At 46.1% G+C, this 134,410-nt stretch overlaps 2 protein-coding genes, 1 long non-coding RNA gene and 2 pseudogenes across 5 annotated transcripts; 3 read left to right on the plus strand and 2 right to left on the minus strand.

Moving 5' to 3' along the window:
- Positions 1-883, minus strand: part of LOC114025516 — a 30,719-nt pseudogene extending 29,836 nt beyond the window's left edge.
- Positions 884-21,122: 20,239 nt separating this feature from the next.
- LOC114025500 lies at positions 21,123-29,298 on the plus strand. Of its 2 annotated transcripts, none has more exons than XM_027838929.1 (6): positions 21,123-21,367; positions 23,685-24,450; positions 24,656-24,692; positions 25,085-25,160; positions 26,372-26,473; positions 28,737-29,298. In XM_027838929.1, exons 2-5 carry the CDS (start codon positions 23,782-23,784, stop codon positions 26,442-26,444), a joined length of 855 nt encoding a protein of 284 aa, XP_027694730.1. In that variant the 5' UTR covers positions 21,123-21,367; positions 23,685-23,781; the 3' UTR covers positions 26,445-26,473; positions 28,737-29,298. The 2 variants fall into 2 exon arrangements, with proteins under 2 accessions (XP_027694730.1, XP_027694731.1); XM_027838930.1 differs by lacking the exon at positions 21,123-21,367 and adding an exon at positions 21,805-21,846.
- LOC114025501 lies at positions 23,623-30,222 on the minus strand. The gene is made up of 3 exons (XR_003567038.1): positions 30,143-30,222; positions 26,962-27,122; positions 23,623-23,754 (listed from the first exon to the last, which is right to left on the minus strand). It is a non-coding gene; the product is annotated as an uncharacterized LOC114025501 (long non-coding RNA).
- A 1,053-nt stretch (positions 30,223-31,275) lies between these two features.
- Positions 31,276-88,988, plus strand: FLNA (filamin A). Of its 2 annotated transcripts, XM_027838927.1 has the most exons (48): positions 31,276-31,375; positions 36,634-37,129; positions 44,171-44,419; positions 44,862-44,959; positions 45,332-45,479; positions 45,937-46,055; positions 46,237-46,314; positions 46,413-46,575; positions 47,456-47,656; positions 48,469-48,606; positions 50,392-50,515; positions 51,028-51,164; positions 51,605-51,798; positions 52,485-52,598; positions 52,685-52,828; positions 54,001-54,124; positions 54,530-54,690; positions 55,178-55,268; positions 55,534-55,703; positions 56,278-56,395; positions 56,662-56,924; positions 59,122-59,719; positions 61,751-61,924; positions 62,072-62,234; positions 62,368-62,528; positions 63,150-63,320; positions 64,183-64,306; positions 64,746-64,902; positions 66,284-66,473; positions 66,751-66,774; positions 69,579-69,826; positions 70,794-70,886; positions 71,561-71,660; positions 71,792-71,932; positions 72,167-72,295; positions 75,438-75,611; positions 75,992-76,153; positions 77,503-77,706; positions 77,843-77,995; positions 78,332-78,454; positions 78,971-79,237; positions 80,116-80,253; positions 81,313-81,428; positions 82,233-82,365; positions 83,155-83,331; positions 85,396-85,614; positions 85,703-85,906; positions 88,179-88,988. In XM_027838927.1, the coding sequence occupies exons 2-48, from the start codon at positions 36,727-36,729 to the stop codon at positions 88,364-88,366; spliced, it is 7,968 nt and encodes a 2,655-aa protein (XP_027694728.1). In that variant the 5' UTR covers positions 31,276-31,375; positions 36,634-36,726; the 3' UTR covers positions 88,367-88,988. The 2 variants fall into 2 exon arrangements, with proteins under 2 accessions (XP_027694728.1, XP_027694729.1); XM_027838928.1 differs by lacking the exon at positions 66,751-66,774.
- Positions 88,989-110,545: 21,557 nt separating this feature from the next.
- On the plus strand, positions 110,546-111,328 carry LOC114025531 (annotated as a pseudogene).
- The last annotated feature ends 23,082 nt before the right edge of the window (positions 111,329-134,410 follow it).

Raw genomic sequence — 134,410 nt, forward strand, 5'->3', positions numbered from 1 at the left:
GATAAGCAACCCATCTGTAACATTGTAAAATGATATATGTCCATTTTCATAATCAAGGAAAATGCCGGTCTTTTGCAGGGGCTTCTTTATGTGAAAGTTATCCTCAATTTATAAGTTTGCAAGGGAGAAGTTATCAACAACTTTGAAGGTTTTCAGGGCAATTAGTTCTCCAGGTAACAATGGAGGGCTCCCCTTCCTGCTAATGGAGTCTTTACAGATCCCCACTTCTCATTCAGTCATGCCGGCCACCTCCACTTCCCAGTAGTGTATACCTGAAGTGAAACTCTGAGCACTCAACACAGTGGCAGAATAGGTAAATCTCTCTGGGTAGTCAGGTACATTCTAGGGGACACATGAGTGTTTCACACTCTTTAGATCAGGAGACACAATGAGATAGGGACTGGCTGTTTCAGGATCCAATATTATATCTCTCTAGAAGGTCATCATCATTTCCCTCAGTCCAGTGACAGGGCATATTGTCCATTTGGGGAAATCATCTTGTTGATATTGAAGTAGCAGCACTTCACTCTTATTCAACGTGTCTTTCACATACAGGACCATTTTCAAATCTAGCTTCTTAAAATCCATTCCTAGTTGTATGGGTATTCTTCGTAGGTCTTGAACTTGTTGGGACAGTTTTAACTCAATCTTCTTTAATTTTTCCAAGTTCTTTCTTTCTTTCTTGTTCAGTCTTTCTGTGCTGCCGTTCTTCCTTCCTCAAGAACTGGTACATTCTACTATATTTTGTTACAACAGCCTGTTTCATAATCTGCACATTTGTCTTACTCCATGTATACTTCTCTTTATCCTCAGCTAGTATAATTTCAGTCTTATTTATTTTTTCCCATAAATCATTTAACATCTCGGTGTTTATCCAGATCATTCTCAGTAGCTGTTTCCAAGGGAAGGACTCCAAGAATGGCAAATAATTTTCAGAGTGGACTATGTTGATCTGCACAGAACAGTTACTGTTCTTCTTGTATTTGTCGCAGGTGATCAGGCTGCTGATGTGCTCTCAGAAGCAGAATGTTCAATAAATCCAAAGATGGGATGTGATGAGGTCTAGAGGTTAGGGGTGCTGGAACCCCAAGATTGCGACACACGGGTCCTGACCAAAAGAATTCTACCCAAGCCTTCTTTCTGCCAAAAACAAGGTTTATTAAAGATCCGCCATATTGTCAGACCCTTGAGGAATCTAGGAGTCTGCAAGTATTGGCTAGATTCTAAGAATCTGAGCAGTGGCTAGATTATAAGAATCTGAGACTTAACAATGAATTCTTAAGTAATGAGTAGGTCAAAGAACAAATCATAGAAAAATTAATAACTATGTAAAAGAAAATGATAATGACTGAACAACATTCCAAAATTTCTGGGATACATCTACAGTAGTCTTCAGGGGGAAAATCATATCTTACAGTCATACATTCACAAAATGCAAAAAGAGAAGATTAATGAACTGAGTATGCATTTTAAAAAATTAGAAAATAAAAAACTAAAATAAGCACAAAAAAGGAGATTAAAAATTAGAGGGGAAATAAATTGGAAACAAAAAATCCACAGAAATGATAAATAAAACTAAAAGCTGGTTCTTTGAAAAGACCAATAAAATTAACAAACTCCTTAGCTAATCTGATTAAAAAGAAGAGGGCAGAAAATCAAGTCAATAAAATAGCAAATGAGCAAGGTGAAATCACAGCAAGACCAGAATAAAAAGAATAATCAGAATATATCATGCACAGTTACATGCTAACAAAACTGAAAACACAAAAGAAATAGAGAAATACTTTCAAAAATATAAAACACCCAAACCATCAGAATATCAGATAAAGATCTTAAATAACCTGATCTCAGAAAAAGATCTAGTTGTAAAGGAACTACCAAAGAAAAAGTCTCCTGGTCCTGATTGATTCACAGAAGAATTCTATCAAACTTTTAAAGAATAATTAGTACTAATACTTCACAAATTATTCTAAAAAATTAAGAAAGAAAAAACTCTACCACCATCCTTTTAGGAGACAAATGTAGTCCTAATACTTAAATCAGGGAAAAATAAAACACAGAAAAAAAGCTCCAGGTCAATATCATTAATGAACATTGACTCCAAATTTTTAAACAAAATCCTGTCAAACAGACCACAGCAATTTATCCAAGAAATCATTCATTATGATCAAGTAGGATTTATACTGGGGATGCAGGGATGGTTCTACATTAGGAAAAGAATCATCATCATTAATCATATTAAAAACCAAAACATCCAAAACCATATGATCATCTCAATAGACACAGAAAAAGCCTTTGACAAAGTTCAACACTCCTTTATGCTAAAAACTCTACAAAGTATAGGCACAGAGGGACCCTTTTTAATATCATAAAAAGTGCCTACCTAAAACCAAAAGCAAGCATTATATGCAGTGGGGGTACACTAGAACTTTTTCTAATAAACATAGGAGAGAAATAAGGATGGCCAATCTCTCCGCTGTTATTTGATATAGTTCTAGAAATACCAGAAATAGCAATAAGATGAGAAAAAGCAATTAAAGGAATAAAGACAGGTAAGGCAGAGATAAAACTATCACTATTTGCTGATGATATGATAGGTTACTTGGAAAACCCCAGGAAATTAGCAAAGATTCTCACTGAAACAGTAACTTCAGCAAAGTTGCAGGCTACAAAATAAATCCTCAAAAATCAGCATTTCTGTATAATGATAACACAAGAAGAAATAATAGAAAGGGAAATCCCATTTCAAAAAACTACAAAATGCACAAAACATCTGGGTATCGACCTCCCAAAGCATACAAAATACCTGTATAGATTCAATTATGAAGCACTCCTTAAAGAAATAAAGAACAACCTAAATATTCCGCAGGAATATTCAGTGCTTATGGCTAATTGGTACCATTATAATAAAAATGACAATACTACCAAAGTTCATTTACACTGGATACTTCACAGAGCTTGACAAAATAATAACAAAATTCATTTGGAAAAAAACAGAAGACCTAGAATATCAAGGGAAATGATCAAAAGAAGTAAAGATGAAGTGGGAATAGCACTTCCAGACCTCAAACTATATTATAAAGCAGTAGTCATCAAAACTATCTGGTATTAGTTTAAAGAATAGAGAAATAGATCAATGGAATGGACTAAAGAAGGGAAATTCAGAAACAATAGAATTCATTAACTCAGTATTTGATAAAGTGAAAAACATAAATTACCTAGGGAAAAATTCAACAAAAACTGCAGGGAAAACTGGAAAGCAGTCTGGAAGATATTAGGCTTAGACCAAGACCAGTCAGACTAGGAAGAGTTAAAGGGCATAGTAGAGGTGAACCCTTCCAATATTCCCCTCCAAATAACTTTAAAATAATTATTCAAATTGAATTCTGAAGTGTCAGAGCCAACAAAAGGTTGGGGTGAGGCATTTTTCTAGCCCAAGATAACTTAGGAGGTTGTAAGGAGAGGTCTGTGACACTAGGGTGGAAGCCTTGGAAGCAGTGACAACAGCAGCAGTAGCTTCAGGAGCTCTCAGGCCAGAGATGGTAGGTAAGGTGATTGGACAACTGGACAGAAAGAGATTACAGGGGATCCCTATGCTAGCACTGGGCATAGGCCCAGGCACTGTTTGGTAACTCTATTGCCCAGACACAGTTCAGGGTCATAGTTCCAAGGCAGAGATGAACACTTGCAGTCAGCAGAGGCCCTTCCTGGTTGAAGACCAGAAAGCAGACCAGGAGAGCAGTGAACACACCCTTCCCCAGATAACACCACCTTGGAAACACCAAAAACTTGCAGACCTGCAGAACTAGCTCTGAAAACAGTAACACAAAAAAGCCTGAAACTTGGGACAGTGCCTCCTTATACTCAGGTGAACACAGCCCAACTTTAACGTAAAGTTCAAAGTCAAGAAATAGGTTGGGAAAGTGAGCAAACAACAAAAAAAGAATCTGACCATAAAAAGCTGCTATAGTGACAAGACACAAACTTAGAAGAAGGGAACAATGTGAAAACGGCTACAAGCAAAGCGTCAAAGAAAAATGCAGAATGAACAACAAGAATTCCTGGAAGAGCTAAAGAAAGAACCAAAAAAAAAAGATTTTAGAATTTTAAAAATCAAATAAGAGTGGTAGGGTAAAAATTGAGAAAGAAATGAGAACAATGCAAGAAAATTATGAAAAGAGAATTAAAAGGTTGGGGGGGGGGGAGACAAAAAAACACTGAAAAAAATAATGCCTTAAAAAAACAGAATTGGCCAGATGAGGGGGAAAAAAGACAAAAAAAACTCACTGGAGAAAAGAACTCCTTAAAAGGCAGAATTAGGGGGCAGCTAGGTGGTGCAGTAGATAGAGTACTGGCCTTGGAGTCAGGAGGACCTGAGTTCAAATTCTGCCTCATACACATAACACTTACTAGCTGTGTGACTCTGGGCAAGTCACTTAACCCCAACTGCCTCACAAAAAAAAAAGACAGAATTAGTCAAATGGAAAATGAGGTACAAAAGCTCACTGAAGAAAATAATTCTTTCAAAATTAGAATTGGGCAAGTGGAAGCCAATGACTCCACAAGACAACAAGAAACAACAAAACAAAGTCAAAGGAATGGAAAAAATAGAAGAAAATATGAAATATCTCATCAGAAAAACAAATAATTTGGAAATAGATTGAGGAGAGATAATTTAAGAATTATTGGACTACCTGAATGCCATGATCGAAGAAAGAGTCTAGATGTCATATTTCAAGAAATTATCAAGATAAACTACTCTGATATCCTAGAACCACAGGATAAAATAGAAACTGAAAGAATCCACTAATCACCTCCTGAAAGAGATCCCAAAATCAAAACTCCCAGGAATACCATAGCCAAATTCCAGAGCTCCCAGGTCAAAAAGAAAATAAGCAAGATGAAAGAAACAATCAAATATTGCTGTGCAGCTAGAGTCAGGATCACACAATATTTAGTGGCTTCCACATTAAAGAAGTGGTGGACTTGGAATATAATATTCTGGAAGGCAAAGGAACTAGGATTACAACTAATAATAATGTACCCAGCAAAACTCAGTCCCTTCAGGGGAAAAAATGGATTTTGAGTGAAATAGAGGACTTTCAACCACTCCTGATGAAAAGACCAGAGCTGAATAGAAAATTTGACTTTCAAGTACAAGACTCAATAGAAGTATGAAAATATAAAAATGAAAGAGTAATCATAAAGGACTTAATAAGGTTAAACTGTTTATATTCCTATATGGAAAGATAAAGATAAAGAAGATGTAACTCCTAGGAACTTTACCACTCTTACGACAGTTAGAAAGAGTATATATAAACAAAGAGCATAGATAAGAGTTGATTATGTTGGGATGCTCCAAAAAAAATAAAGGGTGAGAAAGAGAGTTGCACTGAGAAAAGGGGAAAGGGAAAGGAAGAAGGGGTAAAATTATCTCACATAAAAAGCATGTGAGAAATAGTTTTTACACTGGAAGGAAAAATGTGGTAGGGGGAGAGGGCAACACTTAAACCTCACTGTCATCTGAATTGCTTCAAAGAGGGAAGAACACACAAACACACACACACACACACACACACACACAAACTCAGTTGAATATAGAAATGTAACTTAACCAAGAGGGAAGTAAAAGGGGAAAGGAATGAGAGAAACTGCCCCCCCCCCCAAGAGGGTAATAAGAGGGAGGGGAAATAAAAGAAGGCAGTTGTCAGGAGCAAAACAAACTTTAGAGGAAGGACAGGGGAGGAGAGAGAGAGAGACAGAGAGAGACAGAGAGAGACAGAGAGAGGAAGAGAGGATAAACAGAAAAAAATTGGATAGAGGGAAATACACAATTAGTAATCATAATTGTGAATGTGACTGGGGTGAACTTACCCATAAAATGAAAGTGGATAGCAGAATGGATTAGAATCCAGAATCCAAAAATATGTTGTTTAACAAAAAACACACTTGAAGCAGAGAGAGACACACACACAGTTAAAATAAGGTGCTGGAGCAGAATCTGTTATGCTTCAGCTGAAGTAAAAAAGACAGTGGTAGCAATCATGATCTCAGACAAAGCAAACGCAAGAATAGAGCTAATTAAAAGAGATAAGCAGGGAAATTATATTTTGCTAAAAGGTACCATAGAGGGGGCAGCTAGGTGGCGCAGTGGATAGAGCACTGGCCCTGGATTCAGGAGGACCTGAGTTCAAATCCCACCTCAGACACATAACACTTAACAGCTGTGTGACCCTGGGCAAGTCACTTAACCCCCACTGCCCAACCCCTCCCCAAATAAATAAATAAATGAACAAATAAATAAATAAATGAATGAAAGGTACCATAGACAATGAAATAATATCAATATTAAACAAATATGCACCAAATGGCAGAGCCTCCAAATTCTTAAAGGAAAAGTTAAATGAATAAAAAGAGGAAATAGACGGTAAAACTACACTAGTGGGAGACCTCAACTTTCCCCTCTCAGAGCTAGATAGATCTAACCATAAAATAAATAAGAAAGAAGTTAAGGAAATGAATAGAAGCTTAGAAAAGTTAGACATGATAAACATCTAGAGAAAGTTGAATGGGATAGAAAGAAATATACCTTTTTCTCAGCTGTATATGGCACTTTCATAAAAACTGACCATGTATTAGGGTACAAAAACCTCACAAACCATTATACAAAAGCAGAAAAATGTAATGTACCCTTTCAGATAATAATACAATAAAAAATTACGTTCAATAAAGGGCCTTGGAAGCTTAGATTAAAAATTAATTGGAAACTAAATGATCTAATCCTAAAGAATGAGGGAGTCAAAGAACAAATTACAGAAACATCAATAATTTCATTAAAGATAATGATAACAATGAGACATCACATCAAAATTTGTGAGATGAAACCAAAGCAGGACTGAGAGGAAAATTTGTATTTCTAAATGCTTACATCAATAGAAGAGAGAAAGAGCAAATCAATGAACTGAGCATGCTACTAAAAAAAATAAAGTAGTAAAAGAAACAAATTAAAAATCCCCAATTAAATATCAAAATGGAAATTCTGAAAATCCAAGGAGAGATTAATAAAATTGAAAGTAAAACAAAACAGAAAAAACCATTGAACTAATAAATAAAATTAGAAGCTGGTTTTATGGGGGAAAATAGATAAATCATTGTTTAATTTGACTAAAAAAAGAAAGAAGAAAAACAAATTATAAGTCTCAGAAATGAAAAGGGTGAATGCATAACCAATGAAGTTGTAATTAAAGCAATTTTAGGTGCTATTTTGCCCAATTATAAGCTAATAAAACTAAGTGAAATGGATGAATATTTTCAATTGCTGAGATTAACCGAAGAGAAAATAGAATATTTAAATAATCTTATTTTAGAAAAACAAGCCACAAACGAGCTCCCTAAGAAAAAATACCCAGGACCAGATGGAGTTACAAGTGAATTCTATCAAATATTTAAAGAACAATTAATTAATTCCAATACTATGTAAACGATTTTTTAAAAAATAGGTAAAGTAGGAATCCTACCACATTCCTTCTATGATACAAATATGGTTTTGATACTTAAACAGAGGAGAACAAAAAACAGAGAAAGAAAATTGTAGGCCAATTTCCCCAATGAATATTAGTACAAAATTTTTTAAAAATATACTAGCAAGGAGATTTCAGAAACATTCAATATTAGGAAAACTATCAATATAATTGACTACATCAAGAACAAAAATAACAAAAATCATATAATCATCTCAATAGATGCAGAAAAAGCTTTTGACAAAATACAACACTCACTCCTATTAAAAACGCTGTAAAGATAAGAATCAATGGAGGCTTCTTAAAATGATAATTAGTTAAAACCATGAACAAGCATGGTCCTCAATGGAGATAAACTAGAAGCATTACCAATATGATCGGGAGTGAAGCAAGGATCCATGATCACCACTATTATTCAATATTAAAGGAAATAAAACTATCACTTCTTTGTGTGTGTGTGTGTGTGTGTGTGTGTGTGTGTGTGTGTGTGGCAATTGGGGTTAAGTGACTTGCCCAGGGTCACACAGCTAGGAAGTGTGAAGTGTCTGAGGCCATATTTGTCTCCAGACTCCAGAGGTCCTCCTGACTCTAGGGCCAGTGATCTATCCACTGTGCCACCTAGCTGTTCCAAAACTATCACTCTTTAAAGATGATAGGATGACATACTTAGAGAACCCTGGAGAATCACCTAAAAAACTAGTTGAAACAGTTAACAACTTCAACAAAATTGCAGAGTATAAAATAAACCCACATAAATCATCAGCATCTCTGTATATTACCAACAAAACCCATCAGGAAGAGATAGAAAGAGAAAACCCATTTAAAATAACTGTAGACTATATAAAATACTTGGGAGTCTGCCTGCCAATACACACCCAGGAACTACATGAACACAATTACCAATAATAATAAAAATGACAATTCTACCTAAATTAATTTTCTTATTCAGTGCCACACCAATCAGCCTACCAAAGAAATATTTTTTAGAGCTAGGAAAAATAATAAGAGAATTAATCTGGAAGAACAAAAGATCAAGAATAGCAAGGAAATCAATGGAAAAAAAATGAAGGAAGGTGGCCTAGCAGTACCAGATTTCAAACTATATTACAAAGCAATAATCATCAAAACAATCTGCTGGGCTTGGAGTCAGAGAAGACTCATCTTACTGAGTTCAAATCTGGCCCCAGACACTTACTAACTGTGTGACCCTGGGTAAGTCACTTAACCCTGTTTGTCTCAGTTTCCTCATCTGTAAAATGATCTGAAGAAGGAAATGGCAAACCACTCCACTATTTTTGCCAAGAAAATCCCAAATGGGGTCACAAAGAGTTGGACATGACTAAAGGAACTAAATAACAACAACTGGCTAAGAAATAGAATGGTGGATTAGTGGAATAGCTTAGGTACATAATACATAGTAGTAAATGACCATAGTAATCTTGTGTTTAAGGGCAGCTAGATGGTACAGTAGATAGAGAGTCAGACATGACTGAACAACAACAACAAAATAGATAAATAATCAAAGGAAACAGCTCTCTAAAGAAGAATTAAAATTATTCACAATCACATGAAAATGTATTCCAAATCTCTAAAAAGAGAAATTCAAAGAAAAACAATTCTACAGTTTCACCTTATACCCCGCAAATTGGCAAAAATGACAATATAACAAATGACAAATGGTAAATTTTGGAGGGTTTGTGGGAAGATAGACACACTAATACATTTTTGGTGGAGCTGTGAATTAGCACAACCATTTTGGAAAGCAATTTGAAATTACGCCAATAAAGTGACTAAAATGTCCATATGTTTTGAACCATAGACTCCATTACTAAGCATATACTCCAAGGAAGCCACCAATAAGAAAAAAGTCCTAATACACTCAAAAATATTTATAGTAGCACTCTTTGTGATAGCTAAGAATTGGAAACAAATAGATGCCCATCAGTTAAGGAATGGCTAAACAAACTGTGGCACATGAACATAAGGAAATATTGCTGTGCTGCATCAAAGTATGTACATGATGAATACAGAGAAGCATGGAAAGATCTATATGAACTGATGCAGAGTGAAGTCAGACAAGCCAAGAAAACAATCTAGCACTAACTACAACAATGTAAATGGAAAGAACTACACACCAAAAAATCAAATGTAAATGTAACAAAATTATAAAGATCAAATGGTACTTGAATGAAGACATGTGAGAAGACACCCCCAACCTACTCCTCCATGGAGGAGAGGTTCACAGGTATTAATCACTGCACATGTTTTGGGACTTTTTCAACATATCCAACAGTTGTGCTGACTTTTTTTCCCCTCTAAAAAATACTATTTGTCAGGGCAGCTAGGTGGTGCAGTAGATAGAGCTCTGGCCTTGGAGTTAGGAGGATCTGAGTTCAAATGCAGCCTCAGACATTTGACACTTACTAGCTGTGTGATCCTGGGCAAGTCACTTAACCCCGACTGCATCACCAAAAAGCAAAAAAAAAAAAAAATACTATTTGTCCTGTGGGATGGCTTTTGGGGAGAGGGAAAGAGAAAGGGAGGGATTCTTGGGATAACTATGATGATGTAAGAAAAAAGAAATATCTATAAAAATTTATTTAAAAAAAAGACAAGTCGGGAAAGATTTCTGGCAAAAGATGGGACTTTAGTTGGGACTTAAAGGAAGCCAGGTAGGTCAGTAGGCAGAGTGGAGAAGTAAGAATATTCAAGGAATGCAGGACAGCCAGAGAAAATGCCTGGAGCTGAGAGCTGAAGGGTCTTGTTGGTGGAACAGCCAGGAGACCAGTGTCATTGGATCAAAGAATCATGTCAGGGAGTGAGGTGTAAGAAGAGTGGAAAGGTATGAGGGAGCTAGTTTATAAAGGTCTTTGAATGCCAAACAGCATTTTGTATTTGGTCTTGGAGACAATAGGGAGTCACTAGAGTTTATTGGGGGGGGTGACATCGGATCTGTGCTTTAGGAAAAGCTCTTTAGTGGCTGAATGGAGGATAGATTGGAGTGGAAGAGTCTTTAGGCAGGCAGACCCACCAGCAGCTATTGCAATAGCCTAGGCATGAAGTGATGAGAGCCTGTACCAGGGTAGAGGCAGTATCAGAGGACAGAAGGAGACATATTTGAGAGATGCTACAAAGGTGAAGTTGACAGGCCTTGGGAATAGTTTGGATACAGGGGGTGAGAGATAGTGAGGAGTCCAGGATGACTCCTAGGTTGTGAGCCTGAGGGACTGGGAGGATGGTGGTGCCCTCTCGCTGTTGTTGTTTGTCCTTTGTTCTCAAAGAGGACCATGACATCAGGAAGGTGATACCATAACTTGCAAGTGAATTGGATCTAAGTGACGGAGTTCTGTGCAAAGTCACCAGCCTCACATTCTCCAGAATCATATGGGTTCAGTGGCAAGATATAGATCAGGATGACTGGAGATAGTCCTGGATGCAGTGGGAGACCTTGGCCTTTTTAACCTAAGGTCTTTCCCAGGTGTCAGTTTGACTGAGGCAATGTCCATTCAGTGATTAAGGCTAGGTAAGGAAAAAAATATATATATATCACTCTGGGAAAGGAAGACCCTCAGGGTTTCTGGCCAAAACAGAAGCAAATGTTATTTACATTCACTCTAAGCAATCAGGGCCCAAACAATGACCCTCTGTGGGCTTCGGCTGGGACCTATTATTGTCCAATCAATGAGAGCCAGAGTGATTTGGATTTAAGGTATGGTCTGTAAGAAAGAAATGTAGCTTGTAAACCCCAAGATATCTTGCGAGGTTTCAGAGATCAAAATTTATATTCCTTTGGGCAGAGCACCTTCAGGTAAGGGTATGACACCCTATGTGGACAGAGGGAGAGGAAGAAGAAAGGAGAAGGAGAAGGAGAAGGAAAGAAGGAGCTGCATTCCTCAACTGGATCTGGCCAACTGGGTCCTGTTCTATTCACAGGTTGTTGTTTGTCCTTCTTTCTCAAAGAGGACCATGACATCAGGAAGGTGATGCCACGATTTGCAAGTGAATTGGATCTAAGTGAGCGAGGGCTGTGCAAAGTCACCAGTCTAACTTTCTCTTCTGAAGCCATCTGGGTCTAGTGAAGATATAGATCAGGATGACTGGAGATGGCCCCAGTGCAGTGAGAGACCAGGGCCTTTTTTAAGCTAAGTCTTTTCCAGCTCTCAGTTTGACTGAGGCAAAGCCCATTCAATGATTAAGGCTAGGTAAGAAGTTGGTGCCCTCTTCCTTAATGAGGAAGATAATGGGGATGGGGAGAAGAGTTTAGAGGGAAAGATATTGAGATCTATTGTAGACATGTTGAGTTTAAGATGTCTACTAAATATCTAATTCAAGATGTCTGAGAGGCAGTTGGAAATGTGAGATTAGAGGTCAGTAGAAAGTTTGGGGTAGGATAGGTAGATTTGGGAATCATCAGCATAGAGATGGCAATTAAATCCATGGGAACTGATGAGATCACAAAGTAAAGTAGCATAGAGGGAGAAGAAAAGAGACCCCAAGACAGAACCCTGAAGGACATCTATAGTTACAGGGTGTGACCTGGAAGAGGATCCAGCAAAGAAGAGAGAAAAGGAGCAGAAAGGTAGGAGGAGAACCAGAAGAGAGGAGTGTCCCCAAGACCTAGAAAGAAGAGGGTATCAAGGAAGAAAGAGTGATAGTGTCAGAGAATACAGAAGGGTCAAGAAGAACGAAAAGGTCATTGGATTTGGTAACCATTGGTAACTTCGGAGATAGTTTCAGTAGAATGATGAGGTCAGAAGCTGTATTGAAAGGGGTTAAGAAGAGAGTGAGAGAAAGTGAAGGCACCTACTGTAGATGACCTTTTCAAGGAGTTTAGCTACAAAGAGCAGAAGAGATATGTGATGATAGTTAGTGGAGATGGAAGGATCAAGTGAGGATTTTTTTCAGAATAGGGGAAACATAGGCATGTTTGTAGGCAGTAGGGAATAAGCCAATAGACAGGGAGAGACTGAAAATAAGTGAAAGAGTAGGGATGACAAAGGGATCAATCTCTTGGGAGGAAACGGGATAGAGAGAGAGAGAGGAGAGGTGAAGCCATGAGAGATTTGAGGAGGGATGAGGTTTGGAAGAGCCTCTGTAGAGAGTAGGATAGTGAGTTGATAAGGCAGGTATAGTAGGATTGCCTAGCAACAGTGAGGGCCCAGATGAGGTTGTATAACATAAATTTGTAGTGAATTCAGTCAGAATGGTTGAGTGATTTCCTCCATTGTTGTTCAGCAGCACCTGTGTAAGAGCAAAGGGAACAAATGGTAGGAATGATCCAAAGACTGAGGCTTGGATGGGCATAATCAGCAAGGATAGGGATTCAAGAGAAGAGGACAGTGTAAAGTTGAATTGGTTCACCAAGGGGTCAAGATGAGCATGTCTAGCACAGGGGAGATGGCCTGAAAGAGAACTGAAGCATTAAGTAATGGGAGGTCATGGTGTGGATGAAGAGCAGGATTTGGTAAGGGAAGGCAGAGGGAGAGGTGAAAAGCCAATAGATTATGGATGAATAAGGGGATTTCAGAATTCCTGAACACAGAAGTGGTACATTTGTGGGTGATGGCAAGATCCAGGGCATGACCATCTTTGTGTGTGGCTAAGGTAGGGTGGAGGTCATAGAAAGTAAATAGGTTGAGGAACTGAATGGTTATGATGTTTGAGAGAGAGTCAATATATATGTTAAAGCCCCCTAGTATGAAGGCAAGAGTTGGGGAGGAGAGAAAAACTGTGAGCCAGATAGGCACTGAAATACTCAGAGAATGGAGAAATATAATCTGTTTTCATAGACCACCATTTAATCTAAATCTTTTCCACTCTCCTCAAGCCCCCATCTCCACTCCTACCCATCTCATTCCCTGCTTAAAACACAATCAAATATCTCCCCTCACATCCTAGTGCCTCCTGGAGCTTGTGCTCTGTATTTTACTTACATTTTCCTACCAAACTTCTAGCAAGAATCTTGGACACACAGTTGCCAACTTCACTTCATTCACTGCTTAGCCACTGCCATCTGGCTCCCATTTGTCCTACACAACTGAAGCTACTTTGTCAAATGTTACTAGTAACTAATCAATCCCTAAGCCCAATAGTCACTTAGGCCTCATCCTCTATGATATCTCTACATCATTTGACCCTGGTGACTAACCCTCCTCCTTGATTCTCTCTCCCATGAATTCAAATATCATGTTGACACTGATGATTCTCAGGACTTCGCATCTCTAATTGCTTTTCAAACATTTCAGACTGGATATCCAGTAAACATCTTAAATTCAACATGTCCCAAGTTGAACTCATTATCTTTCCCCATCCAAATCCCGCCCCCCTCCAAAAGGTCCCTTTTACTGTCAAGGGTACCACCATCCTCAGAGTCCTCTAGACTTACAACTTAGGTGTCATCCTCAACTCCTCTAAAGTCCTTTGAGAGGCTCTCACCTCCCCCTCAGGCTGTTGCCCATTGATTTTATCTTTGTAACATCTCTCATATAAATCTCCTTCGCTCCTCTGACACTGCCACCAACCTGGTACAAGTCTTCATCACCTGATACCTAGACTATTATAGTAGTCTTTTGGGTGTTCTCCCTGCCATAAGCCTCTCTCCACTCAAGTCCATTCACCACTCAACTGTCAAAGTGATCTTCTTAAGTACAGGTCTAACTGTTGTAGTCTAAGAGATTTAGATCCCTCAAGGACCAGAGTACAGGACAGGAATGAATTCATAGACTCGAGCATTCTTTAAGTCAAGGGAGCAAAGATTTATTGTTACGCTATACAGCGGGCAAGGATTCTCAAGGAACCTGCCATGGTGGGCAGAGCTCCTTAGGGAACTTGCAACCTAACAGAAATGATGATAAAGCTTATATAGGAAAAGTAGTGGATTATGTGCCAAGTATGCTAATTCGGTAATAACATACAACTATGTCATTCGCTACTAGAAACCGGGGAGGGGGGTTTCCTAAGAGGTGTGTTTTTGGTCTGTTATGTCTGTAACAAGATAGTTTCAGGAGTTGATGTCTATAGCTTGACCTCTGGATTGTATATGGTAACAGCAGGCATCAGTGCTTAATAGTTCAGCTGGTACAAGATAGTCCTATTCATACAAGGGAAATTCTACAGCGATCAGCTTGTTCTTGTAACAGAGAGAGACAGTTTGCCTTGCTAGGCCCACTCATGAGTTATTGACAGAGATGAGGTCCTTGGGCTGGAGGGAAACTGCCAGGGATAGTGTTTCTGAGGCCAGGGAGAAATTGGGGTCCAAGCACAGGCACCCAGGCATCCCAGCGTGACCATGTCACTCCCTACTCAATAAATCCCAGTGACTCCCCATTACTTCCAAAACTGAATATAAAATCCTCTGATTGGCTTTTAAAGCGCTGCGCTTCCCCACCTGTCTAGTCTTCTTACATGCTATTCTTACCCATTCCACCTCCACATACATTTCAATCTAGTGAAACTGGCCTCCTTTCAGTTCTTCCCACAAGACGCTCCAATTCCAGGCATTTTCACTGGCTGGCCCTCATACCTGGAATGCTCTCTCTCTTTCTCTCTGCCTCCTGGCTTTCCTGGCTTCCTTCAAGTCTCAGCTAAAATCCTCCCTTCCACAGGAAGCCTTCGTTAATCTTTAATTCTAGTGTCTTCTCTCCATTGATTACTTCTCATTTATCCTGTCTGGAGTTTGTTTGTCCATAGCTGTTTGCTTGTTGTCTCCTTCATTAGACTGTGAACTCTTTAAGAGCAGAGACTGTCTTTTGCCTTTCTCTACATTCCAAGTGCTTAGCACAGTGTCTGACACATAGTAGGAATGGTTATTGACTGACTGCCTACATTCTCTTGGTACTCTGCTTAGCTCTCATTGTCTTCAGAGATATTGTCTCCTGGATTTGTTGCTTACTATTGTGTGACTTTGGACGAGTCATCTCTTTGGGACTGCTTAATCTCTTATATAATGAGAGATTTGGAGGCAGCTAGGTAGTGCTGGCTAGAGCACCGGGCCTGGAGTCAGTAAGACCTGAGTTCAAATCCAGCTTCAGACACTTATTAGCTGTGTGACCCTAGGCAGGTCACTTAACCTCAGTTTGTCTTAATCCACTGGAGAAGGAAATGGTAAACCACTCCAGTACCTTTGCCAAGAAAACCCCATGGACAGCATTGGCATGATATGATCCATGGGGTCACAAAGAGTTAGACACAACTAAACAAAAACAACATATTGAGAGACTAAATGGCTCTGAGTTTCCTTCTCAGCCCTAGTTCTACAATTTTATATGTGTGACTTGGGTAAATAATTTCAGGTTTAAGTTTCCCCCTTTGTAAAATAAGAGGGTAAGATGAAATAAATAACTTCCAAAGCCTCATTCTCCAGCTCTCAATTCAAGTCAATGATCCCATTTGCTATCATACTTTCTTGTTTCCTCATCCTCCTTCTAGCCTTGTGAGTGTGGGCATCTCTAAAACCACCCTTGATCCTCTACTCTTCTCTCCCTTTCTCTCTCTGTCTCTCTGTCTCTCTCTCTCATTCTCTCTCTCTCTCTCTTCTCTCTCTCTCTCTCTCTCTCTCTCTCTCTCTCTCTCTCTCTCTCTCTTTCTCTCTCTCTCTCTTTGTCTCTCTCTCTCTTTCTCTCTCTCTGTCTCTCTCTCCTCTCCCCTAGCAATCACATGCATTCTTAAGTTTTTGATGATCACTTTCCAGTTCATTATCTCCAGCCCTAACCTCTTTTGTGCTTCAGACTCACGCCTCCACCTAGAGGTCCTACTGGCACCTGAAGTCAAAAACAAATTATTTTCTAACTGCATAGCAGAAATGCTTAATGAGTTTGGTGAATGGAACTGAATTTGGAAGTGATCAAGCCCACTTCAAACTAAAGGTATTCCAGCAAGAGGGAATATAAGAGCAAGAAGCAGAAGTGAGAAAGGAGCAAAATGAGCTCAGACTCTCTGCTCAGCTACAATAGAGACAGTAGAAAAGAGAAGCTCAGGAAAGAGGACTAGAAAGGAACTTGGCCCTAGAATGTGGCTCTGGTAATATTCAGGAGAAAAGAGGCTAATGAATAAGTAAACATACAGGCTTGACACCTAAACCAGGAAGTGCTAAAACAGAGCCAATTTCCCTAATGAACATTGATGCAAAATTTGAAATAAACTACTAGCAAGGAGATTACAGAAATATATTGCAAAGATCATACACTATGACCATGTGGAATTTATACCAGGAATGCATGGCTGACTCAATATTAGGAAAACTATCAGCATAATTTACCATATCAATAACAAAATCAACAGAAATCATATGATTATCTCAATAGATGCAGAAAAGGTTTTTGACAACATACAACACCCACTCCTATTGAAAAAAAAAAAACACTAAAAAGCATAGGAATCAATGGAGGCTTTTTAAAAATAAGTAGTGTCTACCGAAAACCAAGAGCAAGCATTATCTGTAACGTGGATAAGCTAAAGCCTTCCCAATAAGATCAGGGGTGAAGCTAAGATGTCCATTATCACCACTATCATCCAGTATCATACCAGCATCATCAATACTATACTAGAAATGCTAGCTATAGCAATAAGAGAAGAAAAAGAAATTGAAGGAATAAGAATAGGCAACAAGGAAACAAAATTCTTTGAAGACGATATGATGACATACTTAGAGAACCCTAGAGAATCACGTAAAAAACTAATTGAAACAATTGCTAACTTTAGCAAAGTTGCAGGACACAAAATAAACCCACATAAATCATTAACATTTCTATATATTACCAACAAAACTCATCAAAAAGAGAAATTCCATTTAAAATAATTGCAGAAATAAATATAAAATACTTGGGAGTTTGCCTGCCAACACACACCCAGGAACTACATGAACACAATTACTAAACACTTTTCCACAAATAAAGACAAGTCTAAAACAATGAGAATATTAACTGCTCATGGGTAGGCTCAGCCAATACAATAAAAATGACAATTCTGCCTAAATTAACTTGTTCAGTGCCATACCAATCTACTCAAGAATTCTTTTTTAGAGCTAGAAAAAAAATTCATCTGGAAAAACAAAAAATCAACACTATCAAGCGAATCAATGAAAAAAAAATAAAGGAAGGTAGCCTCGAAGTATCAGATTTCAAACTATATTACAAAGCAGTAATCATCAAAACAATCTGGTATTGGCTAGAAAATAGAGTGGTGGATCAGTGGAATACATTAGGTACACAATACACAGGAGTAAATAACCATAGTAATCTAGTGTTTGATAAACCCAAAAATGCTTTGGTGGACAAGAACTCACAAAAACTGCTGGGAAAACTGGAAAGTGGTCTGGCAGAAATTAGGCACACAGACCAACATTTCACATTGTATACCAAGATAAGGTCAAAGTGAGTTTAGACAAAATGTATTTAGACATAAAAGGTGACATCATAAATAAATCAGAGGAACATGGAAGAAATTATCTGTCAGATCTAGGGAAGATGTAAGAGTTCATAACCAAACAAGAGATAGGGAGGATCACTAGATGTAAAATGGATAATTTTTTTTCTTTAACAATAATTTTATTTCAGATTCAGGTTCCAACACATTAGAAAGCTATCACTGTTAGGTAAGGATTTGGCCAACAGGCAATGATTTCTTTCCTTATAACCCATAAAACCACCATACTATCTCATGCCAGTCTCCCACACTTATCTCTTCCTTTCAGCAGAAAATCCATTAAAATGGATAATTTTGATTACATGAAATGAAAAAGGTTTTGCACAAACAAGACCAATGCAGCCAAAATTAGAAAGAAAGCAGAGAACTAAGGAAGTATTTTATACCAAATTTCTCTGATAAACATCAAATATATATCAAATTTCTCAAATATATAGGGAACTGAGCCAAATTTATAAGAAATAAGAGCCATTCCCTCAATTGATAAATGGCCAAAGGATATGAACAGGCAGTTTTCAGAAGAAGAAATCAAAGCTCCCAATCAACATATGAAAAAATGCTCTAAATAATTAAGAATTAGAGAAGTACAAATTAAAACAACTCTGTGTTACCACCTCACACCCATCAGATTGGCTAACATGACAGAAAAGGAAAATGATAACTGTTGGAAGGGATGTTGAAAAACAGGTACACTAAATGTACAGTTGGTGGAGCTGTGAACTGATTCAACCATTTTGGAAAGCAATTTGGAACTCTGTCTAAAGGGCTATAAAACTGCGCTACCCTTTGATCCAGCAATACCACTACTAGTCTGTACCCTAAAGAAATCAAATGAAAGAGAAAAGGACCTAAATGTACAAAAATATGTATAGCAGCTGTTTTTGTGGTGGCAAAGAAAGGTGGAAATTGAGGGGATGCCCATCAAAGGGGGAATGGCTGAATTGTATTATATGATTGTGATAGGTTTACTATTGTACTATAACAAATGATGAGGGGAATGGTTTCAGAAAAACCTTGGAAGACTTACATGAGCTGATGTAAAGTGAAGTGGGCAGAACTAGAACATTGTACACAGTGATAGTAATGCTGTATGATGAGTACCTGTGAAAGACCTAACTACTCGATCAATACAATGATCTAAGACAATTCTAAAGAACTAGATGAAAAATGGTGTCCACGCCCAGAGAGAGAACTGATAGATTCTGAGTGCAGATTGAAGCATTTTTTCCTTTCTTTATTTTTCTTGCTTTTTTTTTTGACAACATAGCTAATACAAAAACGTGCTTTGCATGACTTCATAGATATAATGTGTTTGTCTTCTCAATGGGTGGGCAGAGGGAGGGAGATATTTTGGAACTCAAAATAAATTTAAAGAAAAAAAAAAGGAAGGAAGCTAATGCACAGTCTATAAAAGATCAATAAAGGCCCAGACAGGAGTGGTGACTGAGGAAAAGGAAAAGAGGGAATAAGAATGCAAATTTTACTTCCTTTACAATGTTGAAAAGAGTGGCTCAGGACTCTTTCAAACATTCACAGGCAGTGTACCCAGTGGGAGAGTACTGGAATTGGAGGTAGGAAGACCTGGGTTAGAACGCCACCTCAAACACCTGCTAGCTATGTGATCCTAGGCCTGCCATCTTTGAGCCTCAGTTTCTTCATCTGTAAAATGGGAGTGAAAATAGTAAAATAGCACTTACCTCATTGCAAGGATCATATGAAAATATCTGTAAAGTGTTTTGCAAACTTTAAAGCCTATGTAAATGTGAGCTATTCCTCTACTCCCCCTCCCCAAAGAAACTTATTTGGGTGTTTTCCCTGCCCTGGGCTTGGCAGATGGTAAGCAGGGGGAGCTTAGAGCCCTAAGTAAATTCCTCCCTCTCCTCACTTTCTTCCCTGTCTCTGTTCCCTTTTCTAAAGGCTCTGCATGATTTCCTAGCTTGTTGATATGCTTGAGGGAAAAGACTAGTATCTGTGGGTACCTGGTGACGTGGTTCAATGCCTTGGTTAGCCCCTACCTCACAAGCCCAGGAAATCTGAGTCACCCTGGCAAGTATGGTTGACATGCAATTCTGCCCTGATGCCAGGGGAAATACCCTTCTCTTTGGCCTGTTTTAACTCAGACTCTTCTAAGCCTGCCTCTCATCACTAAAGCCTTTCCTCCTGGGGCTTTCCTGAGGATAGGCAGGGATTCCTGTGTCTAGGAGGGGGTGACTGTGGTATCAAGGTATCATGGTTGGTCTAAACAACTTGAGTAGGCATGAATTCTTATCCACACAGCCCTTACCCCAGGATTTTCACCTTGGGCACCTCCGATGGGCCAGCCTCAGAGAGGCTGGAGAACCAGAGGGGAGGGAGAAAGGAAATTGTGTGTGTGTGTGTGTGTGTGTATGTGTGTGAATGAGAGAGTGAGAGAGAGAGAGACAGACAGACTGAGAGACACAGACGGAGACGGAATGGAGGGAGGAAGAGGAGGAACATTCAGGAGAATGTTCACACCTCCACAAGGTCTTGCAATCCAGTGACCACAGTGCTGTTCTCCGAGCAAAATGCTTTAACTCCTGACATTTTCTAAGGACTTTCTCCCTCCTTATCTCTATTTCTCTCTTTCCTCATCTTCCTGGCTTAAAGATCCAGCTAAAATTCAGCGTTCTACAGGAAGACTTTAAGATCCCCCATATTAATAGCTCTGTTGATTATTTCCTCTTTATCCGGTTTATATCTTGTTTGTAAGTGGTTGTTTACATGTTGTCTCTCCCATTTGTGAGCAGGGACCCTGTTTTTGCCTTTCATTTTCTCCCTAAAACTTAGTACAATGTTCGGTACATATAGGCACCTAATAAATGATTATTGATTGAGAGGAAGGAAAAGAGAGGAGGGCCACGGCATGCCACCTGAGCCTGTGATGTATGTAAATACCCCCTCCTCCATATTCTGAGGCGCCACAAACTTGCGGACCCCTCCCAGCAAAGCAACCCTTTCATCTAGCCCCACGCCTTCCTTCTAGGTGCTTTCTCCAGTTTGGGGGGACAAAAGGGAAGAGTGAGGGGAGGGGTGGAGAAGAGGGCTAAGGGCGAGGACTAGCCCCTTTCCCAATTCACAAAGCAGTCCGTCCCGGTCATGACCAGAAGCGGCACTCTTTCCGTGTCTCTTCTCTCAACTGCCTTATCAGAGCCCAGCCAGTCCCTTATCTCGCCGGGTCCCTCTCTTGCCGCAGCAGCCGCAGTCGCAGCCGCAGCCGTAATCGCAGTGCCCCCATTTTCCCTCTCTCATCCTCTTTGTCACTCTCATTCCCTCTCCCTCCCCCTTCTCTCTCCATCGAACCCTCTCTCTCTAACTATTATTGCCGCATTCGATTCTCTTGTTGGCTCTACTAGAGTGAGAGGACCCGGGTTTGGAGCCTGTCTCTGCCATTCGTGTGACCTTGGGTAAGTCACCTAACCTCGCTAGGCCTCAGTTTCCTCCTCTGTAAAATGAGGCCCATCCAGTTCTCCAGGGGGGGAGTCCGACAGCCCGCTTCTGCGTCTGTACTAAGCTAAGGGTGGGAAGCGGGGGCGGCTGTGGGGGGCCGCCCGCAGCCCCTCCTCCCCTTCCAGTCATGCCCAATTTTTTGTTCCCCCTCCCCACTAAGGGTGCCACGGAGAACACTGGATCCCTCTTTCATCCCCTCCATTCTCAGCCCCCCTCCCCCCACCGCTCTCGTCCCCCAAAAGCTTGCACTGAGGGCGATGACGTCACCCGAGGGCATAATGAGCCTGGCAACTACCGAAAAGCTGAGCTGTGATTGGCTAAGAAATAAATGAGCCGTACTGATTGGCCCAGCTGAGAATCGCCAATAGCCTTTGGCCCCAGCTGGCAGGCGATTGGCTGAGAGCATGTTACCGGGCGGCCGCGGGAGGAGAGCCGAGTAGGGATCGTGAGGCCGGGTGGAGCTGGGATGGGCTGGGCTGGGCTGGGCTGTGGGGGAGGGACTGCGCCCCGCCGTTAAACACCTGGGGTGGGGGTGGGGGTGCCGGGATGGATCTGCTGGGAAGCATTGTGTGATCCCCAAGGATGAGCCAATGCACGGCCACGCCCCCCGAGAGAAGCAGCTACCCTGACCCCACCATCCCAAGCCCGCCAGGCGTCCCAGGTCCCCCTGCCCAGCCAAGCCTCTGGCCTTCCGGGCCTTGGTCTGTACTCGTGCTGGGCCTGCCCCTGTCGGCCATGCCAGGGCCCCCAGGTGGGCAAGGCCATGGTTCCCTGGTGCCCAGCCCACTGCTGGTCCACACCCGGCCTGCGAGCCCGGATTGGCTGTGGGGTTTGGGTCCTGGTTTCCCCTAGACCTTTAGGGCCCCTTGCGGCTCTAGCATGACGAATGGAAGCACCCTGCCCTCCTTTCTCACTGCTGTTGCCCAGTTGCAGCAGCACCCAGGCTTGTGGTTAGTAGAGCTGAGAAGGCTCTGGGACAGTTTGTTCATCTCACCCAAGCCGCTGCCTTCGAGCAGGTTACCACCCAAAACCACAGGGTGGAGAAGCAGAAGGGCCACGTGGTTACTGTTATGAGTCTGCTATCTCTTCCCCCAAGTAGTGGCTCTACTTTGGTGAAATAAGGCCAACCCCTGGCCCCTCCCCTCATCCCAGTCAGTCAGTAGGCATTTATCAAGCCTCTGATGTATGCCAGGCCCTGTGCTAAGTGCTGAGGATACAAAGAGAGGCAAAAGACAGTCCCTGCCCTCAAGGAGCTTGCTGTGTAATAATGTAATAATGTGTGCAAACCCCTTTGTATGTACAAGATACTTACAGTGTAAATTCTTCAGTCCAAGTGAGATCAAGTAGAGAGAGTCACTGATACTCAGGCCTCACAGTAGGATGACAAGATGGGAGTACAGAGAAGGACAAAGACATGGTCCTCACACTGGGGAAAAAGCCAGAAAACTCCTAGCAAAGCAAGGAGACCTCAACAGGAGATGATCCAATTTAAAGACCTATGTTCCAGGCCCTGTCCTAGGTTCCACGGATACATTGAAGAACCGATCAGTCTTTAATAAACATTAAGTGCCTACTGTGTGCCAGGCACTGTGCTAAGCACTTCAGATACAAATATCGATGAATAATGAAACAGTCCCTGCCCTCAAGGAGCTTATGTTCTACTGAGACCAGGGCTTTGGCACTGGCTGTTGACCAGTGACTTGCCATGTGACTTAGGTACCTGGCCTTCTCTGAATAGAAGCAGCTAGATAGAGCCCTGGGCCTGGAGTCAGGAGGATCTGAGTTCAGATGTAGCCTCAAATAATACTTACAAGTTGTGTGTCCCTGAGGAAGTCACTTCACCTCTGCCTGCCTCAGTTTCCTCAACTGTAAAATGGAGCTAACAACAGCACCTACCTCCCAAGGTTGTTGTGGGAATCAAATGAGAGGATATTTGTAAAAAGCACTCTGTACAGTCCCTGGTACACAGTTTATTGTTATTCAGTCATTTCAGTCATGTCTGACTCTTCGTGACTCCATTTGGGGTTTTCTTGGCAGAGATACTAGAGTGGTTTGCCATTTCCTTCTCCACCTCATTTTACAGATGAGGAAATTGAGGCAAACAGGGTGAAGTGACCTGCCCAAAGTCACACAGTTAGGAAGGGTATGAGGCCAGATTTAAGTCTTCCTGACTCCAGGCCCCGCACTCTATCCACTTCACCATCTAGTTGCCTCCTGGCACACAGTAGGCACCATATAAATGCTTATTCTCTTCCTCCCCATCTGATCCTCCAGGGATAGAAAAAACCCTTCTCAGTCCAGATTGAGTTCCTGCAACTGTGAGCTTCTGAATTGGGCTTCTGAACTGTGAGGAAAAAAAAAAGAGGAGAAAATGGAGGAGGTGACCAAGAAGGAAGAAGGAAAAAAAGCAACAGAAAGGCCAATGGACTCAGCCCTTGGGAGGCAGCCTGCCCCGCTCTCCCACCAAGGGGAAACCAAAGCCACTATCCCCCAGAAGGGAGCTTTCCAGGAGCCAAAAGTGTGGGGCCCTGGAGAGGCAGAAGCAGGGGCCTATTGCCTGCAGGATGAGGAGGCTCTGAGCATTCCTGGGTCAGCAGAGGAGGATGAGGAGAGTGAGGCTGTCCAGGCCATGGCCCTAGGGCTGGAATTACAGTGCAGGCTTCAGCTCCACCTGGACCAGCTGGAGGCCAAGGCCAAGGCAGCAGCAGCAGCCAGGGACAGCTCAGAACCTGCCCTGGGGGCCTGTGGAAGTCTCACAGCCCCAGACTGCCCTCAGCCCTTGGCCTGCCAGGGCAGTCATGGGGAGCCCCATATCAGGGCCCAAGAGTTGGGGGCTGTCCTGGGGCAAGTCCCTGAAGAGGTCAAGCTGGGTGAGAAGGGAGGCTCAGAGTCATTTGGGGAGCCCCTTTGGGAAACAGGATGGTATCCTAGAGAGAAGGGGGAAATTGCTGCTGAAGCTTGGAGAGGCCTGCCAACCTCTAATCCTACTAGTGTCTGCCAAAGAAGGCAGCTCCACCCAAATCTGGAGCTAAAAGGGAAGGTGAGTATCTGTGTTCTGGCTCTTCCCCAGACCCTAAAACAACCTGGTGCCCCACCCCACTTCTTCCCTTGTCTGAGGACTTGGAGGAACATGAATCCTTTGCTGCTTCCCCACGCCCCACCAAACTTCCCTCTGCCCCATCTACTGTTGAGGGGAAGGGCATTGTCCTCCCTTCCCCAGACTTGATCCCATGTCTACTCCCCAGGTCCCTGAAGGAGCCAGCACCCTGCAGCTAACACATGGTAAGACTGCTCAAGAGAGGGTGGGGGTGTGGAGGGAGGTGTGGAGGGGTGTGTGTGTGTGTGTGTGTGTGTGTGTGTGTGTGTGTGTGTGTGTGTGTGTGTGTGTCCCTCCATCTCCACCTCTATAGGCAAAGACTGACTCACTGTTCACTGTTCCCCGGGGTAGTATAAACAAGTCCCTTCCCCCTAAGCCAAAATGAAGCTGTTTCCTTATGAGGAGAGGAATTCCAGCTTAGCTGTTCCCCAGGGGCTGCCAGGCCTGGGCACGTGTATGGGCACTGCTTTCCCTAGGACCCCCAGCCTTCTAGGGGGAGATGGAGGACTGCTTCTCCTGCCCCCCATCCCCTCTCCCATTGAACTCCAAGTGAGTCCTATCCCTGCCCCCCCCACAGAGAACTGCAGCCTCAGGAACACCAGTAGCCAGAAGCCTGGAGAGGCCCTGACCCCACTTGGGGAGCAGCTGGAGAGGTGAGAGACTCCCCAATGCTTCCACCCTCTCCACCCAGTCACCAGGTGCTTTCCTCACTCACCCTTTCCTTCATTTCCCAATGAAAAGCCAGAGTTCTGGTTGAAAAAGATCTCAGTTCAAAGCCCAGCTTTGCCTCTCACTAACTGTAATCTTGGGGAAATAATTTTTCCTCCCTGGACCTCAGTTTCCCCTCTTTCAAAGAAGAGGGTTTGACTAGATAATCTCTGAGACCCCTTCTAGCCCAACTTCTCTGGTCCTCTTATCCTATATCCTTGGCCCTCCTCTTTTCATCCCACTAATCCTTCAAACCCTAGCTGTGTGACCTTGGACAGGTTCCTTCTCTTGAGGCCTCTGTTTCCTCCTCCAAACCCCCTTCCTTTGGGATGATTGCCCTGACTGGCCTCTCTGACCTGCACTCTGAGCAGATTGCCCATATTTCTCTGCTACCTGGGAGGTTAGCCTTTCCCAGCTAGCCTCAGGGTTCCTCTCCCCTTGTCTCCCACACAGTGCCTAGCCTAGGGCAGGGGCCCCTAACTGCTGTACCCCCTCCCAAGGAAGCAGGAGCATCCTGGGCCCACGTCCTGAGGGCCCAAGTCACAGGGGTTTGGCCCCGCCCCCATGTTCTCCTCTCTTTCCGGCCCCCTGCCTCTGGGTTCAAATGTGTTTGTGTATGTGCTTGTGTGACCTCAGGCAAGTCCCTTCTCATTAGGCCTCATTTTCCTCCTCTGGCTCTGGCAAACAAAGGGGGATGGGGATTCGATGATCTATAAGCTCTTCCAGTCCCCAATTTGTGTGTGTCTGTGTGTGAGTGTGTCCACATCTGTCCCCTGCTATTGCCACCACTGCTGGTGCTGCCACCACCACCACCACCACCTTCGCTGCCTCCTCTGGCTGTGCTCTTCAGTCCCATATTTGCAGTCCCCCCCACCCCCCAGAACCTAGTCTGGACTCCCCCAGAAGCAGAGGAGGCCCTTGTCTACTCCTCTCCACCCTGTAGTCTGTCTGACCCAAAGACATTTGCCAGTGGAGGGAAAGAAGAGTCACAAGCTTCAGGTGAGTGACCCTGGGTGAGGGAAGGGATAAAGCAAGGGGATGGGTGCCTTCAGAGATCCAGGTGCTAGGCCTCCACAGCTTCTGTGCCCACAACAGGGGTGTGGAGGGTCATTAGAAACCTGTACTTCACTGACACCCTCCTCCATCCTTACCACAGGCAAGACCCCAGCTCCAGGACCTTTGGCAAGAGGACAGTGGCCTTCAAAGAAAGAACCTCTACATGGAACTGAGGGCCTGGTCCCCACAAGTCCCCAAACAGGTGAAACTTTGACTTCCTTTTCTTCTGGGGCAAGGTAGGGCCAAACAGAAACTGAGCTGGAAGGGGCCTCAGAGATTAGCCTTCCCTCCCCACTTCTATTTTATAGATGGAGAAACTGAGGCATAGAGCCGAGGATTGACTTGTTCCAGGTCATGCATCTTAGAGGCACAAGCAGGGATAGAACCCAGGCTTCCCAACTCTCTAGCCCAAGTCAATAAGAACATGGAGACTCAGTATTAGGGGGGCAAGAACCCCCTAGGTGCTGTGCCTCAGCATTCTTATCCTGGTACACACATAAGTGTAGACATAAGGGCTGGGCTGGCCTTGATCTGTCCATAAATGAAGTAGCACCAAGCAACACATGGGCAGATGCATGTCCCCTGGGACCCATATGCACACTAGGCCCACACACACACACACACACACAAACACACACACACACACACACACACACACACACACACACACACACTGAAGGAAGGGCCTACCTTTTGTTCTGTGCCAGGATCAGGGAAGAGGGTCCTCACTCACTCTTGCTTGCCTTCTTGGCCCTTCCAGCTTAGGGAGAGGGAGGAACCTGGAACTTCAACCCACAGGCTCCATCCCCACCTCTTGAGATGAGATGTCATAGCCTTCAACAAAACAGAATCTTCCCGAACACTTGATACTTACTAGCTGTATGACCCTGGGCAAGTCACTTAACCCCAATTGCCTCAAAAAAACAAAACAAAACAAACAAACAAAAAAAACCAGAATCTTCCCCTGGGGTTGAGATCATTAGGGAACTCTGAGCCCCACCCCCCATTTGTGACAGCAGGGTAACAGAGCCAAGCTTCCAGCCTGGCATTCACCCCACTGTACCCAAATGCAGAAAAAAACTGAGGGAGGAAGAAAGTCATCTTTTCTTTGTGTGGATGATGAGGAGTAGTTCAGGTCAGGGAGGTTGGGGGCCTAGGGAGAGGTGAAGTGGGCTTAGGAAAATTGGGGCCTGGTTAGGAGTTGGGAAGACACCTAGGAGCCTTCCCTGGCATGGCTGGTGCCACACCCTACTCCCCCAGGCTTGGGCACAGGGGGCTGATCTGGATGGAAATATTGTGATATAAGGCAGAAAGAGGAACTGAACCAGAGCCAGAGAGAGAAACCAAGAGAAAACAGAGAGAGAGTGAGACAAGAGACAGAGTATGAGAGAGAAACAGAGTATGAGAGAGAGAGAGAGAAAACAGGCAGGCTTTTGGACAGAATCCTCAGTGATTTCAGAGGCCAAGAATGAGGCCCATTTCCTTCCCTTCACTTCTTTTAGGATCCTTTTCCCAGGTCCTAGTTCAGAGATGAACTGAGGCTGGGCAATACTTGGTTGGAGAACAGGCAGGCAAAGGGGGCGGCCCATCTGGGATAGCTTCCTGTCATTATGAAAACACCTAGGATTGGGAGACTGCTGCCTGGACTAAGGAGAGGAAAGAGGAGGAAAAGAGATGGATAGGGACATTTTCCCGGAGTCCCCACTAGGTCTGCTGGGCTGAGCTTCTCAGTGGCTCTGGGAAGTGGACCCTAGCCTAATCTCTTTGCCTTTAGATGAGCTAGACTAGGAGTGCCCAAGAAACCTGCACTGATGTCCCCCCAGCCTCTGGCTCCTCCAAATGTAGCCAGAGTCAAGTCTTCCTGCACAGCTGGTGCTGGGAAATATTTTATCAAAGCATGGCCCATCAGGGCTAGAAAGGACTTTGCGGACCCTTATTCTATAGAGCAGGATTGAGGTGGGGGGTGGGGGGTCTGGAGAGACAAGGCCTAGAGAGGGAAAGGGTCCAGCAGAGTTAGTGGCAGAACTCAGAAGAAAGAGCAGGCCTACTGATCATCCAATCTAGCTCCCTTCATGTGTGTGCCACAATAATGCCCCATTCAACTCAATAAGCTTCCATTGGGTGCTAGGCACTGGGCCTTGCTTGATCTCTGTGAGGAGATGGAGGCAAAAATGAAGCAGTCCCTGCCCTCAGGGAGCTTATGTAGTGCTAAGGGAGAATGAAGGAGGAGTAAATATAAAATGTAAACCAAGAAACACTGGGTGCTGAGACAGGACCTGACAGTGGGCGGAATGGAGAATGGCTTCTTGGAAGAGGGAGGCCCAGAGGGGAGGGAGCCATTTGTAACATGTGCAAACATTCTGCCTCAGATGAGTACACATTGGCTGCTCTGTGCAGATCCCCAAGGTGGCTGTGAAGAGCATGGGAGACACTTAGGGCTCTTTTCTTCTCCCTCTCCCCCCCAGCCCCCAGTTGACCTGCTAGGTCAGAGCCTTATGGCTACTGCTGGAATCAGGCCCTTCTGGTGGTTCACCAGGCAGCAGAGCTAAGCCTATGATGGACATCTTCCCACTGTTGGAACCTGTGAGCTTCCTGAGGGAAGGGCCCCTGCTTGTAGGCCCCCGTTCACCTATTTTTGAGTCCTTTGTCCCTGGCAGCTCCTTGGGATCTTGGGCTGGGGAAGGGTCAGCCCTCTGCCACCATGGGAGGATCTAAAGCTGTGGGGGTACAGTAAGGCTGGGATCTGCCACCCACTCACCCCAGCCCTTTAGGACCTTCCCCTGCCTTTTCAGTGTCTGGAGAGAGCTCAGAGATCTCCTTCAGGCACATCCTCCTCCCTGTCCCCCATGGCCATCTCCCCAGTTCTTTTCTCTCCCTTTCCTTTTTGCTCCCTCCTACAAGCCATCCAGGAGACCAGAACCTTAGGAGCCAGGCCTGGCATCCATTGAGGGTGGCAACTTTTGAGAGAGTTGTCTTTGTATCTCCCCAGTGATAGAGACTTAATAAAAAGCTTGTTGGTCAATTGAAGTTGTGACTCTGTCACTGATTGTCCTTCATTTTGGGGAAGTGCCTTCACATCTCAGTGTAAAGTAGGGTGTGTGTGTGGGGGGGGTGAGTCTGGAGAGAACAGCAGGAATAAGACTAGATGATCTCAGAAGGCCCGTTCTAGTCTAAGACTCTGGGGTCCTAGGCCTCTGCAAGCTCCAGCCCACCCCCGTTGGTCCAGTTCTGGGCCTGGCTGTGCTAAGGGCAAGAAAAGGAAGATTCTGGAGAAGTCTTTGGCCTCCCCACCCCGCCTTTCATCCCACCTCTTGGCCCTGCTTCCCAGTCAGGGCACATGGTGAGGTTTTCGCCTATAGGTGATACTACTGTTTACTTACTACCTTTGAGGGAGTTACAGCTCGATGATGCACATGGTCCTCTGTCCAGTGAGGGGGTTAGACTCGATGAAGTCCAAGGGCCCTTCCAACTCCAAGACTAAGATTCTGTCATCTCTCTCCCTTCTCCACCCTAACCCTTCCCCTGCTCATCACCTGCCTACCCCAGGTCTCCTCCCTGCTCCACATGCTCCAGCCCTGGACCCTGACACCTGGCTTTTGGGGAAGACCATGCTGGGGAGGCAAGGAGGGGCCCATGTTCCCCTAATATCCTAGACTGGGGATGGGTAGCTAGATGCCCCTAGAAAAGGTTGTCAGGATCCCTGGATCCATCCCCCACCATCAGCCCCCTCCCCCCATGGCATTTTTTTTTAATATTGCCTTATATTCTCATACACCAGTAAACCTGGGAGGGACCTTAGAGAATTTGTAATCCAATCCAATTCCATTTGCCAGATGAAGAAACTGAGGCCGAGAGAGGGGCAGGGACTTACCCAAGGTCACACTGGGAGTTAGCCAGGAATCCCAGGCCAGAATTCTTTCCATTTTCTTTTCCATTGCTTCATTCACAAATAATTCTGTTAGGGGCCAAATATGAAGGAAGAGTGTGGGCTAGGCTGGAGGACCTTGGAGATTAGAGGGAGAGGAAGGAACCCTGGACAAAGGAGGACACTAGGCAACTCTGTCCTTAGCAGGCTTCTGGAGGAGCAGAAGGACCTTTCTATCCTGATGGGGCTTAGGGAGAGGTGGAGCCAAACTGGGGTGGGGGGTGGGAGGGGGTCCCAGCCAGACTGTAGGAAAGCAGCAAACAGCATCAGGGTCCCTGTCCCAGTTATTTAAATAGAATTAATTTTTGAGACGATGGGAGAAAGTGGGGGAGAGGCCCCCCTCCCCTGCCCCGAGTCTGCTCAGCTCTCTCCCTCTCTCATTCGGGTCTGCTCCATCGAGCAGTGTGATTGGGGTCAAGGTCCACCCAAGAACTGACCCCTGACCCTCAGCCTAAACGAGAGATAGAGGTGTGCCTCCTCTAATCCTACCAGTCAGTTTGAACTGGGGGGAGGCGTTGAGGAAAGAAGAGCGCCCAAAGTAAAGCGTTCCAAAAAACTAAGACGGCACCCTAGAGCAATCCTCTCCACCACCACCACCACCCCCCCTCCTTGCCCCTCTGGGGTGGGGGTGAGGGTGCCCTCCCTCTCTGGGCTGGAGGGCCGATGGGCTGTGAGCTCATTCCCCCAGGGGCGGGGTCGCCGCCAGCAGTGCCATCACCCGTCCCCCCTCCTGCCCCCTTCCCCCCCCAGTTTCTCCTTCACTCTTCCTCTCGCTCCCTCATTCCGGGCTCCCCGGCGACTTTACCAATTAAGGCTTTCTCCGCCCGAGCCGGCTCGGACCCAGGGGGGGTCTTACTGCTGACAAGAGGTGGCCCCGGCCAGTGGGTGAGCTCCCGCAGCCCAGCCCAGCCGAGCCCAGCCGCCAGGCAGTCAGTCTGCTGGCCCTTGCCCTTCTGGTCCTCGCCGCCCTGGGGGGAGGAGTGCACGCTCCTGGGACGCGGCTTCCGATCCTGTCAGTCCCGTCTCCGGCCAGACCTGAGCCGGGGAGCCAGCACAGCCTCCTCGCCGGCAGGTCGAGGTGCCCTCGGCTGCAGAAGCCAGGGAGCTCAGGCTCTCCGTTCCCGGCTCCCGACTCCAGGTTCCAGGCTCCCGGCTCCCAGCTCTGACTCGGGGCTCCAGGTAAGACAGCTGCTCCCTGCAGCACCCTCTCACCCCATCCCACCCCCGTGCTGCTGACAACTGGGACCCGGGAGGCATAGAGGCAGACGGGCTTCTCTACCCTGGGCCTGCCCAGTCCCATCTAAGGCGCGCCCCCCTCCCCACTATACCCCCCTTCCTAGTCACCACAGATTCTCTTGGCCCAGACATCATCTGTCTTGGGCAGGGAGAGGAGGCAGGGGGCAGAGCCAAGTGGGTAGGAAAGGGCAGGACCTGCTGAGTGGGCAAAGGGAAGAAAAAGGAAACCTATTCAGGAGATGGATGTGCTCAGAGCCAGTGGATGCCTGCCCCTCCATTGTGGAGAACTGCTGTGGATGTATGCAGGCAGGCAGCAAAGCTGAGGGATGGGGTGGGGGGGGACAGGACAGAGAGATGGACATGACTCCAGGTCACTCTGTGGATGGGTGTGTAGGATTCCAAGTCATTGTGTGTGTGTGTGTGTGTGTGTGTGTGTGTGTGTGTGTGTCTGTGTGTCTGTGTGTCTGTGTGTGTGATTACAGGTCACTCTATGGGTGGGAGTGTAAGATTGCAAGTCTGTGAGTGTGTAAGATTTTAGATCATTCTGTGTGAGTGTATGTGTGTAAGATTCCAGGTCACTCTGTAGGGGTATGTGGGAGTTTGTGAGGGTGTGTGTGTTGTTTGTGTATAAGATTCCAGATTACTCTGTGTGTATATAGATATAGATATATATGTAAGATTTCAGGTTACTTACTCTATATATGTACGTGTGTGTGTGAGTGTGTGTGTGTGTGTGTGTGTGTGTGTGTACACGAGTGGCTAGGCTCTTAGCCACTTCATAGCTATGTGTTGGGAAAACCAAAGAGCCCAGAAGCCTCCCACCAGACACCTGTGGGAGCATGTGGTATCCCTTGCCAGGCCCTGATGCTGTGCCCCTTGGTACACAGTTCCACTTTAGCTGCTCTGTGGACAGTGCTGTCAGGGTATCTGGATGGGGTGTTGGGTTGGCATGGGCAGGGAGCCCCCTGGCTAAGAATGGATTGGACCTGTCTTCAATTCAGTTGAACAATGCCAAGTCCTTAGCTTCCTCCATGGGGCAGACTGAGTCTCTAAACAGGAGGATGCTTGGAGACTAGGGATGTGTGGCCCTGGGTGGTGGATGGGTGAGGCCCCACACCTGGCACAGCTAATATGCCCTCTGATTGTCATTCCCCCCATCCCCTCAGCCTTTCAGTCTTCCCTCTTCTTTGGTGAGGGAAGCCCCTGGCTGTCAGGCCAGCATGAATTTAGAGTTAGGGTTAGGTGAGGTGCAGGACTTCTTGCTCTACCCCACTTTGAGCCCTGGAAGAAGCATCCCGGGGCCTTGCTCTAGCTCTGCCATGGGGCTTCAAGTCACATTCTGAGACTGTCAGCAAGGCCCTTAGAGACCATGAGGCTCTGGGGAAACTGAGAGCCCAGGAAGTGAGAGGAAGGAGTGGCCCATTGCCTTAGCAGACCATCCAAAAAGAGACAGCCTTCAAGTCTGAGCAGCAGGCAATGCTGAGTGTCCTGGGCAGGGGAATCGGGAAGGCAGCACGCCAGGAGAGGGGCGTGGGTCTGAGGCTATGTCTGACTTCTCAGTCTCATTCCAAATAAGGGAAAATATGAGCGGGCGGAATTTCAGCTTCCTCGGACAGGGGAGCTACTGGGGTGTGGGATGGGGCGTCCCCTAGTGTCCAGATGTCCACATTGCAATCCCAGGTGGCGCTGGGGTCTGCAGAAGAATCCTAGCTAGCTAGCATTCACCGCAGCTGGAGAGACATCAGAGACTGTTCAACCTGACCCCTTCTTTTTACAAAAGTCTTGGGAGCCCAAGGCCTTTAAAGCAAAGTGACTCATTAGTAAGAGACAGAGCAGGGTTTGAACCAGATCCTCAGATTCTAAACCTAGTGCTCAGTGTACTCACTGCTCACTGTCCTCAGGACCCAATGGTGCAAATCCAAGATTTTGCTCAGGGAGCAAAATCTAGTGGGTTTGGGTGGATTTCTCTGGGAATTGGGGGCCTGGGGCTGGAAATCAGAATGCCCGAGGTTAACTGCCTCCCCAAACAGGAGTTGATTGGTAGATAATCCCCTACCTCAGTTCTACCTTCCTGGAAAGCAACAGGGCTCCTTCCACGGGGAGCTGCATAAATAGCAGCTCAAATACCAAACTCAGATTTTCAGGCATTTGTGTTCACTGGGTTCTGGGTTCTTTTCTGTTGGACCCCGAGCTCATTGCAGGGAGGCGGGGGAGCACTACTGAATGTAAGAAAAAGGTTGTATCAGAGCTGGAAACCTAATCCCCCCACCCATAGATGGACATGAAAAAGATCAGGGAGACTGAAATAAACCCAGAAATGCATTGGCATGGCAATGAGGCCAGTCTAGAATTAAAAATAGGCCTCAGGTAATTCATAAAGTGATCTAAGTGAGAGTTGACCGTATTTGGATGGGTCATGCTGCAAAGACCACGGCCTCCTCCTTCCTACTCTCCCCTCCCCGCCTCAGCAGGAAAGAAGAGAGTGGTGAGGAAAGGGAGGGGAGATGAGTTGGGAAGAGGCCCAGTACTGACGCAGGATTTCCTGACAGATGGATCAATGACTTAGGTCTTAAGGTTCATTCAATGAAGTGAGCCAGGCACTGTTCTGGGGGCCCAGAGCTGGAGATAGGAACATTAAGGCTAAAATGAGAAAAACCAGGCACATTTGGGGGACAGAACCTGGAGCAACTTGGAAGTGACACTTGTCTTTCTCAGCTCCTTGCTCCTTACATGGAGAAACCCCTCCCCCCAAATCCCAGAACAGTAAACACATTGGCTCTTCCTGCTCCCATCTTTCCTTCACTCTCCCTGTTCCTCCTCCTATCCTCTCTCTAACTTCTTTACTACCCTTCTCTGTCTACTGATCTCTTCCTTTCTCCCTTCCTAACCCTGTCCTCTCTTCCCTGTCCCCTCACTTCTCTGTCCCTTCCTCTTCTCTCCTAATCTTGACCTCCTTTCCCGGTCCCCTGACCCCTTCTAACCCTGACTTCTCTTCTCTGTCCCCTTGAACCTTCCTCCTCGCTTCCCTGTCCCCCACCCCACTCCTTCTAATCCTGACCTCCCTTCCCTGTCCCCCACACCACTTCCTCTTTTCTCCCCTTCTAACCCTGGTCTATTTTCTGTCCACCCTTTTCTTCCCTTTCTTCCCCTCTCAGCACTCTCCCTAGCTCCCCTACTGCAGGTTCTGCCCTCTGCTGACTTCCTTTGGTTCTTCTTTACCTAAAAAAGTTGTGGCCACTAACTGGGACAAAGTAAGTGCTTTTTTTCCCTGGTTTGGCTAATAGAGGTCAGCAGGGCCTCTGGTGGTGTGACTCAGTTCCCCAAGAGCTGGGTGTGTTTCTCTCCTCATTCCCCCCCCCCCCATTTCTGCCTCGGGGTTTGGTTTTGGCTGGCTGGTGGCTACAACCCTTAGGGGTGGGGCAGGGCAACCAGTCACTACCACAAAGGCTAGGCCAGATTGGGTCCACTGAGGCTGGGAGGGAGGAGACCCTGGAATCTGGGCCCTGGTACTCCTGGTCCTGTGCTCCTAGGTACTGCCTGCCCCACCTCACTGCCCCTAAGTGAATGCTCCAGTCTTCAGGCAGTGTGACACAGCGCATCCAGCTCTCCTGGGGTGCTCTGGGGGCTCTGCCACTCAAGTCTGGGAGTTTCAATTGCCTCCCCAGTAAAATGGGGCTAAAAAAACCAGTCCTGCCTATCTCCCCAGGTGATTGTGAAGGGCTTTGCAGACCCCACCCCCTTTTACTCCTTCCCCCTCACACCACCCCTGAGACTTCGATTTAACTGCCTTCTGAGAGGATGCTGCGAAGTGGAGGAGGGGCAGGTTTCTAAAACCTGGGACTGCCCCTAGGGGGGTGCAAGGCTGGCTGGGAACTGCAGGGTGTGGCAGGGGCCTTGGATAGGGGCTGAGAGCTCAGAATTGAACCAAATATGGAAGGGAGGAGACCCTCGGGTCCCTTCTCCAGAAGCCTGAGTAGCCCCCTTTCCAGACAAGCTTCTGGTGGTGGGGGGATGTCCTGATCTTTCCTGATCTGGAAGTGGGGAGCAGTATTTTCCTAGGGAGAATAGAATGGAGAGTGTCCTTTTCTCCTTCAGCACCCCTTTCCCTCTTTAGGGGGTCAGGGGAGAAGGAAGAGGTCAATTAATCTCCTCCCTCTTCATTCCTTGGCCAAATAGGGAGTGCTGGGGTTGGGGTGGAGGGCAGGCGGGAGCATTGAATTGACGGCCGAAAATACAAGGGCTCGCCTCAGGCTTGCAGGGAGGATGAAGTCTAGTATCGTTCTAGGCAGAAAATGAAGGGATTCGGTAACATGCCCGGGCCCAGTGGACAGCTGCAGTTATAGGGGGAGGGGGGGAACAGGGACCCAGGATCTTCCCAGAGAAGAGCCCTAGTGTCCTGGGAAAGCCTTCCTCCCTTTAACAGATGGAGAAACTGAGCCTGTCCATCTCAGAGCTGAAGGAAAGCTTTACTGCCCAGGCTATTGGATGACTGGGAAGGCACTTGTGTACATAGAGACCATGAACATGTGGGCGAGAGGACAGAAAGGGAAAAGAAAGATTTGGCTGCTGGGAGGCACTTCGTGGGACGACTGCTAGCCCTGAGAGCCCAGCTACAGTCTAACTGCTGGGGTGACATTGATCCAATTCTTTCTCTTCCCTGGACTTCAGTTTCCTCCAACAAGGAAGCAGGGAGAGATGAACTAGGTTCCTCAGGCTCATTCCACCAGTAAAACTGCTGGGTCATTGGAGGGGTGGGGTTTGGACGGAGGAGGCCCACAGAAGTGGGGAGTGGGATCGGAGAAGGAAAGTTAGCTCTTCTCTGCTTTCCTTCACCCGGCTGGAGGTGACCTCTCCTCCTTCATCAAACCCCAGGGACAGGGAAAGGGGATACGTTTAAAGAGCCATCAGGGTAAGGCTAAGCTTGGGAATGAGTTGGAATTGGGGCGGCTGGGGTGGGGGTAGGGGCAGAATGAAAGCTTTGCAGTAGTTCTGTGCTGGATGGAGTGGGGAATGGGGGCCTGGAGGGAAGAGGGGAAGGGGGGTTAGGGGAAGAGAAGGGGAAAAGGGTGGAGGGGAGAGGAGGACCCAGCCCCCTCACCCCCTCACCCCCGCCTCTTTCTCCCTCTCCGGCCCGCCCCCGCCCCTTCCCATTTAAAGGGACGGATCGCACAGCCACCCCAAGGCTGTGTCTCTTCCCCCAGCTCGTCTGGCTCTAGGTGCCTGCGTCTTTAATTAAGGAGGGCCGCCCCCTAGCCGGGCTCCAGCACCGCCCCCAGCCTCTACAGGCTCTCAAAATGAGTAGCTCCCACCCGCGGCCCGGCCACAGCCACAGCCCCAGCAGTGCGGCTTCGGCTTCGGCAGCGGCAGCAGCAGCGGGCGGCGGCGAGAAGGACAAGGACGCCGAGATGCCGGCCACCGAGAAGGACCTGGCCGAGGATGCGCCGTGGAAGAAGATCCAGCAGAACACGTTCACGCGCTGGTGCAACGAGCACCTCAAGTGCGTGAGCAAGCGCATCGGCAACCTGCAGACGGACCTGAGCGACGGGCTGCGACTCATCGCGCTGCTCGAGGTGCTCAGCCAGAAGAAGATGCACCGCAAGCACAACCAGCGGCCCACCTTCCGCCAGATGCAGCTTGAGAATGTGTCCGTGGCGCTCGAGTTTCTCGACCGGGAGAGCATCAAGCTCGTGTCCATCGGTGAGTAGCAGGGGCACCACGGGCTGGGCACCACGAGTGCGGGGCAGGGCCGGGCTGGGCATCCGAGGCGCGGGCCATGTCGCCAGCCCTCCGTAGGGGCCCCCTCGGATCTGTGACTCAATCAGTCTCAGATCTCTTTGCCCACACATGTTCCCCAGGCCTGGCATGGGCCAAAATAGCGGTGCCAAGGCTCACATCTGGTCTAACCTGTTGGAGTACGGGCCCAGGATATCACCCCCCAGCTAGTTCCCTTCCCTTTGGACCCACGTTAGGGAGGGGTGGCCCATTAAAGGGCAGAGCCCGCAGGAGGTGGGGGGGTGCTGTTTCGACATTTGTGTCTTGGAGGAGGCAGGCTTGGGGCTGGCGGCTCCCGAAACAAAGGAGGAGTCCTGCCTGAGCCCGCCGCTGTTCTAGAGCTGAAGGAATGTTGCTGGAGCTGTTAACTGTTTGTGGATCGGGGGCATCTGGTGGGGTCAGGGAGTGTGTATGACTGTGTGTGACTGAGGGGAGGAGGGCCTCTTCCGGGCATTACCTGGGGCTGGACCCCGATGCTCAGCCGCCCCCCCCCCTTCAGCCCGTCCTCTAGCACCTTCTTGATGGTGAAGGGCTGGGTGCTTCCGTGGGTAGGGGTGGGTGTGGCAGGGTAGAGGTGCTGCTGCCAGCCGAAGGAGGGACTTCCCCAAGCCATTGAACCAAATTGTTGCTTCCCGCCCCTTAGGGCCTGCTGGGCAATAGTGGCTTGTACTGGGGCTAGAGAGAAAATGATGCTGCCCCCTGCCCAACAAGGATCCCGACAGGGTACATGGACATGTACATTGACCACTGCAGACAAACTTGCCTCTGCTTTCCATCTCCTGCCAGTGTAAACCTGGAACACCCACCCTCCTCAGCTCTGACTCTTAGAATCTTTCGGTTTTTTCAGGGAGCAATTCAGGGGCCACCTCCAAGAAGCCCTCCCTGATTTCCTCCAGCCGTAGGTTTCCGGAGAGCCCTTGGGCCACCTTTTGCCCATCACACTTGCCTTGTATTACTGCTTATTACGCTTATCCGAGGGCAAGCCCTGACATCTACCTTACCCAGCAGAGCCTTGATTAAAGTTGACATGTATAGGTTTAGATGAAAGGAGAGGTCCAGGTGAAAGGCACGTGAGACATCTCAGCAGAGGGAACTCACATGCAGCCGGGAAGGAGGGGGTGAGAGTGGAGTGAGTAATCTTGGAAGATGTCCTGGTGTAGGTGAGCTGAGCCAGGATGGAGAAGTATTTCAAACAACCAGGATGTGGAAGGCTGGGGCCGAGGGGTGGGAGTAAGGCCTGTGCCATAGCAGGAGACGATGGGACTGGATCCAAATAATGGAGGAACAGGAGTAAACATGCCCATGGGCTGCAGTAGACTGGCAGCACTTCTTAAACTGTGGGTGAAGATATGGGGGTCTCAACCCACAGTTTAAGAAGTGTTAAAGGGGTCTCCAGTTTAAGAAGCCCTGCAGTAGAGAACTTCCCAGCTGGGAAGAGACACCCCCCCCCCCCCAGTTTGTGTGGCCAGGGGCAGCAGCCTAGCTGTGTGGGTCTGTCTCCTACTCAGTCTCTCTCTTCCCACTGTTCCTAGCTCCTGACTCAGAAAGCACAAGTAATCTGGCTGAGGGGCGGAGGGGAGGAGTACCTGTGGCTGGACTGAGAGTGAGAACAGATAGGCTTGGTGCCTGTATAAGGGGAGGCACCCAGAAAATGTTTGAGGGAGAGTACCAGTTGCTGATCACCATTTGATGCTCTGGATGGAGGCAGATTCTGATTCAGTGACCATCTAGTCCAACCCCATCATTTTGCAGATAAGGAAACTGAGGCCTCAAGAAGGCATGGGACCTGCCCAAGATCAAGCTGTTGCCCAGATTGGGGCTGGGTTTATTTTTCCCTCCCTGAGTAATGATTAGAACAGCTCCAAGCCCGTGTTTCCCTCCCCTAAATTCCTCCTTCTAGGGCCTGGGGGCTCACTCACCTAGTAGGCTGTTTCTGAGTGTGCTGCCCCCTCTTCTCCTCCCAACTCCCAACTAGGGCCTATTGTGGTTCTGGGAGCCCAGCAGGGTTGGGTACCAGGCCCCACCCTGTTTCCTGTGTTGAAGGGGGAAGGGAACAGATTGGTAAAGACTGGGTCTGGGCACCCGCCCAAATCGTCCTTCTCCCGTTTCTTTTGCTCTTGGCCCCTCGTGTTTCCAGCCTCTATCTTTTCTCTCCACCTCTGGAGTTCGATTGAGTCCCAGGGCTGCCTGGCAGGCCTTCCCTTCCCCATGCTTTAAGCCTCTGTAGGGTTTTTAGACCTCTAGGGTTTTCTGCAGTCTTGGGCTCTGGAGGGCTGAGAAAGGAGCTGCTTTGGGGTTACTTCCCTCCCTGGAAAGCCTTCCATTCTGGTTACAGGAATGTCTTAGTCACCAGGCCCAGACCTTGGAGGCCCATACCCCCTCCTGCCAGCCACCCTTCGGGGTCTCAGGGGCTTTCCCCCAGTCCCTTCCCAGACATTCCCCCCTGCTCCAAGAAGTCTGAATTTCTGGGGCAAGAAGGGACTGACTCACCTCCCCCCCACCAATCCCACATTGTATCTGGGCCCTGAAGGGGGTGGGGTGGGGCAGTTGTGCCCTGAAGCTAGGGAAGAAGGGAGGGTGGGTGGAGAGAGTGGGTAGATGGAGGAAGGAAGGCAGGATATGGGGGGGGGGAGTGGGCCCTGCCCCAGCAGGGGGGTTTGCTCTTCCATCTCCCGCCCCTGATTCCTAGAGCTTTGCCCATATATGGCTAAAAAATGTTGGAAAGCAGCATGATTAGCAGGCTGGGGCCCAGCGGCTGAGGGGGAGGGGTGTGTCACCCCAGCAGAGGGGGGCGGGGCCCAGCTGGGAGATGGGGGGAGAGGGGAGAGGGGAGGGCCTGGGCCCCAGCCGGGGCCTGGGCTGGTAGCTAGGCCGTGGGAAAGGCCCCTTTGGTAAGGGCTTTGGGCTTGGTGGGGCAGGGATAAGCTGTGTGTGTGGCAGATTCCTAAATACTTACTGCCTTAGGCATTCCAAGGGAGTCTCATGCCAGCCTGCACAGAATTGATGGGAAAGAGCCTTGCTCTGGGTTTCACTGTGGGCAAATCCTCTTTTTTCTCTGGGGGCCTCAGTCTCTCCTTTTGGATCTCTTCAGTGGAAGTGAAGAGATAAGCACTTTGTAAAATACTACACACACACACACACACACACACACACACACACACACACACACACACGAATGACCATTGTTGTGACTGGAACTGAGGGTGTGTCTCAGGCACTCCCTAAGATAGGGCCTGGCCTGGAAGCTGGGTCGGCCTCCCTGTGTATGAGGGATGGTTGGTGATGGCTCATAACCTGGCCTTACCCAGCCCCTCTTCCTCAGTGCTATTTACCTACCTACCTAGCACATCCAGGCCCACTAGGCCAACAAAGGGTATGATAGAAGAGGTACCCAGCTTGAGCTCTTACCAATGCCAGCTGGAGGCTTGGCAGATCTTGTTTATATTTGGCATTCTAGCTGGCAGTGAATAGTCTTTTCTACCTTCTCTCCCTATCAACTACTTTGAAATAGGTGAGATGTAATCAGGGAAATAGGGTTGAATTTGAAAAGTGGAGAGACCACTTGAGGTGGGCCATCAGGGCAGGCTTCTTCTTGCCCCTCTATGCATTTCTACCCAGGGAGAATCTGCTAGCTTTCTAAGCTATCTAGAGCTCTCAGATATTGATGGGTAGGGCTATTCCCCTTGGTCATGTTTGGGTGTGTTAGGGTTCTCTTGCTTCTGGAAAACAGTTTAGCAAGTGCTGAGGCAGAGAACTCTGGGCCTGGAGAAGACTGGATTGAGTGCTTCTGGCCTGGGGAGCAAACTGAAGGCCTGGGATAGAAAGGAAAGAATCCTGAGTTCTAGTTCCAGCTCTGCCTCAGTGTGACCCCTGGCACCTTGCTTTCTGGGCCTGGTTGAATGCATCTATAAAATAAGGGGCCTAAAGTTATCTCTAAGGCTTGTCCAGCCTTGATATTTCGTAAGCCCCTTATATGGAAAAGTCTTATTCCAGACTTTCTCTTCTCTCCTTTTTGGTACCCTCCCCACCCCCTTTCCAGCTGACTCAGAAGACAAACATTTTTTTTCTGCATTTTTTTTTTTTTAACTTTGGGGAAGAATCTTACAGATAAGGACTAAGAGGATCTATCTCCTTTATAGATAGGCGTGGGGAGGTCTGCTGTGACCCCATTTGCTGAGCCCTGTAGAAAAGAATGTTTCTGCATTGGGTAAAGTTGGCATCATCCCTGCCTTTGTGGAAGTCCTTTTGGGGCTCCTGGTAGGTAGACCAAGGCACTCCCCTCAAGGATAGAAGCAGCAGAGAGTCAGATTTCAAATCCATATAAAGAGAAACTTCCTACAATTAGGGCTGTCCACAAGAGGAGAGGGCTACCTTAGGAGGTCATGAATTTGCCATTCCTGGTAGTCTTCAGATTGACCACTTCTCATGCCTGTTGTAGAAGGGTTTCCAGGGTAGGCAGGGTGAGATTGGTGATCTGAGATCCTTCCAACTCAGAGTCTGATTCTCCCACCCCCACCCAAAGCCCCTTTCTTATCTCATGGAAACACAAGAATGTGTTGGCAGGGACTTTTGAGTTTTATCTCATCTGATCTTTACTTTACAGATGGGCACTTTGAGGTCCAGGGACAGGAAGGGACTTACCTGAGGTTTCAGGGACAGAGCTGGACAAAAATCACAAGATCTCGGAGTTGGCAGGAACCTCTAGGGCCACCTCATCCTTTAACCCTAACTTTGTGAAACTGGGAGGCATACTACTTCTGCTGATACATGGCTACCCCACGTGCTGAAGCAGGAACCCATTCATTCCCCTTGGAGACCATTCTCCAGACCTTTTGTCATATGAAGCCTAAAATGGAATCCTTTTGACATTTCTACCCCCCACCCCCATTGTTGCTCCAGGTTCTGCCTTCTGGGGCCTAGCAGAACATGTGTAAGCCAGGACATGGGATTTCTTTTCTGGTTTTTCTTGGTGAGATGGCCTTTCTGCTCTAACTTTCCTCCTCAACCTTCCTGCTGTTTCTTTTCTTAGACCTCTCTACCATTCCCACCCCCACCCCCCTGTTGCAGGCTTGGGTCAACTATTCAGGGCAAGGCCCCCTGAAAGGCGGAGTATGTGTAGAGGCTAGTTGTCTCCTGAGGCTAGCTGAGAACTCTGCTGATTGGGGCTGAGGGAGTTGCCATGGTGATTGGGGTGGCTACTCGCCAGGCCCTTCGGGTGGGTCTTGGAATATCCTGGACCATTTCCCCAGGCCAGGCCCGCCAGGTTTTCCTGGGCCTGTTCCTTCTTCTGGCTCTTGGCCTGCTGTTCAGTTTGCTTTCTGTGGTTTGGGGTGGGGTGGGCCTGTCTTTTTACTCCAGTCCCCTAGATCAGAGGGGATTTTTGACATGTGGGGGTATATTCTTCCCTGAGCTCTTTAGGATGCACTCTGATCAGGACCATTCCTTTTATTCCCTGCCCCCTTCCCCTTCATTTCTTCCCTGGCCCTCAGGGCTGGCCTGGGCCTCCTGAGCCCAAAATAGAGCAGCAGCAGGGAGGGAAGCAACCCTTGGCAGCCTCAGCCTCTTCTTGCTCCCTCCCCAAGGCAAGCTGGGGCTTGTTCTAGGGGCTATAGAGCTATCTAGGGAAACACAGGACCTGTTTCCTGACTAAGCCCCTACCTGTGGAAGCTTCCCCTTCCCAGTGGAATGTCTTAATATTTTGGTTCAAAGGCAGAGCTAGAGCCTGCTGATCTACATAAGCCTATACTACACTGAAGTGGGGGAGGGGGAAGCTAGCACCAAGAAAGACTTTCTAACCTTTGGGATAGTAGGCATTCTTTCCCCCCGGCATTGCCTGTATGGGAAAGGGGGGATGAAACCCCAACAGTCAGAGATTTTGAGTCAGCAGACCTGAGTTGAATCCTTGCTGTGCCAGGACCTAAATGTGGCCTGGGGCATGTTCCACTGCCTTCTCTGGGCCTCCTTTTCTCCTTCTGTAAAATAAAGGGCTTGTGCTTTCTCTGAGGGGTCCCTTCCAACTCTGCTATTCTGTGGTCCTATGTGTAGGCCTCAGGAATGTAGAACTCTATCTCCTCAGTGGTCCTACCCTCAGGCTGAGGTGACTCAGGGCTCATTAGTTATGCCCACATAGTCTTGGCTCCCTTGTCTTTCAACCTCCACCCCCCCCCCAATTAATTTCTGCTGACTTTTGCAAGCTCTCTATCTCTCTGTTCCCCATGGGGCCATAATCTGCCTGGCTGACAGCCAGCTCACTGAGGACTTTGGGGGTAGGGAGTGGGGGAAGAAGAATTCTGTTTCTTTTTTATATACATGTGCACACATACACATTCACATGTACATATTCTTTCTTTCTTTACCCCTCTGTCCACCCTTTCTTTCATTTGATCTTTATAACCTTGTGAAGTGAATCGTATAGATGAGGAAACTGAGGCCCAGAGGTTAAATGACTTACCCAGGGTCGTTTAGTTAATAAAAGTCAAGGAGGATTTGACCTCTTGTCTTTCCTAATTGCTGGTCTAGTGTTCTAGCCACTTCTCCCTGCTCAAGCACCCTCTCCTCTGAGTCACTGGCATTCGGAGCTAACCCTCTGGGGAGGGGCTGAGGTACTGGTGAGTGCTAGAACCTCAGAGGACATTTCCAAGACCTGTAGTCTAATCCTGAGTGTCTTCCTCACCTCCTGGGAAACCTTTGCCAAGGTCTTTCCCTCATCTGCCCTGGATGTTTCCTCCCTTCCTTCTAGGCTGGATAGATCTTACATTTGGCAAAGACCTCTGGGAACCATAATTTTGTGTATCTCCCGCACTTAGCCTGGTGCCTGGCACCCAGTAGGTACTTAATCAGTGCTTGTTGACAGATCCTTGAGGGTTCTAGCCTTAGCTAGAGGCTACCATAGCCCTGTGTGCACCCAGGGCTCTGGAAAGAAGCTGAGCAGACATCCTTCTCATCCCACCCCATGCCCCCCTGCAGACAGCAAGGCCATTGTTGATGGCAACCTGAAGCTCATCTTGGGTCTGATTTGGACCCTGATTCTGCACTACTCCATCTCAATGCCGATGTGGGACGAGGAGGAAGATGAAGAGGCCAAGAAGCAGACGCCCAAGCAGCGGCTCCTGGGCTGGATCCAGAACAAGCTCCCTCAGCTGCCCATCACCAACTTCAGTAGGGACTGGCAGAGTGGCCGTGCCCTTGGGGCCCTCGTGGATAGCTGTGCTCCAGGTGAGGGTCGAGCCCTGCTGCTCCTTCTGCCCCCAGGCTTCCCCACTTAGGAATCAGGGCAGGGAGAATGCTGGGAGGGACCAGATTTCAAGATCCTCTGTGCAGAGGAAGGACCAAGGAATCACCCCCACCAGCACCTCCTGCCACTGTGTATTGGCACAGGTTGACCCCCTTGCCTTGAATGCTCTTCTTCCTCATCTCCATCTCTTGGAGTCCCTACCTCCCTTTAAGGCTTAATTCAACCCCTACCTCCTACAGAGGAGGCCTTGGCTGACATCCCCATACCTGAATAGAATGTATTCCAAGGCAGGGACTGATATTCACTGTGTCCCCCTCACTGTCCACTATTGGCTCCTTGATACTGGACCAATATGGTATGAGCTACTTCCAAGGGTGGGGGGGAGGACTGGTTCATGCCATGGGGTTCCTCTGTCTGCTGCAGGCCTGTGCCCTGACTGGGATTCCTGGGATGCCAGTAAGCCTGTGAACAATGCCAGAGAAGCCATGCAGCAGGCCGATGACTGGCTGGGCATTCCTCAGGTACGAGCTTTGCCAATATTTGTATCCAATTCAACCTACTGTCTCTTCCCTGTCCCAAAAGAGCTATGTGATTGATGTAGAGCTGGAAAGGAACTCAGAGGCTATCCAATCTAACCCCCTTGATTTACAGAGGAGGAAACTGAGACGCAGAGTAGGAAAGTAAGAGTTGGAGGGATTTAACCATAGGTCCTGTGACTCCAGGTCAAGTGCCTTTTCTACTGGGCCTCTGGTTCCTTGTCCCAGTTTCCCCTCATGAGTCCCCCAACTCCAGGCTCTCCCTTGCTCTTTGACTGTAAGTAGGGGTAGCTGGAGGATGGTGCCAAGTTGGCTTGGCCTCCTCTCATCTTAACAGCAATGTCCAATCTTCTACAGGTGATCACTCCTGAGGAGATTGTGGACCCCAACGTCGATGAGCACTCAGTCATGACCTACCTGTCCCAGTTCCCTAAAGCCAAACTGAAGCCTGGAGCCCCACTGCGTCCCAAGCTCAATCCAAAGAAAGCCAGAGCCTATGGGCCAGGTGAGGAGTTTTTGCCTTAGTGTAGTGGCCAGTTGGAGACAGAAGGGTGGACCTTAGGGAGATTGGCACTTTGGTGGGGGGCAGGAGGGCAGATGTTCTGAGGTCCAAGAAGAAGAAGCAGGTACCAGCTGTCTAGGCAGGCAAGGACTTGAGTCTTGATGCTGACCTGCTCCTGCCAAACCCCTCTATAGTGAAGGGGTCTGGGCACTGGCCACAATGAAGCTTAATACTGATACCAAGCTAAAGGCAGCCAGCAGATATCCTCCGCAGAACCCTAGAGGAAACCAGTTAGGCCACCAGATTGGAGAGAACGGGAGTGGATAGGGGATTGGGCAATGACCCCACACAAGAAGGTGGTGGGCATCTGTGTGGGGACCCTTTGCTTGGCCATGATGCAGGGGAGAGTTGGGAGCCAGCCTTGTGCCATCCTGACTTCGCCTTGGTATCTCCCTCATAGGAATAGAGCCCACTGGTAATATGGTGAAGAAACGGGCAGAGTTTACCGTGGAGACAATAAGCGCTGGCCAGGGGGAGGTCCTGGTGTATGTGGAGGACCCTGCTGGGCACCGGGAAGAGGTAGGTGTTAACCCTCCCCTTGCTCACCTATGGGGTCAGGTGGAGAGAGACTGGAGACCTGTGTGGGGAATAGAAGGAATCTAAGGCTAGTTTCAGAGAGAAGACTGGCCCAGAAGTAGGTGAACTGTGTCCTAGCCTCATGCCTGGCAAGCTGACCAAGGCCCCCTGTCCACCATTACAGGCCAAGGTGATTGCCAACAATGACAAGAATCGCACCTTCTCTGTCTGGTACATCCCTGAGGTCACAGGGACACATAAGGTGAGACTGAGGGTTGGGCCAGAGGAGGGGAGGGAGAGTAGAATGCTGCCAGCCTCGCTTCTTTACTCCCATCTCTCCCTGCATCCTACCTTGTCTAGGTCACAGTCCTCTTTGCTGGACAGCACATTGCTAAGAGCCCCTTTGAGGTGTATGTGGACAAGTCCCAGGGAGACTCCAGCAAGGTCACAGCCCAAGGCCCTGGCCTGGAACCCAGTGGTAACATTGCTAACAAGACCACTTACTTTGAGATCTTCACTGCCGGTAAGGCTGACCTCCTTCCTATCCTTTCTCCCCCCAAATCTTCCCCCTCCCAAAATCCAAGAGACCTAGAGCCAGACCTATAAGGGGCCTTAGAGGTTACAAAGGCCACATCCCTCGTTTTATGGAGAAGTGGTTGGACAGGTATTTGATCCCAAACCCAGTGCTCCTTCCACTGCCATACCCTATCTCTCCACTAACAACCCTCTGTGGGGTATGAGATTCAGGCCTGAGCTTAGAAAGAACCAATAACTAAGGCAGCTGTGGCATAGGAGCACAGGCTGCCATACCCTTGCTTCCTGTGGCTTTGGGGCACATCCTTGGCCCTTTGCAGCCTGTAAGTGGCAGAGGCCCTTTTGGACCAGAGGTGGGGAACCTGCTGCCTCGAAGGCCACACGTGGCCTTCTAGGTCCTCGGGTGCGGCCTTTTGACTGAGTCCAAGTTTTACAGAACACATCCTTTTATTAAAGGGATTTGTTCTGTGAAGTTTGGATTCAGTCAGAGGGCCACACTTGAGGACCTAGAGGGCCACAGGTTCCCCACCCCTGCACTAAACTCTTGACCTTTTGCCCTAATATCTGGAGCTTTGCCTGCTCCCAGGAGCTTTCAGTAGTTAGTTGGCAGATGTGAGCAGATTACATGCCTGTTTCAATATGCATTCACTACTCCCACCTTTTCAGAGTTGGAAGAGACCCAAGAAAATGAAATGCATGCTTTTCAGTTTTATTTCAGATACTTGTTCTGAATCAATGATTCTATAGCATATGTGGCCCCTCCCTACCCAGAGCAGTTTCCCATCTTGGATGGGGGTGGGGTGGCAGAGTAACCAGTGGAAGAGTGATTGGGGGCAGCTGGGGATCCTATAGTTTTGTTTCCCTATCAGGTGCTGGTGTTGGAGAGGTAGAGGTAGTGATCCAAGATCCCACGGGGAAGAAGGGTACCGTGGAACAACAGCTGGAGGACAAGGGCAACAGCACATACCGTTGTAGCTACAAGCCTACCTTGGAGGGAATCTATACCATCTATGTCACCTTTGCTGGGGTACCCATTCCCCGGAGCCCCTACATTGTTGCTGTTGGGCAAGGTGAGCTCCTCTGATGCATGTTATGCTCCCCACAAGGCCAGCCATCCTGTGCCAGGGACCCCATGGGGCTGACTGCCATCTCAGCCACTGCTGCTCTGGCTGCCCTCATCCTCTGGCTGCCCCATCCTGGAGAAGTTGAGCCCATGGTGGGTGGGCCACAAGACCACTCTTCTTCTCATCTTAATTCACGGCCGCCTTGAGTCCCCCCTCTTTCCCTCCTCTTTTTTCATCACCTCTCTTTTCACTGTTCTCGGCAAACTTGCTCTCCCTTTGTGGTTTGTTTCCCCTCTGCTGTCTGTCTCTTCTTCATGCTTTCGTCTTTTCTGAAGACCTGGCTCCGGCTGCCTGGGAATCTCTGCTGAGCTCTGATCTCACCAAAGGGTGGACGGTACTTGAGCCCAATTATTTTGGAGGGAGGGGGTGATATTGGAAGGAGTAGAGGAGGGAGGGGAGGGAGGGAGGTCCCAGCATGTTCCTGTAGCCTCCCAGCTCTGGTAGCTCAGTAAGTAGCTGGAGCTCACAAGTGCCCCAGATCCTAGTCACTGGGCTAGTTCGGCCTGGTCACTCCCCTTCAGTGGGGCCCTCTGTGCCATGAGGGCATTGCACCTGATCATTGGCTGCTTTAGCATATGATTACTGCCTCCTCTATTGCCCAATTCTTTGAGAAAAGACGATCCTGGGTCCAGGTTTTGGCAGGCAAAAACGTAACGTCAGAACAGAGGCCTCACCCTCGGCCTTGGGCTACTTGGACCCAGAGTATCCTTGGGGTTCCTCCGTTTCTCCAAATAGTGAGACCTCCCTTGTCTCCCCAGCCTGTAACCCCAGTGCCTGCCGCGCCGTGGGCCGAGGTTTGCAACCGAAAGGCGTTCGAGTGAAAGAGATGGCTGACTTCAAAGTCTACACCAAGGGGGCAGGCAGTGGCGAGCTCAGGGTTGTCGTGAAGGGTCCCAGTAAGTCAATTGCCAAACATAGGGACATGTGGGGTACAGAGCTGGGGGGCCCCACAGACAAAGAGAGGGAGATGTGTTTAACCCCAGAACATGGCCTCTGGAGGCTCAGAGTAGGCCAAAGGAGGGGAGGTGGAGGTGGAGCGGTGGGGCAGCAGCCTAGGAATTCATGGAACGTTTGCTCAGTCTAACGAGATAAAATTAAGAAATATAAAGTTTGGAATGTAAATACCATGAGGAGAGGTTTATTGAGATAGCAGGTTGTCCACAAAAACTATGGGGAGTGGGTAGAGTCAGCAAAGATATGAGAGCTGAGGAAGGGAGTGTCATCTCCATGTGCTTTAAGGGAGGTCCAGGGCTAACTTCCAGGGATGCCAGCTACACTGGGAATACTGTGTGGGTTAGGAAGGTGTTGGGAAAGTGCCAGCTGTCCTGAGGAGGGCATATGTAATGAAGAAGAACCTTGGGGTGATGTCATTGAGGATTGGTTGAAGGAACATGAGATGTTTAGGTTGGAGAAGAAAAGACTTGAGGCGGGGTGAGGACATAATCACTGCCTTGCAGTATTTTTGAAAGGCTGTCCTGGGGAAGACAGACTAGTTTTGTTTGGTCCTGAAGGGCAAGGCCCCTTCACAGTAAGGGCCAGCTCAGGGCCTATGGTGGCTGCGCAGAGCTATTTCAAAAGAGAATGGGTTCCCCTTCACAGAAGCTACAGTCACTTGGTGGCTGGGTCAGTGCAGGGCAGGGGATGAGCCCATCCAGGGTGGAAGACCTCAGGCCACTGTTCAGATGGATACTGAATTTATGAAGTCCCTTCCCTGCCCCTGGATGGGCCTGTACCCCTCTCAAGGGTGCACATTTGCTGCAGTTGAGACTAGGAAACTCCCTTCTCTTCCCCTCCCTGCTCCCCTTCATCTTCTGCAAATGCTACCATGTTCAAGAGGCATTTTCTGGTCCCAGTGGCTTTGTTTGTACCTGAGGTTTACTTCCAGTCCCTCCTGTCATTCTCCCCACCCCTGCTGGGAGCTGGGGTAGCTCCTGTCCAGTGGATGCTTCTGAGGGCCAGGACTGGTTTTTGAATCTGTATCCCCTCTGCCTGGCACTGAGTGCCCCTGGACCTCTGTCCGTTGGTTGATGACTCTGGACTAAGTGTTATAGGAGGTCCTGGGGAAGCTAAGGCATCTCCTCAGCCTTACAGGGAGCTTACAGTCATGTTGTGGGGATGGGGGTTGAGGAAGAGGACACCAACACAGATAATTCTGATGTCCAACATTTCCTGATGCTGACCTCTGAGAGACAGATGCAAAATCATTTGCCATCTGAGGCCTGAGGCTGCTTTGGGCTGGAAGGATATGGAACAGTTTCCTTTTCCAGAGAAAGTGGCGTTTGAGTTAGGGGTATTTTAAGAATGAAAAGAGTGAGACAAAGATGGCTGGGGGGGCGGGGGTGGTATAAGGAAAGGCCCCTCCCAGTATGTACAGATCTGGAGGGCAAAGTGCAGTCTAGCTTGGCCAGAATGGAAGCAGAGAGAACAGTGGTAGGAAAGAAGGCTGAGACAGATTGGGGGGTCTTTGATGACAAGCAGTTTTGTAAAAATGTCTTCCGGAGACATCAGAAATGGAAACCTCTGGACAGCTAGTAAGAAGTCACTCTGCAATTCTCCCAGGCGCCAACTGGGGCCTCTTCAGGGTGACTAGGGTAGATGGATGCTGGGGACTGGGGTTCTTGGAATACTTTGGGATTGACTCTATTTCATCTACTGTTCTTCTCCACCCCTCCTCCCAATAGAGGGTGAAGAACGGGTGAAACAGAAGGATCTCGGAGATGGCGTCTATGGCTTTGAGTATTATCCTCCCGTCCCTGGCAACTATACAGTCACCATCACCTGGGGCGGTCAGAACATCTCCCGGAGGTGAGGAGGCTGGGGGCAGTGACCAGGCACTGATGTCTGTCCCCTCTGGACTTCCTTGTTTGAACAAAATGGAAATCAGGTCACATGGTAGAACCCCTACAGCCCAAGAAATGATCCCCATATGACAGCGGTGTGTATCAATAACATTTATATACATACGTATGTCTCCTTTGAGCCTTAATACAACCCTGGCAGTTGTGTTTCCCCATTTGATAAATAAGGAAGCTGAGGTTTGGAATGACAAAGTGACTTTGCCCAAGTCACAGAGGTGGCATTCAAACCCAAGGTTTCCTAACTCAGAGATCAGTGTACTGTCTCTTACAACCTACTGTGTCAGTCAAATCTGACCATGGTTCCTACACCTGCCACCTGATAACAAGGCCATTCCCCTCCTTGAGCTTTAGACGCCTCATATGTAAAATGGATAAAGTCTCCCTTCTCATCTAGGGGGAAGCAGGGGGGAAGAAATTCAGCTTTCCTCACTGCTGTGTGTATGTGTGTCCTCTTGGTAGCCCCTTTGAAGTAAAGGTGGGCACGGAGTGCGGCAACCAGAAGGTTCGGGCCTGGGGCCCTGGCCTGGAGGGTGGCGTGGTTGGCAAGTCAGCTGACTTCGTGGTCGAGGCCATTGGGGATGACGTTGGCACCTTGGGTATGTCAGAAGGCACCTTCTTCGGGAAGATTTGCCCTAACTGGGGTGTGGGCAAGAGGCCAGAGAAGTGGCATGAAGCCCCATTACAGGATGCCCCCTAGCCTAGCAGAGAAGTTGGGAATATATCGTGAAGGGGTCCTCTACTCAGTCAAATGGTTCCCGAGTAGAATGGCATGCACTCGATTCAGAGAAAGAGGAATTCTTGGGGTGTCAGGGTGGTGGAAGACATGAGTTCAAACCCTGGCTCGCTTACTGTGTGTCTGAGCAAGAGACTTGCCCTCTCTCAAACTCAGGGCCCTCTAAGACCCCTTCAGATAGTGGGAATTCAGAAATAGTCTCTGCCTTGGAAGGCCTTTTGTTCAGAGAGGCAGGCCTGCTGCCGTTTCATCCAGGCTCTCAGACAATTGCTTTGCCATGATTCCCTCCCCCCCGCCACCCAGGATTCTCAGTGGAGGGCCCCTCACAGGCAAAGATTGAGTGTGATGACCGGGGCGATGGTTCCTGTGATGTGCGCTACTGGCCACAGGAGGCTGGGGAGTATGCTGTCCATGTGCTCTGCAACAATGAAGACATCAAACTCAGCCCATTCATGGCTGATATCAAGGCAGCCCCCAAGGACTTTTACCCAGAAAAGGTGAGGGAGGGCTGGGCCCTAGGAAGATGCCCAAGGCCTGCTGGGGACCAGGCTGGCCAGCTTTGCCTTACTGCAGTGGGCATGGCCTGTGGCCTTTCAGCCGCTGGGTTCCTGCCTCACGTATCACCCCCTCCTGAAAACACCCATGTGGCCCAATCCTTTTTTCCATGTTTGCCTCAGGTCTATCCTCGGGCCTGGGCAGAGGCCAAAGCTAGAGGGAAAGGCAGCTGATAGCTTTTGGGAGAGTCCCAGAGTGGCAGCCAGGCTCAGTGGTCAGCCAGCATTGCTCTGAAGCTGCCCCAGTTGCCTTCTTTGATCATCTTGCCCCTTTCCTTTCAGGAGAGAGGCACCACTCCCACTAAGTTGCTGCCAAGGCGTAGGGAACTCAGTGCCAGGGCCATGGGGTTCAATCCAACAAGCATTTTATTAAATCCACACTGCATGCAAATTATGAACCCTGGCTTACCCGCTGTGGGTCCCAGAGGAGCTTTTGGAGGTCCCTGGGCCAGGCTGGTGGAGAAGGGATGGATTTCAGTGGGCACTCTCATAGCTTCCTTGGAAAGCCTCGTGCTTTAGCTGTGCTAGCTGTCTCAGGGCTGAAGTCAGGGGGAGTTGACTGCTCCAGACTCTCTCAGCCTGTTCAGGGAAGGGACTCTGGGTCTGATGTCTTTTTGCACATATTTTAGGTGAAAGCTCGGGGCCCAGGACTGGAGAAGACTGGTGTGGCTATCAATAAACCAGCCGAGTTCACTGTGGATGCCAAGAACGGTGGCAAGGCCCCTCTCAAAGTCCAAGTGCAGGTGAGATGGGGCCGAGTAGCAAGGGGCTGGCATTGGAGCCCTAAAAAGAAACTGTTTGAGCTCAGTTGCTTCTCCTCCCCTTTCAGGACAGTGAAGGCTCCCCCGTGGATGTCACCGTGAAGGACAATGGCAACAACACCTTCAGCTGTTCCTATGTCCCAAAGAAAGCAGTCAAGCACACAGCTGTGGTCTCTTGGGGAGGGGTCAATATCCCCAACAGCCCCTACCGGGTGAGCCTCCCTCCTCCCATTTCTGCACGGGCTGAAATTGGGGACCGTGGGTAATGGAAGAGGAGACAGGCCTAGAAAGGTTTGGTGACTTGGCTAAGATCATGCAGGGAGTCAGCCATGTTGGGTCACAAGAGTCTTGAGTTTAGAGCCAGAGGAGACTTGGGTCCAGCCCCCTCCTATTTAAGCATTAGAGTGAAGATTTGAGCTAGGGCCTCTCCTGCCCAGTACAGCTCACTCTACTGCTCTGCTGTGGTTCCCATTTCACAGATGGGAAGCTGAGGCCCAGAAAACCAACCATTTCCTCAGCCTTGTCTGCCAGTATAGACATTGTTCCCCCGACGTTGCACTCTAGTTCCTCTTGGGGCCAAGCCAACTGATTTTTTTGATCTTAGCAGTGGTCATGTCACTGGTTCCCATTGAACTTATGCTTGTTCAGCAGCCCTAGGCAGCTCTTTTCTTCCCCCTGATGCCCATCTTATATTGGAATTCAATCCAGTGAACATTGATTGAGCTCTTACTTAGTGCTAGGCCCTTAGCCTGGAGTACAAAGGAGCAAGCAGCAGTCTCTACCCTCCCTCTGGAGTGGTGTAAGGGTAGGGGTGGTAACAAGATATAAGCAAATGAGTGAATGTAAGATAATTTGGGGAGGGAGGGAGCACCAGAATGGGAGTGAAGAGGACCAGAAAAGGCCCTTCAGAAGCATCAGCTGAGCTAAAGGAAGACAGTTAAGGATTTGAAGGAGAGTGGCCTGAATGAAGGAGCTTTCCTGCCTCTGTCTCTCCCTTCTCCCACCCATCTCCACCCAGCTGCCCAAACAGTTTTCCTAAATAAGGAACAAACAAGCCTGGCCCCTTCTTTCCCCAGCTGAAAAACCCTCCACCAGTGGCTGCCTCCTACCTCCTGGAGTCTGGGCCACCAACCTGGTCAGGTTGGCAATTCCAAACCCCCTTTGGGATGAATCCCCTGGCCTACCTTTCAAGATTGATTTTCCATGACTCCCCTCACTGACTCTACCTTCTGACCAGACTGTCCTAGTGCCTGGAGGAGATGGTCACCTCCCACCTTTGTGTGTGTACAAATATTTCCCCATACATGGAATGTACCCCATCTTTCTTCTCATCATCTAAAATGCCTGTCATCTTCCCCCTTTGTCTCCTCTTCTGTCTTTGTAGGTAAATGTGGGAGCAGGAAGCCATCCTAATAAGGTAAAAGTCTATGGGCCAGGAGTGGCCAAGACTGGTCTCAAGGCCCACGAGCCAACTTACTTCACTGTGGACTGTACTGAAGCTGGGCAGGGTGAGTGACCTTGGGAGTGGGGTGGGGTGGGGTGGGGTGGAGGTAGTTTGTAGAGTTGGAGGCTTGTTGGGGAGCTAACATAAAGATGGGAGTGGGGTGGAGTAGATGGGATTCTTCTCCTTCTTAGATTTCCTTGTGCATCACTACAACCTTCTATTGGCCCCGTCAGGGAGAAAAGTAAGGGGCCCAAGGAAGTGTCATTAGAAGCTTCTGTTCTCCAAGGCCCCATATTTCCATAGGCCCAAAAATAAGCCTGAAGGAAAAGCCTTGGCTTCCACCTCCTCGGCCCAGGTTACTGAACAAGAAGGAATTTAAAGTTGGCTCTAGTGTGGCCTTGGCCTAGCTAGGGGCCAGAGAAGACATCTGGCCAATATTGTTCTAAGCTTTGCCCTTGTCCTGTTCCAGGTGATGTCAGCATTGGCATCAAGTGTGCCCCAGGAGTGGTGGGGCCAGCTGAGGCGGATATTGACTTTGACATCATCCGGAATGACAATGACACCTTCACAGTCAAGTACACCCCTCGGGGGGCAGGCAGTTATACCATCATGGTTCTCTTTGCCAACCAGGTGAGAGGTACCCACAGCCTCTTGAGCTCAAATCTAAGAAGCCATTCCATATTTTCTCTACCTTTTCCCCCTATCTGGCCTCATTCTTGAATGCATTGTTTTTTTCTCCTTTTTAAAAATGACTTTTTTTTTGACATTCTAGAATTTCCTCACATACCCCACCCCAAAGCAAACTTCCAAATACAAAGCAACACCGCCCCCCCGACATTGTATGCAATACTCTGCACCAATAGTCCTCTCCCCCACCAAGAGGAAAGCATACATTTCTGTTCTCCAGAAACCATCCTTTTCTCCTCCATTCTTGCAAGAGGCAAATTTCAGTTAATACCTACCTCTGTCTAGCCTCTGTTCTTGAAACTCCTAAGAGTGGCTACTGGCTTCTTTTTCCTTTCCTAAATCTGAACACCTGGGCAGAGGAGGTAGAGACTTGTGGCCCCCTGGAGACCTTCTGGAGTTTCTTGCTGCTTAACATCTTATTTCTTTCTAGGCCACACCTACTAGCCCCATTCGAATCAAGGTCGACCCTGCCCATGATGCCAGCAAAGTGAAGGCTGAAGGCCCCGGGCTGAGCAGGAATGGTAAGTGACTGGATTAGGAGAGATTTGGCAGCTCAGGAAGAGAGGGGCCTATCCCATCAGCCTCTGCCTCCTGCCCCCTTGGCTGTGCCACCCAAGCAGTGGGTCTGCCAGTATGTCCATCTTAACCCACCTAACAGGAAGGGAAGGAGGGAAGGTAGCACTGAGGCAAGAGAGGGGACCATGTCCCCAAGAGTCCCATCTGAGGGGTAATGCCAAAGGAAATGCAGCTGCTCCAGCCGTCCCATGGCATCGCTTCTCTCGTCAGGTGTGGAGCTTGGCAAACCCACTCACTTTACTGTCAATGCCAAGCCAGCAGGAAAAGCCAAGCTGGATGTCCAGTTCACAGGCCCAGCCAAAGGGGAGGCTGTTCGGGATCTTGATGTCATTGATCACCATGATAATACCTACACCGTCAAATATGTCCCCTTGCAGCAGGTAAGCCCTGTGGCTCTGGCCCAGGGGCCTCTAGGGATGGCAGTGCCAGCTCTCCATCCCTACTGCAGACATCTTAACCAACTTGTAGAATGTACCACTAGACCTAACTCTAAGCAATCGTTTTATGGTTTTCAAATTTGCCTTTGGATTCTAAACTCTACAAATTTCAGCAAACATGAATGAGGACCATAAGTAATTAATTACTTAAGCACTTAGTTCAGTGCTATTTGTTAAGCACTGTGTTATACAATGAGGAGATATGGGCAACAGAGCGATCCTTGCCTCAGAGCCAAGAATCCCAAGATTGTACGAGAAAGGAGCCACTTAAATACCTCCTACTTCATTTTATCTAAGAGAGGGTAGGAGGCCAAGAGAAAGAAAATAATTGGCCCAAGGTCACCTCATGAGTTACAGGCAGAGCTTGGGCCAACAGGCAGGCCTCTTGCTTTCTTGCAATGTTACAACTAGGTTCTAAGGGTTCTGGCATAGGGAGTGAAGAAGCCCTCTTTCTACTAAGAACTTAGCAGATGTTAACTAAGGGCTGAGTATTGCTGCCTCCCTCCCCCCAATCCAGGGCAACATGGGTGTGAATGTGACCTATGGAGGGGATCATATCCCCAAGAGTCCCTTCTCTGTGGGTGTGGCCCAGACCCTGGACCTCAGCAAGATCAAGGTGTCCGGCTTAGGAGACAGTGAGTACTTGAGAGGAGGGCTATGTGGCTCTTCATCCCATGGAAACCCCGCCCCCTTTCCAGAGGATTGACATTCCCCAAGACTCTGTCCTCCCAAGAGACTGCATACATGTGGTTTAGGGGAGGCTGGAATTCTTTCCCCGCCACATTGATCGCATTTGGAGGGAGGGAGTCAAAGATCTGCTCCTGAGCCTTGTGTGGGGTCTGCACATATACACGCACAATCGCATGCGCGCATACACACATATCCTACTGTTCCCCCACAGAAGTGGAAGTCGGCAAAGACCAGGAATTCACAGTCAAGGCCAAGGGTGCAGGGGGCCAGGGCAAGGTGGCATCTAAGATCACAAGCCCCTCTGGCAAGGTGGTGCCCTGCAAGGTGGAGCCAGGCCTGAATGCAGACAACAGTGTGGTCAAGTTCATCCCCCGAGAAGAGGGCCCCTATGAAGTGGAGGTGACCTATGACAGCATTCCGGTCCCCGGAAGCCCCTTCCCAGTGGAGGCTGTGCCACCTACCAACCCCACCAAGGTACTAAGCTAGCCAATAGCTACGCAGCTCTCAGGCCTGATGAAAGGGCCTTTAGGAAACCACGTGTCACCCTGGTTCACTGGACCTAATAGCCCTCAAACTGCCGGGACACTAAGGTGTCAGTAGATAGGCATTTAGTAATCTCCTACTGTGTGCCAGACAACACTGTTTTAGCTAAGCTCTGGAGAGACAAAGAAAGGCAAAAGCCAGTCCCCTCCCTCAAGGAGGTCACGTTCTAACGAGAGAGACAACATGTAAATAGATACATACGGAGTAAAGGAAAGATCATCTCAGAGGCGAAAGGCAAGGTCTCCTGCAGAAGGTGGGATTTGAGCTGAGTTTTAAGGCAAGCCAGGAGCCCGAGGGAAAGAGGAAGAGGATCCTGGAGATAACTGTCCTGTGTGAGGGCCCTCAAGAACAGGGTTATCTTTGTGGGGAGTACAAGGGCAGTTACATTTAAGGAGACTGGAGAGGTTGAAAAGGGTCAGATAGTAAATACCCAATAGAAGCATTTCTATCTGATCCTGGAGGTAATAGAGCACCACTGGAATTTTGAGTGCCCCAGGCAGCTGAATGGAGAATGAATTGGAGTGGGGAGATACTAGAGGCAGATAGACCTCACCCCCACCTAGGAGGCCATCTGCCACAATCCAGGCATGAGGTGATGATAAGGGCCTGCACCAGGGGGGTGGCAGTGTCAGGGGAGAGAAGGGGGGATATTCAAGATTGCTGCAGAGGTGAGATGGACAGGCCCTGGTAACAACTTGGATCTGAGGGATGGATTTGAGTGGGGAGTCCAAGGTGAGGTTTCAAGCCTGGGTGAGTGGAGGATGATTGCCTTTGACAGGAGTAAGAGAGCGTTCTGGGGGAAAGGTAAGTGAGTCCAGTTTTGGACATGTTGATTTTGAGGTGCCTACGTGATAGCTAGGTGGCGCTGCAGTGCACAGAGCAGTGGGCGTGGAGTCAGGAACACTCGCCTTCCCTGAGTTCAAATCCAGCCCCAGATGTTTATTAGCTTTATGACCCAAGGCAAGTCACTTCACCCTGTTTGCCTCAGTTCCTCATCTATAAGATGAGCTGGAGAAGGAAATGGCCAACCATTCCAGTATCTTTTCTAAGAAAACCTCAAATGGGGTCATGAAAAGTCAGACACAACTCAACAACAACGTGACATCCACTTCAAGATGCCCAATAGAAAGTTGGTGATAGAGGACCAGTGCTTAGGAGAGAGATTGGGGCAGTAAAGGGAGATCTGAGAATCATTGGCATAGAGATTAAATCCATGGGAACCAATGAGATGCCCAAGTGAAGTAGGATAGAGAGAAGAGGTCCCAGAACAGAATCTGAGGGACACCTATGGTTAAAGGGTGTGATCTGGAAGAGGACCTAGCAAAGGAGACAGCAGGAGCGGTCAGAGGGGTGGGAGGGGAACCAGGAGAGAGGGGTATCCCCAAGACCTAGAGAGAAGAGAGTGTCCAGGAGGAGAGAGTGATCAACAGTGTCAGGGGTGTCAGAGAGGTCAAGGAGAATGAGGATTGAGGAAAGGCCATTGGATTTGGCAACCAAGATCATGAGTAACTTTGGAGAGGACAGTTTTGATGGAATGATGAGGCTAAAGATTGTAGAGTTAACAGGAGAGAAGTAGAGGCATTGATTGTAGATGGCCTTCTCAGGGAGTTAACTGCTAAAGAGAGAAGAGATACAAGATGAGAGTTCAAGTGAGGGGTTTTTGAGGGTACATTTGTAGGCAGTGCTATGACCAGCTGCTTCTAGTCTCCACAAATGTCAGCTAATGGTCATATCTAGCCAGCGTCATTGCTGAACAAGAGCAGACCTTCCCACCAATATATCCAATGTTCCTGGTCGGTTTTTAGAGAATAGAGAATGTATGTGAGTAATACCACAACACCTTCTGCTTGAGAAAGCAACTACTGTCTCTCGACTTCTGCAGGCCCTGTGTGAGAGCCTTATGAGTCCCTAGCTATGCTTAGTCCTATTTACAGCTGAGAAGGTAGGCCTAAAGAGTCCACAGCTCACCCATGTTAGGACCAGGACTAGAAGCAGGGTCTTCTCACTCTCAGGCTGTATTCTCCTCGCTGGTGAAAATCTTGGAGTCCTCTAGGGTGTGTTAGTCAGCTACCCACCTGCCTCAACCTTACCTGCCTCATTTCCCTTTTCCTGTTTTCTTCCTTGGCAGGTGAAAGCCTTTGGGCCTGGGTTGAAGGGGGGCAGTGCTGGCTCCCCAGCTCCCTTCACAATTGATACCAAGGGAGCAGGCACAGGAGGTCTTGGCCTGACAGTAGAGGGGCCATGTGAAGCCAAGATAGAGTGCCTGGACAACGGGGATGGCACCTGTTCCGTATCCTACCTGCCCACAGAACCTGGGGATTACAACATCAACATCCTCTTTGCTGACATTCACATCCCAGGCTCCCCTTTCAAGGCCCATGTGGCCCCCTGTTTTGACCCCTCCAAGGTCAAGTGCTCAGGCCCTGGCCTGGAGCGAGCCACAGCAGGTGAAGCAGGTCAGTTTCACGTGGACTGCTCCAATGCTGGTAGTGCCGAGCTTACCATCGAAATCAGCTCTGATGCGGGCATGCAGGCAGAGGTACACATCCAAGACAACGGGGACGGCACCTACACCATCACCTACATCCCTCTCTACCCCGGGGTCTACACCATCACCATCAAGTATGGAGGCCAGATGGTCCCCAACTTTCCCAGCAAACTCCTGGTAGAACCAGCGGTTGACACCACTGGTGTCAAGTGCTATGGGCCTGGTGTGGAGGGCAAAGGTAAGCCCCATGTCTCTGGGCAGCTTTCTTCCCTCCCTTCTAGGGTTGTGGGAAGCTGATTTTCTTTTGTCTCCTAGAGGCATGCTGTAAGAGCAAGCTGAGGTCAGTCTAGGGTTGCTTTCTGGGAGGCCCAGCCAACTTCTAGGACAAGGGAGTTGCTGGACTTTGTTTGCTCACACTCCTTTGGGAGTCTCGTGTACCCTTCTGGGGTCCCCAGGTTAGGATCAGCTGGAAAGTGTCCAGAGGAGAGTAGCCAGAAGGACAAAGTGTCACAGGAGGAAGGCTTGAAGTGTTTAAGCTGTTGAGTACAGAGCCTAAGGAATTGGGGGTAGTGGGGAGGTTGAGGGCACTTGAAATCTGTTTTTGAAGGCAAGGTCCTTTGAAGAAGAGATTTGGGCCCCCAGGGCAGAGCAGATGGGGAGGGAGTGGAGCCCCAGCAATGTCAGGACACTCCCAGAGTGGGCTGGGGTCCCCTTCACTGCATGTTTCACCCCCTGGGCCTGTTCTGGTGTTGAAGCAGGAATGGGGGGTGGGGTGGGGGGAAGGTTAGATCAGCCTAGAAGATGGTTGACGAGGTCCCTTTCTACAATTCTGGGCACCTAAGCTGGCCCTCATCTATTGTGGCATCAGCTCTTAGTTTGTGGAGCTGGCAGAGACCTCAGCCATCAGCTAGTCCAAGGTAGGTGAGGGCCACCTTGGGGGCACCAGGTCATACGTCAGAGCAAGGGTCTCTGACTCCAAATCTTTTTTTTTTTCCTTTTTTTAAATACTTTTTTTTTCAGTTACATGTAAGACAATTTTTAACATTCATTTTTACAAAATTTTGAGTTCCAAAATTTTCTCCCTCCTCTCTACTTAAAATGGTAAGCAGTTCAATATAGGTTACGTTTGTGCAAACGTTTCCATATTAGTCACGTTGGGAAAGAAGAAATAGACCAGAAGGGAAAAAACCATGAAAAAATAAAGTGAAAATGGTATGCTTCCATCTACATTCAGAGTCCTTCTGTTCTTTCTTTCAATGTGGATAGCGTTTTCCATCGTGTCTGACTCCAAATCTAGCTTCAGCCACTGGCAAGCTGAGGAATACAGACTCTAAATCCCCTGGGATCCAGGGTTTCCGCCTGTTTTCTCATCTTGGGGAACCCTTGGATTAGCTTGGTGGCTTGTAGTCTCTCTTCCTGTTTGTTCCATTACTGTTGGTAATCAAGACAGAGAGAGGCAGCATATGTACAAGTCCTCTGGTGGGGTTGGCAGGGCTAAGGTTTGACCTGGAAACATGACAAGTCCAGCACTTTCATTTTGTAGGCAAGTAGGTGAGGGGAAGGGACTTGGTCAGTAACTTCATCCTTTCCAGTGAGGAAACCACAGCTTCCAGAGGGAAACCAATTGACCTGTGTTGGTTGGTGGGTTGGCCTGAGCAGCTGGGCCCCTACCTCCCTACTCTCTCTTGCCATTTCAATGGAGCCAGACTGTCGGTGGCCTAGAGCTCCTAGCCTAGGCCTGGAAACCTTGCTTCTTTTCATATTGTCCCTAACCCTTGACTAGGGCAAGCTATATAGCTGAATTTTTGCCCATTTGTAAGACAAAGGTTAGTAGTGAGGGTGTTTTCTGCAGCCCTGTCTCAGGTGCCAGATGCCACTGGGGGTGCTCAGGCTATAAGGCTTACCTGCATACTTAAAAGAGAGGACTTCCTCACCACAACTGCTCTCCCCGTTCCTGGGCAGTGGACAGAGGTGGGCAGGCCTATAGCATTGGGCCTGCACCTCCCTCCCCCTTCTCAGCCAGAGTTTTCTACCTCCCTTTACATATCCCACTTATGTCTCCATTGTGTCTGTGGCAGGGGTGGTGGGGCCAGCTCCAGTTGTTTTTAGCATTGCTGAAAGGCAGCCAGCCACTTGTGGGGAGCTCCAAGCAAGGCAAGGGATTGCAGCTTCCTAGCTTTCAGCTCCACTTCTGCATAGATAGAGCCTGAGGGTTGCTACAACGTCCCTGGCCAGAACCCTCCCCTCACAGTTCCTTACACCTTTGCAGGGGTGTTCCGAGAAGCCACCACAGAGTTCAATGTGGACGCTCGGGCCCTCACCAAAGCTGGGGGTCCCCACATCAAGACCCGAGTTGCTAATCCCTCGGGCAACCTGACTGATGCTTATATCCAAGACAATGGAGACGGAACTTACAAAGTTGAATATACACCTTATGAGGAAGGTAAAGTGAAGGGGTGTGGGCCTCTAGGAAGGAGAGAGGAGGAGGCAGTGAAGCTTGCTGGGAGAGGGCCCTAGGGCCTGGGGGGTGGAAGGTGGGAGCCTTGCTTCCTCCAGAGTCAACCACTGCTTCCCCCTTCCCTTGGCTCAGGGGTCCATTCAGTAGACGTGACCTATGATGGCAGCCCTGTGCCCAGCAGCCCCTTCCGAGTGCCTGTGACTGAGGGCTGTGACCCGTCCCGAGTACGTGTTCATGGCCCAGGCATCCAGAGCGGTACCACCAACCAGCCCAACAAATTCACTGTGGAGACCAGGTACAGGGGACAGCTGGGATCCGCTGCCTACTGGTAGCCTTGATGTACCTGGAGGATGGGGGTGGAGGGAAGCTATGGCATGGCAGAAGTTTTTCAGCTGGGTAGACACTGTCTGTTTCCTTGGGGCCTCCAGGGGTGCGGGCACAGGAGGCCTTGGTCTGGCTGTGGAAGGCCCATCAGAAGCCAAGATGTCCTGCATGGACAACAAGGATGGCAGCTGCTCCGTGGAGTATGTGCCCTATGAGCCAGGCACCTACAACCTCAATGTGACCTATGGTGGCCACCAGGTGCCAGGTAATGGGAGCTGTGTTTAAAGCGTGTGCCTGAAAAAATCTGGGGGTTTAGAGTCTCACAAGTACAGTGTGAGTGGGCAGGGCTTCCAGGCCCGGGAAGGTGAGAGTCTTGATGTCCTCTGCCCTGGTCAAAGCCTCATGGGGAGTACACAGTTTAGTTCTGAGCACCATGGCTTAAGAAGGGCATGGATAAGCTGGTGAGCAAGCATCTAGAGGGGGCAGTCAGGACAGAGAAGAGCCACAGCTCTGTGCCATACATAAGACAATGGGGCAGAAGAACAGGGAAAAGAAGATTTAGGTGGAGGTGTGATTGCTGTCTAAAAGTTAATTGAAGGGCTGTCTTAAGGGACAGAACCTAAACCAGTAACTGGAAACTTGAAAGGTAAATTTAGGCCTTTCTAATATTTTAAGTTAGAATGAGGAGCACTCTTGAGGCAGCTGCTCCCTAGAGGCCTTCCGTGCAGAGATTCTAGGTTTCTGCTGCCACTCTCTGGCCACGTGGGAGAGAGAGGGAAGCCAGCTGGGGCATGGAAGTGAGTGACCTTGCCCCATCTGGCCCTGGGGCCTGGTGTCTCATGCTCCCTCACCCTTTCCTGGGCCTCTCCTCATTGTGCCCTGACAGGTAGCCCATTCAAGGTTCCTGTGCATGATGTAACCGACTCATCCAAAGTGAAGTGCTCAGGGCCTGGGCTGAGCCCTGGGGTGGTCCGTGCCAATGTTCCTCAGTCCTTCCAGGTTGACACCAGTAAGGCTGGTGTGGCCCCACTCCAGGTCAAGGTGCAGGGGCCTAAGGGTAAGTACACAGGCAGCTGTCTAGGTGGGGGTGGGTGGGTTGCATAATAGCCATTACATGGTACAGGAGGGCCTCCAAAGCATGGGCTTAAGTGACCAAGTGCCATAAGGAAGGAAATTAGCATTTATTAAGTTCCTACTGTGTGCCAGGCATTGTGCTAAGTGCTTTATAAATATTACCTTATTTGATCCCCACAACTCTGAGAGGTAGGGGCTATTATGATCGTCATTTTGTAGATGAGGAAACTGAGGCAGAGAGGGGTTAAGTGACTTGCCCAGAGTCCCAGCTGGTGTCTGAGGTTTATTTGAATTCAGGTCTGACTCCAGGCCCAGCACTCTATCCACCATACCACCCCACTGCCTCAAAAATGCATGGGTGGCTCCATTGTAAGAGTTTGAAGGGTACAGTTATGAAAGGCTTAGTGTAGAGTCAGTGGGTTAGCAAATGGACAGCACTTGGAGGGGAGAGAAGGACTAATGCTTCCAGTGAAGGTGCCAATGTATGACTTTTATAAAAGTCCTCTGGCATAAGGCTGGAAGGGGAATTTGGAGTCAGGTCGGGCAAAATTGACCAGACTTGGAGACTTGGCTACATGGAAATGGCTTCAGCTTCAGGAAGGGAGAACGAGGCCTGTACAAGCCAGGCAGGCTTTGAGTCCTGGTGACAAAGATAGGAAGGTTATTTTTGGCCCAATGGCCTGAGCAGGGGCCAGCTGCTGGCCCCACTGCCTAGTTGGCATTTGGCCCCAAGTGGGAGCAGAAGTAATGCTGAGAGAGTTTGGGGAGGGTGGGGTGCAAAAAGCAGCCTGACCCATTTTCTTCACCCAGCCTTATGCCCCATATATTCTCTTCTGATCCCACAGGGATAGTAGAGCCTGTGGATGTGGTGGACAATGCAGATGGTACAAAGACAGTCAACTATGTGCCCAGCCGGGAAGGCCCCTACAGCATCTCCGTGCTCTATGGAGATGAGGAGGTTCCTAGGAGGTAAGTCTGCCCTAGGGTGGGGAGGGAAGCCAGCCTGCTTTAGAAAGCAGGGAGACTAGGGTTGGCAGATGGGGGGTGGGGGACGGATGGACAGAGTCTCCATCCTGAAGGAATGCTACCCTTCCTCGAGGGGCTTTTGGAGATAAGGAGGTATCGAGCACAGTTAGCAATAGGGAGAATAATCAGGAAGGGTTATTTGGCAAGCATGCCCCAGAGGGGTATGGGAAATGCTTGCGTCTCCATTCTCTGTGGCCCTGGGGATGAGATTCTGTGAGTTGGGTGGTGGTCATTGGGTACCGTTGTCCGGACCTGAAGGTCGTTGGATGTAGGCAAAGGGAGGGCTCCTGGGGCTGGCAAGTTTATACAGGTCAGGATGGTAGCCCTTCTAGGAGGTTGTGCATCTTCACAGGAGTTTCGTTTCTCTACCTTAACTCCCTAGTCCCTTCAAGGTCAAGGTTCTACCCACCCATGATGCCAGCAAGGTGAAGGCCAGTGGCCCTGGGCTCAACACCACCGGCGTGCCTGCCAGCCTGCCTGTAGAATTCACTATTGATGCCAAGGATGCAGGCGAAGGCCTGCTGGCTGTCCAGATCACGGTGGGTTGGTCAGCTTGGGGGGAGGTGGGGTGCTCCCAGCTGATTACAAAAGCTACAAAGCCTGCCTGCAAAATGAGAGGTGGGGGGAGCCCTTCCTAGGTAAGTGGGAGGCTGTGGGGCTGGCCAGGGTCAGGGAGTAGGCGCCTCTGTGTGTATGAGGGGTCAACTCACATACTCGCTAGCCCCACCTTGGGATTCATTCAACAAGTATTGGTTATTAAGTTCCAGGAACTGGATCCCAGACCAAAATAAAGTGCCCCACTAGTCAGGGAGCAGGACAGATGTTCTACCTCTGATGTTGTTGCCTTGCCTACAAAAAATGGCTACCAATACACCCCTGCCTGGTTGGGGGGTTATTTATGAGGAAAGTGCTTTTGAAGTAGGTGAACAAATGATAGCTAAATGTGCCATTAATGTGGTGGGAAAGACCTCTGTGCCAAAGGTGCACTGGGGGGTTGCGGCAGTGAGAAGGGCCTGTAGGGGCTCAAGTGGGAGAGCATGGGGGGACACTGGGGGCTGGGCATAGACCCTGTCCTCAGACAACTCTTCCTGGTGAGTCAAAAATGGTGCATGAAGGGCAGACTGGGGGGTACAGAACCAAGCCTGGGAGGAGGAAGCCTCTCATCTGTCATCTGCCTCATCAGTCTAGCCTTTCTCTAAAGTTCTTTGCCTTGCTGCTCTCAATTAAGTGCTCCTTGACTGCTGGCTTGGTTGGGATGGTCATGTCCCAGAAGGCCTCAGAGCTGGTTTCTCCAATGGGCCCTCCGTGGCCTGGGTGGGAGTGTGGAGCAGTCGTAATAGAGCTGGGTTTAGGGCAAGAAGGTTTCTTGGGCCAAGAGGCGTGTCCTAGCCCCTCCCCTGGCCCTGTTGTCTGAGGTTTGAGAGAACCTTCCCTTCAGAGAATCACGATTTGTAAAGGGATGGGATCAGAAGGGAACTCACTTAAGTTGAAATACAATCATCAAAATATTTGTTAAAAATCAGTTCATGGGCCTTGGGTTAAGAATGACATAAGAGTGGAGAAGTCCAAAATCTGGTTCTGTCTGAACTTGAGCACGTCAGCCTCTCTGACCCTCAATTTCCTCATCTGTAAAATAAAGGGGTTGGGCTCTGACCTCCAAAGTCCTTTTCAGCTCTACATCTAGGTTTCTCTGGCTTGTGTTTAAATCCTGGCTGAACTGCTTTCTTACCTATGGGACCTTGGGTAACTTCCCCAAGGCTTAAGTTTCTTCCTCTGTAAAATGAAAAGATTGGATTGGCTGAGCTAAAATCCCAATTCTCAATCTCTGACATTGACATTTGAGGGAGTTGTGTCCTGCATGACGGGCAGGCAAGGTTCAGAGAGTACCCCCCCATGCCCTGGCTTCCTTCCTCATGGCAGGACCCTGAAGGGAAACCCAAGAAGACAACGATCCAGGACAATCAGGATGGTACTTACACCGTGTCCTACGTCCCTGACATGACAGGCAGATACACAATTCTCATCAAGTATGGGGGTGACGAGATTCCCTTGTCCCCATACCGCGTCCGGGCCCTGCCCACGGGGGACGCCAGCAAGTGCACAGTGACAGGTGAGAGAACTGGCAGGTGAGGGGCCTTGTGCCTCCCGGGGGGGGGGGGTTGGTGGGCCCCCTCCCCCCAAGCCAAGGTCGGGTCAGCAGCCCCGCAGACACTCGCTTTCTTACAGACACCCCTTGTTTCACCGCTGCTCACCGCCCGCCCCAGTTGTCTGTGTGTGCAGATGTGTGTGTGCGCGCGCGTGTGTGGGTATGCAGGTGGCATTGGCACCTTGTGTGACCTGGTTTTCTCACTTGACCTTTCTCCTTGCTCTCTGCCCTTTCACCTCAGTGTCAATCGGAGGTCACGGGCTAGGTAAGCTGCTTGCTGGTGCATACCCCAAATTCATCCCTGTCCAGAGGGGCAGGTTCCTTTCCTGCTTGTCCCAGCTCCCCTCAAACCGTTCACAGCTGCAGCCACTCTGGGCAGTGTTGGGGGGGCAAGGAGAGGGTAGACTCTGAGTTGGGGGGAAAGCTCTCTGAGCCCTAGCTCAGCTCAACCTCTGCACGGCCTCAGGCAAGTCGCTTCCCTTTCAAGGCCAGGGGTGGAAGTCCACGCTCCCCCCTTGGCCCTAGGGTTCTCTAGGGAGCGGCTGTGAGCTGTTTGGGTTGGGGGCATCCAGAGGGACCATCCTTGCCAGGGAGCCTTGGGGTCTGGGGATCTCGGCACAAACGCTGCCCCTTTTCCCAGGGAAGCTGGGCCTGGCACCTGGCTCTCTGCCTTCCCTGACCCTTGTCACCTCCTCCTGTTCTCCCTTCCCCTCCAGGGGCAGCTGTCTCCCTCTCATCCCTCCCTTCCTCCCTTTCTTCCTTGCTAGCTGGGGAAACCCTGCCTTACCCTCCCCGAGGGCTATGATCCAAAGGACTGAGGGAGTATTGGTTTGCCCTGCCCCTGGCTCAAAGCAGTCCTTCTTCCCCTTCCCAGCCTTGGCCAGATCCGCAGACTCCTATTCCCACCTCCAGGGGGTGCCTGGGTCCTTATCCTGGGTGTGCATGGCAGGGGAGGTGGGTGTTGCTGGGAAGGTGGCTCCGCCAGCATGGCAAGAGATGGTGCTCTGCATCTTCTTGCACTCCCCTGCTCCCACCCCACTAACCCCTTGCTCCTCAAAGCCCAAGCAGTGACGTTGCTTCATGTGACCCAAGGGCCCTGAGAGTTTGGGGAGATCAGGAAGGAGTGAGGCTTAGGCCCCACCTGAGGAAAGCTGTGAGGCTACAGGCACCACCCTAGGGGAGTGAATGGCTTACAAGAGAAGAGGTCTGCAGTTGGGCTTTGAAGGCCAGGCCAGATGGGGGGGCCCACATTCATGCACATTCCAGCTTCTCTGCTGGGGGAGGAAAAAGCTCTTGAAGGCAGCAACCATCTCCCATTCATACTCCCAGGGCCCAGCCTGGCCCAGCACCTCACTTGATGGTTGTCACATACATGGCCCAGCACTTCACTTGGGATGGGTGTCACATACATGGCCCTGCACCTCCATTGGGATGGGTGTCAAATAGGTGGCCCTGCGCCTCCATTGGGATGGTAAAATACACATTTGGTGTATTGCTTTGAATGAATTAATTACAGAAGAGGAGGCAAGGAGGGCCAGGAGAATGGCCCTAACAAGGGACAGGTAGTACAGAGGGCAGGTATAAAAGGAAGCTGGAGAGGCCAAGGCCAGGCCGCTGAGGGAGGGCCTCAGCCTGCCTATCACTCACCTCGGGAGCCCACAAGCCTGAGAGTGCTGCTGAAAAACCCCAGGGGTTTGAACAGTGGGCATGGGGAGGAGGATAGCTGCTGTAGGCCAGGCTGCCCCCAGTGCATTGAGCTGTCAGTACCCAGGAGCATTTAGAGGTAGACGTAAGATTAGCTACTAGTGGACTGGGGCAGATTGAAACCAGGGTACCTGGGAAAGCAATGGAGCCATTACCAGAGGCAGGTGGGGGGTGCAAAAAGGAGCTCGACCTCCCCAGAGCTGCCTGCTCACCCTGTGGGTTGGACAGGTTCCCTAAGTTGTTGCCTGTCCCCAAGCAGAGTTGAGGCAAAGCCAAATGACCCCTCAGTAGCCCTTTCCCTGTGAGCACAGTGGGTGCTTGCTCTCATAGGTCTAGTGAGATCTCACGAGCCATTCTTGGGCCCTCAGTAAAGGGGCCAGGAGTTCTTTCTGCCTTACCTTCCCAGCCAGGGGTCCCATTGACCACCCACCCATACAGTTGCCCAGATGCTCTTCAAGACTGACCTCTCAATCCCATTCAGCAATTGCTGGGGCGGGGGAGGCAAGGTACCCCCCAGGTAGCGGGGTAGAGGGATGGCACAGAGATTGCTCAGCTCTAGACCTTCCCATTTAACAAGGAGGTGAGCCCTGGAGTGCCCCCAGCACTTGGTCCTTTGCTCTCAAACATCACTGCCAGGCCCTTGTCCATTAGGCTGCCGGACCCCCCCCCCCCCCCACTAGGCAGCTGCTACTACTGCTGCTTTGCCCCTTTCTCAGTGCATGTTCTTTCCCTCCCCCCAACCATCACCACTACTGCTGTGCTAACCCCACTGAGCCTTGCAAATCTCACTGAACCCCCCCCCTTACTGCACACTTCACCCGGGCCCTGCCTGGCTCCCCTGCCCTGCTCCATGCCTGGCTGCGCTGGCATCTCCCATGGGGTGAGCATTCTCAGTCGTCAGGAAACTCAAAACTTCACTCGGAACCTCAGTGCCCCACACACTGCTGCTGGGGCAAGGGTTTCTCTTCAAGTCCTTCTGCAAATCCTGAGAGGAGGGAGAAGGCAGCTGTGTTGCCAGGGCATGTGCCCATCTTTATGTGGAGAGGGGCTGATGATGCACACTCACTGCTACTACTGGGCTGGAGACTGCCCCTCACACAGCCCCCCAGGCACCCCAGAGTGCTCCCCCAACCTTTTGGAGACTCTGATTAACAGCTAGGCCTTGCCCACTCCAAGGAAGCCAGGTCTGCTGGATCAGGGTTGCCCCAACATTATGGAGAAGGAGCTACTTTCCTGCCCACTGAGAAACTCCTCCCCCTCTCCCGCTGGGGGCTCCCTTGGCTGTGCTTGGGGAGTCATGGAGGGGGGGAACCACAGGATCAGCCAAAGGCCCAGGCTCACTGTCCTGCCTCTGCCCCACACCAGGCACTGGCATCGGCCCCACCATCCAGATTGGCGAGGAGACGGTGATTACTGTGGATGCCAAGGCAGCTGGCAAAGGCAAGGTCACATGCACGGTGTGTACCCCCGATGGCACGGAAGTAGACGTGGACGTAGTAGAGAACGAAGACGGGACTTTTGACATCTTCTACACGGCCCCTCAGCCAGGCAAATACATCATCTGTGTCCGCTTCGGGGGCGAGCACATTCCCAACAGCCCCTTCCAGGTCATGGTGAGTTGGGCCTCGAGGGAGTAGGCAAAGGATGTGGGTCTTCCTCTGCTGGGCTCCCCTGACTCCCAGCAGTCTGCATGTTTGGGATTTGGGGGTCTTTGGTCATTCCTGGGACAACAATCCCCCTGATTCAGTGGACAAAGGCCCCAGCCTCGGGGGAGGGTGTTCACACTTTCCTACCCTCATCCCTTCATTGACTTCAAGAAGGTGAGAGGTAGAACAGTGCTGCAGTGGAGTGGAGGACATTGGGTTGAGGCTCTGAAGACTTGGGCTCCTCAGTACCTCTTAGTACCTATGGCTTTGGACAAGACCCTTCCCTAATCTGGGCCTCATTTTCCTTAGTCTTCAAGTGCCAGGGGTGGCCATGAGGACCACTGGTCTGCCTCTACAGCTATGATCCTGTGTGTGTTACGTGTGTCTGTCTATCTCCATCCCAAAGTTGTTGACTGGGCTCTTTTCATATGGTGTATCCAGAAGGCATAAGTCTTTTTTTCTTTCTCCTGGGCTCCAAGCTGGGGAGTCAGTGCTGTGGCCTCCTTTGTCCCGGAGTAGGTCTCCCCATGTGAGAGTGCGGTAGATAGACCCTTTATCACTGGGTTGTCCCAGAGCCCCTTTTACCTGGACTCTGAAGACCCCAGGGACAGGAATCCAGGTCAGGTGTGACAAACCACTCCCTTTGGTTTCCAAGGGGAGGCCCTGCCTGTCACTTTCTGACATCCCATGCTGCATCCTTTCCAGCTTCCAGGTACCCAGGTGCTTTCCAGCTAAGGCCTAGCTCTGGGGCAGGCTGAAAATGAGGCTGCTTCCTGTTTTCCCTCCCCTCCCTCTTTCTCCTCTAGTTGAGCATGCTGAGGCCCTGTGTATCGGTGGCCTCTCTCTTGGTCCAGGGTTCAGGTGTTACCAGATGGAAGGCATCCCAGGTGGTTTCAGCTGGCCTATCTACTAATGGCCTTCTTTCTCCCACCAGGCCTTGGATGGGGACCAGCCCACCACTCAGCCGATGCATACCCAGCAGTTGTCAGCCCCATACTCATATGCACCAGGTGTCCAGCAACCTTGGGTATGAGTCCATTTACTCTCCTCAAAAACAGAACCAGGGGCTGCTCTCAGCCAACGACCTGGACCCTTTAGCATGTGGGCCTTTGGTTCTGTTGCTGACCCTTCTTCCCCAGTGGAACAGTCAGACTATAGGGGCTCAGTCTGCAGGGATGGTGTGAACAGGAAGGACCCTGCTGCTTCCTCAGTGGGCTGGGGAGAGGTCACTTAACCACCTTCAGTGGGCCCTCAGTTTTCCTCCTGGAAAGACATTGAGTCATAAGGAGCCTGGTAGAAATGCTGGGCTGAGGGTACAAAGACCAAAACTAAAATGGTCCTTGGTCTCAAAAAGCTTATAGTCTACTAGACCAAACATCTGGGATCTGTGGAACTCCTGAGGCAAATGAACATGACAGGGATCACTGGGCATCTGTTCAAAGCATTTGGGCCTGGGCTGGGATGACATGTGGCCAGCCAGATGGCTAGTCTGTCCTCCATGGGCCTAACTTCAGCTTCTGGCCAAGGACTAGGACAAGAAGAAATCCCAATTTGGGGGAAGAAGGAGAGAGACATTGTCTCTTTCCATGGGCCCCACTGAATCTGATTCTACTTCATCCCTCCTCTTCCTGACCCAGCCCTGCTTCTCTCATGGCTGCCACCCCTAATCTGGAACATCTTATCTCTATTTTCACTTCATAGGCAACAGAGCCCTTGGTGGGGGTGAATGGGCTTGACGTTACTGGCTTGCGGCCTTTTGACCTGGTCATCCCCTTTACCATCAAGAAGGGAGAGATCACAGGTGAGGAGGAGTGCAAGGGAAGAGGAGGGCCAGAGCCTGGCTGTGGGCATTTGGGCCAACTGCCGGCTCCTCCTCGTGGGGGATGAGTGAGGCCCTCTCTAGCCATCTCTTAAGGTTTCTGGTCCCTGCAGGGGAGGTTCGCATGCCTTCAGGCCAGGTGGCAAAGCCTTCCATCACGGACAACAAGGATGGCACTGTGACTGTGCGCTACGCCCCCACCGAGGCAGGCCTCCATGAGATGGACATACGCTATGACAGCATGCACATCCCAGGTGGGCCTGACTACTATGCCTTTGGTGCTTAGTGGGCCAATGGCCTTTGGCATTATGGGCAGACAGGACCTGTGAAACTTTGGAGAAGCCTGGCTAAGACAGGTTTCACCAGTTGGATGGGGCAGAAGGCAGCTAAGTGAGCCCACCTCCTAAGCTGGTGAAAGCAGCAGGGTGGGCTCCAGCTTCCAGGGCAACAAAGATCCAGCCTTGCTGAGCCCCTAACCCTACCCACAGGAAGCCCATTGCAGTTTTACGTGGACTATGTCAACAGTGGTCATGTCACTGCCTATGGCCCAGGCCTGACTCATGGACTAGTGAATAAACCAGCCATCTTCACTGTCAACACCAAGGATGCAGGGGAAGGTAAGAAGGGGTCGGGGCAAGGAGGACTGCCCTCTGGCTGGTTTTGGTTTGCACAATACGTTTTCATCTTGGTCTTGGGGGTTGTAGGGCAGATGTTCTCTGAAGTTACAGATAGTGGTCAACATGGTGTAGTGGATAGAGGGGCCAGGTCCAGCCTCTAATTCAGGAAGACCCTGCTTCGGGCCCTACTTCTGACACAAACTGGAGCAAGTTCCAGTGGTGGTGGGAGGGAGGGAATCCACACTGATGAAATTACAGGTTCCTGCAGATACAAGAAACTCAGGCCCCATAATGAACCTGTGTCGGGGTCCCCCAGTGAGTTGGTGGCAGAGCTGGGAGTGGGCCCTGGAGTGTTGTCTATTAGGCCAGATCATAAGACTTTACGGGTATAGGAGGCAGTGGTCCTTGGTGGGGCCCAAGAGACTGAATCAATTCCTTAAGTTTATGGTCAACTTGGGGCCCTACCTTCTTCTGCCTTCCACTTTGAATAGAAATCCTCAGACAACACATGAACCAAAGGGAGGCCTGAGGGATGGGGAGGGTGACTGCTGAATAGGAGGGGAAAAGCAGCCCTCTAAGAATTGAGAACTGCCAAGTGTGGACCTGTCTGGTCTCTCCTCCCCATCTAGTCCATTTTATAGTGAGGCCTGTTGCCTAGTTTCAGCCTTTGTGGCTCCTATTGCCAATGGGATGGAGTCTAAGTTTGACCAGGATCTCCACCCAAACTACCTTTCTGGCATTCCTCTCCTTCCACTCCCCAACACTTTCATGTTCCACTGCTAGGTCTATCCCCTAACTATCCCCAAGATGTGCCACTCTCCATCTTGATTCATTTCCTGAATGATCTGTCCCATCTCCTCCCTGAAGTCTTGGCCCTCTTCCACGTTCCTGTAGCTAGGGCTCACCACTCCCATGGAGGCCATCTTTATATCCAGTCTCTCCTGAAGGGCTCCCTGTTGTTGCTGTTGTTTAATGATCACCCTTGTTTTCCTGTCGCTTAGATTTCCCAGTGTATTCCTCCCTCCTTCCCTTTCCAGAGAGCCATCCCTTATAATGAAGAAGAAGAAAGAGAGGGATAAACTAACATTCCACCCAGACTGAGGCTCTTTGGAGCCAGGCCCAGTCATCATTTTGCAGCATTTAGTCCAAACCATTTGGTTCTTTCTATTTACGTTATTGTAGTTATCGAGCATATTGTTTTTTATGATTCTGCTTGCTTCTTTGCATCAGTTCATCTACATCCTCTCGTGCTGTTTATCGTGTATTAGAGCACACTAACATTTCATTGCATTCATGTACCACAGTCTGTTCAGCCATTCCCCAATTGATGGGTGTCTCCTTGGTTTCCAGCACTTTGCTACTATAAAGTGTGTTGCTATGAATAGTTTTGTGTAGACGGAGACTTAGGTCCTTTTTTTCATTGGCCTTCTTAAAGTAGATGCCTAGCAGTGGAATCTCTAGGTCTAAGAGTATAGAAATTTGGCTTTCTTTCTTCAGGGAATTCCCTATTGGACCAATCACTTCATGGTTGCCCCTCCAACTTTCACTATTCTCATCTTTTGCCACTTTTGCCAGTTTGCTAGATGGGGCCAAATATTGCTCTTCATGCTTGAGAGTGTTCCTTCCCATGCTCATTAAGAGTATGCAGCTCTTTTGAGAACAGTTTGTTAATATTCATTAGCCTCTATGAATGGTTTTTGGTTGCAGCTGTTCTTGTTAATCCCTGTAGACCTTGTAAATCAGCCCCTTGTCAGAGACATTTGGCACAAAGATTTTTCCCAGTCACCCATCCCCCTCTTGCCCTAGTCACATTAACTGTGTTCACTCAAAAGCTTTTTGATTGCACTTAACTGAAATGACATCTTATTTTTTTTATTGCCACCTTCCATTGTTTGTTTGCATTCACTTCCCAACCATAGCTGTGAGAGGTCCCAGATCTCCTTTTGTCATTGTTTTTATGCTATCCTCTTTAATGGAAAGGTAGTATGGCCTGATGGATAGAGAGCTGGCCTTGGGACAGGCAGACCTAGGATCAAATTCTACTTCTGGCACATACTGACTATGTGAACTTGGGCAAACCTCTCAACACTCTAAATCAAAGAGGAGGTGGCAGCCTGCTTTCACCCAAGAAGCTCCTTTCTTCACTGACACCATTATGAGCCCAGTCTCTGATCTGAGGTCTTTAACATTCAGGTCACAGTTGGTGTATGGTGTAAGATGAAAGTCTGACCATAGTCATGTGTCAAGCTGCTTTCTGGTTTTCTCAGAAATTCTTAGCAAATAGAGGACTCCTTCCTAACAGCACAGGGTCTTTTTTTGAAATCTCCACTGTGTGGCTGAGCCCTATAGACATGTGTCATGATAAGGCAGTGGGCCCTAGCCCCATTTCTTCTTCCTCGATAGTAGCATGCTCTCCTCACATATTCATGCTGAGCCCCTAAGCCTACCCTACCCACAGGAAGGCCATTACAGTTCTTTTTTTTTTTTTCTTTGCGAGGCAATCAGGGTTAAGTGACTTGCCCAGGGTCACACAGCTAGTGAGTGTCATGTGTCTGAGGCCGGATTTGAACTCGGGTCCTCCTTACTCCAGGGTGCCAGCCAGCTGCCCCTAAAACAATGGGAAATGTTGGGAGTAGGGAGTGAACACTCCCTTTTTTTTCTTTTTTTTTTTTTTGTGAGGCAATTGGGGTTAAGTGACTTGCCCAGGGTCACACAGCTAGTAAGTGTCATGTGTCTGAGGTCAGATTTGAACTCAGGTCCTCCTGACATCAAGGCCAAAGCTCTATCTACCGCGCCACCTAGCTGCCCCAGCCCATTGCAGTTCTGCATGGGCTATGTCAACAGTGGTCTTGTCACTCTCCCTCACATATTCCTCCTCCTCATTAGAATGTAAACTCCACAAGGGCAGGGACTGTTTTATATCCCCAGTGCTGAACGTGTGTGTGCGCGTACACGCGCTTCCATGTACCCATGAGCATGCATGCACACGTAAGTGAATGACACATAGGTGCTTAACAAGGGCTCGTTGGATTGGATTGGGCCTTCAGGTCATCCCTGGAAGACTCAGGGCTCTGTCCAGCCAGTATGGCACGAGACCTCTCTTCTCCCTGGATCCTCTGGGCTTATGGTATGTCTTCTCTAGGGGGCTTGTCCTTGGCCATTGAGGGCCCTTCAAAGGCTGACATCAGCTGTACAGACAACCAGGATGGCACCTGCACTGTCTCATATCTCCCAGTCCTCCCAGGGGACTACAGTATCCTGGTGAAGTATAATGACAAGCACATTCCTGGCAGCCCCTTCACGGCCAAGATCACAGGTATTGGTCCAGGGTGGGCAGGGCAGGCCAGAACTGAACTAGGGAGAAAAGAGACCTAGATGAGGCCATCTTTTGTTGGGGAGGACAAGGGAACCTCCATGCTCCTAGACCAGTCAGAGGACTCTTAGATCATTAAATCCTATATTAAAGATGTGGGAAACTAAGGTCAAGGGAAAGGAATTGACTTGCTGTGGGTCATGTGCCAGTGCATATGAACACTATCACACCACCCCTAGGCCAGTTCTCCCCTGGAGAGTAGCAAAATGTGGAATTTCAAGTTGAATGTCTGTCCGCTTCATATCTAATCAAGGAAAATGTCCTGGATGAAGAGATGGGCCAAGGTTTTGTTTTCTTTCTAGCTCTGTCATTCTTCCCCACAGGTGATGATTCCATGCGCATGTCTCACCTGAAGGTGGGCTCTGCTGCTGACATTCCCCTCAACATCACTGAGACAGACATCAGCCAGCTCACGGCAACTGTTGTGCCTCCATCAGGCCGAGAGGAGCCCTGCCTGCTCAAGAGACTGCGCAATGGCCATGTTGGTTAGGAAGCTCCCATTTGCTCTCCTCTAGCCCTAGGAATACCGGGGAGAAAGTCCCAGGGTAGCAGTTTACAGCCAAGTATAAGGAAGGACTTGCTGGTAACTGGAGCTGTCCCAAAGCCAAAAAAACTGCCTAGTGGAGGTAGTGAATGCCTTGATGCCACTAGCATTCAAGAAGAGGTTAGATGACCGCTTGTCAGGGATGGAATGCTCAATGATATATGTCTGTCAGCACCAGACCTCGATGGTAGTGAAAGAATCAGAGTCCGAAAAGAGCTTCACAGGCAGGCCCAGAACATAAGGCTAAATCAAACAGAATGAAATGGGAGAGGGTCTTCCTTTCCCCTTCCAAAAAGTCTTTGGCTTGGGTTCCGACCAATCGACCATGGCTGTATAGGGTGGAGGGCAGGGTTAGACAGAAAGGGAAGACAAGGGGTGGGTAGTGATTCACAGGGAAAAGATTAGGCCTCTGCCACTTCATATTAAATGAGTCAGCAGGCAGTGTAATGGGGCAGGCAGATGGGATTATGGGTTACATTTACAAAAAACGTGGGTACTTGGGAGTGAGGGCAGCCATCCCTCCTTGGTCTGTCCTGACTGGACCCCATTGGAAGTTTAGCTAAGAGGGAGATTGATAAGCTGGAGTCTAGAAGATGACAACCAGGATGATTAGGCCTTGGTAAAGGTCTGTGGCATCTAAGGAATGGTTAAAGGAATTGGGAATGTTTTGTCAGGAAAAAGAAAGATTGGGGGTGACGCACTCACTCCCTTTAAGTAATCTGCAAGGCTCTCGTGTGGCTGAGGGGGTAGGCTTGTTCTCTTTGGTCTCCACTGGCAGCACCAGAAGAACTGGGGGGAAGGCACGGTGAGGCTATCCCAACCAGAGAGCAGTCTCAGAGTGGGACAGTCCCTCAGGAGGTGGTGGCTCCCTTTGAGAGATTGGTTTCTTAGGTCAGACTTGGCCAATGAATTTCCTTCCAGCTGTGGGATTCTGGAATTCCTCCATGGGGAATTGAGTGATCCCCTCTGAGAGCCTTCCCTACATGGACATGAGTGATGCTAGGAATTGTTGTTGTATTCCCTAACCTGTGAACATGGGCCCTGCCTCAAGAGCCTCAGGGCTCCCAATGAGCCATGCTTCTCGAGAGAGGGTACTAGCCCGGGGGTGAGGATGAGACACCAGGGATACTGAGACACGACCAGACGTTCCAAACAGCTGGAGAAGCAGGGGTGGGAAGCTAGAGGGAGCTTGCCTGCCAGAGCTCCATGGTGACTCTCAACCTAATGGGACTTAGTCTTCCTCTCTAGATGCCCATCCTTGTTCAATGGGCTCTGTTCTTCCCCTCCCAGGGATCTCATTCGTTCCCAAGGAGATAGGAGAACACCTCGTGAATGTCAAGAAGCATGGCCAGCATGTCCCTAACAGCCCTATCACAGTGATGATCAGTCAGTCAGAGATCGGGGATGCCAGCCGTGTACGCGTCTCTGGCCAAGGCCTCCATGAAGGCCGTACCTTTGAACCAGCCGAGTTCATCATTGACACCCGGGATGCAGGTGACCATGACCATCTGGACTGGAAGGGTGGGGAAGGGAGCCCCATGGAGCTTAAGAAAAGCAGCATCCTCATTGGATTGCAAATTCAAGGGGAGGAGAGAGCAAGTGGGCTGGACCTTGTCTTTGTCTGGTCTAGGCTATGGAGGGCTCAGCCTGTCCATCGAGGGCCCCAGCAAAGTTGACATCAATACTGAGGACTTGGAAGATGGTACCTGCAAGGTCACCTACTGCCCCACAGAACCTGGAAACTACATCATCAACATCAAATTTGCTGACCAGCATGTCCCAGGTGAGCAGCAGGCCACAGCCTAAGCTGCCTAGGGAAGTAATTGTGTGTGTGTGTGTGTGTGTGTGTGTGTGTGTGTGTGAGTGTGTGCGAGAGAGATATCCAGGACATTTCTGACGTCACCTATGAGTATGTATGCACACATGCCGCTCCAGGACAGACCAGCCGAGGGAGGCAGGCTGACTAGCAACTTCCTGGTGCGTTGGCATGATTGTGCCCATAATATGCTTAGTGTGCTTTCCGCTTTTTCCTTGCCACTGGCTAAAGTGGTAGGAGGAGCAGGCAATGGGCAGGATAGGAGATAGGATGTAATACATGAATGAATTCTGCTTTCTGCAGGCAGCCCCTTCTCTGTCAAAGTGACTGGCGAGGGCCGAGTAAAGGAAAGTATCACCCGGCGACAAAGAGCCCCCTCAGTTGCCAATGTTGGCACTCACTGTGACCTCAGCCTGAAAATCCCCGGTAAGTATACCCAAGGTAGCATGGCGTTAGGCAAGTCACCTCGCTAACTGGGCAGTCTAGGCCCTTTCATGCTCTGTAGTCCCCAAGTCACTCCAAAGCTAGACGAATCCAATTCAAAAAAGAAATTTTAGGTCTTCCTGGCCCAGGAGCCAAGACTGGGACAAGGAAGGAATTTCATTTCCTCTGACATTGCAGAGTATGGCAACAAGGGAATGGGGTTCCTGAATCTCAGGGAAGGCAGTGAGGGACGGGACAAAACCCTATCCCTTCTATTCCTTCCCCTGCCCCCCCTTCCGTTTCCACTCTGGTCCAGGTGCAGATCAGATGGCTGTGAACTTCCAGGGCCGGGAGGGCAGCTGATAGAAAGGAAGGGAGGGCACAGGCCCCTGAAACCAGGGGGTTAGAAGAGTTTGGGCCTCTTGAAATAACTACCTGACCTGGCCTACATACCGTTTTCCTTCCTTGCCCACTGTCTGTCTCTGTCTCTCTATGATCTCTCTTCTCTTCCCCCTACAGAAATCAGTGTCCGAGATATGACAGCCCAGGTAACCAGCCCTTCGGGCAAGCCCCATGAGGCTGAGATCCTGGAGGGCGAGAACAACACCTACTGTATCCGTTTTGTACCTACTGAGATGGGTGTACACACAGTCATTGTCAAGTACAAGGGGCAACACGTGCCTGGCAGCCCCTTCCAATTTACAGTGGGGCCCCTGGGAGAAGGGGGTGCCCACAAAGTCCGTGCTGGTGGGCCTGGCCTAGAGAGGGCAGAAGCTGGAGTGCCAGGTAAGCCATACCCTTGCCCACACAACCTCCTTCCCTTGGTCAGTGTGAGAATCTGGGGCCACTTCCTTTCTGTGGGTTGTTAGCCATCCCTGGGCTAAGAGGGAGACTTAGCTGTGCTCCTTTGCCTTCAGGAAGCCTGCTGTGCACTCCTAGGAGAGTGTGGAAAGAAAGGAGCAAGACCAAACTGGAGCATCTCTAGTGGGATAGAGAGTGGGGGAAACTGGTTCATTCCAACTTGCTGAGCATATATTGAATGCCCAGGTCAGGTGGGAGCCAGGCAACAGCTTAGAACAAAGGTCATTGCCAGCTGGGAGACCAGCCTGACACACTCAGAGGTAGAAGATTGTAGAGGTAGCCTGGGGCCATGGTAGATGGAAGCCTATAATTGTAGTCACCTAGACCTGGGCCTGAATTCCAGTTCTGCCACAGCTTTCTATGCCCTGGGATCCTGGGCCAATCATTTTGCCTCTTATCTGTATAGTAAGGGTCTGCCTTACTGCTGTAATGTCTGCTTCAAAGGGTTGTTTCAAGAACCCGCTGAGATGGCACACATCAAGGCACCTGGCAAACCTCAAGGCACTACTGTGTAAATGTCAGCTCTTACTGGTCCAGGCTTGCTGTGCTGTCCAATGTGGTGACTCCTCTGTAACTTAGGCTGACACACTAAGGAACTCGCCAAGAGGCAAATGACCTGGGTGTGGGAAAGGCAGGGTTTGAACCCAGGACTTTGCCAAATCTGAGCCCAGCTTTTTGTCAATTATCTATTGACACTGTTCTAGAAAGTGCACAGGTGCTGAGCCAGAGCTGAGCTTGGCATCAGCTGCAGCCCCCTGCCCCCACCCACGCACACACATGTTCTTCCCCCCCTCCTTCTGCAGCGGAATTCAGCATCTGGACAAGGGAGGCTGGCGCTGGGGGCCTGGCCATCGCTGTTGAAGGCCCTAGCAAGGCTGAGATCTCCTTCGAGGACCGCAAGGATGGCTCCTGTGGCGTCTCCTATGTGGTCCAAGAGCCCGGTAGGTGGGGGGTAGGAGGGCAGGCCGCGCCACAGTGGGCCACATGCCACGGCGGGCTGTGCCTCGTGTAGAGCTTGATGGGGGCTGGAGTCTGACCTGTGCTCCCCACAGAGAATTCCCCACAGGAGCAGTTGGCCTGGCCCAGGTTGCTGTTGGACAGACACATAACTGATTCTTGAGCATCTGGAGAGGCGTACTCCCCATCTCAGCCACCATACTCTTCAGTGGTTGGGGCCTGTGGAGGAGGGGCCAGGGACCCTTGGGGAAAGATATTGCCCATGCCCTTAGGAGCCCCTTGATGTAAAGGGCCCCCACTTTTGGGGAGCCCCTGGTCTGAGGGGAAAGACATGGCCCCTGTCCTTGGGGGAACCCCCCGATCTGAGGGGGGGGACGTGGCCCCTACTGTTGGGGAGCCCCCAATCTGAAGGGGGAGACAAGAAACCCCACATGTGAAGGGGATAACAAGGCCCCCTCTTGGCTCTGGGGAGCCCCCTCCATCTGAAGAGGGTGACAAGGCTCCCTCCTGGCTCTGGGGAGCCCCCCATCTGAAGGGGAAACAAAACCCCCCCTGATTCTGGGGAGCCCCCACATCTGAAGAGAGAGACAAAGCTCTTTGCTCAGCTCTGGGGAGCCCCACATTTCAAGGGGGAGACAAAAATATGTTACAGATGGCAGTTAGGCAAAGGGCTTGGTGTTCAGGGAGCTGCTGCTGCATGGCCCCCTCATCTGCCCGTTTCCTTGTGCTACGTTGCTGCCCTGTGCCCTTTGCAAGCCAACCTCTGCTCCTGAGACTGGAGAGGAGCAAATAATAGCTGGTTCCCCAGCTAGCCTGGCTAAAGGAGGCTCCTACATTTATGGAGGGGCTCCTATGGCACTAGTGCCCTCAGCCTCCGTGGAGCTGGGTTTCAGAACTAGTTAGGGTATGGGCCAGGGCTGGGGTGGGGCGAACCAGCAGGCTATGGTTTGTGGGAGGAGCGCAGAGCAGGCTCCCCTGAGGAGGGAGATTGCCAGGCTGCTCTGGAGTTTGACACCTAATACCTTGTCATTTTTCCTGCCCAGGCGACTACGAGGTCTCGGTGAAGTTCAACGATGACCACATCCCCGACAGCCCCTTCGTGGTGCCTGTGGCTTCTCCATCTGGTGATGCCCGGCGCCTTACTGTTTCTAGCCTTCAGGTGAGGCACTGAGAGAAACCATCCCCCAGCAGGGCCCAGCCCCCCTGGGCAGGACATGGGCAGCGCCAGGCCGGACCCTGTCCCAGAGGAGAGCCAGGGACTTCGGAGCAAAGACCTGGAGCCTGGGCCCCAGGCCCGGGTGGGGGGGATTAGAGAGCTGACTGCCTCAGCCAGGCTAGTGGGGACAGATGCAGGAGTCCCTGGTCTGGTCATGCCTTTCCCTGCCCAGGGCTGGCGCCAGCCCCTGCGCACCATTGGGGGTTTTTCTCGTGTCTCAAATCTAAAGGCTTTTAACAGATCTTGGTGCCTTTTGTGTACCAGGGCTGAGGTTTAAAGAGGGAGAGCCTGGCAAGGCTGCATGGTGGTACTGAAAGTCTCCTTCCCTCCCCTCCTCTGCTCACCCCCCCTGGCCCCATGATGTGAGAGTATGTGGCAGGTGTGGGAATGTGGTGGGGACAGGGGGGAGGGGTGGCATGTGTGTGGCCTGTGTGGACACGTATGTGCCACGTGTGGATGTGGCTTCTGCTACCTCTCCCAGGGCCCCTTGCTCTCCCTTTTTAAACTGAATTTGCTGCCAACTGGGTAAGTTGGACAAGGCCTTGGGGCTGCTCTTCCTACGACTCTTTGCTCTCCCCCCACCTCCTCCTACTTTTCTTCCTCAGTTTCTCCCTTCCCCTTCTGCCCCTCCCTCCTGGAAGGGGTGGGGGTCCTCTGTGCATCTCCTTCTGTACCAAGGCTCCCCATCTCCCCCCCAAATCAACCTAATCCCCTGAGAGTCTCTAACCACCTGTGCTGTGATTCCAGGAGTCAGGTTTAAAGGTCAACCAGCCAGCCTCTTTTGCAGTCAGCCTGAATGGGGCCACAGGTGTCATCGATGCCAAGGTCCATAGCCCCTCAGGGGCCCTGGAGGAATGCTATGTCACAGAGATCGACCAAGGTGAGGCCAGGCTGTGCTGCCAGCAACTTGTTGGCACTTGGCAGGGGAGGGCAGAGAGTCACTTATCTAGTGACCTGGGCGCCAGAGCGGTGTGCCACTCAGGTGCCACTGAGAAAGTGGTGGTTGTTGAGAAGCAGGAGGGGTGAGTTTTCCCATCTGCTTTTTCTAGTGCCTTCATATGTTGGAGCTTCTGAGGGCTCCACTAGATTGTCACACACTAGAGACCTTGTTTTCCAAAGGGTGGGGGGGGGGGGTCATCCCCATATCCAGCTGTTTGTTATGCTGTCCTGGCACCCGGTGCCATCTCTGAAGACAGAGAGACATGGCCACCACTTTAGAAAGACTCCCCTCCAAAACAGCACAAACTCCAAGGCCACTAGCCTTGTGCGTAACTGCCTGCTCCATGTCTAATGCTGCCACCGCCACTGCTGCTGTGGCTCAGTGCTGCAGTTACTGTGGTAGGGATGAGGGAGCCCATGTCCCCACCACAGGCTTCCCGAGCAGAATAGCAATGTGTTCATGGGGTACCAGGCAAATTTGGTGGTGCAGGAGAGACCTAGGAGCAAGGCACCACAGGCAGACACCACCTCTAGGGAGCCCCTGGAGATCAGCCTTTAGCAATGGGGATGCAGGGAGGGGCTTAGACTGTGGCTGTTGGGTGAGCTGGGCAGGGCCATGGCTGCCTCTCAGGCAGGATCTTTGACCAGTTCTCACATAAGTAAGAGAGTTCCTGGAGGGAAGGGTTGGTGGTATCTCCTCCTTGTTCTCTCATCCCCCTCTCCCTATCAGATAAGTATGCCGTGCGCTTCATTCCCCGGGAGAATGGTATCTACCTGATCGATGTCAAATTCAATGGCTCCCATATCCCTGGCAGCCCCTTCAAGATCCGCGTGGGAGAACCTGGGCAAGGAGGGGATCCAGGCATGGTTTCTGCCTATGGGGCAGGCCTCGAAGGCGGGGTCACAGGTAGGTCTGGGATGAGGAAGGGAAGAAGGAAGGTGATGGCTGTGGTCGGAGTAGGCAGAGTTGGCCAGTGATGGTACAACATGGCCCTACACGGCCCAGCAGTTGCTATTCTAAACTGTAGTCTCATCTGGTCCTGTGCATCTCACTACCATAACAATAACTATGAGGGAAAGCCAAGGCTCCTTTGTGAGAAGATACCACATTTGCTGAGCAGTCACCAGTGACTCGTTTCAAGGTATGCTCACCCTAGATGGGAGGAATCACTCATGCCCTGGCAAAAGCTCTCACCAGGCCCTGGACTCAGTCGAACAAGGTGACATTCAACAGGAATCAATGTTTATATTTGGCCTGAAAGTAGAGCCTCAGCCAGGTTGAGGCTGCTTCACAAATCTGACCAAGCTCATGACAGGGCAGCTTGGGAATGCCTGAGCTCTGGGAAGAGGAATCCCAGGGAGGCCTGGCCCAAGGTCAGCCTGGTTCTAAATGTCAAAGACAGCTCTGGGCCACAACATCAGCTTGCCAGGAACAAGTTGGCGCCCTGCTGAGATGACATCTGGATCTACTTTGGCATCCTAGAGGACACCAATAAGCTGAAGGGCTTGAGGCCTTGTCATTAAACTCGGGATTAGTCCCCAAAGGCAGCACCAGGAGCAGCAATGGCGGGGAGGTGGGGGGAATGTGCCAAGGGGCCAATTTGGGGGTGATAGCAAGGGTCAATATTCTAACAAGGAGAACTGTCTCAAAGTGGCCTGGGGAGGTAGTGGGCTCTCCATCGCTGGAGGGCTTGCAGTTAGCAGCTGAGGCTGGATGGCTGTTTGGCCTAGACTTCAAAGAGGACCTTTGTGATAAGGTGCAGGCTAGGCCATGTTGGCCTCCCAGTTCCTCTCCAGTACAGTGCTTCAGGGACCTGGGGAAGCTCTGGGGATAGTGGCTCTTTCCCCTCAATCTCCTGGGATCCCTAGGCAGGCAGGTAGGCTTCTTACTAGTCACTGACCTGGGGCAGTGTGGCTTTATTTGTGGTTAACTATAGGCTGACTCCTGCTTTAAGGCCCAAGCAGCAGCAAACAAGAAAGCTTTCCTAGCCCACAGCACTTGACAAGCCTTTTTTTCGCAACAACACTAGGAGGTAGGTGCCCCATAGTGGGGAGACTGAGCAGGGCCTCAAGACCCAAGCTCTTCTGAGGCCATACTCTGTGCTGTGCCTACTTACTGTATCTTTCTGCCTCTGCCAACATGGCCTCCATGAAGCACCTCTTATACATGGCCACTTTCCAACCAGCTTCAGACCTCTTGCTGCTGCCGTCTGTGAGTGGGGAAGGAATAGGGGCATACAGAGAAATGCCAATCCAATCATAGTTTGTTCCAGGTCAGATTCTAGGCAGGGAAGCCATCAGCCTCCCAGGAAGTTATCTTCTGTCACCAATCTGCTTTGCTGTCACATGTTTAGCCGTGTCACCCAGGCCTCAATGTCCGGTGGACATTGTTCTTCCTCAAGACTGGCCTTACCTCATGGCTGTGACCTTGTCTTCAGAGGGTAGATTACATCACCTGAGTGGCTACTCCAACTCTCTTGAAAGCTGCTTCTGTCTTCTGGAGAGCTTAAGCTCAGCCTCACCTATTCTTTGCTCTGAAACCCTGTGGCTCCCTTCCGGCGGATAGATAGAACTGAGAAGAACTCCCAGATTGGTCATTGCTCTCTCTCCCTCAGTTCTTGAGCCCTTAACATCATTGGGGCAGGGCCATCTTGGGCATACCCAGGTCTTTCATTCACTCTGAAAGCTCAAAGGAAAAAATTATCTTTGTGTTCAGGATCATCTCCTTTGCTTTGTAACCCCCCCCCACCCAAATGATCTTCTCTTGGTCACAAAGCTCAGCAGAAGTACTAAGGCCCTCTGACAGACAGCACTGTCACCTTCCATAGCTGTAGGCCCATTACTCTTTCTCAGTATTGTCTCATGTATCTGAGTCAACTAGGGAGGAGGACAAGATTCAGGGATCAGTAAAAACCTTCTTTCCCCCTTTCCATTTGGGATTACCTTCTTCTTCTTCTTCCCTCAACACTAGGGAGCCCAGCAGAATTCATTGTCAACACCAGCAGCGCTGGAGCTGGTGCCTTGTCTGTCACCATCGATGGCCCTTCCAAGGTGAAGATGGATTGTCAGGAGTGTTCTGAGGGCTACCGGGTAACCTACACGCCCATGGCACCTGGCAGTTACCTCATCTCTATCAAGTATGGAGGCCCTTACCACATCGTGGGCAGCCCTTTTAAGGCCAAAGTCACAGGTGTGGACTCTAATCCCCTCCCCCCCCCACCCCCCCTTGGCCTTGGATTCCTTCTTTCTAATATTCTCACATTCTGTCTGCCCCATAGGTCCCCGACTGGTCAGCAGTCACAGTCTCCACGAGACCTCGTCGGTGTTTGTGGACTCAGTAACCAAAGGCGAGGCTCCTCTGCAGACTCGAGCCCTGCCCAAGCTCCATTCCGATGCCAGCAAGGTGGTGGCCAAGGGCCTGGGGCTCAGCAAGGCCTTTGTGGGCCAGAAGAATTCTTTCACTGTGGACTGCAGCAAAGCAGGCAGGCACAGGGGCCTCTTAGGGCTGCCAGAGGGGGCAGGCCTGGGGAGTGAGCCAGCTGCTTTTAGAAAAGGGATTCCAGGGCTGGAACAGGTTCTGAATTGGGAGTGGAGACCAGGGTCCACACTGGCTCTGTCACTTACTCCCTAGGCAAGGCACTTACTACTCTTGTGGGGCCCAGAAAGTATAAGAACTTTGCGGGGGGAAGTGAGTGGGGGATCAGACCTGAGCCACAGTTTAGTCTTCCAGAGTTGCCTGGCTTTGTCAAGAAGCATTTATTAAGTACCTACTGTGTAGTGCTAAACACTGATCCAAGGCAAAAGATAGCCCCTGCCCTCAAGGAGCTTACAATCCAATGAGGGAGACCACATGCAAACAGATACAAAGCAACCCACCCCCAGGGGATAAATAGATAATTAGCAGAGGGTAGGCACTAAAATTAAGAGGAGTTGGAGAAGGTCTCCTATAGAAGGTGGAATTATAGTTGAGGCTTAAAGCCAGGGAGATCAATAGTCAGAGTAGAGGAGGGAGAGCATTCCAGGCATGAGGGTCAGCTAGAAAGAATGCCTGGAGCTGAGAGATGGAGGGTCTTGTTTGTTGGTGGGACAGCCAGGAGGCCAGTGTCAATGGGTCAAAGAGTACACGAGGGGAGTAAGATGTAAAAAGACTAGGAGGGTAGAAGGGAGCTAGGTTATGAAGAGCTTTGAATACCAAACAGAGCATTTGCCATTTGATCCTGGAGATGATAGGGAGCCACTGGGGTTTATTGAGTAGGGGAGTGACATATAGTCAGACCTGCACTTTAGTGGCTGAATGGAGGATGGACTGGAAGGGAGAGACTTGGCAGTCAGGACCCCCCTCCCCGCCAATAGCTATTGCCATAATCTAGGCATGAGGTGCTAAGGAACTGCACCAGTGTCAGAGGAGAGAAAGGAGTGTATTTGAGAGATGCTGCAGAGGTGGCATCGACAGGCCTTGGCACCATATTGGATATGGTGGGGTGAGAGAGAGTAAGGAGTCCAGGATGACTCCTAGGTTGGGAATCTGAGGGAATGGGAGGATGGTGTTGAGGAAGGTGGGGGGTGGGGAGGGTTTAGGGGGGAAGATGAGTTCAGTTGTAGACATGTTGAGTTTAAGATGTTTACTGGACATCCAGTCCGAGATGTGAGACTGGAGGTCAGCAGAGAGGTTGGGGCAGGATAGGTAGATCTGAGCATCATCAGCATAGAGATGGTCATTAAATCCATGGGACTTGATGAGATCCCCAAGTGAAGTAGAATAGAGGGAGGAGAGAAGAGGGCCCAGGAAAGAGCCCTGAGGGACACCTACAGTTAGAGGGAATGATCTGGAGGAGGATCCAGCAAAGGAGATAGAGAAGGAGCAGCTAGATATGAAGGAGGAAAACCAGGAGAGAGGGGTGTCATGAGAGATTAAGTGACTTGCCCAGGGTCACACAACACTACCAGAGGCACTTGAATCCAGGCTTCCTGACATATCTGTCTTCTCATCTGTGCTAATTCTTTCAGGGAAATGAGTTATTCTCCCCAGACAGAAGAGAGAATTAGGCAGGGAGAAAGGAGAGATGAGCATTTATATAGCACCTGCTGTGTGCCAGGCACTATGCTAAGTTTTACAATTATTATTTTGTCTGAACCACCCAACAACCCTAGGAAGGAGGTGCTGTAGTCAGATGTGAAATGACCTGCCCAGGATCACACAGCTAGCAAGTACTGAGGCCAGATTTGAACTCAGATCTCCTGACTCCACCCCCAGAACTCTATGTGGCACCCCCTAACTGCCCCCACGTCCACATTTCTAGAGCAAGTGTTTGGAGTTGGGAACAGAACAGGGCTTTGGAAAAGTCACATGTTAGCAGAGTCCCAGGATGTCTATACAGGGCCAGACGTGTCTCACGTGTCTGTTGTACACACACAGCCACCAGTCAAGCAGTGTTGCGTGAATTCTGCTGATTCCTTGGATGTTGTGTCCAGCAGTCTTCCTTTCTTTCTGCCCTTGTCACTTGTTGCCCTCAACCCTTTGACACTCTCTGGCATTTAGAGCCCTTCACAATTCACCTCCACTTGAGTGCATCTTATGTTGCCACCTCTCTCCATTGCAGCCAGATTGACGTATTCTCTGTGCTTTCTAGTCTGGAAAGCCAGCTCCTTGAGGGTGGGCCTTTTGTCTTGGTGGCCCCCTAGTACCTAGCACCAGGACTCAATGAGTGTTGGTGGGCTAGAAGAGATGCCTGAGCTCTTTTCTCCTGTTCTTAGGTAATAATATCCTCATGGTGGGGGTCCAGGGCCCCAAGACCCCCTGCGAGGAGATCTTGGTGAAGCACGTCAGTGGTGGCCTCTACACTATCACCTACCTGCTCAAGGAGAAGGGCGACTACACCCTCATGGTCATGTGGGGCGAGGAGCATATCCCAGGGAGCCCCTATCACATCACCATGCCCTGATTTTCACCTCTCCCCCTCCTATTCCACGCCACCTGCCTACCACTTGCTCCTGACCCTCTTCCCTACCCCAGTTTTGACCTGTGGATCAGTTTACAAGGAGGAGAATTTACCCTCTTCCCACCCCACCACCCCCATCACCATTTTTCTGGCCTTGTGTCCTCCCCAGGCAAAAAGATCCAAGACCCACTATTGATTTGGTGTGGGTGGGGAGGCGTGTGCGCATTTAGGGTTATGCCTGCAGAACCCCCATAGAGGGGCTCCCACCCCCATAGGCCGTGGATGCCTCCTTGCTTCCACATTCACCCTTCCTGGCTGGGGGTGGGAGAGGAATGGCGGCTCTGTCCTTAGAACATAGGCCCCCAGCGCCCCCACTGTACTACTGGCATGGGCTAGGCCGCTGGCCTATTGCTGTGCAGAGGTGTCCCCAGCTGGCTGCTTCCTGCTCCCTGCTCTAGGCACATCTCTGGTCCTTGGGCTCAGAAAACAGTTGGGTATTTTTTTGTTTCGTTTTTGTTCTTATTTTTTTTTTGTTTTATTTTGTTCAAAAAACTTTTGGGGGGGGGGGCATGCAGCTGCCACTCCCTTTCCTACCTGAAGGGGAATAAAGTTCTGCTCCAACTCTCCTCTTGGTCTAGGGGGGTCTTACTTTCTGCGACGGGCTGGGGGCTTGGCAGCCTGATGGAGGGAGTGGGGCAGTAAAACAACACAGAACCCATCTCTGTTACAACTTTCTGAGCCTTTTGGGTTTGGAACCTAAGCTTGAAGCCAACAGCTCAACCACTGTGTAAGTTTGAGCAAGTCACCATACCCCAAGGTGCCAGTCATTTTGCTCAACTGTGAATCTGAAGGTCCCCTCCAGCTACAGTGTCTTAGACCTTCAGACTTTGAGAGGCAAGGGGACTCTGGGAAGTCCTCTAGTCCAGGAAGATCTAAGGTGAATATTCAGGAAGTGAGGAACAGGGACTCCAATCCATAGGACTTCACCCTTTCCACACATTTGTGAACTTGCTGGTGGACTAGGGCCAGCTGGGAAAGCTGGGGCAGTGGAGTAGACTGGCAAGTGATGGAGGAAGGGGCCTTCCCTCAGGACTAGGAGTGGGCCATACCCACCATCTGGTCTAGTGCTGAAGTAGAACTCTGGACGAGCACGATGCAGCCACTACCCTTCGTTGATAACTGCTCTTATTATTCAGTCATACCTGATTGTTTGTGAGCCCATGGACCACAGCATGCCAATGCTGTCCGTGGGCTTTTCTTGACAAAGATACTGAAGTGGTTTGCCATTTCCTTCTGCAATGGATTAAGGCAAACAGTGAAGTGACTTGCCGAGAGACGCACAGCTAGTAAGTGTCTGAGGCCTCAGGTCTTCCTGACTCTAGGCCCAGTGCTCTATCGGCTGAGCCACCTAGCTGCCTCAGTAACTGCCCTAGGCTTCTCAAATCTAGGCTGCTTGATAGCCTTTCTCATTTCCATCTCCACCCTGACTGGGACTATAGAGCAGAGCTCTATCTCAACCAGGAAGTTTGGGGGGGTGAGAAAGGGTGGGAAATTAGCCCAAGGTTTTTACATATATACACACACACCTTCAATTTAACAAACACTTAAGTGCCTACTATCAAACCGAAAGGGTCCCTGGTTGCTGCTATTGAGGAGTTTATCTAATTGTTACACAACCATTCGATGAGAATTTTCTGAAGTGGGAATTACACCACCATCTTAATCCATAGACTCCCAAATGGTATATGTTGTAGATCAAAAGGTTTCATATCAAGAAGTGTTCATGACCAGGCAAGGGATGAAGAAAGATCGCAAGGGAGAAAATGGATCATTTTGAAGATAAAATGAACATGTTTTTTACATGAAGTCAATGAAGCTAACACATCCCAGATACACAAGGAACTAATTCAACTGTAAAAGTCATTCTCCAAAAGATAAGTGGACAAAAGGTCCAGGCAGGTCTTAAAGTAGGAAATTTACACTATTAACAACCAGATGAAAAAAAATGCTTCAAATCATTGATCATATGAGAAATGCAAATGAAAATAACTGAGGTTTGAGCTCACACCCATCAAATTGGCAAAGGTGCCATAAAGGAAATGACAAATATTGGAAGGGCTGTCCCCATGGCCGCTTTTGGCCTAGTCAACATGCCACCAGTGAAGTGGTGTACACCAATGCCCAGGAAGAGAGTCCTCTTTCAGGTTTCTGCCCCCCCCCACCCCACCCCCCCAGTGTGTGGTAGTAGGAAGGAACATTCAGGTAGCCCTGAATGGGGTAGGATTGCCAAGGTAGACCTGACTCCTTGCTAGATGAAAGATGCAGAAATAGAGAAATGAGCAGTGCAGAGTCTGATAAGCACACTGCCATTCAGTCCAGGCCTGGCTGCCTGGTCCACCCCACTGATGAGGACAGAAATGACTGCATCTGTGGGTATGACTATAAAATTTACCATAAGACACCAAGGAGGCCAGTGCCATCTGACCTCTTCACAAGCCACACAGGGTTGTTATGTGAATAAACAACAGATAAGAGAGCAGATACACCAAAGTACTCCAATTTACTTCATCTCTATCCCAGAGGAGAAACATCTTCCACTCCCACCCTGGAGACCCAATAACACCCAATGTTTAGGTTAACTATACTTGATGGTTTGGGCAATTCCAAGGGTTTCCATGTGGACCTACCCACAATAACCAGTATAAGGTGCAGATACTGACTCCCAAGAACTCATGACACCCATTTCCTCAGCTGTCTGCCCTCTGTACTCTCCTTCCCCTCTCCCGTGGAACTCAAGGTGCTCCAATGGGCCTACGGGGGAAGATCTTGTTATAGTGGTAGCCTGGCTTCCAGCAGCCAGTAACTTGTTATATCTAGATGGGGTGAGGGCCTTAGACATGAGTGGGGCTGAAGATGGCCTCCTGACCCAGTGCTGGATCTCACACAGAACAGTTTTACTTGGTATCACCACTTGTCATAAGCTGTTAATGATTGCATTCTTCCCAACTCCATTTTCTTTCTTTTTTTTTTTTTTGTATTTCTGTAATTCTTTTTTTATTTATTATTTTATTTTTCTCCAGTTACATGAAAAAACAATTTTAACATTCCTTTCTAAAACTTTGAGTTCCAAATTCTCTCATTTTGAGAAGGCAAGCAATTTGATATAGGTTATACGTGTGTAGTCAAGCAAAAAGTTTCCATAATAGTCGTGTTGTAAAAGAAAACAGACAAAAAAAACTCAAGAAAAATAAAGAAAGTTAAAAAAAAAAGTATGCTTCAATCTGTATTCAGACAACATCAGTTCTTTCCCTGGGGATGGATATCATTTTTCAGCATAAGTCTTTCAGAGAGTTCTCTCAGATCATTGTATTGCTGAGAATAACTAAGTCATTCACAACTGATCTTACAATGTTGCTGTTACTTTGTATGCAGTACATTTCACTTTGCATCAGCTCGTGCAAGTCTTTCCAGGTTTTTCTGAGAGCATCCTGTTTGTCATTTCTTTTAGTTGAATAGTATTCCATCATAATCACATACCACAGTTTGTTCAGCCATTCCCTATTTGATGGGCAACCCCTCAATTTCTAATTCTTCGCCCCCAGAAATGAGCTGATATACATAGTTTTGTAAATATAGTCCTTTTTCTTTTTGTTTTTGTTTTTTAATCTATTTTGGGATACAGACCTAATAGTGGTACTGCTAGGTCAAAGGGTATAGTTTCATAGCCCTTTGAGCATAGTTCCAAATTGCTCTACAGAATGGTTGAAGCAGTTCACAACTACACCAACAGTGCATTAATGTCTCATTTTTCCCACATCCCCTTCAACATTTGTCACTCACCTTTTCTGTCCTATTAGCCAATGTGATTGGTATGATGTACCAATCACATTGTACCTCAGAATTGTTTTAATTTGCATTTCTTCAATCCATAATGAGTTAGAGTATTTTTTCATATGGCTATAAATAGCTTTGATGACTTCATCAGAAAACTGATCATATCTTTTGATCATTTATCAATTGGGGAATGACTCCTATTTTTATAAATTTGAGTCAGTTCTCCATATGTTTGAGAAATGAGGCCTTTATCAGAAAAACTTGCTTCAAATTTTTTTTCACAGTTCCTATTACAATTTCCCTCCATCCTACCCCCTCCTTTATTCTATTCTTTCTCTCCTTTTACCCTTCCTTCCTCAAAAATGTTTTGCTTCTGACTACCCCCTCCCCCAATCTGCCATACCCAATTGAGTGTGTATGTTATTCCCTCTTTCAGCCAATTTTGATGAAAGTAAGCTTCACTTACTCCCTCTCAAATCCCCCCTCTTCCCCTTCCACTGTAAAGCTTTTTCTTGTCTCTTTTATGTGAGATAATTTACCCCATTCTGCCTTTCCCTTTCTCTTTCTCCCAATACATTCCTCTCTCTTACCCCTTAGTTTTATTTTTTTTAGATATCATCCCTTCACATTCAACTCACACCTGTCCCCTCTATCTATATACACCCCTAACTACCCTAATAATGAGAAAGGTCTTATGAGTTACAAATATCATCTTCTCATGTAGGAATGTAAACAATTTAACCTTATTAAGTCCCTTATGAGTTCCCTTTCCTGTTTTCCTTTTTAAGCTTCTCTTGAGTCTTGTATTTGAAAGTCAAATTTTGTATTCAGCTGTGGTCGTTTCTTTAAGAATGTTTGAAAGTCTTCTATCTCATTGAATGTCCATTTTCTCTCCTAAAGGATTATGCTCAGTTTTGCTGGGTAGGTGATTCTTGGTTGTAATTCTAGCTCCTTTGCCCTCTAGAATATCGTATTCCAAGCTATCTAATCCTTTAATGTAGAAGCTGCTAAATCTTGTGCTATCCTGATTGGTTCTATGATATTTGAATTCTTTCTTTCTGATTGCCTGCAATATTTTCTCCTTGACCTGGGAACTCTGGAATTTGGCTATAATATTCCTGGCAGTTTTCATTTTGGGATCTCTTTCAGGAGGTGATTGGTGGATTCTTTCAATTTCTATTTTACCTTTTGGTTCTAGAATATCAGGGCAGTTTTCCTTGATAATTTCTTGAAAGATGATGTCTAGGCTCTTTTCTTTTCTTTTTTTTTTTATCATGGCTGTCAGGTAGTCCAACAATTTTTAAATTATCTCTCCTGGGTCTATTTTCCTGGTCAGTTGTTTTTGCAATGAGATAGTTCACATTGTCTTCCATTTTTTCATTGTTTTGGTTTTGTTTTATTGTTTCTTGATTTCTTATAAAGTCATTAGCTTCCATTTGCTCCATTCTAATTTTTAAGGAATTATTTTCTTCAGTGAGCTTTTGGACCTCCTTTTCCATTTGGCCAATTCTGCTTTTTAAGGCATTCTTATCCTCATTGGCTTTTTGGACCTCTTTTATCATCTGGCCTAGTCTGTTTTTTAAGGTGTTATTTTCCTCAGTATTTTTTTGTGTCTCCTTTACCAAACTGTTGACTCATTTTTTTCGTGATTTTCTTGCATCACTCTCATTTCTCTTCTCAATTTTTCCTCTACCTCTACTTGATTTTCAAAATCCTTTTTGAGCTCTTCCATGGCCTGAGACAAATTCATGGTTTTCTGGAGGCTTTGGATGTAGGAGCTTTGACTTTGTTGTCTTCTTCTGGGTGTGTGTTTTGATCTTCCTTGTCACCATAGTAACTTTCAATAGTCAGAGTTTTTTTCCCCCATTGTTTGCTCAATTTCCCGGTCTATTGGTTGACTTTTAACTCTTTGTTAAAGTTGGGCTCTGCTTCCAGGGTGGAGGGCGCACTGTCCCAAGCTTCAGGGGTTTTATGTAGCTGTTTTCAGAGATGCTCCTAGGCACCTGTAATTTTTCAGTTCTTCCAAGGTGGTATGATCTAAGGAGAGATGTATACTACTTTCCTGGCCCTTGCTCTGGTCTATGAGTGACCACAAGTACTCTTTTCTACCCTGGAACTGTGAGAAGGGTCCCCCTTCCATTATGGCCCCAAGGTCTGCTATGCTAGTGCTCCTCCTCACCCTGGGACTGCCACCCAGGACTGGAACCCAGATCCGAATATGGGCAAAGCAATGGAGTCCTGCCTCAGTGCTAGCAAAGAGACCCCTGTAATCTCCTTCTAATCAGGTGTTCAACCCTCTTACTGTCTGTGGGCTGAGAGCTCCAGAAGCAGCTGCTGCGACTGCTGATTCAGTCACTCCCAAGGCCTACTTCTGGTTTGCTAGGGCTGGGGCTGTGCCGGCATGGCCTGCACTGGACTGTACTCCATTCTCACCCCGGTGTGACAGACCTTTCCTGCTGACCTTCTACATTGTCTTTAGCGTCTGTGGACTAAGAGGTCTGGAGACTGCCATTGCTACCAGTGATTTAGTCACCCTGAGGCCTGCTCCAGGTTTGCTGGGGCCCAGTCTGTGCTGGAGTCTGCACTTGACTGTGCTCCTTTCTCACGCTGGTGCAACAGACCTTTCCTATTGACCTTCCAAGTTGTCTTGGGCCAGGAATTTGTTTCACTCTATCTTTTTGTGGGTTCAGTTGCTCTAGAATTTGTTTAGAGTCATTTTTAAGGGTATTTGGAGGGGTTGGGGGAGAGCTCAGGCAAGTCCCTGCCTTTACTCTGCCATCTTGGCTCTGCCTTTCCCAACTCCATTTTTCAAGAACCTCCATTGTCATCATCCAGCACTCACTGCATTTCATTACTCATTCTCCCACCATTCCCAGGAGCCACCCTATTTGCTCCAGCCACCTATGTCCCAATCCTATATTCAGGTTTTCTCAATTGATTTGCCCATGCCTGTATAGATGTATGTGTGAGTGTGTGTGTGTGTGTGTGTGTGTGTGTGTGTGTGTGTAGTTGGAGGGGGGACTCAGAGCTAAAGACCAGAAGACCCCAAGCAGGCTAAACTCAGGGTATTAATTAACAGGCCATGGAGGGGTAGGGGGAGGAATCATATAGAGCTAATTAAACCTAGGAACTTTAGTTGTCTCCCTCTGTCTACTGGCTGCTTCCCTACTGCCTACAAACATGTCCATGTCTTCCTCATCCCAAAAAAACCCTCCCTTGACCCCTCCATACCTGCTAACTATCATCCTATATCTCTCCTGCCCTTTGTATCCAAACTCCTTGGGAAGGCCATTTACAATAGGTGCCTCCTCTCACTCTTCTTAACTCCTTCTATCTGACTTCCAACCTCATCATTCCACTAAAACCACTCTCTCTAAAGTTACCAGTGAGCTCTTAGTTGCCAAATCCAGTGGCCTTTTCTTCATCCTCATTCTGCTCGACCTCTCTGTAGCCTTTGCCGCTGCCAATCACTCTCTCTTCCTGGATCCTCTCTTCTCTCTAGGTTTTTGGTACACCTCTCTGCTGGTTCTCCTCCTACATCTCCATCTGTTCCTTCTCTGTCTCCTTTGCTGGATCCTCCTCCAGATCACACACCTCCCCCCTCCCAGTAGGTGTCCCTCCTGGTTCTGTCCTGGACCCTCTTCTCTTCTCCCTCTATACCACTTCACTTGGGGATCTCATTGGCCTTCTCCCACTCCCTTTTGGTTTTCTTTTCTGTTGTCTTTCCGCATTACATTGTTGTTATTGCTGTTGTTGTTGTGTTTATCCTTCATTTTCTAAGAGGACCATGACATCAGGGACATGATGGCATGACTTGCAAGTGAATTGGATTTAAGTGAGGAAGGCCTTGCAAAGTCACTAGCCTCACTTTCTCCTCCAGAGCCATCTGGGTCCGGTGGCCCAATATGGATCAGGATGACTGGAGATGGCCCAGGATGCAGAGGGAGACCTTGGCCCTTTTAAGCTAAAGTCTTTTGAATAGTTTTATAGAATCATTTGCAAAACTGCCTGGGAAGCTCAGACAGTATATACATAGCATCTGGTTAAATTTGGTCACTTAAAAACTATAGTAAATTGTTAATAAAGCTAAAAATGTGAAGAATATGGTGTCCTAATTATAACTATATTTCCATCTTAAATTAAAAAATAACTTTAAAATACTTTTGTTTCAACCCTAAACCTATATATGTATATATGTATGTATATGATAAAAGTATTTATTATTAAAATAGTAAAATAGGTTTGGGGTTAGTAAAGTAAAATAGAGTTAGTAAGTCCCAATAGTTACAGCATAAGTCTCAATCAGTAATAATTGGAGTCTCAATTGGTATAAGTCTCAATAGTTACAACTTAAGTCACAATCAGTATCAAATCTTACCACAATCAATCATCACCATCAGGGGAATCATCTACATCTGGATCACGTGGCTGGGGAGTCCCAGGGTTTCAGCCTCCAGAGTCCCATTGGGAAAATCCCAGGCTATGCATCTGTACCATGGGGGAGACTCCAAAGATGAAATCAGGGCTACCTGCCTTCCAACAAAGGCAGTTTGGCAAAAATACGTGATCTGTGGGAAAGGAGCTGCTCTCAAAACATCCTTGAGAGTATTACTGTTTATGAATATCCAATTTCTGGAGGGGTGGCCAGCCCATCCTGGGAGCAAATACCATAAACAATCCTTCAACGTCTAGCTAGGAATCAGATTAACACGAAAAGAGTCAGGGTCAAATTGCAGGCATACTAAGTGAAGTCAGAATGTTTTTTTTGAATTCATTCATCACACAAGTGAGGAACACCCTGGTTTGTATTCTTTGTGGGAGGCACCCCCAGACTCCTTCCATATCCCTCCATTTCATTATCATGTGAAATATTCTTGTTACACATGGAGGCTCATTCTTCTGATTCATTTACACCCATCTCTCTTTTTGTCGTGTTCTTTCCTACTATTTTCAGCTTTGGGCATAGGAATTTTTGTACTGGTTTTGCATTTAAACTGGTCCCTGGATCAGAATTCAGTTATGAGGCTGGCTGGAATATTGGAACTTGTTTATTTTTCTGGAGTTTTTTTTTTATTTCATTGATATAATTGTCAATAGTTTCCTCTTAGTGGGATAGTTTGTAAACTTATTTTTTAGGTCTTGGTTTTTGTTTTCCCATGTCCCCCGGGAACAATGTAGGAGAATAAACAGGGTGCCAGCTTAGCAGCCACAAAGACCTGGGTTCCAGTCCTATTTCTGACACATACCGACTATATGACTCTGGCAAGTAACCTACCTTCTCAATATTCAAGACAACTCTCTACGACTGTAGACGTCATAGAAAGCATTGCTCTGGCTTGGTAGAGGGAGTCCTTTCTCCTAAGAGTTTCCAGCCCTACTAAGGAAATCAAGCTCCTCTCTCTATCTTTCTTTTCCCACAGTGAGCAGATTATCCTTATGTACATAAAATGCATTTTTTCAATTTTTCCTGATCTTTTCCATTTTGGGATGCATATTAATAATAAATCATAAATTTAATGCATACTAATAATAAAAAGATAGGAAATTTCATTTGCATTCTCCAGTTATAAAATAGAATTGTTTCTCAGTGATTATCCCAAGAAAGTCCTGGTTATTACTGATTTTATTTTTCAATTGTTTTAATGGATGCTCTCTACAAGCTTTTTCTAAAAAAGCTCTCTCCCATAATTTATCTGCTGCCAACATGAAGATATCAGTAGGCCAAATGGGTCTTGCTGAGTTTATTGCTGTGGTGAGGAGCAAGTTTGGTGGTGTGCTGTTACATCATTATTTGCTATATTAGGTTTATACATGAAAAAGTTTTCATGTTTTCATGATTTTGAGTATGTGCCTGTTGTATTGGTATTTGCTATTATCTTGTTTGCATCCTGATTTACTGTAGATGTGCCATTTGTTAATGGCAGTTGTTTTCTTGAGTTAATATTACTGGTCTTGTTGAATTTGTAAAACATAGAGCAATGTCTTAAAAAGACAGGTTGAAATGTATTATGTTATAGGTGTTGATAATGACAGAGGCCTCCTAATATTAGGACTAGACCCATATTATAATGATAAAGACATTTTGAGAATTTTTCACAGAAATATAAAAGATTTAGAGTATTATAGAATTTTGTTCTGCTAAAATGTCTGTTTTGAAAACATGAATTTGTTCCAAAGCATGCTTTATTGAGATATTAGGAAACAATTCGAGCATAACACAGATTTGGTGTTTGCTTATGCAAGATTTCATCCTCAAAAAACAGGGAGAAAATAAAGAAAAACTTCCCTACTTCATAATAACTCCCAAGCTGCAACCCCTCCAGTGTCTACTTCCTCAAGAAAACTTGAAGACTCTGTCAAGGCAAAGTACCATATTTATCATATTTCTTCTGGTGCAGTAGAAGCTGTGGGCTGAGGAGGGCTGGGCCTTTCCAAATCCTCTTCCACCTTCGCAGAGTTACCTTCCTCCAGACTCTTTGCGTTCTCCCACAATAACTTGACTTTGTTAGGCTGGGCCTTGTGGGAACCTGAGCAGCATCCAGAGGCCATGGACACTACCACTATTGATAGTAGTAAGTACGTATTTCTGAAACACTTAACCTTTATAAAACTGTGCTACCAACTTGATTAGATTCCTTTTTTTTTTTTAATGCGTGTGATGGATGAAATCTGAAATAACTGAGGAAACAAAGACTCAAGCTTTCAAATATATTGATTTATTAAGAATGTATGCCAATTGCATACAATCAGGACCAGACCCCCTCAGCTGGGGCTGGACCCCAGGGGGAGACAAATTTTTATGCATTAAAAGAAAACAATTAACAGGATATAAACCAGGATACAAGATTAGATAATTTGATTCCTAATTGGAGGAAAGATTAGGAGCTTTCCAAGTTGGGAGGAGGATGAGAGAGTTTCAGGAATTGGGGAGAGAGCAAGCAAATAGACTTTTCCAGATATGAAACAGGATGTCATTCAATTCTCATGATTAACAAGCAAGTAGAATTTACAGGAAAATGAAATTTGGTCTCAAAATGGAATCAGTTTTACAAAAAGGAGTCAATTTGGTTCACACAATTCCCACAGTTCTCTCATGTGTTATGCCCCAACTTCATTTTCCCCAGAAACCCTGTGGATTTTGTTGTGGATTTTGCATAGTGTGGAGATTATTAAGAACACTTATGTCGAGCTATAGCAGGACTGACTGTATATTACCATAAAAGCAAGTGTGGTAAGTCAAGAGGCATTATGTGAATTACTCAAATAATTTGACTGTGCAGACAAGCTGGGGAACAGACAGTAGGAAACAGTATCTGTCTTTCTTTTTTTTCTTTTGCTAGGCAGTGGGGTTAAGTGACTTGCCTAGAGTCACCCAGCTAGTAAGTGTCAAGTGTCTGAGGCCAGATGTGAACTCAGGTCCTCCTGACTCTAGGGCTGGTGCTCTATCCACTTTGCCACCTAGGTGCCCCAGGAAATAGTATCTGGAGAGAGACTACTATAGAAATCTAACCAAGGAGGAGAAGAGGGATAATAAGGAAGATGAGGACAAGGAGGAAGATGAAGAGGGGAAAGAATTGATAACTTTTGTAAATGATTTCTGTAGGGTCCCACTGGCTCCAAAATATGGGTGGAGATGAATGCTCTGTCCTTTGTGAGGAGCAGAATGGAGTTGGTGAGAGGTAAGAGCTTTAGCTTTTGGCCAGTCCCCTTTTTGGAACTCTTCCAGCCCAGACTTATCAGGCTTTGAGTTGAGTCACTTCAGGCTTTTCTGGTTTCCATCTTGGAGAGAGAATATGGATGAGGCCAACCTCCCTTCAGATTGCTAAAGGGAGAATAAGACTCTGGCAACTCTTGAGAGGAGCCAGCAGTCTCCACCATGTCCCTATTCCCAGCTTGCTACACTGGAGACTGCAGGGAGTTTCTCCTTGGCTGAGATCCAGGACCTTCTCTCTTGGCTGGGTTGAGTTACCTTGCTCCCAATAGGAGAGCAACTTCACTCTGTATTGTCCATTGTCTTCCTATGTATATCCTCTCTGATTTCTGTTTTGCTATGATTTAGATAAATGAGTTTATTATTCCCTATGTGTGATCATTGTGGAACTGGTATTCAGTGGGACAAGGGTCAAGCCTTGGGTATAGAACTTAAGGTCCCCTTTTCCCCCAGAAATGACAAAAGGATCAGAAGTTAGATGGAACTCAATCATATCTATGAAAAATATATATATAAAAAAAGAAAAATATATAAAGGGAGCAGATAGATATGTTTCTAGACTGATACTCCCTCTCTCTGAGGAGAACAGAGTGGCCTCTGGCTCCAACCTCCTGCTTCCCCTCCTGGCAGGAATGAAAGTCTCCTTTGGAAGGAGAAGAGGCAGGAGATGTCTATTCTGCCTCCCTTCAAGCCACACACGATGACAGCCCTCCCTACAGGAGGGCCTCTCTACACATGTGGGGCCTATTCTCTCTACACAGGGTTCTTTCCCTACACATGGGAGCCCTGTCCACATGGTTTGGGGGGGACTAGTTGTTTGTTATTCTAAAAACTGGGACAATCTTTTTTCTGTCCTGGGTTTATTCAAAATATTTTGTTTTTTCAAGAGCAGACTGTTGTGGTTTTTTAAAAATATTTTTCAAATTTATTTATTCATTTATTTATTAACATTCTTTTCTTTTTAAATTTTGAGGTCCAAATTTTCTCCTTCCCTCCCACCTCCTGCCTCACCCACTAAGAAGGCAAGCAATATGATATCAATTGTACATGTGAAATCATGCAAAATATATTTCCATATTTGCCATATTTCAAAAAAAGCAAGAAAAATAAAGAAAATGAGAAAATTACACTTCGATTTGCAGTCAGAGTTCATCAGTTCTCTCTTTGGAGGTGGATAGCATTTTTTCATCATGAGTCCTTTGGAATTGTCTTGGATCATTGTATTGACCAGAGTAGCCAAGTCTTTCATAGTTGATGATCATTACAACATTGCTGTTACTACGCACAGTTCTTCTCACTTCTCCCAGTTCTTCTCACTTCACTTTGCATCAGTTCATATGGGTCTTTTCATGTTTTTCTGAAACCGCCCTCTACCTTGTCATTTCCCATAGCACAATAGTATTCTATCACAATTATATACCCCAACTTTCCAATTCTTTGCCACCACAAATAAGTTCTTTTCGTTTTTCTTTGATCTCTTTGGGATACACACCTAGTAGTGGTATTGCTGAGTTCAAAGGGTATGCATAATTTTATAGCCTTTTGGACATAATTCCAAACTGTTCTCCAGAATGGTTGGACCAGTTCACTGCTCCTATTATGTACCTATTAGTGGACCTATTTTTCCCTCATTCCTTCCAGCATTATCATTTCTGGTAAGTCTTAGGTGGTATCTCAGAGTTGTTTTAATTTGTATTTCTCTAATCCATACTGATTTAGAGAATTTTTTCCTATGACTATAGATAGCTTTGATTTCTTCTTCTGAAAACTGCCTGTTTATATCCTTTCACCATTTATCAATTGGGGAATGGCTCTTATTTTTATAAATATGACTCAGTTCTATATTCAGTATATATTTGGGAAATGAGGCCTTTTATCAGAGAAACTTGCTGTAAATTTTTTTTATATAATTTCATTGTTTACAGTACCTTTCAGCAAAATGTGGTTTCCTTGATTATCCCTTTTAATTAAGTCTGATTTTGCTTTTGCTTTGTCTGAGATCATGATTACTACCCCTGCTTTTTTTTTTAACTTTAGCTGAAGCACAATAGATTCTGCTCCAACCCTTTATTTTTAACTCTGTGTGTGTCTCTCTGTTTCAAGTGTGTCTCTGGGAAACAACATATTGCTGGATTCTAGTTTCTAATTCATTCTGCTATCCACTTCTTTTTTATCGGTGAGTTTATCCCATTCACAGTTACAGTTATGATTACTGTGTATTTCCCTCCATCCCATTTTCTTCTATTTCTTCTTCTCTCTTTTTATGCTGTCCCTCCTCAAAAGCCTATTTTGCTTCTAACTACTGCCTCCCTTAATCCACCATTCTTTTTATCAACCTGCCTCCTCTTTCTCTTTTCCTCTTCCCCTCCTATTTCCCTATTGGATAAGTTACATTGCTATGTATAACTGGGTGTGTATATTTATGTTCTTCCTTTTTTGAACCAATTCTAATGACAGTGAGATTCAAGCATTGCTCGCCATGCCCCCCTCCCCCATTTTCCTGTCCATTGTAAAAATTCTTCTTTGTGTGACTCTTTTATTTGAGAAAAATTTCCCCATTCTGCCTTTCCCTTCCCCCTTCTCCCAGTGCATCCCTCTTTTTCACTACTTCATTTTTTTGTTTTTGGATATCATTCCAATATAATTGACTCACATACATGGCCTCTATGTAAACTACTTTTAACTGCCCTAACAATGATAAAGTTCTTAGAAGTTACATGTATCATCTTCCCATTATTGTTACTATTCAGTCATTTCATTTGTGTTTGACTCTTTCTGACCCCATTTGGAGTTTTCTTGGCAAAGATACTGGAGTGGTTTACCATTTCCTTCTCCAGTTCATTTTTACAAAAGAAGAAACTGAGGCAAACAGGCTTAAGTGATTTGTTCAGAGTCCCACAGCTAGTATAAGTGTCTGAGGCCAGATCTGAACTTAGGGAGATGTTTTCCTGATTCTAGGTCCGGCACTCTATCCATTGCACTATCCTATCTACCTGCCCATCGTCTTTCCATCTAGGAATGTAAACAGTTTGACTTTATTGAGACCCTTATGATTACTCTTTTCATGTTTGCCTTTTTATGTCCCTCTTGAGTCATGTGTTTGAATGTCAAATTTTCTCTTCAACTCTGGTCTTTTCATTAGGGATGCTTGAAAGTCCTCTATTTCATTAAATATCCATTTTTTTTCCCCTGAAGGATCACACTCAGTTTTGCCAGGTTATTCTTGATTGTAATCCTAGCTCCTTTGCCTTCCAGAATATCATATTCTAAGCCCTCCACTTCCTTAATGTGGAAGTCACTAAATCTTGTGTGATCCTAAATGTGGTTCCACAATATTTGAATTGTTTCTTTCTGGAAGCTTGAAGTATTTTCTCTTTGACCTGGGAGCTCTGGAATTTGGCTATAATATTATTAGAAGTTCTCATTGTGGGATCTCTTTCAGAAGGTGATTGGTGGATTCTTTTGATTTCTATTTTACCCTCTGGAACTAAGATATCGGGGCAGTTTTCCTTGATAATTTCTTGAAATACAATGTCTACACTTCTTTTATCATGGCTTTCAGATAGTCCAATAATTCTTAAATTATCTCTCCTTGATCTATTTTCCAGGTCAGTTGTTTTTCCAATGAGATATTTCACATTTTCTTCTATTTTCTTCATTCTTTTGACTTTGTTTTATTGTTCCCTGATATCTCATAGTCATTAGCTTCCACTTGCCTAATTCTAATTTTTAAAGAATTTTTTTAGTGAGTTTTGTATCTCTTTTTCCATTTGGCCAATTCTGTTTTTTAAGGAGTAGTTTTCTTCAGTGAATTTTTGTGTTTCCTTTTCCATTTGGCCAATTCTGCTTTTTAATGAATTCTCTTCAGTAGATTTTTGTGCCTCTTTTACCATTGGACCAATTCTGTTTTTCAAGGTATTATTTTCTTTGGTATTTTTTGTGCCTCTTTTACCAAGCTGTTAGTTCTCTTTTCATAATTTTCTTGCATCGCTATCATTTCTTTTCCCAATTTTTCCTCTAGCACTCTTATCTCTTTCTTTAATTCTTCCAGCATTCTTGTTGGGCTTGGGTCAAATTAGCATTTTTTCTCTGAGGCTTTGTTTGTAGCTGTTTTCACATTGTTATCTTCTTCTGATTTTATGTCTTGGTCTTCCCTGTCCCTGTAGTAGCTTTTTATGGTCAAATTCTTTTTGTTGTTGTTGTTTGTTCATTTTTCTTGACTTTGAACTTTATGTTAAAGTTGGGCTCTGCTCACCTGGGTGTAGGGAGGCACAGTCCCAAGTTTTAGGCTTTTTTGTGCTGCTATTTTCAGAGCTAGTTCTGGTGGTCTGCAAGGTTTTGGTGCTTTCAAAATGGTGTAATCCAGGGAGAGATGTGGTCACTGCTCTCTTGGTCTATGCTCTGGTCTTTACCCAGGAAGGACCTCTGGTCCCCTGCAGCCTCAAGTACTAGTGTTCTCTTTGCTTTAGAATTGAGACCAGGGCCTCTGTTCCTTTTGACCAACATCCAGTGCTCCTCTCTGCCCTCAAACTGCAACCCAGATGGGCAATAGAGTTGCCCATCAGCATCAGCTGTACCTAGTGGGAGCAAAGGATCCCCTATTTTCTTCTAACCCATTGTGTTTTAAATGGGGCTACTTGACTACACCTATAACCCCAAATAGAATTCATAAGCTAACAATTTTCCTGAGAAACTTGGAAGATTTTTTCCTAAGGTCAGCTCCTTTTGTCTCAATTCTTATTTAGCTCTTAGCAAATGAACAAACAAGGAAACTGAGGCCTAGGAAACAACCTTGATTTAGAAAAAAAAAGTTTTTTGCATTTTCCTGTAGCCAGTTTTGTTTCAAAAGCAGGATTTTGTCTTCCCATTCCAGAAAATATTTTTGCTTGCATTTTTTTCTTTTATTTTTCTTTTCATAAGAAGTAGAATTTTCTTCTTAAAGCCACAATTTTGTTTCTCCTTGGTTATATCCTGGAACATTTTTTTCCAATGTAACTTTATTTCTTTATATTGGTTTTTTTGGAGGTGTGGATAGAGCGCCAGGCCTGGAGTCAAGAAAACTCATCTTTCTGAGTTTAAATCTGGCTTCAGACACTTACTGATGCAGTTTAGGGTGCTGGAAACCCCAAAATGCAATGGTACAGGATGAGTCTGCCTTGAAAGGATTTGACCACTCAAGCCTTCTTTTGGTCAGAATAGTGTACCATACACCAACTGGGCGGGCAAGATTTCTTTTCTAGTAAATCTTCAAATTTGGGACAAGACTGATGCTTATATACAAAAAAGATTGTGGGAAGATCTGGATGGGATCCAGAAGTGGCAAGTAGCCTGGGGTGGGCCAGGTGCAGACAATGGAAGGAGTTAAGTGGTAAGGTCACAATGGAAGGACAGTTAAAAAGGATTATACTGGGATGGGCCAGATGCCTCAGGTGAACGCCAGGGATCTGAGCTGCTGAAATGTATGAGAAAGTTCAAAGACTGAGGTTCTTTCCTTTTTTAAGGGTTCAGGTCCCATAACACTGTCACTTTGTAGCTGTGTGACCCTGGGCAAGTCATAACCCTGTTTGCCTCAGTTTCCTCATCTGTAAAAGGAGCTGGTGGTAGGTAGAAGGTGCAGTGGATAGAGTACCGGCCCTGGATTCAGGGGGACCTGAGTTTAAATCTGGCTTCAGACCCATAACACTTACTAGCTGTGTGACCTTGGGCAAGTCACTTAACCCCCATTGCCCAACCAAAAAAAAAAAAAAAGAAGAAGGAGCTGGAAAAGGAAATGGCAAACCACTTCAGCATTGTTGCCAAGAAAATCCCAAAATGGGATTAGGAAGAGTCAGACACAACTGAAAAATAACTAAACAATAACATCAAGTTAATCCTGGCTTGGCTTCATCCTGTTACTGTTATTCAGTCATGTCTGACTCTTTGTGACACCATTTAGGGTTTTCTTGGCCAAGATATTGGAGTGGTTTGCATTTCCTTCTCCAGTGGATTTAGGCAAACAGAGGTTAAGTGACTTGTCCAGTGTCACACAACTAGTCAGTGCCTGAGGCTGGATTTGAACTCGGGTCTTCCTGACTCCAGTCCCAGTGCTCTATCTACCACCTAGCTGTCTCAGACTGCATCCTACATTCATTGATATGATGTATTTCATGAAAGTCTGAATGTTACTAAATATATAATTACTCACTATATAGTGATGTGATAGGAGAAATATTTCCTCTTTGAATTCATGTGGTAGGTTATTGCTGCTGAAATAAATCTACCACAATGCAGAATTTATAGAGTTAAGAAAAACCTAGGATAAATTATCCTTAAGCACAGGTTCAGGCTTCAGGGGAAAAAAATAATCCTGAACAATGATTAGAATTTTCTGGCAAGTTTTTAGAGGGAAAATTACACCAGAGAGACAGAGAAATAAATTATTTTACATATTGCAATCTTGTACATTCTTTAAGGCTGTAGAAGTTTTTAAAAGACAAATTTATAATTCCATGCTTCTTCAATGTCAAAAAAGTGGAATAAGTTTAGTTAAGCACAGTTATAATCTCATATATCCCCTAAGGAAACAAACCTAGTTAAACAAGACTCTATAGGTAAACTAAGTCAAGTTAGAGATTAAACTACATTTAGAGGGTTCACAATGGGCTGATTGAGAGAAGAGATTTATGGGCCTACAGGGTAAAATCCCTTCCTCAAATAAGGTAAGCTAAATTACTTTGGGAAGCCTTGACTCCTTATTATTTTGGGTGGGAGGGAGTTCTTATCTGAGAAATGTGTGAGGCCTTTAAGTAAATTTTCACATCCTATGGGACAGGTTTCAGTTAGCTCAATAACCTTCCCCTAAATAATAAAAATTAATGAAAGATGAAAATTATTATCATATATATGAGGAATATAAAAAAGTTTTCCCTTAATTTCAACATTCTATGAATCAGGTTTAACTAGGTGAAGTTAATATTAACAGAAAACAGGCTTCAGTTAACCAAAACGTTCCAGGAGGAATGGCATACTAAAAATTAATAAAAGGAAATACAAAATGAAAAATTCTCATTTCAGTTTCCCCTGTTTTGATCATAGAGAAGTCTGCAATGCAGCTTTTTGATCACACACTTACTGTTTGCTTTTGGTTTTTTTTGAGGCAACTGGGGTTAAGTGACTTGCCCAGGGTCACACTGCTAATAAGTGTCTGAGGCTGGATTTGAACTCAGGTCCTCCTGATTCTAGACCCAGCACTCTATCCACCGTACCACCTAGCTGCCCCCATGATCGCACACTTATTAATGGGTATGTATACATTAGAATTTTGGCATATACTTCTGTAGGCAAACAGAAGCATCAGGAAACATTAAAGCAGGAGTAATATAATAATGATCATCAGTGTTAAATAACATGAGGTCTCTTTGATCCAGTTTGTTCCTGGTAACCCACTCCAAATGTCCATTAAATTAGAATATTTCATCTTGAGTCTTAGCTGTCCCATGCATCTGTCTGATCCTAAGAAACATTTTCCCTTGGAAATTCTGGAATAGGCCTCATTAACAGGGCAGTTTGGTAGTAGATCTACTTCAAGTCACTTGCAGAGGTTTTCCAGGTAATGCTACTAGTAAAACCTCTCAGTGATAAAACTTTATACAATTAACACAACCTCTTAAATTTGACTTTCCAGTAACTAGTTCATGAGGTGAAAACCAATTCAAACCTTATTAACAACAGAGCTATAAGAAGAACATCAAATTAGGAACCCATAATTCCCCCCAAAAGTTCAGAGCATTTCAGTCTTCACTTGCCACTTAGTCTTTTTATCTGAACTGTGTACCTGATGTAGATAATGCTATCTATAGGCTGAAGGAAGAATCTTAAAAAGGGTCCATGAGGGCCTGGCTTGGAAAATGAGCCCTTTTGTCTCTTAATATTATCAGATAGAGACTTCAAAACAGGAAAAGAAACATGATTTAAAATTTCCTTTACACTTATTAATGCAATTTTACAAGTAAAATCTTTAATTCAATTTTGAGAATTTATTACTAAAAATTATCAAAGCCTGCATATCCTAAGAAAAAGAAAAAAAATTCATCTGTGTATATTCAATTGAACTTCAAAGATGTTCACTGCTTTACTCTACCTTTTTGGTCTTGCTCTTAATTACCTTCAGGATCAAAAGAAAAAATTTTTAAATATATCATCCAAGAACATCACTTGTACTTGTCATTCTTAAGAGAAACATTTGGATGCCATATGTATGTGTGTGTGTGTGTGTGTGTGTGTGTGTGTGTGTGTGTACCACACACACAGAAATACATATATGGATTCCAAATGTTTCTCTAAAAACTAGGAGAGTTCTCTAAGAACTAAATATGTATATATATATCTCCTGTTTCTTAGAGAAAACAGTCTAATGTTGCTTTTCTCAAAATTGAGTTTACTAGTCCATTAAAATCCAAAATTTTTACATAAAATCTAAAACTTTTACAACTTCATCACATCACATATTTGTCCTATGCCCCTTTGAGGATGTGTATGTGCATGTACGTGTGTGTGTATATGTATATTATATACATATATGTATGTGTATATATATAATTATATTGCATTATATTATATCATATCATATATTATACAAAAAAGAGGTGGCACTGTGCAGACCTGATGCTACACACACACACACACACACGCACACACACACACACACGCACACACACACACACACATACACACACTCATTAGGCTGCTGTCCAGATTGACCATAGCTTTCCTTCCAAGGAGCAGGCATCTTTTAATTTCATGGCTCAATTGCCATCTACAGTGAAAAGTATTGTATATTAACCCCTACCACAAAAATAAAATCTTTAAATCTGGGGTCTATTGAGATTAAGTTGGCTTAAAAGTGTAACTTCAATACATACTATTCCAGGTAAACTGCTATAATTTTCATAATCAGTGACCAAAAAAATCTATCAAATAAAAATCACTTCTTATAAAACAAACTTGTAAGCTCCCTCACTTCAGCTGTGAGAGGTACTAATCTCTCATTAAACCACTTCATCACTTTAGAATTTCACAACCTGCTTTCAGAAAGATTGATAAGATTTTATGACCTTGCCCAATTAGAAGGTCCCAAGGAACCTGGTAGGTCCCCAAAGAACTTCACAGAGGAAGAGAATTACAAGGTCTATTATATTTCTCCCAAACAGTAAGTTATTATAATTATTCATTTGAAAGCAAATTATGTACTTAATAGTTTTATACATTGTGACTACATTCTCTAACAGCTTATTTCAATGATCTAACGTCATCCAGATTAAGAAAGAAGTAAATTTTCTGAGGATACAATTACATTACCCTCTAGATATCATTTTTCAAATTCACAGCATCTTATGCAATGATTTCCCAAAAATCACAATACAAGAAAAAGTAGAAGCCTAATAATAACATAAATAATATCATAGATTTTTGAGCTCAGAGGAGGTAGAGTCAAGATGGCAGAGTAAAGACTGAGAGTCCCTTAAGCTCTCCCCAAAACCCCTCAAAATATCTTTAAATAATGACTCTAAACAAATTCTAGAGCAGTAGAACACACAAAAAGACAGAGTGAAACAATTTTCCAGCCCAAGATAACTTAGGTCAGCACGAAAAGTCTGTCACACAGTGGAGCACATTCCAGTGCAGGACGCAGACCCAGACCCAGCAAACCAGGGGCAGGCCTTAGGAGTCATTGAATCAGCAGTGGCAGCAACTGCTTCTGGAGCTTTCAGCCCCAGACAGTAAGAGGGTTGAACAACTGGTCAGAAGGAGATTACAGGGGTCTCTTTGCTAGCACTGAGGCAGGACTCTTGCTTTGCCCATACTCAGAATTGGGTTCCAGTCCTGGGTGGCAGTCCCAGGGTGAAGAGGAGCACTAGCAAAGCAGAGATTGTGGCCACAGTGGAGGGGGAACCCTTCTCACAATTCCAGGGTAGAAAAGAGTGCTTGTGGTCACTCACAGGCCAGAGCAAAGGCCAGGAGAGGAGTAAACACCTCTCCTTAGATCATACCACCTTGTAAGAACTGAAAAATTACAGGTGCCTAGGAGTATCTCTGAAAACAGCTACACAAAACCCCTAAAGCTTGGGACAGTGGGCCCTCCACCCTAGAATCAGAGCCCTACTTTGACAAAGAGTTAAAAGTCAACTAATAGGCTGGCAAAATGAACAAACAACAGGAAAAAAAACTCTGACTATGGAAAGTTACTATGGTGACAAGGAAGATCAAAACACACACTCAGAAGAAGACAGCAAAGTCAAAGTTTCTACAACCAAAGCCTCTAAGAAAAATATGAATTTGTCTCAGGCCATAGAAGAGCTCAAAAAAGCTTTTGAAAATCAAGTAAGAGAGGTAAAGGAAAAATTGGGAAGAGAAATGAGAGTGATCCAAGAAAATAATGAAAAATTAGTTAACAGCTTGGTAAAGGAGACACAAAAAAATATGAAGAAAATAACACTTTAAAAAACCGCCTAGGGAGTTCCCCGCGCTCCCCCTGGCCGCCATGTTTTCCAACAGGGGTCGGCTTTGGCTTCCCCCATAAGGAAATGGCCAGGGAGCACCAAGGAACCCTAGGGCCATAGCTACTATGGAGCCCGAGCTAACGAAGCTGGAAGGAGGCCATGGCATCCAGCCATAACTGGTTGTCTGGGGTGAATGTCATGCTGGTGATGGCCTATGGGAGCTTGGTACTTGTGCTACTGTTCATTTTTGTGAAGAGGCAGATCATGTGTTTTGCTATGAAGTCTCGAAGAGGCCCTCATGTCCCTGTGGGGCATAATGCTCCCAAGGATCTGAAGGAAGAGACTGACATCTCACTATTCAAGGTCCAGGATGTAAAGTATGAACCCCAGCTTCTTGAAGAGGATGATGCCAGACTTTTGCAGCTGAAGACACCAGGAAATCAACATTGCTACAACTACCTGTACAGGATGAAAGCACTGGATGCCATTCATGCCTCTGAGATCCCATTCCATTCAGAAGGCCGGCATCCTTGTTCCCTAATGGGCAAGAACTTCCACTCCTATCTGCTGAAGCTTCAAAACACGAGTACCCCCTTCAAGGGTGTCCACAAAGCTCTCATTGATACCCTGCTAGATGGATATGAGACAGCTCGATATGGACCTGGTGTCTTTGGCCAGACTGAATATCTACACTACCAAGAAGCACTGAGTGAATTGGCTGCCACTGTCAAAGCCCGTAGTGGGAACTCCCAGCAGCAGCACCAGCCAGCAGCTAAGGATCTAACACAAGTCTCCTGACATTTCCTCCCCAACAACTATCCAGGTTACCTATCTGCCCTCCAGCCAGAAAAGAGCCAAGCACTTCCTAGAGCTGAAGAGTTTTAAGGATAACTACAACACACTAGAGAGCACCCTCTGACTGAATTTGGGGATAGCCATAGCCAACATGACTCCAATAGGAGAATCCAGTCTGTACCCAGGGATTTCTCCAGGGCAGGAGACACAGCAGCACTGGACAGCATTGATAGCATTATGCCCAGAATTCTTGCAATGTGAGTCTGGAGATCCTTCCTTAGCTTATCCCTCTGGTCTGTTGAACTAAAGTTCCATGAGGCTCTCTTTCTCTCTCCAATAGCTTTTTTATGGAGTTGAATCCACATATTTTTCCTCTCTCCATGTCATTTCCTCCTTACCCTGACTAGTTTTCGATCATGGTTATTTTTTGCTCTCTCTCAAAGTCAGTTTTATCCTAAATAGATTAGTGGGAGTGGGGGAGGGGGCATTTATGATGTTAGAAATGGAAACCACAGAGCCCCTATCTTACCCACTCGGATGGGGACTCTAACCCACAGGCATGTCATTTAAAGTTGTGGAGTGAAAAAGACAGAAGAGAACTAGGGTGTTGTACTTCAGCCAAGCCTTGTTGAGATTTGTGTTGTGTTTAGTGCACTGCCTTGCCCTTCTCTTCACATACTATATAGAACAAGATGTGACTGAGGGAAACTGTCAGTGATATAGGCACTAATTCCATGTTCCCCCAATAAGTCACTGCACTGGTCTGACTTTATAAACTGGTTATTTAATAAAAGCAGCTGTAAAAATAAAAAAGAAAAACAGACTAGGCTAGATGGTAAAAGAGGTTCAAAAAGTCAATGAGGATAAGAGTGCCTTAAAAATCAGAATTGGCCAAATGGAAAAAGAGGCAAAAAAAAAAAATTCACTGAAGAAGCAAACTCCTTAAAAAGTAGAATTGGCCAAATAGAAAAGGAGATACAAAAGCTCACTGAAGAAAATAATTCCTTAAAAATTGTTCTGGAGCAAATAGAAGTTTTATGAGAAATCAAGAGACAATAAAACAAAACAAAAGAATGGGAAAAATAGAAGACAATGTGAAATATCTCATTGGAAAAACAACTGACCAGGAAAATAGATCCAGGAGAGAAAATTTAAAAATTATTGGGCTGCCTGAAAGCCATGATCAAGAAAAAAGAGCCTAAACATCATCTTTCAAGAAATTATCAAAAAAATTAAATAATAATAATAATAATAAAAGAAATTATCAAGGAAAACTGCCCTGATATTCTAGAACCAAAAGGTAAAGTAGAAATTGAAAGAATCCACCAATCACCTCCTGAAAGAGATCCCAAAATGAAAACTGCCAGGAATATTATAGCCAAATTCCAGAGTTCCCAGGTCAAGGAGAAAACATTGCAAGCAGCCAGAAAGAAAGAATTCAAGTATCATGGAACCAGTCAGGATAACACAAGATTTAACAGCTTCTACATTAAAGGATTGGAGGGTGTGGAATGTGATATTCTAGATGGCAAAGGAGCTAGAATTACAACCAACAATCACCTACCTAGGAAAACTGAACATAATCCTTCAGGGGAAAAAATGGACATTCAATGAGATAAAAGACTTTCAATCATTCTTGATGAAAAGACCACAGCTGAATACAAAATTTGACTTTCAAATACAAGACTCAAGAGAAGCATAAAAAAGTATACAGGAAAGGGAAATCATAAGGGACTTAATAAGGTTAAACTGTTTACATTCCTACATGGAAAAATGATATTTGTAACTCATAAGATCTTTTTCATTATTAGGGTAGTTAGAAAGAGTGTGTGTAGACAGAGGGTACAGGTGTGAGTTGAATGTGAAGGGATCATATCTAAAAAAATAAAACTAAGGGATGAGAGAAAGGAATGTACTGTGAGAAAGAGAAAGGGAGAGGTAGAATGGGGTAAATTATCTCACATAAAAGAGGCAAGAAAAAGCTTTACAGTGGTAGGGGAAGAGGGGGGATGTGAGAGGGAGTGAGTGAGCCTTACTTTCATCAAAATTGGCTAAAAGAGGGAATAACATACACACTCAATTGGGTATGGAAATCTATCTTACCCCACAGGAAAGTAGGAGGGGAAGGGGATAAGAGAAGGGGAGAAGTGATTGAAAGGGAGGCAAATTGGAGGAGGGGGTAGTCAGAAGCAAAACATTTTTGAGGAAGGAAGGGTGAAAGGAGAGAGAGAATAGAATAAAGGAGGGAATAGGATGGAGGGAAATACAGTTAGTAATAGTAACTGTGAAAAAAAAATTTGAAGCAAGTTTCTCTGATAAAGACTTCATTTCTCAAACATACAGAGAACTGACTCAAATTTATAAAAATAAGAGTCATTCCCCAATTGATAAATGATCAAAAGATATGATCAGTTTTCTGATGAAGTCATCAAAGCTACCTATAACCATATGAAAAAATATTCTAACTCACTATTGATTGAAGAAATGCAAATTAAAACCATTTTGAGGTACTACCTCATACCTATCACATTGGCTAATAGGACAGAAAAGGTAAATGACAAATGTTGGAGGGGATGTAGGGAAAAATGAGAAATTAATGCACTGTTGGTGGAGTTGTGAACTGATTCAACCATTCTTTAGAGCAATTTGGAGCTATGCTCAAAAGGCTATAAAACTATGCATACCCTTTGACTTGGCAACATCACTATTAGGTCTGTATCCCAAAAGAGATTAAAAAACAAAAACAAAAAGAAAAAAGACTATATGTACAAAAATATGTATATCAGCTCATTTCTGGGGGCAAAGAATTAGAAATTGAGGGGATGCCCATCAAATAGGGAATGGCTGAACAAATTGTGGTATGTGATTATGATGGAATACTATTCGACTATAAGAAATGATGAACAGGATGCTCTCAGAAAAACCTGCAAAGGCTTGCATGAGCTGATGCAAAGTGAAATGTACTGCATACAAAGTAACAGCAATGTTGTAAGATGATCAGCTGTGAATGACTTAGCTATTCTCAGCAATACAATGATCTGAGAGAACTCTCTGAAAGACTTATGATGAAAAATTATATCCATCCCCAGAGAAAGAACTGATGTTGTCTGAATACAGATTGAAGCATACTTTTTGTGACATTTTATTATTTTTATTTTTTAAATAATTTTATTATTTTTAGTTTTCAACATTCACTTCCATAAGATTTTGAGTTTTAAATTTTCTCCCCCCTTTCTCCTCCCTCCTCCCCAAGATGGCATGTAATCTGACATAGGCTCTAATAATACATTCGGATTAAGCATATTTTCACATCACTCATGATGTATAGAAGAATTAGAACTAATGGGAGGAACCACAAGAAAGAAGAAATAAAACAAAACAACAAAAGAAAAGGAGAACAAATAGTATGCTTGCATCTGCATTCAGACTCCACGGTTCTTTCTCTGGATGTGGATAGCAATTTCCATCATGAATCTTTTGAAGTTGTCTTAGATCCTTACATTGCTGAAAAGAGCTAAGTCTATCAAAGTCAGTCATTGCACAATGTGGCTATTACTGTGTACAATGTTCTCCTGATTCTGCTCATTTCACTCAGCATCAGTCCATACAGGTCTTTCTAGGTCTTCCTGAAGTCTGCTTGCTCATCATTTCATATAGCACAATAGTATTCTATTACATTCCTGGATATGAACCATTTTGTCCAGAAGCACAATCCTAGGAAACTTGGACTGGACAGGCAAGAGTGTGCCTGGGACACTGGAAGGTCCCTGAGCCAGACAAAGTGATGAGACTGACAGACAATCTAAGGGGGACAGCAGGATACCCTCATAGAGGCAAGGACAGATGTTAGCTGGCAGGAATGTATACAGACTTTAGCTGTGATGTCTGAGGGGAGCTGATCCAAAGACCCCTATGCTTATTTTGTCTCTAATACTGTGCATACAAAGGAGAAAAAAGCCCATTAAGGTATTCCTCAGGGTAGAGCAACATGTGCAGAGACTGATACAAACAGATGCTGTGGCCTCCAAGAATGCAGGAAAGATTACAGTACAGAGACTATTCCTCGGTTTGGTACATGAGCCTCATGCAGCTGACGTCATAAGGTCTATGTGGACATGGGAGCCACTGCCAACAATGGCTGAGGAGAGACAGGTACTACTGATATAATGCACAGGGCTCAGCCTCAACAAGCGTCTAAGGTGTGGGCTCCAGGGGCAAAGCAGGACAAGAGCACCACCAGTGTTGAACTGCTGTCAGAGAACCTGAGACAATCAGGTGAGAGATGCAGCAGTACACAATCCTATTCTCCTTGGAGAGGAGGCAGAGGACGAAGGGAGTGGAGAGCAGCAAAGCCTGATATAAGACCACCTCTATCAGGTAATCATCAGAGTAACAGATCCACCTTGGTTATGATTATGGATGAGTGGGCCATACTCATATTGGATGTACTTACAGAGAATGCAGCCTTAGTGACGAAGAAGCTAAAAATCTTCTGATCCAGCTTTGGGAAATTGGGAATGGGACTAGGGAAAGAGGTCACCCTGGACTCAAGGACAATCACATTGACCTCATCATCTATTACTTATGAATCTATTCCACCTGGACTTATAGGACTTCATGTAGAGACGATGGTAAAAATAGAGACTGTGGACTACAATGCTGTCCTGGACAATGGATCTCAAGTTACCCATTGTTTTTCATAAAAAAGGGAAAAGGACTTACATGTACAAAAATTTTTATAGCAGTCCTTTTTGTGGTGGCCAAGAATTAGAAATCGAAGGGATGTCCATCAATTGGGAAATGACCGAACAAGTTGTGGTATATGAATGTAATGGAATCCTATTGTGCTATAAGAAATGATGAGTAGGTGGGTTTCAGAAAAACCTGAAAAGACTTGTATGAACTGATGCTGAATGAAGTGAACAGAACTAGGAGAACATTGTATGCAGTAACAGCAACATTGTGCAATGATCAACTGTGACTGACTCAGCAATACAATGATCCAAAACAATTCCAAAGGACTCATGATAGAAAATGCTGTCCACATCCACAGAAAGAACTAATGGAGTCTGAGTGCAAATCAAAGCATACTATTTTCACTTTCTTTGTTTTTTTTCATGGTTTTTTCCTTTTGTTCTGTTTCTTATTTCATAATATGACTAATGTAGAAATATATTTTACATGATTGCACATGTATAACCTATATCAGAGTACTTGATGTCTTGTGGGGGGAGAGAAAAATTTGGAACTCAGAATCTTATAAAAAATGTTGTTGAAAACTATCTTTACACCTAATTAGAAAAAATAAAATACATTTCCATAAAAAGTTGCCCATCATTTTCCAGTGACAAGTATTTGGGTAAAATGCCTTTCAACACTGTCACAGGGCTTGGACTTGGTGGTTTGGGTGATAAAGATAATCCCATACCATATGAGCTTGAAATTTCCTAAGGAAGTTACTGGTGTTGTTATAGGAAAAATAGATTCCCATCGAGTTCATATGATATACCTACTGCTGCCGAATAAATCTGTCACAACACGAAAATTCCATAGGTTATAAATCTAGGTTTCATTATGCTTAAGCATAGGTTCAGAAAATAACCCTGAACCCCAATTGGGGCTTCTAAAGGTGCCTTTACAAGGAAAATTACATTGAAGAGACAGAGAAATAATTTTTTTAACATATAAATGTGTGCCTCTTAGGCAATAAAGATCAAATAAACTTAGTTAAACAGAATCGTAATCTCATAGATCCCTTAAGGAAAAAGGCCTAGTTAAAAAACTCTATAGGTAAACTAAGTCAGGTTACAAATTAAACTGCATTTAGGGGTTCACCAGGCCCTGATTGAAAGGGGGGGTTTGTATGCCTCAAAGAAAACCAAAGGGTCAGAGCCAGAAAGATCCTAAATACAGTTAGCTAAATTACTTTGGGAAGCTCAAACTCCCTTTTGGCTTCTTATCTGAGGAATGTCAAAAAGTCTTCCCTTAAATACTGCCATTCCATGAGTCAGGTTTTAGCCAGGTGAGGTTACTATTAACAGAAGATAGAGATAGGCTTCAATTAGCCAAATGTTTCAGAAGAAATGGCATAATAAAATTTAATAAAAGGAAAACAAAAAATTCTCATAGCAGTGCCACCTAAAAAGTGGACGCTCTGGTTCTGGTAGATCCAGACCCTCCAACACTCACTGGAGTGTCAGCACTGATTGGAACTAACTCTAGTCTTGTCAAAATTCTAGCAGGTTGTATAGACTGATGCTGAGTGAAGTGAGCAGAACGAGGAGAATGTTGTACACAGTAACAGCCACGTTGTGTGATGACTAACTTTGATAGACTTAGCTTTTCTCATCAATGTAAAGATCTAAGACATCTCCAAAAGTCTCATGATGGAAAATGCTATCCACATCCAAAGAAAGAACTATGGAGTTTGAATGAAGATGGAAGCTTACTATTTGCTCTTTTTTTTTCTTCTGTTTTGTTTTGTTTCCTCTTTCTTGGGGTTCCTCCTATTAGTTCTAATTCTTCCTTACAACATGACTAATGTGAAAATATGTTTACTAGGAATGTATATGTAGAGCCTATATCAGATTGCACACCATCTTGGGGATGTAGGGGGAGAAAAATTTAAAACTGAAAAGCATATGGAAGTGATTGTTGAAAACTAAAAATAAATTAATATAAAAATTCTAGCAGGATACAGCAAGGAACAAGCTGGGACCCGTTATCTGTACACTTTGACCATCCATGCGGACTGTGCAGAGGCTTACAAGAGGATACAGGCAAGAGATTTCAGTGAACACCACAGAAGCCCCAACTGTTCACTCTCTGCTGGATCCTGAGATGTTTGGGGATTCTCTGGTACCACAAGAGTGGAAGGATAAGTGGTGGCTGGAACTTAGCAAGAGGACAGCCATGTTCTCATTGCATGAGTAGGATGTGGGATGTGTTCAAAGTGTGACCCACAGAATGCAGCTCACCAATTCCTGATCACCAGAAAAAGATCTAGGAGGATTCCTCTGTCTAGGATGGAGGACCTCAGAAGGCATCTCAGAGAAATGTTGGTTAATGGCTGTATTGCTAAGCAGCTTTATTTACTGTAGCTTAAATTAGTTTTGGTTCAGATTGGTTTAGAAATGATAGAGTCTCAAGTTTGATTTATATATAAGTATATAGTAAAGGCATTTATTATTAAGACAGTAAAATAGGATTAAGATGAGTAAGTAGAATAGAGTTAGAGTTAGTAAGTCCGAATAGGTAACAATAGCATGCTTAAGTCTCAATTGGTATCAAATCTTGTCACAATCAATCATCACTGTCAGGGGAACCATCTACATCTGGATCACATGGGCTGGGGAATCCCAGTTTTCAGCCTCCAGAATCCCAATGGGAAAATCCCAGGCTACACGTCTGCACCTTGGGGGAGACTCCAAAGGTGAAGTCGAGGCTACTTGCCTTTAACTGTTACTTCTAACAAAGTAGGCAATTTGCCAAAAAAAAAAAATATGTGATTTGTGGGAAAGGAGCTGCTCTCAAAACTATCCTTGAGGGCAATTCTGTTTAGGAATATTTGGTTCCTGGAGGGGTGGCCAGTCCTTCCAGGGAGCAAATACCATAAATAGTCCTTCACCATATAGCTAGGAATAAGATGAACATAAAAAAGAGTCCAGGTCAAATTGCAGGCATATTGAGCAAGGTCAGAATGTCTTTTTTGAATTCATTCATCACATTCTACCTACATTCTACTGAGCTCATTTGTAGGAGGTGAATGCTTGGAGCCAAGTAACAACAAAGGAAGTTATACAATTGAAAATACATGGACCAAAACAGAAAAAGGTAAGAATTAATATACCAATGGGGATTAAACCAATCAAATAAGATGTAATCCACTGAGCAATCTCATGGAGGTGGTGAATCCAAGTGTCAACTTGCCTAGAATGGTTTACATATACATATGAAGTATTTAGTACCATACATACCCTTCCCTCAACAACTAGTAGTTTTGTATTTGAAATAGATCAATCCTTGGATTCACCAACCTCAGAGTGCATGTTCCATAATTAACACAGGGACTAAGACAAGCATAGGACAGCATAATTCTTTGATAGTCTGAGGAGTGAGCTGTTTCATACACAAAAATAGGGGTAGTATAACATCCACACAAAAAAGTATATCCTTTAGGGGCACAAACTGCATAATGTGGATGGTGATTGTTATTTAGCATAGAGACTACATGCTGAGACCAGGAAGTACTACAATTACATTGTGATATGTATAATAAGGGCAAAAGGGGTGTTTACAACAGATGATTTAAAGTCTTCCATGAGGAAGGAGGTTTAGATAGCTTTGGCATGTAAGAAATATTGTTATAACTTTCTCCTTGATACGAAATAGTAACATTGGAAAACCAAGATGAGCAATTACTAGGTAGATACACAAAAACACTCGATTGTTACAGGCTATTCTATTAGTAGCACAATTGTTACATGCAATATGAGTGAAATTTTCTGGAAAAGCAGTTAGATTATCAAAACTAACACATGTATAAGTAAAGGGACTTATCATTGCTTGCATATCTACACTTATAAGTACAGGACCATAATGCTTACTAAGATTATATTAATATTATAAAAAGAAGTTCCAGAAAGAAAACAAGGGGCATCTATTATCATATCCCATATGGGTTCCACTAATAATGGCATGGTAGCATATTACAAAGCTGTAATACATAAGAGAGACAGTGTTATTGGTGCCTTGTGCAATAATTTCGGTGGCCCTGGGTCTATTACTAGGGTGTGATTTTACCCAGAGTTCATCAGGACTACATCACCAAGTTAACTAGCCATCAGATCCAACTGAGGATTGGCCAGTCAATCAATTTAGAAATATTAGTATCTATCTGTATGTTGGCTAGTATGTTAGCATTGAATAGTTCTAAGAAGGGGTTCTAGTTATCATAGCATGTGAGAGTAGACTTGTTTTAGATGACAAAATACATAACAAGTAAAGAATGATAAAACAATAAACAATAATAGTATCATATAAAGGCTGAAGAGAGACATGATCCGAGGGCTGTGGTCTGAGCACAAGCACCCCATCATTCCCCCCTCAAACAAATGGGACCCAAAACCTTTTGGGGTAAGGGATGAAGGTCTCGGCTTCTGAAACTACTTCCAGCTGAGAATGGTCATAGAGCTGTCCCTGCTTCTCGGGGTCCTGTTAAAGTGGTTGGTTCTTCAACCAGTGTTCAGAACTTGGCTGACGTCAAGTGCAGGGAGTGATGGGTCGTGGTCTCGGACAGAGGGTGATATCCAGCCTGAGCGGTCACTTGCAAGTGGAGGGCACTGAGCCTAGAGGAGACAAATCTGGCAAGGAGGTTAAGCAAACAAGGGCCAAAAAAGAAGAGGTGGAAAATAACCAGAAGCAGGGTAAATATGAGCTGGTATCTTTCTGATAGAGCCATCTCAAATTTAATTGAGTTATTAATTTTCAAATCAAGCTACATAATTTTTCTTTCTTCTTAAAATACTGTCAAACTTCCTCACACTCAGCATACTGAAACTGGCACAAAGTACCCAAAGCAACTATCTAGGGACAAGAAGGGCTTGGATGTCCCCCATTGGTCCCCAAACCTTCTTATCTGCCTTGCATATTTTCAATGAAATCTTTTCAAATCTCTTGAACCCATTACTCAGACTAAACTTTCCTTTATATTTCAATCATAAGACAAGATAGTTTATAAGTTATTACTCTTCACTAACATAACTGTGTTGCTTTAAACAAAAGAGGTTCCTGACTTTAACCTCACAACTTTTAGTTGTGAGATACACATCTTTGTTTCACAAGCTTGTTTATCCTTCTCTAATTATATTCACTCTGGAAGCAAGAGATACTTCAGAAATTGAATCTTTTATATATCATAAGTTTAATCGCTAATTTTAGGCCATGGAATGACTATAAATTCAGATCAAAATAGCAATATCTCATATACTTTACATTGTGCTCATGTCTTTTACTGACCACTTGCTCTGATCACAGAAATTTGCTATAAAAGGAAAAAAAGCAGGGACATGTGACATGCCAAATATGACAGGATAGAACATCCTTAGCTCTGTTTGAATTCAGGTAAGAGTCACAGTTCTCCAAACATGCAGTATCAATCCCACCTCATAGCCAGACTCAGGAATAGCCAGGTGGGAAACATTCCTTTTCAAAGGAATACAATGGGGAAACTGACCCAGGAGGATCCCATCCTAGATTAAGGCTAAGATTATCCTCACAGCTCTTTCCCAGGTGCAAACCTCCACCTGTTAACAGTACAGGATCATACTCCCTCTGAGTAGCTTGTGGCATTTCTCTCAGATACTGATTTAATGCAGATCACTATACCCAAATTCAAACTCAAAACAAAATTAGTTAGTGTTCCCAAGAGCCTTTTACATCAAACAGCAAGTTTCACTAATCATAGCTTAGAGTCAGATACAGTTATTTTTACTCTCATGGAGTTGCAATAAGCACTAAAAATTTACCAGGACTCATGTACATAAGAGATTTCATTTAACATCTTTCCTTCTCAAATTTAAACTTGTCCTGGTATAAAAGCTGATCATTAGAGATCCTTTCTATCTATTGTACATACACTTGCAAATTCTCAGCAAGCTAAGTTCATTGTTCAGGAACTCCATAACCCAAACAAGTTCTTTTCCTGGGTCTAATGACCTTGCCCACACAGATGGTTTCCAGGGTCCTTGGCAAGTTTACAAAATAAGGGGAATCGACATGGACTCCAGGGAGGGGCTAATCCTGGTGCCCCTCTTCACTGACCCCCATACTCCAAGAAGGACTGTTCTGAATGGGCAAAAACAATCCAGATAAGGCTTTCACCCAATCCCCTCCTTTACACACACAGTAATCAATTAACAATTTTAGGTTTTAGCATTAAAACAGTAACTTCAAATAACTTAGTTAACAATCTTACAACTTTCATAAGTGATAGTCAAATTGTTTTAGCTGTGATCCCTTCTTTAAATACAGGCAAAGGTGGAAATACCTGGTTTTCTAAATGGCAGTTATAAACATTATAAGACAGGAATAGGGGACAGCTAGGTGGTACAGTGGATAGAGCACCAGCCCTGGATTCAGGAGGACCTGAGTTCAAATCCAGCCTTGGACACATAACACTTACTAGCTGTGTGACCCTGGGCAAGTCACTTAACCCCATTGCCAAAACAAACAAACAAACAAAAAAGACAGGAATAGCAGGGCTGATAAAATAGTATACTTGGTTTTACACAATTTTTCCACCATCCTTTAGTTTTTCTCAGTTCATACTTGAATAACATCCAAATTATGAAAAGTTTCTTGACATAAGTTTACCAATTTGAAACAATATTAGATATTTAAAACTTGAAACACATTACCAATCAGGTGACTCCAATTCTGTTGAACGCATTTCCAAACGACCTTCCATAGAAAATTGGGCATCTCATCACCATTGGCATAGTATACTGGTCACATCTAATTAAGGAACTAATAATAATAATAATAGTTAGCATTTATGCTGTCTGCCCTCTGCCAGGCATTATGTTAGGCACCTTCCAATCATATGAGGTAAACTGAGGTAACTTGCTTAATGTCATCCAGTTAACAAATTTCAGATCCATACATTTTCCCAATTTGCCTTAGTGCCAAACAGTATAATAAATTCTGACTTATGCTATCAAATTAGAAGTGACACATTTCATTTAAAATATGACCAGAATGAATTCAATTATCTTTTTGTTGTGTTCCAGTACACAAAAACTTTTCTCTTTTATGTGAGGCAGGAAAGATTAAGTGCTGCTAGTCAACCTGCCTCTCTTTGATCTGAGGGGAAAAGGTTCACCCTTTCTTTCTTGTCTCTTCCTCCACATTCAAATTTGGCCAGAGTTCGAATGTAGAGGGAGAGAGAGAATTTTGTATTTACAATTGAAATTGCAATTTTTACAATTTACAAATTTATAATTTTTGCAATTTTCCAAAAGTTTGCAAACAGTTACTCTCAAATCCTCTGTTCACATAGTTCATGCAAATAGATTATGCCTTTCTTTTTATCCATACTCTTCTCATGCTTCATGCTTAAACCTTCTTGCCTTTCCTTCTATTTACTTATCCCTCTGGTGGACTTTGATTAAAGTCCTCTTTTGCCAATCATATAAACTAAATGATAAAGCATCTCTCTCTCTCTCTCTCTCTCTCTCTCTCTCTCCCTCCCTCCCTCCCTCCCTCTCTCTCTCTCTCTCTCTCTCTCTCTCTCTTGCTTACCCCTTCCTCCGAAGCTGCTGTAATCAGGGAGGGAGGGAGGGAGAAGGGGAGAAAAAGAAAAAGTTGCATTTTAAACCTTACAGGGTATCAGATTACACACAGACCCTCACTCACATCACACAAAGACACAAACACAGGACAAATACACACAGGGTAACACAAAAAATGACAGGGAAAATCCAAAAGCTCAGAGAGCCTTGTCACAAATCCCATGCACAAATCAGACACTTTTTTTCTGCTCAAGCTTTTTCCTCCATCAGTTTGTCCTTTTGCTGGTACATGAACCAATAGGCAGCCAGGAGAGTCCAGTCTCTCCAGCAAACAAATGATCTTTATATATATATATATATATATATATATATATATATAGGATACTCTCTAAACAGTGTAAAACAACCAGAGGTTCTACTTTCTTCAATTTACCTTCCCAATATTCACAAGAGCCTGTTTCTGCAGCCCATTTCTTATCTAAGAAGGCATAACACATATCCTCCCACCCTGGAATGTTGGCACTCAACGGGGCTGTTTTCCTTGAGAACAACGGCACCTTAAAACCAATCCTGTTCGTGATGCAAAAAAAAAAAAAAAAAATCTATTGCTAAGCAGCCTTATTTACTGCAGCTTAAATTAGCTTTGGTTCAGATTGGTTTAGAAATGACACAGAGTCTCAAGTTTGATTTATATATAAGTATATAGTAAAGGCATTTATTATTAAGACAGTAAAATAGGATTAAGATGAGTAAGTAGAATAGAGTTAGAGTTAGTAAGTCCCAATAGGTAACAATAATATGCTTAAGTCTCAATTGGTATCAAATCTTGTCACAATCAGTCAACATCATCAGGGGGAACCATCTACATCTGGATCACATGGGCTGGGGAGTCTCAGGTTTCAGCCTCCAGAGTCCCAACAGGAAAATCCCAGGCTACACATCTGCACCTGGGAGGAGACTCCAAAGGTGAAGTCGAGGCTACTTGCCTTTAACTGTTACTTCTAACAAAGTAGGCAATTTGCCAAAAAAAATATGTGATCTGTGGGAAAGGAGCTGCTCTCAAAACTATCCTCGAGGGCAATTCTGTTTAGGAATATTTGGTTCCTGGAGGGGTGGCCAGTCCTTCCAGGGAGCAAATACCATAAATAGTCCTTTACCATATAGCTAGGAATAAGATGAACATAAAAAAGAGTTCAGGTCAAATTGCAGGCATATTGAGCAAGGTTAGAATGTCTTTTTTGAATTCATTCATCACAATGGCACCATCACAGAATCCAATAACCCTTGTATATCATCCATAGTGGTGGTGCCTAAGAAAAATGGAAAGATATGGATGTCTGTTGAATAATAAACTTGCCATGGGTGCAAGATGTCAAGGATTGTCTGCTAGGCAGCCTGTGGTTTTCCATGTTGAACTTGCATAGTGGATACTGCCAGATTCCTATGTCTGACACAGAAGACAAAGATAACACTGTTTTCATCTGTCCAGGGATTTATGAGTCAGCTGACTAATGGAAAGTTAACACCTATAAAGTAACTGAGAGACTGGACAACTTGCCTGCTTACAAAAAAAGCCCCAGAAAACAGAGGGGTCCCTATCAGTACTATTCACCACAACCACCTATTACTCCCAGGAGTTAGTTGGACTTTCTAATGACCAGGTGGAGAAAGCTAATGGACACTGATCTAGGAAAAGGCTGAGGAAAAGAAACTGTACACCAGTTGTACAAAAACGTTCTGACCCACAGATGGGCACTGAAAGTGATGCATCCAGTGAAGGAAACTGTGTGCATTATTACAGGGCAGGAGATCTGAACCCAGAGGCAACCTCTCTCCTGCCCAAAACTGCTACAGAGACTCCTCAGGTGCAGATTCAACCCAGGGAGCTAGAATGTACTGATAGCCATCCTGACCTACCTGCCAGCCCAGGTGTAGACACACAAGCCTATAATGATCCTGATGGTCTGGTGTAGGAACTGAACATCAGTCAGTGACAGGGGAATGAGGCCTGTTAGACCAGTCACTAGACTGTTATGATGTCACAGGTAAACCAGAAGATATAGTTACACACATCTCTAGGTGACAGTACTAGAGATGGAAGCTGTGAAATGTGCCTTGCATGTAATTGCAGATGATTACTGCTGTACATGTGAATTACTGCCATGCTTGGGAATGCTTATTTTTTATTTTACTGTTATGTTCATTTGACTGTTTTGTGCTGTATGCATGCTATAGCAATGTCTCTTTGTTCATTGTTTTGTGTACCTGCTACTGCTTATATTGTTGTCTTTTCTATATGAACCTATTGATAGTGTTATTGTTGCAGGTGGCTAGCTTTGCTTTGTTAGTTAGCCAAGCTCATTCCATTGGATGGATCACCGTGTCCTATGGATATGCACATACTATTGAAATGTGTGTATGTTATATGTCCTGTATATAGTGAGGCATGTTGTCACTGTAGTATCCTTGAAGGTGATACTCTATATAATGCCATGTCTACTGCATGTATTGTGAATGTGTATTTTTATTTCATTTTGAACAGTAACAAAGCTTGGTTACTTGGGATGCCAGGAAAATCATCCTTGTTGTTTTAACGCATTGATATTTGTGTTTCTACTGTATATTTACAGGTTTGGGGCCTGTCCCAGCTGATCTTTGCAAGGGACCATGAAGAGTTTGGGCCCAGGGGAGGAATGTAACCCAATCCTAAAGCCCATTGGTACAGACTCTCTCCTTATTTGGTGGAGATGAATGCCAATGTGTCAGGGTTGAGGCAGAGTTGGTGAGAAGTTAAGAGCTTTAGTTATTGGGTGGTCTCCCTCAGGACCCTTCAAGTTCCAGTCCCCTTTTTTGGGACTCTCTTAGCTTCAAGTTGCATTGCTTTAGGCACCTTGGAGAGAGAAGATGGAAGAGGCAAACCCCACTTCAGGTTGCTGAAGGAAAAGACTCTGGGAAGACTTGAGAAGAGTGGGCAGTCTTCATCATGGCCCTATTCCTTTATTCTGTATTGTCTGGTATATATTCTCCTATGTATGCACTTCCTCAAAATTTTGTTTTGCTATGATTCGGATAGTTAGGTTTCTTTGCTATTTACTGTAGATATTCATTGCGGAACTGGTATTCAGTGGGAAAGAGGTCAAGTCTTGGATATAGAGCTAGGGGGTCTGCCTTTGCTCCCAAAATGACAAAGGGATCAGAAATTAGTTGGAACCTAATACCCCCAGATGAATTATATATATATATATATATATATATATGTGTGTGTGTGTGTGTGTGTGTGTGTGTATGTGTGTGTGTGTGTGTGTATATAGATATGTATGTATGTATATATATATATATACATATATATATAAAAAAAAGGATCAAATAGATATGCTTCTAGCCTGGTACCTTCTCTCTCTGAGGAGAGCAGAGTGGTGGTCTCTGGCCCTCATCCTCCTGCTTCCTTCCTGGAAGGAATGGAAGTCTCCCTTGGAGAAGAGTGGAGGGAAGAGGAGACTAGAGATGTCTCTTCTGCCTCCCTTCAAGCCACATACAAGGACAGCCTCCTCCATAATACTTGGGCCTCTCTACACTTATGGGGCCCACTTTCTCTACACAGGGCCCTTTCTGCATATAAACAGTCCTGCCAGATGATGCCAGGCTGTCTAGCCTTAAGGGTTCACATGAAGTCAAGAGCTATCCCTCTGCAATGAAGGACAAGGAGGAAGAGAAGCAGCTTAGGAAACTCAGACCTATCCTGAATGAGGAAGGCTTTCCCACAGAAAACCAGAAAGTCAGATTCCAGTCTGAAAATGCCACTTCCTTTGTAGATAAGGAAGAAGGCAGACCTTGTGTGGCAGCCAGATACTATAGGCCCAAATTTAGCATCTTTTCTGGACAGTATCCATGCCCCTCAGGGAAACAGCGGTGGGAGACTTAGATCATTCACGCTTCAGAAAGGGTACAGCAGGGGAAGGCATCAGTCAGAAAAGATGACCAAATTTACAGAGAATATCAGAGAGACAGCTCTTGATTTTGTGCTTAACCCTTAGGGACAAACAACTTGGAATCATCTAGCAGGCTTATTTGCAAAATGTAGTGATACATTTTGGAGCTAATGGGACCCTACAGGAATTGTATACAAAATTTGTCAATTATACCATTCAGCATAAAGGAGAAAGGCCTTCTGACTTTACAGTGTGAGCAGATAATGTACAGTAAAGGTTAATGTGGAGAGATTCAGTAAAACTGAATTTAAGACTTCTGGCCAATGTGGCTGCCTGAATGGAGTTAGATGGCCTAGTTCCCACAAACTTACTCTTACGAAACTCTGAAATTTACACCGGACCAAATAACTATCAAGATATCCAATCAGACTTCTTCCACCCCAGAACTGCACAAAATTAGCCAGAGTCAGTCATTAAGGGGACCACCAATATAGCCAGTGCCAGTGCATGTAAATAAGGCCCACAAGCTCCTAGCTCTATGGAGCCTACAGGGCTCCGAGGCCTGAGGAAACAGAACTAACAGACTCTTAGATCCAGGGAGCTTACTAGAAAGCCCAAGGGTGGTATAGAAGAGGTTGGATGAACCTCTACTGTGAGTTTGGTGGGAACATGTTCTCCCCAGAAAAAAATAACTTCTGTGGCCAAGGAAAAAGAACTCTAGGATTTGTACTTTACCTCCCTTCTTACTGGCAACAGACTGATTCTATCATGAAGGAGGACTCTATAATCTTAGATTTTTCCTGCCAACACTGGCCATTCTATTGAGACTAACCACAGAGAAATGCATCTCCTAAAGGAACAAATCTGACCTGTAGCGATTCCTGTGACCTCAAGGCTTGCACACTTCTCCCATTTCTGCCTCAGAATGCCACTGATTAGTTGTGTACTCTAAAAAAGCCTAAAAAACTGTAAAAGCCCAGTCTGTACTTTAAGAAACTGAAGCTGCTGGTACTGGCTAAGAAATAGAGTGGTGGATCAATGGAATAGGTTAAATATGCAAGACATAGTAGCCAATGACTATAGCAATCTATTATTTGATAAACCCAAAGACCCCAGCTTCTGGGATAAGAACTCATGCTTTGGAAAAAACTGCTGGGAAAACTGGAAAAGAGTATGGCAGAAACTAGGCATAGACTAAAATCTCAAACCATATACCAAAATAAAGTCAAAATGGGTTCATGATTTAGATATAAAGGCTGATACTGTAAGCAAACTGGGAGAGCAAGGAATAGTTTACCTATCAGATCTATGGAGAACAGAATTCATGACCAAAGAGGAGATAGAGAACATTACAAAAAGCAAAATAGATCATTTTGTTTACATTAAATTGAAAAGTTTTTGCACAAACAAAGCCAATGCAACTAAGATTAGAAGGAAGGTAGAAAATTGGGAAAGAATTTTTACAACCAGTGTCTCTGATAGATGACTCATTTATAAAATATATAGAGAATTAAGTCAAATTTATAAGAATACAAGCCATTCCCCAATTGACAAATGGTCAAAGGATATGAACAGACAGTTCTCAGATGAAGAAATTAAAGCCATCTATAGTCATAGGAAAAAATGCTCTAAATCACTATTGATTAAAGAAATGCAAATCAAAACAACTCTGAGGTACCACATCACATCTATCAGAATGGCCAACATGACAAAACAGGAAAATGATAAATGTTGGAGAAGATGTGGGAAAATTGGAACACTAATGCATTGTTGGTGGAGTTGTGAAATGATCCAACCATTTTGGAGAGCAATTTGGAACTATGCCCAAAGGGCTATCAAAATGTGCATACCCTTTGACCCAGTAATAGCACTTCTAGGGCTATATCCCAAAGAGATCATACAAACAGGAAAAGGACCTACATGTACAAAAATATTCATAACAGCTCTTTTTGTGGTGGCAAAGAATTGGAAATTGAGAGGATACCCATCAATTGGGGAATGGCTGAGCAAGTTGTGGTATATGAATGTGACGGAATACTATTGTGCTATAAGTAATGATGAACAGGCTGACTTCAGAAAAACCTGGAAAGACTTGTATGGACTGATGCTGAGTGGAGTGAGCAGAACCAAGAGAACGTTGTACACAATAACAGCCACGTTGTGTGATGACTAATATTGATAAACTTAAACCTTTCCGGCAATACAAGGATCTAAGACATCTCCAGAGGCCTTGTGATGGAAAATGCTATCCACATCCAAAGAAAGAACTATGGAAGTTGAATTGCTATTTTTTTTCTCTTCTGTTGAGTTTTGTTTCTTTTTTCTGATGGTTCCTTCTATTGGTTTTAATTTCTACTTACAACATCACTAATGTGAAAATATGTTTAATATGAATGTAAATGTATAGCCTATATCAGATTATGTGCCGTCTTGTGGAGGGTGGTGGGGAGGAAGGGGGAGAAAAATTTTTAACTCAAAAGCATATGGAAGTGATTATTGATAAATCAAAGTAAATTAATAAAAAAAGAAACAAACAAAAAAAGAAAGAAAGAAAGAAACTGAAACTGCTACCAGACTGAGAGGTCTTCCATGGCATGTTAATAAATTGTGTTCCTTTCAGTTTGCATACTCACTTCTTGACCCCTTGCAGGGGTCTTGCAGACTTGATGGTGGGTGATATTCTTCCTGGGCTCTCAAGGAACTCTGACTGGGAAACGCCCACAATAGTAGGGACTTTGGAAGCCTTAGAGTGACATTGCCTAGAATGGCACAGCAGTGCTCAGCCAGTCAAGACCCAGGAGCTCTGAGGTCCCTAGCACTCTATCCTGACATACCACAGAGGGCCCCAAAGATCCAGCATTCTGATCACCTAGATCTAGGTAAACCCAACCACAGTTAAGAACCCAGAGGATTAAGGGTTTCTTACCCAAGCAGGGTCAACCACCCTGACCAAAAGTGTAACATGAAGGGGCAGCTAGGTGGCACAGTAAATAGAGCTCTGGCCTTGGAGTCAGGAGGACATGACTTCAAATCCAGCCTCAGACACTTAACACTTACTAGCTGTGTGACCCTGGGCAACTCACTTAACCCTGATCACCTCACCAAAAAGCAACAAAAACAAAGTGTAACATGAATAGGGCCTAGCCCTGGCACAAAGCCTCATTTTCAGGGACCAAAGCTGGAGAGATGAGTAAATCAAATCAAATGCTAACAGTACAAAAAATATTATAGATAAAGGGATATCCCCCAAAAGTAGTGAATAACTCCACAACAACTGCAAACAGAGACAGGAAAGAAGGAAGGAAGTCAGTCTCTGAAGAAAAGAATTGGAAGGAGAATAAATAATTTAGAAGGGAAAGTTTGCACATGGTCCAAAAACTCTACTCCCTGAAAACCAGAAAGAAAAAAAAAACAGAAATCAACTATTCCATGAGAAAGCAAGAAATATTAGAAAATCAAAATATTAAGAAAATAGAAGATATGTTAAAAACAACTGATCTCAAAAACAGTTGAAGGAGAGATAATTTAAGAATCACTGGACTCTCTGAAAACCATGAACAAAATAAAAGCTTGGACATAATAGTGCAAGAAGTAATCATTGAAAACTACCCAGATACTGTATATGTGCTTTTGACCATAGCTCCACTGTGGAATGTATATTACAAAGATATGGATTAGCTCCTTATAGATTTGGGATATCAGACCTCTAGCAGCTATACTTACTGTTCTTTTCCTCAATCTCTTTCTTTTAATTTTAAATATATTACTTTTATGGTGAAAAATCCCTCTATCTTTATTGAATCATGCCTACCAATTTTGTCCAAGGATTATTTCTTTTCGTTTGATTGGTAAAAATGTTTCTCCTCTAAAAAAAAAAAAAAACAAAAAACTACCCAGATAGAACCAGAGGGCAAGATAGATAGAAGATCACCTTCTAAAAGAAACCCCTACAAGCAAAGTCCCAGGAAGGTCAGAGACATAATCCAAAGGTCTCATATCAAAGAAAAAATTGCTGGATGCTTTATGCAAGCATCCAGAGAGAAGCAATTCAAATACCAAGGAACCACAGTCAGGATCATCACATAAGACCTAGCATGTTCTAGTAAAAATGATACCTTGGAACACAATATTCCAAAAGGCAAAAGATACAGGGTTACAATAAAAAATAACCTACAAAGCTAAGTATAATACTACAGGAGGAAAAAAATAAACTTTTAATGGAAGAGAAGACATTCGAGCCTTTCTGATGAAGAGACCAGAGCTGAAGTAGGAAGTCTGAAATGCAAAGATGCGTCAAGAAAAATCTGAAAAGGCAAATTTATTTGCACAATTGGAAGGAGGTGAATTATGATGAAGTGCTAACATAGTAATAATGAAAGAAGTTGTGCTTAATAAATGTTTAACAATGGGATCTCCCCCCCAAAAAAGTCTGTATATACATGGCACATAAGTTTATTATAAATTTTACTGATATAAAGGATGCATAGCCCATAATTTACAATAAAAATAAAATATACAATATCATGTAAATTTCATATAATCAATTGATTCTCTCATAACGCTTTTGTTGATTTTTGCTGAACTCTTGTATTCATAGTCAACCTGTGGATGCGATTCAACCGTGATTGGACAGATGGAGTGGTATTCCAACCCACTATTTCTTTTCCTACTGTGTTTATTGTCATTAAATCTGCTACGTGATCTACTGTTAAGCTATTTCTCACCCTAGTACACGTTATATGCGTTAAACTAAAACCTTTTACAGCTGAATTCAGCTGTACTGACCACAAGAGTGCTAACCATCTTTTTAGCCTTTTGTAGGGAATAGAACATTTATTCTACATTGCTATTTACAAAATACCCAAAATCATTCAAATTAATTTCATGTTTTAAAATTTTGCTTAATAACACAATTTTTTTTCACCAGCCATCCATAGTGAAGTGAGTTCTTCTTAAGGCCAAGTACATGATTCTAACAAGTCAAAATAATTTAAAATGCTTTAATTGTTGTTTCTATCCAATAAACAACATAACATATATTCAATTATATTTTCTAGCAACGTATTCCTAGGAAGAACATTAAATTGATGATTTTCATTAAATGGAATATCTTTTTTTTTTTTTTTGGCTATGCAATGGGGTTAAGTGACTTGCCTAGGGTCACACAGCTAGTAAGTGTCAAGTGTCTGAGGCCGGATTTGAACTCAGGTCCTCCTGACTCCAGGGCCAATGCTCTATCCACTGCACCACCTAGCTGCCCCTAAATAGAATATCTTTTTTTCAATTAATTTATTTTGAATTATCAACAATCACTTCTATAAGCTTTTGAGTTTTAAATTTTTCTTTCTCTCCCTCCCCACCTCACTCCCCAAGACAGCACGCAATCTGATATAGGCTATTCATATACATTCCTATTAAATATATTTTCACATTAGTGATGTTGTAAGTAAGAATTAGAACTAATAGGAGGAACCACCAGAAAGAGCAAACAAAACACAACAGAAGAAAAAAAATAGCAAATAGTATGCTTCGATCTGCATTCCAACTCCATTCCATAGTTCTTTCTTTGGATGTGGATAGCATTTCCCATCATGAGGCCTTTGGAGATGTCTTAGATCCTTGTATTGCTGAGAAGGGTTAAGTCTATCAATATTAGTCATCATATAACATGGCTGCTACTGTGTACAACGTTCTCCTCGCTCTGCTCACTTCACTCAGCATCAGTCCATACAAGTCTTTCCAGGTTTTTCTGAAGTCAGCCTGTTCATCATTTCTTATAGCATAATAGTATTCCATTACATTCATATATTACAACTTGCTCAGCCACTCCCCAGTTGATGGGCATCCTCTCAATTTCCAATTCTTTGCCACCACAAAAAGAGCTGCTATGAATATTTTTGTACATGTGGGTCCTTTTCCCATTTGTATGACCTCTTTGGGAAACAGCCCTAGAAGTGCTATTACTGGGTCAAAGGGTATGCACATTTTGATAGCCCTTTGGGCATAGCTCCAAATTGCTCTCCAAAATGGTTGGATCATTTCACAACTCCACCAACAATGCATTAGTGTTCCAATTTTCCCATATCTTCTCCAACATTTATCATTTTCCTGTTTTGTCATGTTGGCCAATCTGATAGATGTGATGTGGTACCTCAGAGTTGTTTTGATTTGCATTTCTTTAATCAATAGTGATTTAGAGCATTTTTTCCTATGACTATAGATGGCTTTAATTTCTTCATCTGAGAACTGCCTGTTCATATCCTTTGACAATTTATCAATTGGGGAATGACTTGTTAAATGGAATATCTTTAAACTTATCTGATAATTGAAACTTCAGTTAGAGATTCAAGCTTTTAGTACCAATTTGAATTTTCCAAAGCTCTTGTTGTACATTCATTGGATTAAGTTTTGCACTTTCTGGAAGTTAGGTAATCGTCACTACAATACAGTCAAAGGTAAGGAAAATTCTTCAAGCCTGTCAATCATTAAAGCAAAGACAAGCAAGAAATTAACATTAGCTCATCTCTGTGCCCAACACCGCTAAGAGGTAAGTGCACACATGTACTGCAGGATGTGGGCACCAACCAGCAGTTGCTGTTCCTATTTCAGGCCCAAGATGGACCAATTTTAATCATTTCAAGTTCTTTAGCTACAGGTTCTAGCCAGGTTTGATTTTTATTAGATTGGTGAGAAATAGAATAAAGTTTAATACGGGAAGATTTTAAACTGATTAACTTGTTTTATTTCAGATACTGAATCCTTAAGTGATCATTGCAACTGATGACCGATGACACCACTGAATGATGATTTTCGGAAAATTTTCTAACAGCTTGGTAGCTACTCCAGGCTTTCCTCCCAGCATTGTATTAGCACCATCCCAACGAAATGCAATTCAGTTCATTTTCAAATATTCATTATTAAATCCACAATCACTTCAAGTAGACATTAATGTATTCAAAATACAGTGTGCTATGGTTGAAACCAATTCTTCTAAAGCAACAGGTAACATA

Source organism: Vombatus ursinus, unplaced genomic scaffold (assembly GCF_900497805.2).
Source record: "Vombatus ursinus unplaced genomic scaffold, bare-nosed wombat genome assembly UNPS02014831.1, whole genome shotgun sequence".
Lineage (NCBI taxonomy): Eukaryota > Metazoa > Chordata > Mammalia > Diprotodontia > Vombatidae > Vombatus > Vombatus ursinus.

Coding starts and splice junctions, on each gene's coding strand:
- FLNA (XM_027838927.1), top strand. CDS start 36,727: ATGAGTAGCTCCCACCCGCGGCCCGGCCACAGCCACAGCCCCAGCAGT. Junction 63,321..64,182: donor CAAGGTGCAGGGGCCTAAGG/GTAAGTACACAG, acceptor CTGATCCCACAG/GGATAGTAGAGCCTGTGGAT. Junction 76,154..77,502: donor ACTGCGCAATGGCCATGTTG/GTTAGGAAGCTC, acceptor TTCCCCTCCCAG/GGATCTCATTCGTTCCCAAG.
- LOC114025500 (XM_027838929.1), top strand. CDS start 23,782: ATGGAGGAGGTGACCAAGAAGGAAGAAGGAAAAAAAGCAACAGAAAGG. Junction 24,451..24,655: donor ATCTGGAGCTAAAAGGGAAG/GTGAGTATCTGT, acceptor TCTACTCCCCAG/GTCCCTGAAGGAGCCAGCAC. Junction 25,161..26,371: donor CTTGGGGAGCAGCTGGAGAG/GTGAGAGACTCC, acceptor TCCTTACCACAG/GCAAGACCCCAGCTCCAGGA.